The sequence below is a fragment of the Coptis chinensis genome, chromosome 2 (genome assembly GCF_015680905.1).
Source record: "Coptis chinensis isolate HL-2020 chromosome 2, ASM1568090v1, whole genome shotgun sequence".
In the NCBI taxonomy this organism is placed as follows: domain Eukaryota; kingdom Viridiplantae; phylum Streptophyta; class Magnoliopsida; order Ranunculales; family Ranunculaceae; genus Coptis; species Coptis chinensis.
This window is the reverse complement of record NC_141457.1, coordinates 55,712,257-55,827,226: the sequence shown is the minus strand read 5'-3', so window position 1 is coordinate 55,827,226 and position 114,970 is coordinate 55,712,257. Positions and strand designations below refer to the sequence as shown.

Sequence of the window (114,970 nt, the reverse complement as noted above, 5' to 3'; positions counted from 1 at the left end):
ACTTAGGAGACAAACTACCCATTCATATTTTAATGGATTTGTGCAAATTCATTTTTTCTAACAATCCCCCACATGAATGAAAATTTGGCTTCTTCTATCATAAACATCGGATTTCTGTTCTTTTTACTTAATGAAAAGATACCGCATTAGGTCAAGTAGCATGGGAGGCCTTGAACTTGCCTTAGTGAAAGACGATCGGATTTAATTGGACGATCAGTAGACTTCAATTAATGTCCTTGAACTGTCAGCCATTTGTATAAACCTAGACAATTATCTTCACGCAATACCTTCTCGAATACTGTTGGTTCTCATGTTTGTGTTCATTTTGGCCTTGAACACTTCTTGGTTTCAGATAGTGCTTTTGAGACATTTTCTTTTAAAATTCTTATAGAAGCGGCCCTACTTCGCACTAACATAGGTTATATCTATAAAAAGTATCCTGCAATACTCCACTTGGATAACATAACTTTCCAAGATATACTAAATCATTAAAAGCTTGACTTATCCTGGTTCTCACGGCAGATATGCACTGTCTTGTATAGGAATGGGTTAGAGTATAATATTACTCTCCAGTGCTAACTGAGTCACAAACATAATTCAGTTGGCCCATTGAACCTAGATCTTGGGATCTCCAGTCAACTAGGTTGGTTTTTCCATTATGATGACTCTTGGTTGATTATCTCAAAGGCTTTAAGCCCATTCCCCTTTATAATCTTTCTACTTGCTCTCTTGTTAAACCTTTTGTAAGCGGATCCACAATGTTATCTTTTGACCTTACATAGTCGATTGAGATAACTCCATTTGAGAGCAATTGTCTAACGGTATTATGTCTATGACGTATGTGTCGAGACTTCCCGTTATACATGCTACTACGGCTCTACCAATAGCAGATTAGGTCGTCACGGTGTATACACACCGGGCTTTGGCACGAGTTGAGCCCGGTTTGGAATATCCTCTAAGAAATTTCGGCCACTCTGCTTCTTCTCCAAATTGTCCAATGCTATGAATTCTGATTCCATAGTGGACCTCGCTATGCACGTTTGTTTTTTAAGGATTTCCAAGAAACAAATTTTTGACCTCCAAGTGTAAAGACATATCCACTTGTGGACTTTGAGTCTTTAGTGTCGATATCCAATTAGCATCGCAGCACCATACGAACGGCTGGATATCTTGTATAGTGCAAACCAAAATTCTGAGTATACTTTAAATATCCCAAAACTCTCAATATGGCAGTCCAATGATCTCTGCCAGGATTACTCGTATATCGACTTAGCTTGCTCACAAAGTATGCTATGTCAGGCCTTGTACAGTTCATGACATACATTAAACTACCAAGTATACGAGAGTATTCTAGTTGAGATATGCTATCTCTAGTATTTTTGGCTAAATGAAGATTTACGTCAACTGATGACCTTTTTGGTGTGATGTTATATTTCTTGAACTTATCAAGAATTGTCTCAATGTAATGAGATTGTGATAGAACAAGTCCATCCTCCATCCTAGAGATCTTAATTCCTAGGATAACATCAGCGACACCTAACTCTTTCATGTCAAACTTACTAGACAACATTTGTTTGGTAGATTTTATGACATCCATATTACTACCCAAAATTAGCATATCGTCTACATAGAGACAAACAATGACACATCCCTTTTGAGTGCTTTTGACATAGACACACTTGTCACACTCGTTTATTTTGAAACCGTTTGACAACATTGCATTGTCAAATTTCTCATGCCATTGTTTAGGTGCTTCCTTTAATCCATATAAAGATTTAACAAGCTTGCAAACTTTCCTTTCTTGTCCAGGAGCAATAAGCCCTTCGGGTTGTTCCATGTATATTTCTTCATCTAACTCACCATTCAAGAATGTCGTCTTTACATCCATTTGATGTATCTCAAATCCATGTATTGATGCTATTGCTATTATCATCCTTATGGAAGTTATTCTTGTAACTGGAGAGTAAGTGTCAAAATAATCCAATCCTTCCTTTTGTCTAAAGCCTTTGATCACAAGTCTAGCTTTATATTTGTCGATTGATCCATCAGTCTTAAATTTCTTTGTGAATATCCACTTATATCCCAAAGTCTTGGAACCTGGTGGTAAATCCACCAATTCCCATGTATGATTTTGCATTATGGATTCAATCTCGCTATTTATTGCTTCTTTCCAATAAGTAGCTTCTGGAGATGACATTGCCTCTTTGAACGTTTGAGGATTATTTTCCAACAAGTATGTTAGAAAATCAGGTCCAAAAGACGTTGACGTCCTTGACTTTTTGCTACATCTAGGTTCTTCCTCAATTTCGCTTTGTGTAGGATGGTTACTAGTTGTAGCATCTAAAGTTCTCTTTGTTGAACTTGACTCTATACACATGTTATAATTTAAAACGCGTCTTTTCAAAGAATGAAGCATTCCTTGACTCGATAATTGTATTAACATGTATATCTTGAATCTCTGATTTATGAACCAAAAAACGATATGCACTACTATTGTTTGCATATCCAATGAATACACAATCAATAGTCTTGGGTCCTATCTTCACCTTCTTAGGTTTAGGGACTTCCACTTTAGCAAGACACCCCCACACTTTTAAGAATTCGTAGAAAGTCTGATGACCTTTCCACAATTCGTATGGTGTTTTAAGCGTCTTCTTGTTAGGAATCTTGTTGAGAATGTAATTGGCAGAAAGCAAAGCTTCCCCCCACAAATTTTGGGGTAAACCAGAACTTGACAACATAGCATTCATCATCTCTTTTAGAGTTCAGTTTTTGCGTTCCACAATACCGTTTGATTGAGGTGAATAAGGAGTCGTAGTTTGATGAATGATTCTATGTTCAGAACAGAAACCTTCAAAAGGTGATTCATATTCACCTCCTCTATCACTCCTTATAGCCTTAATCTTTTTGCTTAGTTGATTTTCAACTTCATTTTTATAGTGTTTGAACAATTCAATTGCCTCATATTTACTTCTCAACAAGTAAACATAACTATATCTAGTGCTATCGTCAATAAAAGTAATGAAATACTTTTTACCACCTCTAGTTTGCACGTACTTAAGATCACATATATCTGTGTGTATTAAGTCTAGAGGTTCAGTACTTCTTTCAATGGAATGAAAGGATGATCTGGTCAACTTGGATTCTACACAAGTTTCACATTTATGGTGTGGGTCTATTTTTAATTTTGGTATATAGTCCAAATTAATTAATCTATGCAAAGTATCATAATTAACATGTCCTAATCTACCATGCCATACATGCGAAGACTCAATCAAGTAAACAGAAGATTCAATTTTATTGGCGCTCTTTGGCGCAATAGTAAAACAAGACATCCTAAAGAGCCCATCCTGAAGATAGCCCTTTCCCACGAATACATCATTCTTAGTTAGTACAAATTTATCATAAACAAAAACTAACTTAAAGCCATTCTTGCTCAGCAGCAACCCAGAAACCAAGTTCTTGTGAATGTCAGGCACATAGAGCACCTCATTCAGAGTTAGTTCCTTCCAAGAAGTCAACCTCATCACCACCTTTCCTTTGCCTTCAACCTTGGACGTAGAAGAGTTTCCCATAAAGAGTTGTTCTTCCTTTTCCACAGCATGATAAGTGGTGAACATCGACTTGTTGGAGCATATGTGGTGAGTAGCACCAGTATCCACCCACCATTCCCTTTCATTTCCAATCATGAGACATTCAGAAACCACAACAGATAGGTTCATGTCATTAACATTGTCAGAAAGCGTGTCCATTGTCATATTGGCTTCAGTCTTTTGCTTCTTATACTTATTTGGCTTGCGGCATTCACTTGCCTTATGTCCAGCCTTCCCACAATTGTAGCACTTGCCCTTGAACTTAGTAGGTGTACTACTCTCTTCACCTTGAACTTTGTCTTGGTGCTTCCTCTTTCCCTTAGCACTTGATCCTTCCACAACATTGGCCTTTGCCACCATGGGATCCTTGCCCTTCTTCTCAGATAGGCGGTTATCTTCCTCTATCCTTAGACGGACAATCAGTTCTTCAAGATTCATATCTTTGTGTTTATGCTTAAGATAGTTCTTAAAATCCTTCCAAGATGGTGGTAATTTCTCAATCATAGCAGCCATTTGGAAAGATTCTCCTAGGGTCATTCCTTCAGCAATGACATCATGGAGGATTACTTGAAGTTCTTGGACATGGCTTATGACGGTCTTACTATCCGTCATTTTGAAATCAAGAAATCTGCCAACTATAAATTTCTTCATGCCAAAGATCTTCACTCTTGTATTTCTTGTCCAATCCATCCCAAAGTTCCTTAGCGGTCTTGAACACACTATACACATTGTATAATGAGTCACCAACCCACTAAGGACATAATTTCTACACAAGAAATCAACATGAAACCAAGCATCCTTGGCCAAAACCTTCTCTTTGTCGGTTTAGGAGCCTTATCCCATAAAACCTTGCCAAGTTCGGGGTAGTCGATAGAAGAGCATCTTCGTTGCCGGTAGCGAAATAAGTTCCATTGAACTTTTCGTGCTTCTCCCCATGAGGAACGTATAAGAAACAGCCCGGTAGGAAAAGATGAATGTAAGAGAGTGGCGGTGGTGTTGCCATATTCTGAAATAACTACACTTTGTTATTTCCTTAAACCAAAAGAAAAGAAAACGAAACACATTCCGCGTTCGGTAAAGAAGAAGAAGAAAAGAAATGTCTTAAGTTGTTAGGAATATACAACTTAATTGTACTTACTCTTTACCAATTACCAAACTATACAAACCTTTTGTCTTGTAAGTGTCTTGTACTTCTTAATTAAATCCGAGCCTAGTGTAGATACACTATGTCCTTAAGACAGATTTTCCCCCTCACGGTGCTTGAAGGTTGATGGGAAACTGTCTCCCAAGATAGAACGGATTTCCTTCTATAGAAAGCTAGCACTTCAATTCTATAGAATCAGCGAACACAACATAGTATTTGACTAAGAACATAGGGAGAAGAGAAAGATCAGAACTCTGTGTGATCTGGTGTCTCTTTCTCTCCAAATTCATCCACTATTTATAGGTGAGTGGTGCCTCTTCGAAACAACACCGTGACTCTTGGGAAAAAGTAAACAACTCTTTGAAAAGTCACATGTTTCGAAAAGACACACCATTTCGGCATAAAGCACTATTTCGAACCAATGCCTATTTCAAAAGGTCACACCTTTTCGGCATGATGCACTGTTTCGAACCAGTGCACATTTCGAAAGGTCTCACCTTTTCGGCATAATGCATTGTTTCGAACAAGTGCATCATTTTGAAAAGGTTTTTCTCACATTACGTATTGTTTCAAGAAAAAACCCATTTCATCTCAAGTGGGGTAACTTGGGAGACAAGCTACTCATTCATATTTTAATGGATTTGTGCAAATTCATTTTTTCTAACAATAATTTCCCTATTCTTTTACAAGACCCAACTTTCAAAAGAGACTCAGTTCACAAATCTAAAATAGGTGCTCTGTTGGTTCTCTAGCCTATTCATGAATGCTGGTCTTTAATCCCATCATTGTTTGACACATTTAGGTAATCTGGCTCCAAATCTAGTGCATGTGTATGCACCTAGGTTTGTTTCTCTCCAATCCCATCTCCCTTTCACACTCCAATGAACTTGGTTGTTTTGGAAGCTATGCTTTGATAGTTGCTTCATAGTCAGACTCTACCCAGATGTGTGTCCATCCCATGTCTAATGCTCTACTGGTATCTTCCACAATTGCATGAGTTTCTGCTATGTAGCAAGTAGTCACCCCAATTCCACCAGCATAGCCATGAGGAAGGTGTCATTATTGCCTCTAAAGGAAGCCCCCCATCCTCCAAAGTTGTTTACTTTGATCCATCACACCATTAGGTGGTGCTGCCCAGTAACACTCAAACACTTGTGGTGCTCTTCTTGTTTTGGTGTTCAGTCTTAGTCCATGCAACACTTCCAAGTCCAGTACAGTGTTGGTCATGCAACCCCTCGATAGGTGGTAGGCTCTAATCACTGCACTACCCTCCTAATAAAAAACCAAATTTACTTGATGTGTTGACTTCTTGCCATTGCAAATGACTCCATTCCTATTCTTCCAAATACTCACAAGGCATGTAACTGCTCCTGCCCTCTACATACTTTGAATGAGTGTACTTCTAGCCTTGAAAAGAGTGAGCATGTGCGTAATTGAGTGTACTTGAAGCTGCTGCTTGAGAAGACCAATTAAGTATTCCCAACATCGTTGTGCCAATGTGCATTCAAATAAGACATGCTCCTACGTTTCCACTTCATTCTGACATATACTGCACCTTGAGGCGATGTGGAAGTTTTTCCTCATCATTTTATCATTTGTTGCCATATCTCCATGCAATATCTTCCAGCCAATACCTATAGTTTTAGGTATTGTAAGTGCAAATCGAAAGAAGTCATTCCATGGTGGTTTCTCCCCCTTTGTACTGATTGCTTGATAGGTCGTGGCCACAGTAAATTTTCCATTGGCTATATGTAGCCAAACTCTAGAATTGGCTTGATTCTGATCAGGTTGCTGCAACAAGCTAGTGTCGATCCCCTGTCCAATGAAAATGCTTGAGACTTCAGCTGGGAAGTTTCATTAGTTGCCTTGCATGCATGTGTTAAGCTTCATTGTAAATATGTTGACTCGGTGCATGTCTTCCTGGAAGTAATCTATAATAGCGTCTTGCAACCAGTTGTCCTTCTGAAGTTGTAGTTGTAGGAAATATACTTCAAAGATTTGTAAGTAGTTGAGGTTCATCCTAGATTGTTTAGAGTTGAGAGATTGGGAGTTTAGGGAAGAAGGTAGACTCTTAGTTTAGGACTTGGCTAGTTTAGTTTAGTTGTTGAAAACATTTAAAAGCAAATTGTTGAAGATTGAAATGACTCAAAACATTGAAAGCAAATGATTGAATGAAAGATTAAAACAAGAAGAACAAGGAAATATTGATTGATTGAAATAAACAAGATAAAATAACAATATTAAAATACAAGAACAATAAAGTAAAATTTGAATTGAAAAACAAGACTAGAAAAGTAAAACAAACCAAATGGTTTGGATCATAATACAATGGATGAGTTCTCTCTCCTTTGCTTTTTTATTATATACCCCTCCTTTTGCCAATTACAGATTTTCCCTCATCTATTCTAAACTAGGCACCTTACGCCTTTCACTTTCACTTTTGCTTTTGCTTTTGCTTTATGGGTGCCTTCTTGACCAAGATAGGTTTAGGGATAAGTCCTCATAATTTGAGATAAGGGCCTCCATCTTTGGTCTTCTAATTTAAGTCCTTTGACTGGTTACTTTGACCGTTTGACTTAACTTTTTCAGCACCTTTCCATAGCAGCTACTGGTCTTCATAATAAGCGTGATTAATGCTCTTTTTGGTGCTAAGACACAGCTTTTATGGTAAGTGGTCTGAAATACTCCTTAACCTGAAAAAGGTAATAAAAGCTATGAGTTGTCTTTTCGTTAAACGTAAGAGGGACTGTAATGCATTAATAAAGGGGTAATAAAATGCATATTTGGGAGCTAATCACCACCCCCAAGTAACATCTTGCTTGTCCTCAAGCAAGGATGAGAGAAAAAACTAAGATCACATATATGTGATTTATTATCAACTAAACATCTTATTTCGCAGAGTGCGATTGCATTGACCATATGCAACAAGGCCTTAAACCACTAGGAATTCCCTAGTGGATAAGCTTTAAGCATCATGAGAGTTTTCCAGTGAAGGTACTCACAAACTTCTTCTATTTCATACAAAGAGTCTTGTTTCCTTATTTATTCTCAGATGTCCATACATCTCATTAGCGATGAATAAGGAAAAGCTTCTTTGAACTTAGAATAACATATGTACAGTAATTTAATCATTTAAAGATAAATGTGCAAAACATAAGCAATAAAATGCAAAAGCAGAGTTGTTTCTGAGTCTTTTGGAGAACGTCCTTAAGGTGGGTTCTCACAGGGGTGTGTTGCAATCATAACTCTTTGATAGATTCACTCAAGTTTTGTTCTCTCAAGTGCAGCGGGCATTTATATTCCTCACATACTCAAATGACGTCCAAAGGAACTGGGGTCGATTGATCACGCTTGCCACTTACTATCACACCATCCTATTCCTAATTGAGCTAGAGGTCTTTTATTAGGAGTTACGGGGCTAGGGTGATGGTCTAGAAAGAAAAAGGAAGGGAAAACAAAATCTAATAAGTTGAGAAATTGGGTCTTCATGATACTTGTAACCAAAGAAGAACCTCGTTTTGTTCTTTGCTTCCGAATTGTGATACATTCTTTTAGCCCTTTAGCTTTGTGACTCCATATGATTTTGAATTTTTAGGAGTTCTAACTTGCTTTAGTTTCTCTTTTTGTTTTGTTTTTGATATCGTCTCCTTTTGATTTTGAACTTTGGGAGATCAATTTTTGACTCCTTCAAAATTTTTTGGAGTTTTTGGTTGTAGATGGGTCTTTCTTTTCTTTTCAAAGCAACTAAGTGATCTGTTTTTGTACAAGGTCTTCTCTTCTCTTTTTCTGATATCCATCCAATTTTCAACTCGTCAACTGGGTAAGTTTTTTATTAGATTTTGTAACAGGTTAGGATTTTATGGTGAAGAACAAAAAGGCTTTAAGAAAAAGGTGAAAGGAAAAATCTATCTTTTTGGGGTTTTAACGTTTATTTGGCTATATCGATCCAAAAAGGGCCTAAATTCTCTCATAGGATATCGCGTGGTGATCAAGCAAGTGGACGTGCGGTCTTTCTATCCGGACATCCTTTGTGTCATCATTTAATAATCATTCAGATGAGGCTTTTGGCTAGATTCTCATAGGATATGAAACTTAACTATTCTAACCTTGGTCTCGAAAACTCATTGTTATATACATACAAATCCTGATGCATGTCATTCATGAAAAGATGTAGAAACTATTGTGCGTATATTAGTCTAAGTTCGGAGAACAAATCCTTACTCTGTTGCTATAATGATACTTCTAGACTATTTATTCATCATCGAAAAAGGTAACAAGACTTTTAATACTAAACAGAAAAATATTTTTGGTCTTTTTTCGAAAAAAAAATTTATGAAGGAAGAAATATACTATTATATACTATATAGAAAATGTCTAGTTTTTGCAAAATGTTACTATACCACCCCCAAATAAAAATATGTTTTGTCCTCAAAGTATAAAGAAATGAGAAAATATATTACCATCGAAACATGAGAAAAAACGACGATACCTCTATATTCTGTTCTCCATGATGAAAATATACCACCCCCAAATAGGTTTGGGGCGTGGGTTGTTTGATATAGAACGAAAAATACATGATTTATTATACTAAGGATAATTATTCTACTATAAAAATCTTTTTGGGTTTTTGTATTTTTGAAAACTTATGCAAATGCAGAAAAGAATGAAAAAAAACGGAACATTTTGGCATGATGTATCTATATTACCTTCTTCTCATATACCAAATTCCTCAAAAGAAATGAAACAAGCAGATAATACCATATATAATCTAACTTATACTACGTCATACATGTGAAAAGAAAAATACAAATAAATATATCCAACTATACGGACACTAGGGAGGTTTCCTAGTTAGAATCCGTGCGTGACTCATCGTAGCGTCTAGAATATCCTTCTCCATGACAGCGGGTCCTAGCATGTCTATCACTCCATGGAAGCGCATCTCGAATGCTCTGCAGTGTTCTAGTGACACTGTGCTGGAAGTGTCTCTGCTCCTGCTGGAAAGACTGATGCTCTTCCCTGATGTTCTACTGAGCTGCCATGATATCTTGTCGTGTACGCCTGAGCTGGCTGACGTGCTGAGCTAGAATCCTCTGACATCCATGGAGGAGGTGAATTATGTCCATGGACTAGGTGAACACTCGGGTGGCACTTTCAACGAATTAGTTCACTCGCTCTGTAGGCTGCACTTGCTCAGCTGCTCTAGCAGCAGGTGGATACCAAAACTTCTGGACGCAATGGGCATAGATGGGACCTAAGGTAGCGTCCCTGACCTCTACTAAGGTGTCCGGTACTTCAAAGCCCCAGTGCTGCATGATCTTGGTGACCAACACTGGTAGAGGGGCTATCGACTTCTTGGGTTTGCAGAGCTGCTCGAAGATAAAGGAGACGATGCATAAATTGTTCTTCTGCTCTTAAAGAATCCATAAAATATGAAGCATTGCCTTACCTATATCCAAAGGCTTGGTCGAGCCTAGTAGGTTGTATGTTGTCCACTGAGATACTGCTAGCTGGTTCCTTCATAGGGAACTCTGATAAGTGCAGTGAGACAAGCAAGGGGTTTTTAACCCCCTCGAGAAGAGTCTCAGCCATGAGCACGTCGACTGTCTTGTTATCTGGGGATTGTTCCGTCTAAACATAAGCTTTCAGAGGAATCCCCATAACAGCACTCACCACCTCCTTGGTGAGCTCCAGCGTTCTACCATCCTTAACAACCTCGACGCGTTCATTCTCCCCTCTAACCATGAAATTATATAACAAAAGCGTAAGAGAAGGAGAATAAACCGCTTCTTCCATCACAACCAAAGATTCCCATCCTCTTCTCCTTATCTCTACCCTGAAGTGCACTTCAAACAGGTCGGAATAGAAGAGGTCTTGAAAATTTTACTCCGGCATGATTTTTAGAACTCGAGCCATTTTAGAGTAGAAATTGATTAAATTGGGGTTGTGATTTGGAATGAGGGTTGAAAATGGAGTAGGCTGTGAAAAAATTAGGTGGTGGTGTGTTGAGGTGAGGTCGCAATCGCGAGTCGAATAGGGGCGATCACAAGTTGGTGTGGGCAGCTAGGGTTGGGATTTTTCGATCGAGAAAATGACTATGGGCGGTCACGAGTTATATATATGGGTTGATGGCACGTGCGAGGCACGTGCCTTTTTAAGAAACTCGAAATTTTGGTCCAAGCCCATATGAATAAAGGAAATTACGATCCTATCCTCTGTGTATTGCCAACTTCAGGAGCCGATCTGCGCTTCGTTACTCGTCCGATCTTGACCCATGAGGTACCAAAACGATTAGCATAAAAAATGCAACGTAACGGTATAAGGTACACTCATATCCAACGGTGGAAAAAGAACAGATATAGGAAGGAATTGTACAGGAACTGTAGAGAAATATGTACAGATAACAAAAATAAAATTTTAATTAATTTTTTTGGGTTTTGAATAAGTTTGATGGAAATTTTAAAAAGGTGGGTCGTTTAAAGTCAGATCCCCAAGACTTGGAAGTTTTTGAAAACTAGAGTCAATCCCAACCAAATGGTTGGATTACTCTCTTAGACTGAGCGTAGTGCACTTGAGGATAACACGTGTAGACTTTATAAACAGAATTGTTATAAGGTTGAAGACCAGGGCAAGTTGGTGTTTGACAATTCAAGCACCAGCCTTTTCTCATAGCGCATCTCTTACGAGCGTATGAACTCTTACCTAAATGAGGAATGATTTTTGGTATAAGTATCCATATCTTAAGCTGCAATTCTCTAGGAAGTGTTTACACATGATCATTGAAACTGATCCATCTAGTCTTGCTAGGTGGAGGGTTTTTGTTTGTTATAGAAGACATTTTTTGAAAAGTTTTTAAGAAACGAGAGAGATTTAGAAGGAGAAAAAATTTAAACGAGAGGGGAAAGATTTTTAAGAAAGGAAATTTTTGAAATTTTTGGAAACTTTTGAGTCTTTTAACGTCAGATTATCGAGACGAAATAGAAAGGTGGAGGCGAAAAGATAGAATTAAATAGAGAATAGTATCACTTTGGATTACTCTGTTTGTTTAATTCTCATTTGGAGACACCTCGTTTTTTTTGTTTTTTTTTTTCTTAGGTTTGTTTAATATATCTCTATCCATATAGAGGTTTTGCCAAAAAGATAAAATTATACGTTAACCCGGTATTATTTTGGTTACTCCGGACGTATAACTTTCATTTTTTTTATATCTTCTAGTTTTGAAAACTAAGGAGAGATGTTTTAAGAAACTCGTACTCAAAAGCAGTGATTCTAGATGTTACTTCTTTAAAACAAATCATAATAGATATTCTTAGGCAACTTTCATGTAAGCTCTGTGGCGAACCTAATCTAGATAGACAGAGATTCAGCTACGTGAGTTGGGGGATTTACTGCGCAAGACATGGAATGTCCTGACCCGGGCGAATAGCTCGGTGATATAGGCGACCCTTAGTATGCAAAGCTGATCTCAAACTACCCCTAGATTGCGTAGTTCTAGGGGTTGGTTTGTATAAAATCCATTACCCATTTCACTTAACTATTGATGTATCGAAAATCTATCATTAAAAGCACAAAGAAATCAAACATTTTTGAAAAAGAAGTGTAAAATAAAGAAAAGAAAAATTGTATACTCGCTCCACAGGTTCACACTTACTCAAATGACGAGTAAAAAGTGTTTTACAAAGAATATGCGAGATATATTGTGGACTAAGGCTCTGGTACTTACAACCACACCCTCCAAGTGGAGAGGTCTGGTTACCTTATGGATGTATTCCCCTAAAGCAAAAAATGGAATGGAATGGGAAAGGAATATATCAGAAATGAGGATTCAATCCTCGTAGATCAGATGATTAAGAAAGAGTTTTTAGCGTTCCAGCTTCGTTCACGTCACTTGTTTATCTTGCATGACTAGATAGGACGATGTGTTCTCTTATGTGAGTAAGCTTTATGCTCGCTATAAAGTAATAATCTAAACAGTTGAGAATCAATCCATAAAAACATGTAAAAGCATACACCCTCAAACAGAATGAGATGATGCATGTGGAATGTAATATGCAGAATGATAAGAGGATATTTGTGTAACCCATCATGGAACTTATGCAATAATCCATCATAATTAAATTGTCCAAAAGAGTGAGAGGTTGGTGGTAGAGGTCCTTCATGAGGCTCAAATGATGGTGAACAGAACATACCATATTTCTCAACTACTGAAATGATGGACTCTTTTGTTTGTATATTGAGTGAAGTCTCTTTACTGGGAAGGTCTAGAAAATTATGAATAATCTCAAAGGCAATTAGCTTAAGCGCGAATTTAAGGTTTCTTTGAAATGGTTTCGTGGTGCAGTCCTCATAAATTAGTGGATTTTTTATGAATGGAGGTTGGATTTTAAGAGGTGTTAAATTGGGATTGTGATGGATGGTTGGTGGTTCTTCATATGATCTCGAGGACTCAGAGAATTCTTCATCTAGTATTGGAGTTTCCACAAGATTGTGGTTCATATTTGTAATAGTAAGGATGTCACAAATTTGTTCTATCGATAAGTCTTGAATGACCAAACTAAATTGAAATCCACTTTCCACCATAGATTTTATTCCCTCTTCTCCAAACACTTCCTTTTCTTTATCCTCTCTGCCTAGATCTTCATAAATTTTCTCAATGCCATTTTTCAAATGTGTCGAGTCCAATACATGCTCTTGAGTTTCTTTTGCCGAAGTTTTCTCATTTATGGGTGGTGATGCATTAAGGCTTGTAAGAGAAACTGTGACTTTGGGCATATAGTCATCATCATAAGATCTGGAATTAATTCACACGATAGTCAGGTGGAGGATGATGGGTTTTTAATTGGTCATTAAAATCAGAATGGGCTTTAGCAATGGGCTTTGTTATAGTAACACCTTGTTTCTCTTGTTGGTTGGGTTCTGGACTGGTGGGAAGAATATTAGTTTTAGATGTGGCATTATTTGAATCGGATTGGAGAAAACATAAGGTATAGTAGTTGCTATTTGCTGAGTTAGTATTGTTTGCTTAGTCATTTCCTGGTAGAGTTGGTATGTGATGGATGGTGGAATAGAATATGAATTTGATATGGATGGTAACGTGAATAGTAATGGGTTTTGGATGAAACTGCACTCTGACTGACCATATGGATATATGAATGGTGGTTAACTATTTGTGGTGGAACTCCATAAATTGTCAACATGACTGGAAAACATTTGAATGTATGGGGTACTAGGGAAGTTTGAAAATTGAGGTTTGTAAGTATAAGGATTTCTCGTAGTAGACTCGAATTCGGTATATAATGGACAATAGGATAACCAGTGATAAAGACTACCGCAAAAAGAACAAGGTTCTGTGTTTGCATTATAATTCCATGACGGTTGCGATGCATATTGATAAGACATGAATACTCAATCAATGATGATGCACAAACAGTAGAAATTCTTTTTTTTTTTGGATTTTTGAAAATATTTGCTTTGGTATATATTTTACTATGCCCTGTTTAGAGGAACAATTGGGCGCGTAACTAAGATTTTGGCTCTACACGCGTCGAGGGAGAAGATCGCTACTGCACCAGATGGTGTGCCACCAAGAATCTCACCCACGGTATTTCTGAGGGAGGGGAGTGAGGAAGGTGGTTGGTCCACTGGAATCTGGTAATTTACTACTCTATTTGTTTGTGCTAGATGTTTGTCCTGATGGACGTGACTAAATTGTCTCTGCTTGGTTGATTTTATATTTTTAATTTGGTCTATGTAACACACATTTCACACAACGTTTGTTCTAAAGTGGGTCTTAACCCCACTTTTTGTTCTTTTAGGGCTCGGGTTCAGCCTTAGCATTAAATGTAAAGACAAGAATGAAATGTAAATCACACAATCATCCAAGCATGCTTAGTAACACACAAGTATCCTCTTATATTTTGTAGCGAGGAGGTTTACCGCCCAAGGTGTGCGCGCGTACACGACCCTTGGGGTGAAGGCGACGTCGGTTGGCGCTTGATCTGAGAATCAAGCCCAACCTTTCAAGCTTTACCCTATTTTAAGTTACAATAAAGGTCCACTTAAAAAGCCAACAAGTTGGGTTTTTGACAATTTATACAACTTTACCTTCAAGGGCCCAAACTTAAAACTAAACTAATATTATACAAATCTAATTAACTAGTTTTAGATTAATCTCTTAGATTAACTAGAGTCAAATAGACTTAGAGTGTTGATTACCATGTTGATCCATAGTGTGTGAGCTATGATTCTCTCCTTGCCTCACATACTTGGACTTCCCAAGGCAAATAAAACTCTAACCCCTTGATAAGTGTATAACCTAAACCAAGTTTAACTCATGTTCATTATAAGAAATCAATAAAAAACCACTGATTTACAAACAAGTTCCACTGATTTATCCTACTCTATTACACAACCTGGGTTCGGTGTACCACTGTTCATAACAAACCAACCACACAGCCAAAAACTGGACCCACGTCACTGGAGGTGAACTCGGAATCGCCCCTTGGCTAGCTCACGGTCTCCCGCGCGGACGCCTCTTGACTCCGGCCAAAGTCGATCGTCTTCTAGCTACTTTTTAAGCTCCTCTTCAGGTTCTTGGTTCCACACCCTAATTTGTAAGAAAATAGATCAGTAACGAAATAACAGCGAAATAAAATGACAAAAAATAAAAGAAATAGAAATGAAAGGGTGAGAAGGGTGCTTCCTCCTTAGATGCTCAACCAAGCTCTTCTCCTCCTTCAATCCATGACGGCGGCGCCATTTGAAAATATACTTCAAAGATTTGTAAGAAGTTAAGGTTCATCCTAGATTATTTAGAGTTGAGAGATTGGGAGTTTAGGGAAGAAGCTAGACTCTTAGTTTAGGACTTAGCTAGTTTAGTTGTGAATGAAAACATTGAAAAGCAAGTTATTGAAGATTAAAATGACTCAAAACATTGAAAGCAAATGATTGAATGAAAGATTAAAACAAGAAGAACAAGGAAATATTGATTGATTGAAATAAACAAAATAAAATAACAAGATTGAAATACAAGAAAATGAATAACAATAAATTAAAACTTGAATTGAAAAATAAGACTAAAAAAGTAAAGCAAAACAAATGGTTTGGATCAAAATACAATGGATGAGTTCTCTCTCCTTTGCTTTTTGATTATATACCCCTCCTTTTGCAACCTACAGATTTTCCCTCATCCATTCTAAACTAGACACCTCACCCCTTTCACTTTTGCTTTTGCTTTTGCTTTATGGGTGCCTTCTTAACCAAGATAGGTTTAGGGATAAGCCCTCATAATTTGAGATAAGGGCCTCCATCTTTGGTCTTCTGATTTGAGTCCTTTGACTGTTGACTTTGACCGTTTGACTTTACTTTTTTAACACTTTTCCATAACAGCTACTGGTCTTCATAATAAGCGTGATTTATGCTTCTTTTGGTGCTAAGACGTAGCTTTTATGTTAAGTGGTCTGAAATACTTCTTAACCTAAAAAAGACAGTAAAAGTTATGAGTTGTCTTTTTGTTAAGCGTAAGAGGGACTGTAATGCATTAATAAAGGGGTAATAAAATGTATATTTGGGAGCTGATCACCACCCCCAAATAGCATCTTGCTTGTCCTGAAGCAAGGATGAGAGAAAAAACTAAGATCACATATATGTGATTTATTATCTACTAAACATCTCGTTTCACAAAGTGTGATTGCATTGACCATATGCAACAAGGTCTTAAACTACTAGGAATTCCCTAGTGGACGAGTTTTAAGCCTCATGAGAGTTTTCTAGTGAAGGTACTCACAAACTTCTTCTATTTAATACAAAGAGTAGTGTTTCCTTATTTATTCTTAGATGTTCATACATCTCATTAGCGGTGAATAAGGAAAAGCTTATTTGAACTTAGAATAACATATGTACAGTAATTTAATCATCTAAAGATAAATGTGCAAAACATGAGCAATGAAATGCAAAAGCAGAGTTGTTTCCGAGACTTTTGGAGAGCGTCTTTAAGGTGGGTTCTCACAGGGGTGTGTTGCAATCACAACTAACTGATAGATTCACTCAAGTTTTGTTCTTTCAAGTGTAGTGGGCACTTATATTCCTCACATATTTTCCACTTACTATCTCACCATCCTATTCCTAATTGAGCTATATGTTTTTTATTAGGAGTTACGGGGTTAGGGTGATGGTTTAGAAAGAAAAAGGAAGGGAAAAACAAAATCTGATAAGTTAAGAAACTGGGTCTTCATGATACTTGTAACTAGAGAAGAACCTCATTTTGTTATTTGCTTCCGAATTGTGATACATTCTTTTAGCCCTTTGGGTTTGTGACTCCAACATCGTTGTGCCAATATGCATTCAAATAAGACATGTTCCTATGTTTCCACTTCATTATGACATATACTGCACCTTGAGGCAATGTGGAAGCTTTTAATTTCCTCATCATTTTATCATCTGTTGCCATAGCTCCATGCATTATCTTCCAGCCAATACCTATAGTTTTAGGTATTGTAAGTGCAGATCGTAAGAAGTCATTCCATGGTGGTTTCTCCCCCTTTGTACTGATTGCTTGATAAGCCGTTGCCACAGTAAATTTTCCATTGGTTGTATGTAGCCAAACTCTAGAATTGGCTTGATTCTAGTCATGTTGCTGCAACAAGCTAGTGCCGATCCCCAGTCCAATGAAAATGCCTGAGACTTCAGCTAGGAAGTTTCATTAGTTGCCTTGCATGCATGTGCTTAGCTTCGTTGTAAATATGTTGACTTGGTGCATGTCTTCTTGGAAGTAATCTATAATAGCTTTGTCTTGCAACCAGTTGTCCTTCTGAAGTTGTAGTTGTAGGAAGTATACTTCAAAGATTTGTAAGAAGTTGAGGTTCATCCTAGATTGTTTAGAGTTGAGAGATTGGGAGTTTAGGGAAGAAGGTAGACTCTTAGTTTAGGACTTTGCTAGTTTAGTTGTGAATGAAAACATTGAAAAGTAAGTTGTTGAAGATTGAAATGACTCAAAACATTGAAAGAAAATGATTGAATGAAAGATTAAAACAAGAAGAACAAGGACATATTGATTGATTGAAATAAATAAGATAAAATAACAATATTGAAATACAAGAAAATAAATAACAATAAAGTAAAACTTTAATTGAGAAACAAGGCTAGAAAAGTAAAGCAAACCAAATGGTTTGGATCCTAGTACAATGGATGAGTTCTCTCTCCTTTGCTTTTTGATTATATACCCCTCCTTTTACTAATTACATATTTGCCCTTATCCATACTAAACTAGACACCTCACCCTTTTCACTTTTGCTTTTGCGTTTACTTTTGCTTTTGCTTTATGGGTGCCTTCTTGATGAAGATAGGTTTAGGGATAAGTTTTCATAATTTGAGATAAGGGCCTCCATCTTTGGTCTTCTGATTTGAGTCCTTTGACTATTGACTTTAACTATTGACTTCGACCGTTAACTTTGACTGTTGACTTTGACCGGTTAACTTGACTTTTTTAGCACTTTTCCATAGAAGCTACTGGTCTTCAAAATAAGCGTGATTAATGATCCTTTTGGTGCTAAGACGCAGCTTTTATGATAAGTGGTCTTAAATACTCCTTAACCTGAAAAAGGCAGTAAAATCTATGAGTTGTCTTTCCGTTAAGCGTAAGAAGGACTGTAATGCATTAATAAAGGGGTAATAAAATGCATATTTGGGAGCTGATCACCTTCTACAGATTAATGGTTTTCCCATTCCTAACTACCCAGCTCTGCATATAATTCATCTCTTCCAGTGCCCACTTTATACCTAACCAAACCGTTGAGCTCTTGTAGGTGGACCATCTTCTAGTTCTATTTGTGTACTTGACCATCATATATCTAGCCCAATCAGAGTCATCAATAATATTCCATGCCATCTTCATGAGCATTGAGAGGTTCACATCTCTCAGTCTTCTCAGACCAAGCCCTCCCTTAGTTGATTGGCAAGTTTTGACCCAAGAGACAATGATTAGCTTCTTTTTCGTTGGATCCACACTCCAAACAAAATTTCTTATGATACTCTCACACTCCTTGATCACAGACATAGGCCACTTGTAAAATTCCATATGATGAATAAGAATGATATTTAGTACATGTATGGCTAGAACCCCTCTCCCTTGGAAAGAGAGCAATTTCCTAGCCCAATTGGCTGCTTTAGCTCTAATATTATCAACTAGAGGTGCTAGAGTCATTTTATTTGCTCTTCCAATGACCAGCGGAATACCAAGATACTTTTTAGGCAGGGTGCCTTCTGTAATACCCAAGGTGTTTTTTATCTTAGTTTTTCTTCTAAGAGGCATGTAACTCAGAAAGATCTTGCATTTCTCTTTGTTGATAAGCTGCCCTAAAGAATCCTGGTATATTTCCAACATTTTCATAATAATAACATTAACATTTCTAATGTTATCGTTACAAAAGATAAATAAATCATCAGCAAACATTAAATGTGTGGGGCTAACATACTTAGAGTGTATTACCATTTGCTTAAGTTTATTATTGAGAGTAAGCCAGTGAATACCCTCTACTAAGGCAATCCTTTACAAAGCCAGTGTATTACCTTTGGTCATGTTTTTTGATGTCATGGTTTTTTATTCTCCTAAAAAAAAAATCATCTGCAAAGGCAAAAAGTAGCGGAGATAATGGATCCCTCTGCCTGAGCCCTCTACCTTCTGAGAAGAATCCCCTTGGACCACCATTAAACATGACAGAGATAGTATTATTTGAGATAAAACCTTGCAACCATGATATCCATTTCGGGTTGAACCCAAATTGCTTCAGAACAGCCTAAAGGAAGTCCTAATCTAGAGAATCAAAAGCTTGTCTAATGTCTAGTTTCAAACCCATATTCCTTCTATGTCTCTTGACTTTAAGCTCATTCACTAGTTCAGATGCCAATCTAATTGCTTCATTAGAGTTTCTGTGTGCTATGAATCTGTATTGCTGCTTAAAGACCACCTTCTTAGCTATGATCCCTAACCTAGAAGTCATGAGCTTTGTGATCACTTTGAATGGAAAGTTTGCAAGACACAACGATATTATTCTATTCAGTTCAGTTGCATTTCTCTCTTTAGGAATCAACACTAGAAAGTTTGAGTTAAAGTGCATAGGTACCCGCGAGTTCTTAAAGAAATAGTGAATAGCTCTTGTTAAGTTATGCCCCACAATTTTCCAGCACTTTTGATAGAAAAATCCATTAAACCCATTTGGCCCAGGCACACTTTCAACATGTAAATAAAAAATTGCTGCCTTAATCTCCTCTGCAGTTGGAAACTTTGTCAGTTCCAACTTATCCTCATGAGAGATTACACAATGAACCATGCTGATCAGCTCCATTTCTAACTCATGGTTTACCTTTTTAAACTTCTTGGTGTACTGCTGCACTAAAAGGTCGTCGATCTCATCTTGATCTATGAACAATTCCCCTTGTGAGTTCTTGAACTCAGTAATCATGGCTTTGTTTCTGTTTATATTTACTAGTGCATGGAAATATTTTGTGTTTCGATCATATTCAATGTCCATCTTGATTCTAGGCTTCTGTTTCCAAAGTTGTTCTTCTCGATTCAATAAGGATTCAAGCTTGCTTTCCTGCTATAAAACTTTAGTGGCCAATGAGTCGTTGTTAAAATTTAGCTCAAGTTCCTCCTGCAACTTCTCTAAAACAAATGTTTCTTCCTTTATTTGAGTGTTAAGATGTCCAAAAGTATTTCTGTTCCAGTCCTTGAGTGAGCTCTTTAACCTTTCCAATTTTTGCATCAGAATAAAGATGGAATGCCCATAAACCGGTTCAACCCAGCTTTCCTCTACCACCATTAGAAAACCTGGATGAGATGCCCACATATTGTGAAACCTGAATGGAGCATTCCTAGGCTTTGGGACCATGATACACCAATGATCAGTCTCCAAATGTGCATTTTATCACCTTTACAATGCTTCAATTATGCCCTTCTTATGTTTAATGAACATACAACTTATAGCTTTTGCTACTTTTTGCAGGATACAGGCTATTTAGGATATATATTCCTAAAACGTGCATTTTAGCGCAAAAAAGGATTGCTATTGACGCTGCTTGGGAAGATTCCAGTTTAGGAGCAAATGTGTCGAAAAGTCAAAGTCAACTCTCAAGGACTCAGGACTAAAAGCTGAAGACTCAAGGACTCAAAGACTTAAAGCCAAATCAAGAATTCAAATATATGGGCTTAAGTCAAAAGCGCACAAAGCTTAATCTTATCCTCAAGGTGTTTCTAGAATAAGGGGCAAATATATAATTTATGTCCTATATAAACTGATAAGAGCCCAAAACTGTAGTTTTAACCCCTTAATAATCATACTTTTAGACCAATTATGTGAGTAATAATTAAGAGTTAATACTGATTACGTGTTTTTATGCGTTTCAGGCTTTAAAGTCAATTATGTGCAGAAATGTGCCACTTTGATGATATAAAGGAGCAATGGTTGGTTGCTAAGGAGTTCTGTGATTAAAGGCCAATATTCAAGAAGACAAAGCCTTTGTAAAGCCCGGTCAAAAGGTGAAAAGTCAAAGTCCACGCGGGTAGAAATAGTGCACAAAGTCAGCAAAACTTCTGAAGACCGTATATATGGACTCAGACCTCGGATTTGGGCCTACCTTATGTCAAAACGACCATCTCGGAAAGAGCTTTCCAATGGTCCAAACCTTGGCCTAATCAGAGGAGCATAAATGGACGAAAAGTCTGTTGAAGCCGAATCCAACTAAAAAGGGGTCTGTGGATTGAAGGAATTGGGTTTTGGGCCTGATTCTCTCGCCCAAAACATGGCTCCAAGCCCATGCACGATTTTGGATCTGATTTCCTCCATATCAACAAAGAAGACTTAACTCTTAAGATATCTGGGAGCTTAGGATAGAAAGTAGCCATTAGAATAGCGTCTAGATCTAGTTTTAATGGTTTTTAATTAAGTTTAGTTTCATTTTCATTCCTTGTTTTAGATTAAACCTTTAAAATATTATTATTCATTTGATTAGATTAATAAAATAGTTTATTATTATTCAATTCGTTTTATGTCATTACATTTATAGATCTAGTTTAATTTCTTGTTGATATCATTTCTTAATTATTAATTAGATTTCAATTATTGTTTGTTAAATTAGTAAAGTTAGAACCTTGATATTATGTTTAGTTTAGATTCTTATGGAAATAATTGCGGAATGATTCTCGGCTAAACCTCCATTAGAGGGGGTTGAGAAGCCTTGATGAAAGCTTGATTCCGATTATCGTAGAGTCGTCGTAATTTCTATTCCACTCTAGAAACGATTAATTCACCATGAGAATGGGTTTAATCGTTCACATGCTAGTTACAAATTGGTAGAAGTGCCATGTGTAATTAGGGATTAGGAAGAACGAATTGTTCTGCATAGCAGTTCAATTCGGATTACGACGATTCGTCGTTAGTAAGTTAAGTTGAGTTAAGGTGGAATCAATCCCCCCTAATTCCTTATCATAGAATCAATGCAGCATCCGTAGTTAATTAGTTGTATCTTGTGGGTAGTTGCATCGTAGTTTATAATTCGTAAATCTCTCATTAGACTTTAGTTAAGATTATTTATACTTAGATAACATTACTATGTGAAAGAACTAGGAGTGGAACGAACTTCCTACTCTATTATATCTGTTCAATAGATAGAGAGTAGAACAATCTTTGATAAACTAGGAACGTAATCTCGTTTAGTTTTACTTACGTTTTGAGTTTTATCGTTCATTTCGTAGGTAAACTAGCATTTTTACGTTTATCATAAACCACAGAGATGTAGAGAATTAGGCAGCCAAGGTATTTAGAATCCAAACTAATTTTGGTTTGTAGTTTATTTTTCATACCCTAGAATTAATCTTTAGATTAACATGTTTTAATTAAAAATTTTATTTATTTACTTGTTTTTCATTTTCATGTTCTCAAGTTTAGTTAATGAATCAAGTTTTGATTGTCTTCAATACAAAGTCTTCATTACTTCTTTTTATTCTTGCATCAAACCTCAAAACACTAGTCATACTCATTTGACAAGTTCAAATGAGTATAACTTTGTGAGCAAGCTATCCATACCAACCCTTTCCATACATATTTTTTTTATTTCAATCCATAGTTTTATTTGTGTTTTCACCATTTAACATCAAGAACAAGTTAAGGAAAAATTAGAAAAGTTTAGAAAGATATTTTCCAACCATCAAAACCATTCCTCCTAACAAATGATCTAAGAGGAACAACAAAACCCAAACCCACTTTCTCAACATGTCAAATGGCGCTGCCGTCATGGATCTAAGCACAAGGACGAAGATGGAGAAAAAAATCACTCTTTGAACTCTTCTTCTCAATCTTATTTTCAATTTTCTCATGTTTTTTTTTCTTTATTTTCGTTACTGATGAATTTTTTTCGTGTACTTCCAGTAAACTTTTGAGCGAACAGAGCCTGAGAATAGCCTAAGACGGTACACCGAAGACTGCTGGAGAAAAACAAGCAAAAACGGTGCAATTCAACCCGCGCCATGCCTGCCCACCACGCGCCTGCGTGCTTCCCTTGTTCGCACCTGCCAACAACACGCCTGAGTGTTTCACGCGCCCGCACCTGTCAAACCCGCGCCGCACCTTATTTTTTTTCCAATGAAGATTTTGTTGGCTCAGAATCTTCGTATGTAAGTTAGCTTGAATTCCCCCCAAGTCATTTTAATTTAACTGTGAATAGATAAAAAGTTGATAGATTTACAAAGTTTTGAGTTTTCAAAACCAAAAATTCAAATAAAAAATATATTTAAAAATTAAAAAAATTATTAATTTAAATGAATTAGTAATTAAATTCCCCCTAGTCATTTTAATTCAATTGTGAATAAATAAAAAGTAGATAGATTTGCAAAGTTTTGAGTTTTCAAAACAAAAAATTCAATTAAAAAAGATATTTAAAAATTAAAAAAATTTATTAATTTAAATGAATTAGTAAACCATCAGTAAAGTTAAATAGTGATAAGAGCCCAAAACTGTAGTTTTAACCCCTTACCAATATTACTTTTAGACAAATTATATGATTAATAAGTAAGAATTAGTACTGTTATCGTGCTCTTATGTATTTCAGGCATTGAAGTCGAATATGTGCAGAAATGCGTCCCTTTTGCGAGATAAAGAAGCAAATGTTGGTTGCTAAAAAGTTCTATGATTAAAGGCCAAGATTCAAGGAGAAAAAGCCTTTTTAAAAGCCCGGTCAAAGCTGAAAAGTCAAAGTCAATGCAGGCAGAAATAGCGCACAAAAGTCAGCAGAACTTTCGAAGGCCGTATATATGGACTCAGACCTCGGAATTGGGCCTACCTTATGTCAAAACGTCCAGCTTGGAAAGAGCTTTCTAATGGTCTAAGCCTTGACCCAATCAGATGAGTAGAAGTGGACGAAAAGATTGTTGAAGTCATTTCCAACTGAAAACCCCTTTGTGGACTGAAGTAATGAGGTTTCGGGCTCAATTTTCCGACCCAAAGCATGGCTCCTCAGCCCATGCATGAAATTGTGGATCTAGCCTCTTCTATTTAAAGAGACTAAGGCTTAGCTCTTAAGTTACTTAGTTCTACTTCATAAAATTAGTTTTTGGAGCAAGAAATTAGTTTGTAGAATCAATTACTTAGTTATATTTCAAGTTAGTTTCTGATTCAATACTTAATTTATAGATTTAGTTTGTCTTAAATTGATAATTAGTTATTCATAATCTTAGTTTTAAATTCAATTTTAATTCATTTTGAATCATTATACTATTGTTCAATTAGATTAATAAAGTTTAATACTTATTCAATAATGACTTGTTCTTGTTGTTCTTGTGTTAGAAATGATAGTTTAATGATTCAAGGCTAAAACCTCCATTAGAGGGGTTTGAGGAAGCCTTGATGAAACTTGATTGGATTAGCGTAGAAATGGTTATAGTAATATTTTCCATTCTAGAAAGTAATTAGTTCTCCATGAGAATGGGTTTGATTGCATCACATGCTGATTGCTAGTTGGTAAAGATTACTATGAACAATTAGGGATTATAAAGACCCAATTGTTATGCGAAAACATTGCAATTCGGATTAGGACAATTCTTTGTTAGTTTATTAAGTCGAATCAAGGTGGAATCAAATTCCCCTAATTCATTCTCATATTGTCAATTTAGTATTGAATTGTCGTCATTTCATTTATCGCATCTTGATTAGTTGATTCACCATCGTAGTCAATTTCAATTCCATTACTCTCACGACTTTGTTAGCTTACGCGAACTAGAAAACTTCACATCTAAACGACTAGGAGTGGAACGAATTCTCTACTCTAACCATATTGCATTGATAACGAGAGTAGATAATTTTGATATATAAGTACGAAAATAGTTTTAGTTTTATTTACATTTGAGTTTCATCACTTATTCGTAGGTAAAACTATCGTTTTACATATTATCAAATGGCGTCGTTGCCATCTTAGTTGTGTTTAGTTACATTTCCCTTAGTAGTGTTAATCCTACCAAAGTCCCATTAAACCCACCCACCCTTGTTTGGTTCTAACTGTGGTTGTTTGATTCAGAACTGATTTTTTTTGCAGAAATACACTGAGCGCGCCCCACGCTTCATTGGCCTGTTTTCTGAGCGTACCCCGCGCTAAAGTGCCTGGACATCGTCCAAGGCACGAGCGATCCCTGCGCCCTTTCATGGAAAATTCAGAGCACACCCCGCGTTGAAGTGCCTAGACTTCGAGTCTGGCAAGAGTGCGACCCATGCCCTTGAAAGGCAAAATCTGAGCGCGCCACACACCCTCTTCTAAGCAGCCCAATTTTCACAGGTTAGTCCAAATTTACAATTCTTCAAGTTATTCAGTGTTTCTAACTTGTTAAATACATTGAGCTCGCGTATACAAGATGTTATTCATAAGCGAAGCAAGGAGGCATTCAGGTACTTCTTTCTTCCACTCCTCGTATCTCCTGTTAGAGGATTTATACTAGCATATCAGGATTGTTTTGACTGTTGTCGTGTTTCTTTAATATTGGACTTAGCCTTGCATGAGATTATGGTCAGGTAGAGAAAAAATGACCAACGTAATTTATCGTGAACGTCAACAAACACACCTATCTAGTATACCACAATCTATACCTAAAATAATGGCTGAAGAAAGAAAGTCTCCTCTTTCTGACTTTTACAAAGTCTTGAACGATAGCCCAAAATCTTGCATCGTTCTTGCAGACCCAGTGGGGGATTTTTGAATCCCCCCGAATATATTTAATTTGTTACCAGTTTTTCATGGGTTAGACCATGAAAAACCTTATCAGCATATGCGTAAGATTGAACAAGTTCTTACCACATTCCATCATCCTATGGTAGGTGTTGAACAAATTAAATTGAGGGTGTTTCCTTTCACCCTAGCTGATAAGGCGGCATCTTGGTTAACTGCCCAAACTCCTAATTCTGTGGACTCTTGGGCCAAACTTGTTCAATTATTTATGGAACATTTTTACCCACCATTAAAGACAGATGAAATGCTTTCAAAGATTCATTTTTTCCACCAGAGTCCTCATGAATCATTTTCAGAGGCTTGGAATCGTTTCACTGATCTTCTTATAGAGTGTCCACATCATAACCTTGCGAAAGACACGTTAGTTTATGCCTTTTTCAAGGGACTTTTACACCACCATAAAGAGGGCCTGGATATAATGAATGGAGGTAGTTTCCTCAGTAAAAGAGCCTCAGAGGCTTATAGGTTCTTAGAAGATCAAACAAAGCGTAATAACAACTGGGGGGGGGGGGGGGTAGCGACGATATCCCCTGCTCCGCTAGTTCTTCTTCAATAGTTAAGGCTACCAATATATATGTTTGAGGTTAAATCCGATCCTGAGCTTAAAACTCTAATTAAATCCCTCACTAAAAAGGTAGAAGCTATTTTTGTTCAACAAAGGCCTACCCCTGTCATGAATGTCAACTCTATTCCCTGTAATTTCTGTTTGAGTCCTGCGCATCCCGACTCCTATTGTCCTTTAGTCTATGAAAATCCATCTGCTCAGCTGGACAATGTTTATTCCATTAATAGCGAACCTAACGCACCTTGGAGACAAAATCCCAACTTCTGTTGGAGAAATAATCAACAAGTTACACCTCCAGCATATAATAATCAACATGTTAGGCCAGCAATGATCGGAACAGAGTCGTTAGTTACTTCTGTGTCGAGGATAACGAAATCAGCTGGATAGTAGCTTTCAGGTCTATCATTTTGGGGCATCCCTTCTTAGCAACTGCCAACGCGCTCATAAACTGCCGCGATGGTTCGATGTCCATGTCTTTTGGCCATATTTCTATTGAGGTAAATGTTTTTAAAACGACAAAACAGTTCCCAGATACGACTTCGGATGGAGAGGTTAGTATGATCGAGAGCTTAGTTCAAGATTATTTTGACAACACGGTTCCTGATAATCAGATGCACCAATTTCTAACCTTCGGAAGTTCCAACATTGACGCCATGATAGAAGAAGAATTTTTTACCCACTATCCTAGTGATTCTTCTAACCCACCTATTGAAGAATGTCTTGCATATCTAAAAACTTCTGATGATATAGACCTGAAAGCTCTAGCGGAACGTCATTCACCGACCGCACATTATCTTGTCACTCATTCACTTTCCATCAATGTTCCCTGTCCTCCACCTTTCCAAAGGAATCTTGAGTTTGCACTTGACCCTCTTGTTTCTCCTGTGCTTCATGATTTTCTAAACTCTCCTAGTAATAAACTACTACCTAAAGTGACACCCGAGACCTTCATTTTTAGATGTGTGATAATACCAACCCACTCCACCAATGAATTTTGTGACAAACCCACTCTCTCATTTCCTCTATTTCTTACTTCTAAAATTCATTCATATCCACCATATCTTCCACAACCATCAATTTTCTCACAATCATTCACTTGGCCACCCTTTCGTTGGAGGAAAAAGAAGACTTTGCATGCTAGGTTAGGTTCTAGGTCTATCTACATTCACTCTAATTCCACTACGCCACGTCATGAGAAATCATGGTGCTTGATTGTGTTTGGGTGTGTTTCATGTGATCATTATTTATGGAACGATCCACAACTACTTCTATAACTCCCGTATTTGTAATATGTATTTATTTATCTATTAATTAATTAATTTTTTTAAAATTTGTTGGATTGGATTTGGGATATGTGGGCCTGATTTCTGGGTCCGAGTCTGTGTTGGGCTTAGGTTTCAAACCCAGGTATATATATTCATATTTTTTCAGAGAATAGGGTTTTTTTGGATAAAAATAAAATAAAATGGAGGTGGCTCGCTTGCTAGAGAGTTGGAGCGCAATGATTCGGACTATGAGGGATTCGTGGAGCTTTTAATTAATGTGAGTAGTTATGTTTTTCTTTTTCATCGAAACAAGAGTTTTAGAATAACCCTAAAAATATTTACTGCCGAGTTTTTCTGCTCAGTTTCTTTGTGCTGCCCTTATTCTTCTTTCGATATTTTTCTTATCGCGCTGAAGTGTTAAACTGATTACGGTTATATATGTTTTGTTGTTCTTAATTATTGAAAATTATTGTGTTGGCGAAGCTTGAAGAAGTGTTAATGGTGGCGCAAGACAGAGAGATCGTCTCTGTATACTTTTTAACTTTTATTGTGTTTCATATGTGGTGTGTTAGTTGGATGTATGATTGGTTGTATTAGGAGGTTTGAATGCTGGATTTGGGTGGGGCTGTTGAAGCTCTGTTGAAGCTTTGAATAGGCGTTAATGGAGGCGCAAGCTCGAATTTGTACTGCTTTAAATTTTGTTGTTTGTTTTGGTGGGTTATGCTATTGTTCTAGTTGGGTTATGAGGATTGATTGAGGGGATGAGTGCTGGAGAGTGGGGTTGTTGGGAGCTGGAAAAGGTTGTTAATGGCGGCGCGATTTGGTCGGAATTCGCGCTGGTGCGCTGGTGAGAGTGAGAGGAAATCGAGTTTTTCATTTATTAAAGTCATAAGGTTTTTCATAAGGAGTAAAACCGGTGGGATGAAAGTAGAGGAGGAGGAGAAATCATGGTGGCTGGTGGAGGAGGAGAACTCGTGGTGGCTGGTGGTGGAGGAGAGCTGCTGTGAGGAAGAAGGAGGAAGAGGTGGCGAACCTGGTTCTATTCTTGGTTGGGCTTAGGCTAGACCAGTTTGGTTTAGTTCTATGGGCCAGTTTCCTTTATTTTGTTTGGGCCAACTTTTCTTTTGTTTGGTTGGGCCGAAATAAGTTAGTTGTTTGGTCTTTGGGGCAAATTTACTCTTTAGGGAAAATTTCATTTATTCTTTGGGCCGAACCCATTTGTGTTTTGGGCCAGTTTAAGTTTCATTTTTTTAATTGGCTTGGGCCGAAACCAATTAGTTTTCTTTGGGCCAGTTTCAAGTTTGTTTTAGGGCCGGTCCATATAAATTAAAATAGATCCAATGGGGTCTTTAAATATTTGGACTTTTAGGTTTTTGTTTTGGGCTTTGATTGTGGACTTTTGATTGTTGAATTGTGCTATGTTTTATGTTATAAATTGTATGAACAAGTCCAATGATAGAATATTGCGAAAGCCTGTATAAATTGGTTCGTCATTATCTAAGAAAGATTTGACGTTGATATTGTGTAATTTTTGACATGTGACAAGAGTGAAATTTTAGGAGATATAATATTCCTAAAACGCTATAAAAATGTTATGCGGTACGTTTGGAACAATTGTGACATTATATGATATGTAGGGATATATATATTAAATGCAATATTTTTGGAGAAATTGATATAAATGCTCCATTATTATATCTGTGAGATGCTACTATGAGGTAGTATAATATTTGTGGATATTTCCCACGGGATTGTGGCTCAGTGCAATATTCTTTCACGTGTTATTATTTGGCATGTGAAAGAATGAAAGTTGTTATGAGATGTATTGAGATATTTCCAAATATGGTTGCTTAGTGCAATAATTTATTTGGCACGTGATAGAGTGAAATGGTTATGAGATATTAATGTATGACATTTGAATAAATTACGTAACGAAAATCCTATAACCTAGCTACCACAACTCATGTGATTAGCCCCTGTGTAGGGCGTGTGTAATTTGATTGGTCCTTTTGGCGTTTCAGTGAATCTGAATGGCCCTTCTGGCATTTCAGTGAATCTGAATGGCCCTTCTGGCGTTCTAGTAAATCTGAATGGCCCTTCTGGCGTAGCCGACTAGTGGCTTGATTATCTCGTTCACAAACTTTAGAACGAGATGCGTGATATTTTATGTCAAATAGTGGCAGTACTCACATAATGGCTTTCGTGTGAGGGTTACCTGGTATGCGATATCCCGCTTAGGGTAGCTACGCACGGAGTGGTTCATTATGTAAGGGGAGGCATGTGAATGTACATGTTCGACATTGGAAAGCGATTGTGGTATCTAGGAAAACTAGGTAAGACATAGAGACGACGTGATTCTAGAGACACTTAAAGAAATTCTAAACAATAATTATGATGATATATCAAAGTGTACGTTAAATCTATAATAAATGATTGATGGTGGTTATGAAATTGGTTCAATGAGATTATTGGAATTATGTATATGATATGTTTGTTTTATTATAATTTATGTTGCGTTCACAAAGGTTTTGCAGAAAGGTGGGTTGAATGGATTATTTATGCAAGTGTGACCCACTCTGTGATCAGGCCTACACTCGTGTAAATATAGAGTAAGTTTTAGTTTTATTATTAGATGCAGTTGATTTAGTACTGTTTGAAGCTAAGGCGCCTCAGTGGAGGAACTAAATGCCTTATTATTATTGTATTGGAAGCTAAGGCGCCTCAGTAGAGGAACTACCTGCCTTAATTATTGTGATTAAGAATGTTGTATTAGTTTATGGAAGTTAAGGCGCCTCGGTGGAGAAACTAACTGCCTTATGGATGGTGTATATATATGTATAAGTATATTTTGTATTTTAGGGCTACTCATACCAGCATTGTTTATAATGCTGACCCGATTTGTATGTTTGTTTATCGGGTGTGTTCATTAAATGAACATAGTTGATAAGTCTTGACAGGATTAGTGTTGAAGAAGGTTGGTTACTGCTTGTGATTTGCATTAGCGTCGCATTCAGGATATGTTTTGTTTTCCCTTAAGGTGTAATAGATTTTAGTTGAGACAATGTTGTTTTGTATTTTTCAGTTGTAATTATAATTAAGGAATTGTTGAAAGGATATTTGTAACTTAATCCTATTTGTGAATTTTTGTAATGAAGAGGACTTTTGTTTATTTAAAATTTTTATTGGTTTCAAATTATTGGAATAGTGAAACGGATAATGGGTTTTTGGAAGTGGAGAGTGCATCACACCTCGAAAATCGAAGAGTCAAGAACAAATATTGTTTTTCTGATTTTGTCGAAAATTCGGGGTGTGACAATTTCGGTTGTTGATATATGGTAAACTACATGTTCATTATATACATATGTTTTAGATAAAGTCTTGAGTATCTGACTATAAAGGACTCATTTTATTTTTTGGTGTACTCCATTCCAATCTTACATTTTGGTAAGTACACCATTCAGGTAACCGGGCCCTTTTATTGAAGTGTGTGGCTGTAAATACCGGATCTTAAGTCCACGTTTAACATAATTCATGTTTTCCACTCTTGCATGTTTTCTCGGTTTTTGAGTCATGTATGGTGTGAATTATGTCCTTATTTCCATATTGTTTTTTCTTATATTAATCCTTATTCATTAAAAAAAAATATTAAAACCATAAAAATAGTAATCTAGGAAGTCTCGGGAATCTGACTTTAAAAGACCCACGTTTAAAACAAATTTTCTAAACTCTGTTCTATAAAATTTGTTTGGGGGTGGGGTGTTGGTCTTTCCATCCTTGATTGCTCGACTTACTATTTTTGTTTCTTATGTCGTTTAATCGTAATTTGATTTGGGTTGACATTATCTATGAATTTAGATTTCATTTGTTCGCATAACTTATGTCATTCACGCACTTCGAGGCATTTTCCACCTTTTTATATGTCAACCATGAGTAAAATAGAGTGTTTTATGGATCATTGGTTTGGAAATTCTCTCCTGATCGTTTTCATATCTCATTCGCAAAAATTGGACCGGTAACGAATCGAGAATTTCAATTTTAATTTTGCGCGCATAGGGACAAAATGGGTATTTTTTTAAATTTATTGGGCTTGGGCCCAAATCTCGCACGCATGTGCCGCGCACGTGCATCTTCTTCACACCTAAAACCAGTTTGCGATTTCTCTTGCACGCCTCCATCAGCCTCCATTAAACCCTAACAAAAAAAAAAAAAAAAAACCCAAAAACCCAAAAACCACCACGCCAAAATGTTTCCCCCACTCCCATTTCGCTATTTGTTTTCACATTCATCTTCTACACATCTCCATACCTCCATTAAACCACCGAAACACCACCAAAAACAAATCACCACCGATTCTGACCACTCCACTCAACCCAAAGTTTGATTCCTTGTTCCATTTACCCCACCTTATTCAAACCCACATTTCGAATTCTAATACTCAATGGCCCAAAAACGCAAAATCCTTCCGGAATAAGTTTTCAAAACGGAACAATTTGCACCGTTTTACAATGGCGAGATGAAACGTAGGAATTGGCAATGGTTGTGGTATACAAAGAATGATTTTTACCATGAGGATTTGGTTTTGAATTTTTACAAGAAGCGGGAAATCGTGGGTAGGAAGATTTTTGTGAAGTCGAATGGTGCGAGGAGAGAAGTGTGTGCTTCAGAGATGACTCATGTTCTGGGCATTATGCCAAAACGCCAGCTTGTAGCCACCACACAGGAATCCCAGTATGGCGGGGTAGAGGCGTTGATGAGAGACACTGTTTTGGAGGGACAATACAACCCGAAGTTACATTGTGTCCAACAGTCGTCTCTGAGAACCAACCAGCTGGCTGTAGCTCAGTGGGTTGGTAAGAATGTCATTGGGAAAGAGAAGTTCAGTGACATCAGTCTGAACTATCTACACATACTCTGGGTATTACAGCAATAAAGGTATGATTTTTATATCATTGACTTCTTGTTAACTATGATTAGAAGAGTTGGAGTGAGTACCGCACCCTTTCCTGTTTTAATTACTAAGATAATGTTGTCTTTTGGTGAGAAACCAAGAACTGAGCGGACTATGTTGAAGTTGCATGCAAATGCAATTGCTTATACGAAATGTATTCAGAAGGTTTGGAGATTGCCTGGAGATAGGGTTGTGGAAGAGGTTGATTCGGATGATGATGAGGAGGACACGACATGTTTTGATGCCAATGCCTTGAAGAATCATAATTCTGATATGGAACGCATGTCAGTGCTGCATCGTGGTTTGCGTTCCTTGAACCATATTTGTGAAGACTTGCGGAATAGGCAGGTTGCCATTCATGATGGAAATGTGAACCTGCAGAAGACTGGCGATGAGTGTTGGGTAGAGATTAGGGAATTTATGGAGGGACAACGGCGGTTCCAAGATGAAGTCCTAAGACGCTTGCCACCTTATCAGAGTCCTGTTTCTGACGACTCTGATTGGCATGAGCATCGTTGACGCAGGACTGACGACGCTGGAACATCTTCTTCTCATGGTGAGTAGTGTAGTTAGTTTGGATTTAGGAAGTTTCCCTGTTTTTGTAGAATTTTATTCCGAGTTGTTTAGTTTATTAGTTAGATTTGGATTATGTAATTGTTTTCAAATATTTGATCGTTAGTCGAATTTTTAATTTAATTTGGTTTTTGTCCAAACATGCGATGAATTTTCCATGAATCCCACCTTCCCGAATTGTTTGGGGGTGGTATTATTATTTTTTGCATTGTTTTTATCTTATCCACCATTTTAGAAGTTAAATCTTGCAAATCGTGGAAATATGAGTTGTTGGGAATGTTGCCGATATTGGTGTGGCTAAGATCATATATTGTTGTGATGATAGAATTTCAATGAATAAATTAGGAAGTTGCTATTTTGAATTCATCCAAAAAGTTATTGGTTTATATTCGGAATATGCACCTAACTTGTTTCCGTTTTGATTTTAGAATATTTTGTTTCCGGCAATTGCCTTAAAAATTTTGGCAACTTGTGGATGTTCGTTTTAGAAACTAAAACCCTATAAATACTTGATTCACTCTACATTCACAACCCACACCTCTCACCTTGCACTCTCACCCTTCACTCCTCACTTTTCTCTTACCTTTTCACTGCAAAGCACTCAAGTTATACAGAGCGCACCCCACGCCCTATATAGGCTAAATCCGAGTGCACCCTGTGCTTGAGCCCCTGGAACTCGAGCAAGGCAAGAGCGCGCCCTGCGCCCTTGTTAGACAAAATTGAGGCGTACCCCGCGCTAAAGCCTCTGGAACTCGATCAAGTCAAGAGCGTGCCCCTGCGCCCTTAATAGGCAAAATCCGAGCGCAACCTGCACTGAAGCGCCTAGACCTCGAGCAAGACAGGAGCGCACTCCGTGCCTTGACCTTCACAGCTACTTAAATTTCTGATTTTTTGTCAGTTTTTCCTAGGTTGTTTGTAGCACTTCTAGAGTGAAATTGTTGTGATGACATCCCCTCGTATCATACCAGAGCAGTCTTTTGAAGATTTGTTCCAAAGCGACACCTATGGTGCTTGGTTTTGCTAGGTGATCATACACGTAGGCTGGAAACCGCTAATGGTAAGACCTGATGAACTTTATTCTTCTGCACTTACATCTTATTTTTATGATAATTGTAAGTTCTTTGATAGACCGGATAGAGAACAAGTGTTCTCCATCACCATTGAGGATGAACCGATGGAAATTACTAGGTTCTTGTTAGTCTTTGTTCTTGGACTTGCTATGCCCGCTGAAATACAAGACTCATGGGCCTATTTGGTTGATAATATGTACCTTTATAACTATGAGAATTTGCATGAGCATTATGGGGCAGGAATCTTTAGGATAGAGGACCAAGGGGAATATAACGTCGCCCTTGGAAGCCTGTCCATGAACGTGGACACTGTTATGTTTTGGATCATGCTAAACATTAGAGGGGAATGACGTTATTCTTCTGCGAATGGCGAAACTTGTGATATTTTCTTTGCTTTAGCTAGGGGACGTATACTCTATGATATTCCCCAGACCCTAATGTCTAGTTTAGCACGAGCCCATAGCATGAGACATGAGTACATCTTATGCCTGTTTTAGTTTGTCGTATTATGCTATGTTTCTTCCCTGTTTTTTGTACCCACTTCATGGATTGGGTTGGGGTTGACAATTGTGAGACCCACCAATTGTATTATTCGATCTTTCCATGCAATGACTTGGCAAGGGTGGAGGATACAACCTCATCAGGTTGCACCTTACGCCCCATCCGACCAAGTGACGCTTAATAGGTTAGCGATCATAGATGATAAATGGAGAGAGGCTTGGCAAATCATCATGGCGTGGCAGGATGCGAAGGAACCTCATTTCTTTATAGAAGAAGTTGACAACGCCTAAATGCTGGATAAGAGGTAAGTTTTTATTTTTGTTCGTGTCTGCTTATGTCCCAAGCAATTTACTTCTTGTAACCCCCATAACGGGTGGAACTCATATAGAGTTGCGTCTGTTTTTATTTATCTATATTAGTATGTTTTAACTTTGTTTTGCAGATGTTCCAAAATTTCACGCGTTTCTATGGTATTTTTCTACCCTTTTTATTTCAATACTTTGAGGACAAAGCATGATTTTTTGTTTGGGGGTGGCATAGAAACACGCTTAATTTAAGGCATTTGTTAGGATATAGATATGTATAATATGCACTTGTTTTCTATTAAAAAAAATCAAAAAAATCAAAAATATAAATAAAAAGTTTATGCTATACACTTAGGAATATTGGTATTGTTTTCTTTTTATGCTCTTAATAATCTAGAAGTTTCACGTTAGCTTTTGAATTAGAATAGTTTTTAGAAACTTAGGTTAATATGTAGATAATAATCTTTGCATCTTTCTACTGCATGAGTATCTATGTTGCATTGGTAGTAAGTTTCTAAAATCTAGGCTAGAGTACTTATTCTACAAATCCTGTGAGAATATAGCCTAAAGCCTTATATGAGTAAAGTATTTGAGAAATGACACAAGGAAGAAGTAAATTCTAGATAGAGAAATCACACGTCCACTTGCTTGATCACTATACTATATCCTAAGCGAGAATTTAAGCTCTCTTTGGATCGATATAGCCAGAAATTCAAACCTTATGAATTATTTTCCGCTAGTCGCCCCTTTGAGCCTTTTATAACCCGCAAATCCCTTACCCTTTTACAAAACAAAATAAAAATAAACCTTAGCCTACCCATCTTCGAATAAGTCTGAGAATAGAGATAAAGAATATAAAAGATAAAAGCCTTTGAAATCAAGAATTTGTTAGTTGCTTCAAATAAGAAAATAAAGTTTCTATCCAAATAAAAAAAAAATAAAGAATTAGAACTCTAAAAATAGAATCAAATGAGTCAAAAGCCAAAGAAAAAGAAAAAAAATTGCTAAGGATGGAAACAAAGTGTAGAAACAAAGTAAAGAACAAGGTTTTCTCTAGTTACATAATATGAAGACTCTATTATCTTAGACTAGTTCTTTTTGAATATCTATTTCCTTCATTCTTAAACCATCACCTAATCCCCGCAACACCTAATAAAGACCTCTAGCTCAATTAGGAATATGTTAGTGTGATAGTAAGTGGCAGATATGTTTGATCGACTTCGGCTTCCTTGTGTGTCATTGAGATTGTAAGGTAAAGTGTGCCCACTGCACACTGGAGTAGCGAAACTTGAGCGGAAAAATCAGAGTGTTTTTGTCTTGACATTTATGTGAGGACCTACTTAAGCACGCTATTCCAAAGTTTTAGAAACGGACCTATTAGTGCATTTCATAGCATTGCTCATTGTATATATGTTTATTCGTAGATGATTGATTATTACGCATATATTAGCTTAGGTTTCGACTTGATTATTATGTATTCATTGCTAGTGAGATGTATAGATGTTTGAGAATAAATAAGGAAACAATAGTTTTATTTCTTAGTCGTTGTAGTATAGATGAAATTTGTAAGTACCTTCACTGGAAAACTCTCACGAAGTTATAACTCGTCAACTAGGAAGTTCCTAATAGTTTAAGGCCTTGTTGCATATGGTCAATCCAATTGTACTCGGCAAAACGAGATTAGTTAGAACTCTATTTTTGGTCACTTATTCTAAGGGTTATTTAGCTTTTGGGCTCAATTATAATTGGATAATTTGCGTTTGGTCACCAATTAATCGTTTATTAGACATTGGGCCAAAATTGATGGTTGACTGTGTTGACTTGTGTTTTCCGTGACTCGACCGTTGGGCCCAAAAACAACTTTTATGTAATGCCTAAAACACCCTTGCATGTGTTTATCTTGAGACTTTTCAAATATCATCAAAATAACAGTCAAATCTCAGATTTGATCCAACGATCCCAATTAAATAGCCGTTAGAAGTCGTCTTCTTCACTCTTCTTTTTCTTCCACCATGAGAGCCTGTATGTGAGATACTCAGCAAGCACTCTCATAGCCCCAACTGCAGCAGGACTACCAGCGCAAATAGTCCTTGTAATATCGCAACTTTTATGGCCTGGTTCGGCAATTAGAATCCCACTATTGGAGCAATATTACCGAATGACATTCTGTAGAGCTAAATTTGGTCCCAACGTTGTACTAGTTAACTTCTCGCCAGTTTTGCGACAAGTATGGTTTCCATCCTTGAGCCACTTTTGAATCGAAGAACGCTCATAAGTCTGTCCAGTTGCTATAGTCACAGGATCCATCATGATCTCAAGAGAAATTGGACAACGAAAATCTTCAAGATTCAAACAACTAAGATCCTCACCCTCATATCTAGAATCTGTTCGATCCATGGTTCGATTATCTGTAGCATCGAATACCATGCCATGACAATAGCAGACAAACCCATTACGAGCCACAGATCTGACTTGCTTGATTAACCCATTAGACTACTTAGTAATACAACTTCCTTCTCCTCACCATTCAAGGTCCCTATACTAATTTCTTCATCCAAGAATTTTATCTCCTTGTTGCACTCACTCCAAACTTTCTGATCTTCAAATAATTGATAACCCTTTTGCAATTAAAGTGGATCGGAGCAATCTTGTTCTCAAATTTCATTAAACTCGAGGTAACATCAGCCATGGTCCTTTCGTCGTCCAGGTCAATCGCATAATTTCGCTCTTTGTGCTTGTTTAGCTACCAACTCAATCAACTCCTTCACTTCCACAGAAACATCAAGCGAATTCAACGGATCGAAGAACATCAAGCGAAGTTGTGACGACATTTATTAGTACTTGCAGTGCTGCCGATATTCGTCTACACTTCATTAAAATCTATAACCGAGCACCCGCTCCTTCACGTGTAGAATCTTCTAACAAATACCCGAGTTTTTGAAATGCATATTCACATGTACAATTTGCTAATGATGTGAGAGAGTGTTGTCTAATAATGATGTGAGAGAGTGTTGTCTGAAGATGAAAGAGGTTAGGGTGAGAGAGCGGTTAACTGAGTGGTTTTTCCGCTAATAGGATAGGTAGTGACGTGTTATAGCTAAACGGTCAGGATATAAAGTCGTGCTGGCCGTTGATCTCAAAATAACATTGATCTCTGCCCGTTCATTTGAATCATGTGCAATACACGTATAAGGGTAAATTAGCCATTTTAGAAAGTATGGACGGATCACCGTCAATTTTGGCCCAATGTCTAATAAACGATTAATTGGTGACCAAATGCAAATTATCCAATTATAATTGGGCCCAAAAGCTAAATAACCCTTATTCTAATTTCTCATATTCGCTTGAGGACAAGCAAAATGTTATTTGGGGGTGGTTTGATAAGAGCCCAAAACTGTAGTTTTAACCCATTAACAATATTACTTTTAGACCAATTATGTGATTAATAAGTAAGAATTAGTACTGTTATCGTGTTCTTATATATTTTAGGCATTGGAGTCGAATATATGCAGAAATGCGTCCCTTTTGCAAGATAAAAAAGCAAAAGTTGGTTGCTAAAAAGTTCTATGATTAAAGGCCAAGATTCAAGGAGAAAAAGCCTTTTTAAAAGCCCGGTCAAAGCTGAAAAGTCAAAGTCAATACGGGCAGAAATAGCGCACAAAAGTGAGCAGAATTTCAGAAGGCCGTATATTTGGATTCAGACCTCGGAATTGGGCCTACCTTATGTCAAAACGACCGGCTTAGAAAACGATTTCTAATGGTCCAAGTCTTGACCCAATCAGAGGAGCAAAAGTGGATGAAAAGGCTATTGAAGTCATTTCAAACTGAAAACCCCTTTGTGGACTGAAGTAATGAGGTTTTGGGCTCGATTTTCTGGCCCAAAACATGGCTCCTCAGCCTATGCACGAAATTGTGGATCTAGCCTCTTCTATTTAAAGTGACTAAGGCTTAGCTCTTAAGTTACTTAGTTCTACTTCATAAAATTAGTTTTTACTTAGTTTGAATCTAGTTATTTTTCATAGAATTAGTTTTTAGAACAAGAAATTAGTTTGTAGAATCAATTACTTAGTTATATTTCAAGTTAGTTTCTAATTCAATACTTAATTCATAGATTTAGTTTGTCTTAAATTGATAATTAGTTATTCATAATCTTAGTTTTAAATTCAGTTTTAATTTATTTTGAATCATTATATTATTGTTCAATTAGATTAATAAAGTTTAATATTTATCCAATAATGACTTGTTCTTGTTGTTCTTGTGTTAGAAATGATAGTTTAATGATTCAAGGCTAAAACCTCCATTAGAGGGGTTTGAGGAAGCCTTGATGAAACTTGATTGGATTAGCGTAGAAATGGTTGTAGTAATCTATTCCATTCTATAAAGTAATTAGTTCTCTATGAGAATGGGTTTGATTACTTCATATGTTGATTGTTAGTTGGTAAAGATTACCATGAACAATTAGAGATTAGAAAGACCCAATTGTTATGTGAAAATATTGCAATTTGGATTACGACAATTCTTCGTTAGTTTATTAAGTCTAATCAAGGTGGAATCAAATTCCCCTAATTCATTCTCATATTGTCAATTTAGTATTGAATTGATGTCATTTCATTTATCGCATCTTGATTAGTTGATTCACCATCGTAGTCAATTTCAATTCCATTACTCTCATGACTTTGTTAGCTTACACGAACTAGGAAACTTCACATCTAAACGACTAGGAGTGGAACGAATTCTTTACTTTAACCATATTGCATTGATAACGAGAGTAGATAACTTTGATATATACGCACGAAAATAGTTTTAGTTTTACTTACATTTGAGTTTCATCACTTATTCGTAGATAAAACTATCGTTTTCCTTTTTATCAAACAATAAAATTATTTTAATAGCTTGTTTAGGTTTTATTTTTTATTTATTGTTGTTTATGCATGTTAGATTAAGATAATATCATATTGTTAAGTCCAAATACAAAAATATTAATTAGGATAAATACAAAATAGTTTAAGTTGGAAGGTTTAGTCTTTTGGTTTAAATTTACTTACCAAGAGTTGAGGATTCAACCAACTTGGACCGGTTGGATATGTGAGGCGAATAGTGTAATATCACGCTCGCGCATCTCAACCCAACTTGGGGGTTGAAGTTTCATCTTTGACGAACAATTTCTAAAACTTTTACATATTTTGTTTAATTAATCATTAGTGAATAGTTAATTAGCTAAATGTAGTTACTTTTCGTGTTTACCGCTTTCATAGTTAAGCCCACGAAGGCAACTTTGTTTTAGGTCCACGAAGGCAACCAATTGTCTCTTATTGGCTTTGCCACATTTCGACCCGACTTGTGGTGGGTTGACATGCAAGACACGAAACACTTACTCAACCCCACCATGTTGCCTTCACCCCAAGGGTCGTGTACCCACACCTTGGGCGGTACTTTCTAAACCTCCTCGCTACAAAGTGTAAGAGTATACTTGTATATTATTAAGCATGTGTGCATGATTGTGTGTGCGATTTACATTTCTGTCTCGTCTTTACATTAACGCTAAGGCTAAACCCAAGCCCTAAAGAACAAAAAGTGGGATTAAGCCCCACTTTAGAACGAACGTTGCGTGAACTGTTTGTTCCATAGACCAAACTAAAAAGATAAAATCAATTAAGAAGAGCCAATCTAGTCACTTCCATCAGGACAAACATCTAGCACGAACAAAGAGAGTAGTGAATTACCAGATTCCAGTGGACTAACCACCTTACTCACTCCCCTCCCTCAGAAATACAGTGTGTGAGATTCTTGGTGGCTCACCATCTAGTGAAGTAGCAATCTTCTCCCTTGACGTGTGTAGTTCCCAAAACCTAGTTTCGCACCTACTATTAAATTCAAACAGGGCATAGTTTCTAATCTATAGACATTGCATGCAAACTTTTCAAAAAACTTCGAAGCTACAAACGAATTTCGCTGTTTGAGAATCCAATACATTTGTGTGCGCATATAAGTAGATTATAATTAGTCTCGCAATCGTGCATGAGACTACGCTCAGGCTAAAACTTACCCACGTAGGGGAGCACGTCGTCCAATACAAAGCTTAGCTCGTCCAATACAAAGCAATCGTCCAATACAAAGCTTAGCTCGTTTAAAACTTACCCACGTAGGGGAGCACGTCGATCTCGACATACTACTATTTCTCATCCCCCAACTGCTAAGATGGCAGATGAAGTAGTTCAAGCTGAAAAGCCCCTTTCTAGTTTCTACACACCGTTACAAGATGGCCCTCCATCTTGTATACGACTCACACAGCTCACTAGCGATTTCCACATCCCACCAAACGTGTTCAATCTCTTACCCGTCTTTCATGGTTTTGAACACGAGTTACCGTACAATCACCTACGCTGGATACATGAGGTATGCAGTACTTTCAATCATCTGGGCGTTTCTGATGTTCAGGTTAAACTAAGAGTGTTTCCCTTCACTCTAGCCGGCAAAAGCCATGCATGGCTTCTATCTCAGAAGCCCGATTTTTTCGATACATGGGAAAAGGTAGTGTTCTCCTTCATGAAGAAGTACTTTCCACCGAAGAAAACAGAGGAGATAGTAAGCAAGATACAGTTCTTCAGATAGAGTCCGAGTGAGACATTCTCTGAAGCATGAGATAGATTCTCTGACCTGCTCCATTCATATCCTCACCATAAACTAGAAAAATCCACTCTTGTCTAATGTTTTTTCAAAGGTCTTCTCCAAGAACACAAAGTCACACTGGATATGGAAACTTTTTAGATAAAGGTGTTACAGAAGCTCTAACCTTTCTTAAAGACCAAGTATAAAAAAGTACTCATTGGGGTGACACAAACAATTCCAGAACATCCCAGCCTAGTACTTCTAAAGCCAATGGTATCTTTGAGGTAAAATTCAATCCAGAGATTAAAACACTAATCGAAACCCTCACAAGAAAGATAGATGCCCTCATAACCAAACAAAAAGACCATACCCCCACCCCCAACCAGTCATGAACATAGATATAACACCATACACTTTCTGTCTCGATTTAAATCACGTATCTACCCATTGTCCCTTGCTCAACAACATAGCATCACTTCAACTAGAAGAAGTTTGTGCTTTCAATGTACCAAATGCACCGTGGAGGCAACACCCAAATTTTTAATGGAATACTAATGCACAAAGACAACCACCTCCAGGGTTCACAAATCATGTCAAACCACAAAATACATTCAATCAGTTTAGACAAGGACAAGGTACCTACAACAATCAGAATAGAGTGATGGTTCCATCCAACTTTAACCAGAACTACCAAAATCCACCAATCAACAACCAAAGAGACTTAGTTCTAGTTGCCCAACCTACTAATATCCCATTAGATAAAATATCAGAGATGATGCTATCTTTGATGCATTAACAATCTCAAATCTTGGTGTCCATACAACAATCTCTAAACCTCCTAACTTAATAGAAAGCCCATAAAGGTGTGTTCCCAGGACAACCAGTTCTCATTCCTAAACAAGCAAACTCAGCCTTGGAAGCTACAAGCACCTAAAACACTATCATGAGTTACGGTCTACGGATATAGAAGAAACCATTCTCCATGATCTTATCTATGAGGATTAAATCCTCCTTTCCGTAATGTATTTCCAATCCATTCATTCCCTTACATTTGTTTCTATGGAATACATCATAAAAGGTAACTGAACCACTCCACTTGGAGTGTGTGGTTGTAAGTGCCGGAGTTTTGAGTCCACATATACCTTGCATATTTCTTGTTAGCACTTTTACTCGTGATTTGAATAGTGCACCCCTATGGAACAAGTATACATTTTTATTTTCTTTATTTTACATTCTTTTTTAAAATAGTTTTCTTTTCCTATCATTTACTTTCCATTTCTTGCTTTCTGTTATTTCCCAGTTTTCTGTCTTACATAAGTTCTTTCTTTCAATCTTCACTATTGACGCTTGAGTTGTATTTCCTCTATAAAGAAGAGATGTAAAACAAAGCAGAGGTGAGGATGGTGATTGCGTAAAGGTGACTTATGGTTGCTTTTCATGGTTGTTTAGCATGCTTCATCTTATATAGGCATGCCAAACCATGGGATGGTTGGCAACTTGAGCCCTTTTATTTCAATTTTTTTTTTTTCCTTCTGTGGGTGATTTCTAGTTGTTTCGAGTTTAGTCTTACAATCTAGTTGGAATGGCTTTAACTAGGACTAACTAGAAAGTAGGAAAGGAGAGACTAGATTATCTAGAAATAGAGCTAGTCCTCTTCACTAGATTTGTCTAGTTGCAAAACAAGAGGTGGAAGATCTAGGGAGGCCAAACCATGGGATGGTGGTTCGCAATTTGAGTCACCTAAATTCAAAAATCTTTTCCTTCTATTAGGTGGATCACTCTCCTCATAGTGATTTTTCTTAATAGTTTTCTCTTTTTACATTATTGTTCTAAGTAATTTAGGAACAAAACCCCAAAAAGCCAAAACGAAAAACCTTTCTCTTACCTTTTCATAAATGTTTGTTTTTCTCCATTCTCATAATAGATGATTCTCGATACAATAATAGTTATATGATTTTCTAAAACACGGGCAATGGATTCCACATAAACCAACCCTTAGAAGTATGCAATCTCCATTCTTCTAAGGGCGGTTTGAGGATCAGTTATGTGTTACTAAGGGTCGCCTATATCACCATGATATTCGTACAAGACATCTTACGTTTTGCAAAGTAAATCCTCCAACACACATAACTGAAGCCACAGTCTGATTGGATTGAGTTCAATAAAGAGCCCACACGAAAGTTGCATAAGATCACCTGTTGTAGTTTGTTTTCAAACTTAGCTTAGAAATCACAGCTTTTGTACAAGTTATCTTTTTAACATATCTACATAGTTTTCAAACACTTGGAGATATAAAAATGAAAATCTTACGTCTTAGAGTAACCAAAATGATATTAGATAAACGTATGATTTTATTCTCTTGTATAAACCCTCTATATAGTTAGAGATACATTTAGATTAAGAAAAAACAACTTAAAAAAAAAACACACCACACACACATTTCATATGTGTCTGTATAGATAGTTGTTTACACACTTTATATTTTGCACTTTTTATTTCTTAACTTGTTAATATAATAATAATCATGTATGCATGTTTAGTGCTTGATAAATGAGTAGAAGATAATATATATACATCATGTCAACATTTCTGCACTACATATGTTTTCAAAAATACAAAAAACCTAAAAATTTCATGGTAGAATAATTACGTAGCTTACTATTTAGATAAACCATGTATTTCTTGTTCTATATCCAGCAAACCACGCTCCAAACTTGTTTGGGGGTGGTATATTCTCATCACGAAGAACATAGTATAGGTTACTACCATTTTTGCTCATGTTCTTATGGTAATCTCTTTCATTTTCTTCATATTTTGAGGACAAATCATATTTCTGTTTAGGGGTGGTATAGTAACATTCTGCAAAAACTAGGTATTTATTATATAGCAATTTTTATATTAAGTATATTTCTATATTTCTTTCTTTTTGTAATTTTTTTTCGAAAAGACCAAAAATAATTTTCTGTTTAGTACTAAAAGTCTTATTTTATTTTTTCTATGATGAACAAATAGTTTAGAAGTCTCATTATAGCAATAGAGTAAAGATTCGTTCTTCGAACTCAGACTAATATACATACAATAGTTTCTGCATCTTTTCATGCATGAATGGCATGCATCAGCATTTTATTGTAGGGTTATTTAGCTTTTGGCCCCACTTTATATATGGATATTAGCGTTTGGCTCTCCTAAGTTGGTTTATTCGTTTTTGGCCCCAGTTCCGTTAGTTGGCTGGGTCAACTTTAACTGCTCCGTAGCATATTTTCAAAATGGCAACTTTACCTTTCACGTGAGTTGCGCGTAAATCTCGTAAATACTAATTTCGTAAAATTTCAATTTTGAAATCTAATACAAATTTCGTTTCGATGATATCGATTTAAAAGTCAACCAGCAAGTATCTATCTTACAACCATTGACGGCTTGGATTAAAAGTCCACGTGGCAATCACAATCACAAGCTTTAAGAGATTCGCAACTCATGTCGACACGTGGCATCCTTGACACACTGTCTTATCTCCTTCATCTTCAGTCTTCATCACAAACTTCCTTCCAAGCAGCTGCAGCTACACTTTATAGTCTCCTTCTCGTTGATTCCTACCGGCCCATTGTTGGCGCGAAACTGGATATAGTTTAGGCGTTGATAGAAATCATAAAATGTCAAAATTCAGTACCAAGAACAATTAAAGATGGGTTAAAAGCATTATTTGGTATAACACTTTATCCATTAAATCGAGCTAATATGATTGATCTTGGTATAGTGGGTCCACTTTTTTCATTAGTAGTGAAAGATGGAAGGTTGGGTATAGTGGAAGATGCAACAGTTGTTATTGCACAAGGTGCTGGGTGTTATTGCAACAGTGATATTAAATTAAAGAAGGAACCTGCTTGTAGTCGGGTGGAGATTGCAAATGCAGTTCATATGTTTGTGGCCAATGATGATGCTCATCCACAAAGGGAGGACATAAGAAAGATGTGGTAGAAATTAAGTAAGAAGATCAAGGAAGTTGGATATGTTCCAGATACAAGTCATGTGCTTTTATTCGTGGATCAGCAGGAGAGGGAAGTGAAATTGCAATACCACAGCGAGAAGCTTGCTCTAGCCTTTGCGCTTCTCAATACATCCCCTGGTTCAACCATTCATATAAAAAAGAACATAAGGATGTGTGGTGATTGTCACTCTGCATTCAAATTCATGTCAAAGGTGATGGAGAGGGAGATTGTAGTGAGAGACACCAATCGATTCCATCATTTTAATGATGGGTATTGCTCATGTGGAGATTATTGGTAGTTCTAGAAATCCAACTGGTAGAGAAGGTGAATAGTGTTTATTGAATAACCCTTGGATCCCAACCGTTGGATTTGGACAAGTGTCATTAGTTTTTGTTTAAAAAAACAAAAATTACATATGGCACGCGTGAGGGGTATTTAGGTCATTTTGAAATTATGAGGAGCAAAACCTACGGAGCAGTTAAAGCTGCTATCCGCCAATAGTGAAATAATGTAATAGGATGAATGATTCGGTAGAGTTTACTACGATAGTGGTTCTATCTTCTCTTCCTACTTCTTTTCCTTCAATCCAAAAAGAAAAATAGTAATTACTTACTAGTTAACAGAGTCCGACCTAAAATTTTTTTGACAAAAAAATCGATCAATATTGCGGAGATAGGATTTGAACCCGTGACCTCAAGGTTATGAGCCTTGCGAGCTACCAAGCTGCTCTACCCCGCGTTGAAGAGAGGAGATGGGAACTAATGTACAAACGAGGATTTGATAATCAACTGACAGAACTGGGGCCAAAAACGAATAAACTAACTTAGGAGAGCCAAACGCTAATATCCATATATAAAGTGGGGCCAAAAACTAAATAACCATTTATTGTATATAGCAGTAAGTTTCTGAGACCAAGGTTAAAACAGTTAAGTTCCGTATCCTGTGAGAATCTAGCCAAAAGCCTCATCTGAATGATTATTAAGTGATAACATAAAGGATGTCCGGATAGAAAGATAACATGTCCACTTGCTTGATCACCACGCCATATCCTAGGAGAGAATTTAAGCACTTTTTGGATCAATATAGCCAAATAAATGCTAAAAACACAAAAAGATAGTTTTTCCTCTAGTTACCCCCCTTGAGCCTTCACCAATTTCTAAAAACCTTTTTATTTCTTCGCCATCAATCTCTGAACCGTTACTACACACAATAAAAAGCGTCCCAGCTGACAAGTTGAGAATTGGATGAACAGTAAAAATAGAAGAGAAGGCCTTGTACAAAAACAGAATAGTTAGAAGCTTCAGAAAGAAAAGAAATAACAAAAAAAAAAGATTCAAAAATCAAAATCTCCCAAAAGTTTAAAATCAAAAGTAGTCGATTTCAAAAGAAACAAAAGCAAAGTTAGAACTCCCAAAAATCAAAATCATATAGAGTCACAGAGCCAAAGGGCTAAAGAATGAATCATAAATTCCGAAGCAAAAGAACAAAATGAGGTTCTTCTCTAGTTACAAATATCATGAAGACCCAATTTCTCAACTTATCAGAGTTTGTTTTCCCTTCCCTTTATTTCTAAACCACTACCTTAACCCCGTAATTCCTAATAAAAGATCTCTAGCTCAACTAAGAATAGGATGGTATGATAATAAGTGGATATTGTGATCAATCAACCTCGATTTCTTTGGACGTCATTTGTGTATGTGAAGAATATAAGTGCCCTCTGCACTTGAGAAAACAAAAATTGAGTGAATCTATCAGAGAGTTGTGATTGCAACACACCCCTGTGAGCCTTAAGGACGCTCTCCAAAAGTTTCGGAAACGACTCTGCTTTTGTATTTCACTGCTCATGTTTTGCACGTTTATCTTTAGATAATTAAATTATTGTGTATATGTTATTCTGAGTTCAAAGGAGCCTTTCTTTATTCTCCTACTAACGAGATGTATAACCTTCTGAGAATAACAAGGAAACAATACCCTTTGTACTAGAGAGAGGAAGTTTGTGAGTACTTTCTATGGAAAACTCTCAGGAGGCTTAAGCTCGTCCACTAGGGAATTCCTAGTGGTTTAAGGCTTTGTTGCATATGGTCAATGCAATCGCACTCCGCGAAACGAGACTAGTATAATAAATCACACATTTGTGATCTTAGTTTTTTCTCTCTCATTTTTGCTTGAGGACAAGCAAAATGTTGTTTGGGGGTAGTTGATTAGTCCCCAAATATGCAGTTTTACCTTTACAATGCTTCAATACGCCCTTCTTCTGCTTAATGAACAGACAACTTATAGCTTTTTCTACTTTTTGCAGAATACATGCTATTTAGGATGTATATTCCTAAAACGTGCATTTTAGCGCAAAAAAGGATTGCTATTGACGCTGCTTGGGAAGATTCCAGTTTAGAAACAAAAGTGTCGAAAAGTCAAAGTCAACTATCAAAGTCAACTGTCAACGACTCAGGACTAAAAGCTGAAGACTCAAGGACTCAAAGCTAAAAGCTATGGACTCAAGGACTTAAAGCCAAATCAAGAATTCAAATATATGCGCTTAAGTCAAAAGCCCACAAAGCTTAACTTATCCTCAAGGTGTTTCTAGAATAAGGGGCAAATATATAATTGGTGTCCTATATAAACCAAAGAGATGTAGAGAATTAGGCATCCATGCAAGGTATTTAGGATCCAAACCAATTTTAGTTTGTAGTTTATTTTTCATACCCTAAAATTAATCTTTAGATTAACATGTTTTAATTAAAACTTTTATTTATTTGCTTGTTTTCCATTTCATGTTCTCAAGTTTAGTTAATGAATCAAGTTTTGATTGTCTTCAATACAAAGTCTTTATTACTTCTTTTTAATATTGCATCAAACCTCAAAACACTAGTCATACTCATTTGACAAGTTCAAATTAGTATAACTTTGTGACCAAGCTATCCATACCAACCCTTTCCATACATATTTTCTTATTTCAATCCATAGTTTTATTTGTGTTTCCACCATTTAACATCAAGAACAAGTTAAAGAAAGATTAGAAAAGTTTAGAAAGAGATTTTCTAACCATCAAAACTATTCCTCCTAACAAACAATCTAAGATGAACAACAAAACCCAAACCCACTTTCTCAACATGTCAACCAACCCACGAGGGGGGAGTGGTCTGACGAAATATATTTTATGTTGATGTGTGAACAGTAGATTGAAGGTGAAGAAATAGTAGATAAAGATGTCAAAACAGTAGATAAAATATTCTCTAAATCATGTAGATATAGAGGAGTAGTCGTGTTCGATCCACTCTTGCTTGTACGTACTTAAATGCTTATCTAGATTAACTAAACTAATTCACTAAGAGAGAGTAATGATATCAAAATAGTAGATTTATGAATGGTAAAAGGTATAGAAAAGATTTAATCCACCATGCGATTCGATGACTAACCACGATTCGATTAGCTATTAGTTAGTCATCGAATCGCTTTTCTTTGATCCCTAGTAAACAACCTACATCTCTATAGTTATTGTCTAACTAGCATGAGAGATTAGCACCCCCATAAATCTCTTTGATGGGGTTTATAATCTCTAGCCCTTTGTTATGAGTTTTATCTCTATAAACTCACAACAAAGGACTTAAAACTCTATTGCAAAATAATAACAACTAATTACTAATCATCATCACGTGGCTTCATAAATCCCCTTTAATAGAGGTTTAGCCCTATGTAATTGGAATCATACTAACTATAACAATAGGAAGACATAATATAAAGGAAGAGAATTGAATATTAAACTAAGCTTTTTATTGATAGGTTCTAATGGAGGCTGCAATGCTAACCCTAATTAAAAACTAAAAACTAAACTAAACTAATGAGAGAATAATAATTAAGAGTAAGGAGGAGAGGGAGAGGAGAGCAAGTGTTTAGCCTTAAACCTCTTTATATAGGAGAGGGTTAGGGTTACATTTTTGTATATGGGCCAAAAAGGGAACTTTGGGCCTCTAATGTGAGCCCAAAGTCCATTAGGTTAAGTCTAAAGAGGCCACAACTGCTAGAAGTTACTTCAGTACTATTTTCATCCACTTTTACAGCTCTTATTAGGTCAAGACCGGGTCCATTGGAAAGCTGGTTCCGAGCCGGTCGTTTTTACATAAAGTAGGCCAAATTCTGAGGGCCGAGTCCAAAGATACGACCTATTGAAGTTCTGTTGACTTTTCTGTTCTTTTTCTACCCGAATTGACTTTGACTTCCGAGCTTTGACTAGGCTTGAAAAATGTTTTTCTTCATGATTCTTAGGCTTTAAATGTAGAACTTCCTCAGCAATCATCTTGACTCGTTTTCCATGCAAAAATAGCGTCTTTAGTCACCTAATCAGCTTCAAGTCCTAAAATACACAAAAACACGTAAACAGTACTAACTCTCGTTTATTATAAACATAATTGACCTAAGTATAATACTATTAAAGAGTTTAAACTACACTTTTAGGTGCTTATCACACCACCCCCAAACAGAATTTTGTTTGTCTTCAAGCAAAGATGAGAAATAAAAATAGATAAGTGGCAAAAAATGTGGTCCTAACTAATATCGTTTCGCAGAGTGCGATTTTATTGACCATATGCAATAAGGTCTTAAATTACTAGGAATTCCCTAGTGGACGAGTTATAGTCTCGTGAGAGTTTTCCAGAGAAGATACTCACAAACTCCATTTATACTATAACGACTAAGAGATAAAGGTAATATTTCCTAATTAACCTCAGATATCTATACATCTCTATAACAATATAATAAGAACAATTCTTTTGAAACCTAAGCTAATACACGCACAATAATCAAATCATCTAAAGATATACATGCATGCTATGAACTATGTTATGAAATATAATGGTAGGTCCGTTTCTAAAACTTTTGGAATAGCGTCCTTAAGTAGGTCCTCACAATTTGTCAAGACAAAAATACTCTAATTTTTCCACTCAAGTTTCGTGATAAGCACCCAAAACTATATTATAAAACCCTGTAGAGACATAACATTTCTGTTAATTATGTGTTTAATAACCATAAAATAATCATATTTTTGTGCTTTTGCAGGTTGCGCAACCAAGGTAAAAATGAGGATAAAGCTAGTATTTAAGCACGGAATAGTGTGTCTACGTAAAGTTTTTCAAGTTAGCTCATGCAAAGCTCAACAAAACCTACCTAAAGCCTAGGAACTCCAACAGGACGATTCCAAGTCAGAAAGGGATTACATGCATATAAGCATCAGACTTCCGTAACTCATATCTTTTTAACCGGGACTCCAATTTTGGTGAGTAAGCTACTCAAACAATCAATGCGACAAACTCTACACAAAAACGGGAAGTTGTAAAAATGCCAAAAGACCGGCCTGCCACTGGCCGGACGCAACACGTGGACCCACTATGCAGGCCCACAAGATTGGATGAGTTATCATGCAAGTCAAGACAAAATGTACAAATAATTGGCATAAATTGACACCTTGCATGACATTAATGAAGTTGACTAGATTTAGGTGCTAATAGTGTAAAAAAAATACAAGGTGTCAGTTTCTTTTGATTTGGAGATAACATAGAAGTTAATGTTATTAATTGTGGAAGTTGGTTCACGTGGGTGAAAGGAGAGAAAGCTTGAAATGGGCTGATTTGTATTTCATTTTTGAAACATTCCATGTTCATGCATTTTATTTTTCTAAGTTAAGCTTAGTTTGATGTAATAGTGTTAATGGAAATCACTTGAGTTTTCTAAATAAAAGTCTTACTTTTTTAGCTTACAAATTCTTCTCTTTGCACTCTTCTTCTTCTTGAATTCAGCATATAACAAACATATCTTGCATCTCTTTCCTAGGATCATGAGCTAAAACCCTCCCAAGGGGAGGGTTAATGATGCTCATGTGAGGATCAGTGCACGTTTTATGGTTGTAGAATCACTGCTTAGAGGCTTAGGTTTTATTTGACACCCAATTACAGAATAACTGAGACTGACAAAATTTGGAGCCTGGAACTTTAAAAAAGCTCGTGCATGCGACCCATGGACACTTGGATCACTCACGCGTGCGAGTGCTGGAGAATCCATAATTTTATTTTTGTCTGGATGGCGTAAAATGAAACCAGGAGTTGAAGAGCCATTTCAGAGATGAAATATCTCGACAACTCCTCATGCTAGCAAGATGTATTCAGAGATGAGTACCTTTTGCTAGGGATTGATACTCGAATCAGTTTCGGGTTTGTCTATGAACCCAAGACTGATTAGAGAAGAGGTAATTTTATTCCCTAAAAATCCATGTAACTAATCTTGCATGAGTAGGTTAATCCTCTCCTTATCTTTCTCTCTCTATTGATTTAAGAAACAATTTACAAATTTTAGATAACTTGTGTAGTAAGTAATTGTTAAGAAAAAGGAATCTTGAAAATACCAAAACAAAAATCCTTCTCACTTAGTTCTCTAAGGTGCTAGATTTCAGTTGTGATATCATTTTTGTCTTAAGGTTGGAACGAAACCCTTACTCTAAACATACCGACAAAAACACGTGAGTAAGGAAAAATTAAGTTTTAGCACGTAGTAGGTTGAGAAAATCTAATTTCAAAAGATACTAAAAAGTGTTAACATCATTTCGGTGCGTAGTGGGCACACATTTCCTCATAATCTCAATGACGTCCAAAGGAGCCAAGGTCAATCAATCACATCTACCACTTACTATCACACCAAATTAATCCTAATTGAGCTAGAGGTCTTTATTAGGTGATACGGGGCTGAGGTGATGGTTTAAGAAGAAACATAATGGATATTCAAATAAACAAGTCTAAGATAATAAGGTCTTCAATTACCTGTAACTAGAGAAAACCTTGTTCTTTCTTTGCTTCTACACTTAGTTTCCATAATATCTTTAGCTCTTTTGTTTTAGCTTTTAACTCTTTTGATTCTGTTTTTTGGAGTTCTAACTTTTTATTTTATTTTTATTTTATTTTCTTTTCTTTTCTTTGGATGAAAACTTCTTTTCTTTTTCTTTTCTGAAACAACTAACTAAATTTGGTTTTCCACAGGTCTTTCTCTTTATTTTCCTTACTCATCCTATTTCTCAGACTCATTCAAGATGGGTAGGCTTATTTTTTATTTTTATTGGTTTTAAAGATGGGTAAAGGATTCGTGGTTACGAAAGGGCTAAATGAAAGGCTCAGTGGAGCGACTAGTGGATAATTACTTATAGGTATAAATTTTTAGCTATATCGATCTAAAGATGGCCTAAATTCTCGATTAGGATATGGTATGGTGATCAAGCAAGTAGATGTGTGATTTCTCTAGCTACTCAGATTATACTTCTCCTTTGTGTCATCACTCAGATACTCACTCATAAGAGGCTTTTAGGCTAAATTCTCACAGGATATGTAGAATTAAGTAGTCTAACCTAGGTCTCAGAAAAATACTGCCAAGTACACTCATACATACTCATGCAAGATGTTAATGAAAAGATGTAATGACTATTACCTATATATTAACCTAAGTTTCTAAGAACTATACTTAATTATATATTGCTACTTGAGATTTCTATACTAATATCATCATGGAAAAGGAAATAATATCATTATCCTAAGTGCATAGTATAAACTATTTTTATGTTTTTTTTTTATGTTTTTCTACTTTTTATACCAAAAATAATACGTAATATACAACCTAATATGTGCTTAAATATTTATAGCTTGTTTTTATACCACCCCCAAACAGAATCATGCTTTGTCGCCAAAATATGGAATGAAAATAAATGATAGAAAGTACCATAGAAACGTGCTTGGAAATTGGAGCACCTATAAAAGAAAGTTAAATGATACAAAATATAAAGAATAAAATGTAGATGCAACTCCTATATTAGTTCCATCTATTATGGAGATAACATGAAATAATAATCGCTTGGGACATAAGCGGACTCTAACAGAAAATTAAAATATTATTATTACCATATATAGTTGCGCTAATCAAATATTATCCTCCCTTTGTTCCTCACTTGTGAAATGAGGCTCCTTCAAGTCTTGGCAATCTATGACTATCTGTCATGCCTTCCTTCTATTGTCATCTACCCTAGCCAACCTATTTAGTGCAATTTGGTCGGAAGGGGTATATGGGGCTATTAGGTGAGGTTGGATGTGCCAGCTAGGCCAAACCATAGCACGTAGAGAACGGACTATAGCATTGGTCGTGCGCATTGTTTATAGAATGGTCCATCTTAACAAGCCATTTCAACTCAAACCTCTTCTCAGGAATTTTATCAAACACCTTCTGGGCAAGATTTGGATAATTTTTTTTTGTGATTAATCTAACCACGGCTCTGATACCACTTGTTGGGGAAAACGATACAAATCGATCCCCACTAAGATAGCTTGCACTTGGACAATCTACTACTCCAATAAAAATTTTAATCTTTCACTTCAACCAACAATAACAACCTAAACTATAGATATAACTATCACAAACAAACAATAGAAATATAGAGAAAGTAAAACATACCACAACACAAAGATGTACCGTGGTTCAACCAATGATGCCTACTTCCACAAGAGCTAATTTTTTTGTAAGTATGGGAAGGAAGATTACAATCACTCCTCTCAAGTCTCTCCAAACTTACTAGATCACTCCTCTCTCCTTACAAGATTTTCTCTTTGCAAGGGTTTTCTCTCAATTTTGATTACTCTCAAAATTGGGTTTCTATTCAAGATTTGGTTTTTCAAAACCTAACTTTTGTTTTTATTGTAATCTGAAATTTCAGCGCGTCTGCGAAATTTCCTGCTTACTGTAGAAAAATCAGAACTCGGTTTGTTCAGGCATGAGTGCGTGCGCGCCCTCTCATTTTTCCAGTTCCCAAACTCTAGTAGACATGTTTCGTGAGAGGCTGGAAAAAAACTATCTTCTTTTTCACGGCAAGGGCGCGGGCGCGCCTTGGGCACGACCAATCTAAGCGCGCGCGCTCTGATTTCTTCACACGAACATTACATGTTTCTCTATTCTTCCTCATGTGAGGGATAACTCCAACAGCATAGTTGTATATAATTATAATGTACTGTCTTCTTTAACCATGCTACATGGTTGTCTGGTGAGATAAGGCAGATGAATTCATAAGTGTGAAAGAGACCTCTTAAATTGAAAAGAAAAAAAATGATCTCATCAATGAGTAGGAGATTGATACACGTGAACAGACAATCGACAGCTGACAAGCTAGCAACGACTCTTTGTTATCTGACGTGGTATAATGTCCAACCTTAAAACTTTAATTAATTCTTCATCAACTTGTGCACCTCCATATTTATGATAAATTTTATTCAGACTTGGTCACGTACACACTTACAACACAACCTTCAAGACTTGATGACTCCATTAGTTAGCAGCAATCACAAGGCATACATTTTATAAATGTGAGACATAGTGCTCTGTCGGGATGTCTTTGTGAATTGTGACTTGCTGTGTCTTAGCTACATTTTCCAAGAGAATGGGGAGAGCACCATGTTGTGAGAAAGTAGGATTGAAGAGAGGGAGATGGACACCTGAAGAAGATGAGACATTGATCAAGTATATTCAACTTCATGGTGAAGGCTCTTGGAGATCCTTGCCTAAGAATGCAGGTAACTCTTTCTTTACCAATGCATGGATTTGAAATGATTTTTTTTTTCCTTGTTTTGGTTAATTTGTTGTATGATTATTTGAAGGTTTGTTAAGGTGTGGAAAGAGTTGCAGACTTAGGTGGATAAATTACTTGAAAGCTGACTTGAAGAGGGGCAACATCACTGCTGACGAAGAGGATATCATCATTAACTTGCACCATTCTCTGGGAAATAGGTAAGCCGTTTGTGTTTTTTTCTTGCTCTTTTTAATGCTTAACAAACTCCTCTAGCTCTCTCTCTCTCTCCATGCACTTGCTTATTACCCCTTATCAGTGGCCGGCTAGTTCCCATTTGATAAAATGTACATCAATAAATGTTTACCAAACCAGCCTGCTATTTTGGTGTCCTCTTGCTGCCCAATTTTTCCCTTAATAACTGGACATCGAGATCAGGGCCATGGCGGGTTTGTAAGCTAGACAGGTACTGATTCCCTCTTTAGATCCAATTACCCAAAAATATTTGCGCCACCAAGCATCTGTAGTAACAATTTTGGCAGTCAGATTGCGTCTCTAATTAATTACTCGACTAAACTATACGCTCAATTCAATTGCTGTAGGTGGTCTTTGATAGCTGAGCAACTCCCAGGAAGAACAGATAATGAGATCAAGAACTACTGGAACTCTCACTTGAGTAGGAAAATTCACAGCTTCATGAGACCCACTGGTGAAGCGCTAGCGGTGAAGTTGGGCTTACCTAAGATGGATTTTGGCTGCAAGCAAAAAGGCGGTAGGAATAACCGATCATCAACAAAAAGGAATAATAATATCACCACCATATCAAGTAATGTTGATGTGTCTATAGTTGTACAAGAGAAACCTTCTTGTGAAGTTACTCTTGTACCTGTACCCGTGCGCATACAGCAGAAAGAGACCTTAATGAGTTCAATTTCAGGACAAGCAGTTGATGATCAGCAAAGAGAAAGCATGATAATGGATCCTTATGAGGAGAGACAATGTCATGTAGTTAATGGTCCTTATCAAGATAGTGGAGGAGGAATATTGGGTCCTAGGGAAGAGGGAAATAATGTGAATATAGCTAGTTGCACTAATGAGGAGAGAGTGAGTGATATTTTGGTACCACATGAAGGGTTACCATACACTAGTAATATTAATAGCAATGCATGGATGAATTCAAGTGGACATTTGACTTGTACTGGGAACAGAGAAAATGAGATCATGGGCATTAGTGAGGAGAGAGAAATTGGACTCAATGCTGGAACAAGCGAGGAAGGAGGAGAGAGTGATGTTTTTAGTTGTAATGGAGACTCTGGTGGTGAATTGTATTTTTCTTCTTCAATGACTTCATCGTGTTATGGACAGGAGTGGATTGATTTGATTTGGGATGGTATGATAGAAGGTCATATGATTTGGGGAGAGGGCGAGGATATGTTGTCTTGGTTTTAAGAGTAATGTACGTAGTATCATTTTGTCTGCTACGAGGATTGCGTTAACCAACTTCTCCTGTCGTAGCTTTATAATTTGTACTCTTGTTTGTCTGGGTGGGAGTACCGTGGGACAATGTTCCTTTTGTATTTTCAGTATTCACTTCGTAGAACTTTTTGTAGGTCTACATTGGTGCTCTGAATCAAGGTTCCTACTTAGTTGAGATATATGGTGCTGGATGGTCTTCAAAGTCGTCCCTGCTTATTTAACTGAAATAGTGTCCTCCAAACCTTTGAGAAAAAGTTGTAACAGTGTTGTAAGCGAGTCCCGAACACTCAACTTCTAGGGGTGGAATTTGAGCCGAGTAGCTTGGGCTTGGCTCGTTTAAGCTCGGCTCGCACTCGTTCATTTAACTAAATGAGCCAAGCTTGAGTCCATATTATAACTCGTTTAATAAAGGAGCACGGTGAAGCTCGGCTCGATAAGCTAAAATAACTGCTTATTTGGCACTTGGCTGCCGTGTTAGAAAAAACTTACCTTAGAAATTTGCAACTCAATCTCATTTAATTTGTAAATATTTTGGCCTGGAAATTTTAGCCAATACTAAGATTTGCTCTACTTTTAGAATCCCTAATTAATAGCAACACTTATCAAGGATAACTAATCACACAAACACACATTATAACTAATCACACAAACACACATTGAATAAAGTTATAGAATCTTCACAAAAAAAAATACAGTTATAGCATCACAAATCTTTTTAGCCTGCACCAAAAGGATTACGAATATAGCAGCAGACATATGCCCTTTTGTCTCGATCGAAAATCCATTTGTTCCATAACCATTCAAGATTTTCTAGCACTATTTTTGTATTTGGAAATCATATAGGCATTTGATTCGATCCAAAATCAACCTTTAGTTGGAATGACTTCAAAATTTAACGGACCTTGAGAGTTGGGAAGAAGTGAACCTTTCAATGAAGATTAGCAAGAACGTAGATAAGAAGTAAACATTTCAATGAAGATCAGCAGGAGTAGAAATCCAATGATTTAATATAAACCATCGAAGAAGAAGAAGAAGAAGAAAAAAAAAAAAAAAAAAAAAAAAAAGGAGGTAGATATATGACTTAAGTTGTACAACTAATACGAAACAACTTATAACTTACGTTTCCGTTCTCAAAATTGTTTCAATGGAATAGGGAAACAACCAAAACAGTCTCAATTGTTTCCAACTAGCTTCTAATTGTTCTTTTAAGTGATCCATGTAGCATAACCAAGTAATGAGAAAATGCTACATGGGAATTTTCAAGTCTACCTCAGATGTACTCTGCTTTAATATAGAGAGAAGTGATAGCCGAGCTGCTCAGGCTTGGCTCGTTCAAACTTAGCTCAGGCTCGTTTTATATAATATATGAGCCAAGCTTAAGTATATATTAAAACTCACTACCAGTAGTGGATAAGTGCTAAAATAGTGACGTGACACTTGGCACCTCACTACACCAGATTTTAAAAAAAAAAAAAACAAAGCTACCGACACTTTTGTTTTGTCTTTGTGTGAGTACGCCCACCACGTGTCGTTGAACTCCCCTAAGTGTCGGATCACATTATCACAACCCATAGAAAAAACTGTTTCGTTCTCTCACCAAAATAAGAAAAAACTTGTTTCGTTCTCTTCATCCTATTTTTCACTCTCAAAATAGAAAAATCACTCTAAAAAATCACTCTCAAAATCTTCATAATATTTGATCGATCCTCAAATCGCTATCTTCAAAGAAATCTACAATCTCTTCGTGTAATTTCAATTATTTCTTTATCAAATCTACAATCTCTTTATCGATCTAAGCGATTTATTTCGCTAGATTTTAACATTTTAAAGATTAATTCATATAATCTTTATCGATATTGATTTATTCACATTTTTTTTTTTTTTTCGGGCCGTATCAAGAACGGATTTGTCGAAGTTCAGATTAATCGGGGATCTCGCCTTCTTCGAAGTTGCTTACCGTGTTAATATATAGGATTAACTAGTATTACCCCCACTAGATGAGCCAATTAGGATTTCCCCTAGATGAGAAATTAGGGTCTCCCCTAAATACACACACAAAAAAAAAAAGTGGGTTGACCAAAAAAATTGTGTGTATTTAGGGGAGACCCCTAATTTCCCATCTAGTGGGGAAATCCTAATTGGGTCATCTAGTGGGGGTAATACTAGTTCACCCTAATATATATATATATATATATATATATATATATATATATATATATATATATATATATATATATATATATATATATATATATTTAGGTGAACTAGTATTACCCCATATATATATATTATATATGTGAAATTAAATGGTTGGAAATAATTAGGATGTGTTTATTTAAGATTAAATTGTTTTTTTTTTTGTTTTTAGGGACTGCCTGGTGCATATAGTGAATATGTTTGCTTTTGCAAAGCTTATCGTAAATTGTGAAGCGCCTCCTTGCGAACAATTCGAGACCGCTTTTGCCGTAATTGTTCTTTCTCTTTCTCTTTTCAAATGTTTTTACTCCCTCGTTACGCCAATGTTAAATAAGATTGGTTGTCGGTGGCAAAGATCAAGTACATAATTTAGAATGCAATTTGGAAAAATGTATATAGGCTACATACTACAGAATCGAATCGAAAGTGTGGAATACAATGAGAAAAAGACACATCAATATGCTAATTTAGCCTTGGACAAGACATTGACTGAGGTATTTTACTCAATATATATATATATTCTACTATATATCACATTAAGGATCCAACTAAGATTTATATGCATGTTCCTTAATTGACACTCATTTAACTCCCAAAGAACAACTAACTGCAAATGACATCTAGAACTGTAATCTAGAAACTCAACAACTTAAGTAGAATAACGACATATATGAAGTAACAACGTCATAAGCCCTTCGAGAAGACCTTATATTTATTTACTCCTACATGTCCTGACCTTCAAGAAATGCTAACAACTTCTAGTTATCCTCCCAATATTCAAGTCGTCTTGAAAGTCCACAATAAACTTACCTTTCAAAGGGGTACTCAATTGATAGTTTCTTAATATTTCTCGGGAATATGAACTTACAGATAACCTTTTTTTTTTGAAGAAACTCATAGACATCCTTCGAAGATCAATGGGCCTTGGTTAATTTGACGCTATCAATTGGCGTCACTATTGAACTTGTTATCGCTGAAAACTGTTGTGATATATAATGTTTAAAACAACTATTTGTTCATTCAAGATTAAAACCAAGGGATCAGATTTGGAATCGACCAGAAATACTTCCATATGAAAATCGGACAAGGTGCGCTCCATGTCCTACAAATTTACAGTCTAAAACGAAAAAGATGAGGAAACATTGACTGTGGGGAATAAAGTAAATATATATAAAATAAACCAAACAAATAAACAAACTTTGAAGAAGTATGCCATGCTGCTTACTATTGACAGTGCAACGCCCAACTTGGACTTCTTAGCCAAACATATTTGACCAACAATGAGATTCAGTTGTCACGTTGTACGGCACACATAGTGATCTTATTATACATTTCCATTTCTTTATTGTTGTTTACTTGTTTATATCAAAGCCAGGGTTCAGATTTTGCTGCTAGCAAAAAATTGTTAGTGTAACTATTTTGTTTGTCGTGTATTTTCATAATAGATAATGGCATATGCTGTTTAATTTAACTTGGGTTTTACTTTATTTTGATGTTTTGACATGTTTTATTAGTTTTCATGCACTTAACTGAGGATTTTTGAATGAGCATGCGAAAATTTCATGAGTTTTTGTGAGTTTAAATGGATAATGAAGACTTATTATTTTGTTTTTAGTTATTGATTGTTCATAATGTTGTGAAATAATATGTACTTATCTACATATTGCATTAAGTAGGGATGAGTTTGTCACGTCCCGACAGAGAGTGGATGAAGGAATCAGTGGGGAGTGATGCATATCTAGATGGAATCGAATCATTCCTTGAATTCATGAGGGATAGTTTAGGAAAAGGAACTTGGTCTTCTTGTCCGTGTGCCAAGTGTTGCAATGTTCGTGGAATGGTTGATCCAAAAACCATTTTTGTTCATTTGGTTCGTTATGGATTTGATGAGTCTTACACTACATGGTATTTTCATGGGGAGTCATTTGTAAACAATGTTGGGAATTTTGAACCTTTTGGTTCATCCTCTCATAACTCTCCCGAAGATACCCATCCTCAAGAAATTAACTTTGTGAATGAAGAGCTTAGGACTGTCTAACTTGATGATTTGGATGAATGCGTAGATAAGATTAGTTCGGATGAAGATTTCAATGCGGATGAGATAAGTTCAGATGAGATTAGTTCAGATGAAAATGTGAATGTCGATTGCCATAATGAACAATGTAACCAAAATCCAGTTAATTTAAAAAAGGAGATGAAGTTCAATAATTTGTGGGAGGATGTGAAGAGACCAATATATTCCTTATGCAGACAAGAAAAGACTAAGTTATCAGTAACAATTGAGTTGATGAACCTCAAGACAAAACATCAGTGGTCCGATAATAGCTTCACAGAATTATTGGATACGCTAAGAGATATTCTTCCTGAAGATAATACATTGCCTCTGTTTGTATATGAGGCTAAAGAGCTGATTAAATCTTTAGGTATGGACTATGAAACAATCGATGCATGTCCCAATAATTGCATTTTGTATTGGAAAACACTTGAAGCTCTTCAAGAGTGTCCTAAATGTGGTGTGAGCATATGGAAGAATGTTGAAGCTGTTGATCTTACAGACAAGAAAAAGGCTAAACCCGTACCAGCAAAAGTCTTGAGATACTTCTCATTAATACCTAGGTTACAAAGATTGTATAGGTAAGGCTTTGGCTTCAATACTTGTACGTTATCGCATTTACTTCTTACCCTTTGAATCAATCAGTTTTTAATTAAATATATGTATATATTTTTTTTAGTGTTCCATGGATTGCGGAGAACATGACATGGCATTCGAGGGCCATGGTTGACGAAAATAGAGTGAGACATCCGGTTGACTCTCTCAATTGGAGCACAGTTGATGCAAAGTGGCCAGAATTTTCTGCTGAGCCACGCAATGTCCGTCTAGGACTTGCGACAGATGGATTTAATCCGTTTTCTCATTCTAATAGTTCTTATTCGTGTTGGCCTGTTATGATTGTTCCATATAATCTCCCGCCATCTCTTTGTATGGTTAAACAGTTTATTATGTTGTCCATGTTGATACCTGGGAAAAGTAGTCCAGGGAAAGACATTGATGTCTATTTGCAACCCCTAATCTCCGAGTTGAATGAGTTGTGGTCTACAGGCACCAAAACATACGACTCTCATAGTAACACCACATTTACTATGAAAGCAGTTTTGTTGTGGGCCATACATGATTTCCCTGCGTTTGGCATGTTATCGGGTTGTAAGACTGGTGGAAATTATGGTTGTCCTCCATGCGGCGAAAAGACATATTCAATTAGGTTAAAACATGGGAATAAGAATGCATATATGGGCACTAGGAGATTTCTTCCAGAGGATCATCCTTTTAGGCGACAAAAAAACCATTTGATGGGAAGGAAGAACATGGGGAAGCTCCAAGAAGATTGAGTGGTTCCGAGGTAAAAAGCAAAGTGGAAAGTTTTGAAACGGTTTATGGAAAGGTAGCACGAAAGAAAGGGAAAAAAAATGTTGATGATGAGGGCGTGACTGCATGGTCGAAAAGATCAAAACTCTTTGACTTGCCATATTGGGAGGTAGCTTAATTTTCCATTTCTTAATTTGGTTTGTCGTACATCATTATACATCATTGTAATTTGTGTGTTTTCGTGATTAACAGTTCTTGTTTAGTCCTCACAATGTGGATGTAATGCATGTGGAGAAAAATGTAGCCGAGAACCTTATTGCGACAATTTTGGAAATGGACAAGAGCAAGGATGGTTTGCAAGCACACGCTTTTAGACTTGAAGGAGATGAATATAAAGCAACACTTGTGGCCAAAAGAAGTGGGAAATAAGTTGTTGCTACCAAAGGCTGATTTTACTTTATCCCAATCTGAAAAAAAAAATTGTTCTTTGAGACCTTAGCCACATTAAAGGTACCTATAGGATATAGTTCCAATTGGAAGCAACGGGTGAGCAAGGAAGATTTTCAATTAAAAGGCTTGAAGTCGCATGATTATCATGTAATGATGCAACAACTTTTGCCGTTATTACTCATGCATTGCTTTAAAGAACATAAGCAATTGCGAGTAGCAATCCGACAATTGTCAACATTTTTCAACATCCTTTGCTCCAAAGAAATATACCTCGATGAGCTTGAAGCTGCTAGACAAAGAGTGATTGAAGCGTTGTGCGTTTTTGAGAAGTATTTTCCTCCTTCATTCTTTGTCATCATGATGCACCTTGTTGTGCATTTAGCGGAAGAGGTAGAACTTTGTGGACCTGTTTGGTGTCGGTGGATGTATGTTTTCGAACGGTAAGTTTTATGAGTGAGCTATCTATATTTTTGTTATTTGATATGAGTAATATATGTTGTTAATTTGTACTAGGATGATGAGAGACTACAAGAGGTATGTAAAGAATCCAACACATCCCCGGAGGTTGTATTCTTTGGCGAAACGTTGTCGAGGAATCAATAATGTATTGTATGGAGCATATGCCCGATGGTTCAAAGGGAAGCTACAAGCGAGGTAAAGAGAGATTCATGGATGACACAGAGAGCTGACAAATGAGAAACCTCTCAATAAGAAAGGCGATATAGATTGAGTAATGTGCAGTACGAACAAGTACGTAGATGGGTATTGCAGTGCTCAAAACTTTCTATTCCATGGCAAAAGTAAGTCTACTCTTGTCATGTTTATAATGTTATATATGAGACCGTGAAACTCTAAAGACCTATTTAACTTGTCTCTTATGTCATTTCATTGTAGGAAATACCAAATATACTTGCAAAGATTTAAACCCGAAAGTGGTCGTAAGAGAAAAGGCAACACCGAAACACCAATGAGTTTTATTCCTTGGTTAAGGGAACAAGTATAGTTTCAATTACCTTAGTAATCACTTAGAGTAACACGTAGGATCATGTAGTTCTTGCAGAATAATATTAGCTTTTTGGATTTTTGACAGCTACAAAATGAAGAGGTTTCTCCCATCAAGAGACTTGCTGATGGTCCCAACTTCCAAACGATTTCGTATAACACATACCAAGCCAATGGATATGTGTTTTCTATTGCTGAATGGGACACTAACAAGACAACTCAGAATTCTGGAATTAAAATGAATGCGATGACTAACTTTCGTGCAAGTGCAAAGGATAAGAAGCTCGTGTCTGATGATACTACTTATTATGGGATCATTAGACAAATTCTCGAACTCGACTACTTTGATTTTACTATAACTGTTTTTTTTTTTTTTTGTGATTGGGTTCGTGTGGAAGATAAAGTGAATGGATGTTACACTGATCCAGATATTAATTTAACATTCGTGGATTTGAGCAAGTTTAAAGGAAGTTCGAAGATTGTAGATGAGCCTTTTATTCTTGCCTCACAAGCATCACAGGTTTTTTATTGCAAAGACCTAACGAGGAGTGGTTGGAATGTCGTGTTACATGCTCCAAAGAGAATGACTAGAGACATGGATGCGTATGAAAACCCTTTAGTTTTTGAGTCAAGATTGTAACGAGACACTTTTGAGTTCATTAGTGTTAGAAGATAAATTATTGATGTTCACTAAGGTACTTGGTCTACTGATCCCGTTCATGGACCCGCTGTAATGGTTCTTTTTTACTATTTATTTATTGAATGGGTAATTGTTTTTATATTTCTATTGTTTGTTTTCCATGAGAAACCCAACTACTCACAATACAGTTTCACCTAAATATTTATGTGCATTTGCTAATTCCAGATATGTACTTCTTATGTCTGAAATCTTAGTGACTTGATTTGTCGCGATGCTGATTTGGTTTTTATATCGCCTTTGTCCGAGGCAGCATTTGGCGTTGTTATTGAAGCGTCTGTTACTTTATATTTGTTCCATACGCTACAATTTGCATTCTAAGTTTTGAATTTTGTATGCTTTTGTATTGGCAGTGTTGGGGTTTCTGCTAAGTGTGTATTTGTTGAAATCCATAGGATCGGATATGTCGGGACAGGAGAGCACAGAGGTACTTTCTTTTAAATACGTAAAATTTCAGTTTGATCGGTCATGGTATCCATGGAACTTCATGGCCTGCACCCCTAACCGTTGCAAATGTGAGCCACTGAATCAACACTGAATCAACATCACCACTGTAATACAAAATTATATAAGTTTCTGGATAAATTAATTCTAAAGAGAATGTAGTTGAAATAAATTAATAATAAGAAAATCAACTTTGAACACCCAAATTCTTAAACCGGCAAAGAATCATTTCTTTGTAAATGGGAAGAACCGATATTTATGTATCATTCCAATTTCTGTTAAGAGTCTCACTCGTGTGTACAACAAGAAAATCAAATTAATAACTTTATCGGGGACTTCTTAAAGTTATTTTACAGAATTTGATAACTCTTATCTATATATACTGATATCATATTCTTGATATCTTAGCTAAGAAAAAAAAAAAAAGTTTCAATCATAAGCTAAAAAGAAGCCACCGCATGCCATTCAATTATATGGAATCCTAGTCTTGTTGGCATGGAGAGCTTTCTGTACATCCGCCTATTATAGTAAATCTCAAAGATATTTTTCTGTACAAGGATCATATCCCGAATATTGCCCTCGATAATCTGAGAAAGAAAATGTACAGAATATTTAGCACCATGAAATTTTTGTAAAGTATCTAAGTGTAAGTGTGCATAAATATTCTTATATAAGTGAAGTGGATTACTGATCTAAACTTATATAATTTAGATACTGGTTGCTAGGGATAAGTAGAGACTACATATTTAGCAGTCTCTACTTATACTGGTTGCTGGGGATCATACTGGTTGCTGGGGATTAGCAGTGGATTATTTGGAGTTACAGGAGGAGGTATCTGGTCTTCTGTGGGAGAAGTGACACCTTGTTCTGATTTTGCTTCTGCTATCCAAACTCTTTCACTATCTAGTAGAGGAGAATCTTCAAGATTTGGACAATTATGAATCTCCAAATAGTTGGTCTGGGAAATGCTTTTTGAGTTCTGGCCATTTCACAGTTAACTTGTGTAGAAACTTCAAGCGGAACATTATGAGATTGATACTGGTCAATCTCAGAATCTTGCAAAGTCAGGGTTGTATGCTGTTGCATTCTGGTACTGTATGTACAACATTCCCTTGTAGTCCAATCGGGGTCTCAAAGGAGGCTCAACCAGTTGATACCAAACAAGCCGTAGTCACGATGTCTTCATAGTAAATGAACCAGTTGAACTAATGACTTGTAGTTCATGAATTTTGAGGTTATTTTAAATACGTAAAATTTTAGTTTGTTAATGGTTGCTGCCTAATAGTCTATCTTTTATCCTATTAAGAGCTCAAAGCAAGCGGAAAAGAGGGCTAGGAAGACAATGTTATCAATGGAGGCTGTGATGGCTAGAGATCTCAACGGTGGCATACATATTTCTGATTCAGGTACAAAATTTAAATCTAATGAAGGGTTGGCAATTATAGGCACTCTATTTACTCAATACTAAGTTCGCTAGTCCTTTTATACTTGCAGACTCGAGGCCTTCCTTAGTATCCCGTTTTTTTGAGCATCTTGGGGGTAGGGATTTCCTTGCAACACAAATAAGAAAAGCATTATAATCTATTAAATGTATTGCACCTGTATCTGATATCATAACTTTTCTTGATTCCAGGATCATCATCTAGTGATTCCCAAGTTTCTGGAGGTGGAGATTCTTGTGGTACATATAGTATTTGTTTAGTAATTTTATTTGTTGATAGTTATTCTTTTATATATTCCCACGAATTGATTGACATATTTTTGCCTTTTCAGTAATTTTATTTTTTATTTTTATTTTATAGTCTCTTCAAAGGGAAAGAAGAAAGTTGAATTTGACTCTGACGGACAGCCTGTTGGAGACGGTTCAAAAGAATTTTCTAGTTTGCTTGGTGGGACAACAAAGACACATTGTCCTATCTCTTATGAGAGTTTCAAAAATGTGCCTAGTCCAACAAAAACATAATCTGAGCAAATATTGTGGTTAGTCTTATGCTCTTATCCATTATGGTTCTCTCTTTTTTTTTTAGTGTGAGTCATTATGGCCTTTGCTTCATCTTCTTTTCTCTCTACTAACTTCACGCCCCCCATTTCAATCTCTTTCTCCAAAACCAACTCACTTTCAAGAACTTTCTCTGTTTCTGCTACTACTACTACTACTGTTGGTTTTCCAGTAGAGACCAATACTAAAACTGGTCTTGAAATTACTAAACTTGGTATCTCTGATGAGATTGTTTCTCTCTTGCTCGTCGTGGGATTATTGAGCTGTTTCCCATTCAGGTACTTTGTGTTTTATAAAATGTTAAAGTATTGTTTTTTTTTTTTTTTTGTGGAATGGTGTTGTGGGTTTATGTGTAGAGAGTGTTGTTTTTGGGTTTTGTAGGTGAAAGAATGTATTTTTAGAATGTTAGAGTGTTGTTGTTTGGGTAAAGGCAGAAGAAAATGGGGATTGGACTATTATTTATCTAATGTATAAATATAAGATACATTAGATAAGGGATCCAGGATTTACCTTGTACAGGAAAGAGAAGTGGACTCTATAGAATGGCACTAACTGTCTCATGAGAAATGACAATGTATAAGGATATAAGGAGAAGCTAACGTACATGCACACCTAGAAGAAACAAATGTCACAATAGTCATTTTTTGTTACTGAAGGTTTGCAATGGTTATAATCCTATGTTCTACTAAAACAGACAAGACTTTTGATGGAACCTTGGGTAACCAAATATATTGCAAAGGTTCGAACGAAAAGAAAGTCCATAGGTCTCTACTGTCTAGTATATAACTTCATTTATGATTCTGTACCTGTTTTTTATACTTTTGTACCTATAGCAGTGGAGTAACATGAAAGGGATAGTATTTATTGAAACATATCTAGAATAGGTACATTAACTAAAATAAAACAAGAAGGAAGAGAAAAGAATAAGAGATAATATTTGAAGAAAAAAACAAATATCTAAAGCAATAATAAGTACACAAAATTGTTGCTGGATTAACTTTACAAGCAGCTAGTCACTACTCATCCTGATTTACTATGAGATGAAAGACTTTTGTAGTTTTCTCTGTTCTAAATCTTCTACATAATAAGTATGAAGTTTGGAAGAAAATGATCGTCTATTCTACTGCTGAGTTGTAATCATTCGCAAGTGTTGTAATTATGAACCTGCTTATTGCTCGACGACTCTCTCGACTTGACCAAAGAAACGACGTTGTAATTAACTAGTTTCTTCATAAATCATTACCTAGACATGTCAAAAATAGAAACTCCAGTTAGCACTAGTAAGCAGATTGTTATCATCTGAAAATGTTTTTCCTAGTTTCTAATGTGTGTCACTGTGCATGTCCTAATAGCACTATAAATTACAAGATTGTATACTAGTATTCTTTCATTGTTAGTGGTATTTGGCATATAAAATAATCGAATATGTGCTATTTGATAGTTTGACCGTTTCAAATGTCTTTTATTAATATTAGATTCTTATACAGAAAGAATACAATGTGGATGATGCATACAAAAAGATAAATCTGAAGAAGGTCGCCAAAAGCTTTAGGGAGTTTAAGCATCGTCTCCGTGTGAAGTACTATGACAAGTATGACAATGACGTCGATAGGAAAAGGAATTGCCCAACAGGAGTGAAATTGGAAGAATGGGAAAAATTCGTGGATAATGAATCTAAACCTTCGAGAAAACTCATGCGGACAAAGGGCAAGACGGCTAGAGAAGCTGTGAAGGCTTTACATACATCAGGTAGAAGGGGAGCAGCAAGGACATTCCATGATATGGTACTAATCTACCTTGTCAATTGCTAATTTTATTCGTAACACCATATTTACTTCTAACAGAGTTGGTAATGTTTTGTAGAAATCGAAAAATCCGAATGTTAAAGTGACTAGAACGGATTCATATATGGCTATCCATACTCACAAGGATGGCTCTTTTTTATTATGCCCGAGAAAGGATGGTGAGTTTGATCTGCCTATTTTCATTAATGATGAATCGACCACCGCCTATTTTCTGTTCTCTTTTATATCGCTTCTGAAATTTATTAAATGTCTAATATGTTGTCATGATAGGAAAGAATCAAGGCTATAATTGAGGATGACCACTGCTAGCGTAAACTTGGACCTAGACCATGATCCAGTTGCTTTCAAGTGTGTGGCCCCGATAAATTTGGTCGAGTCTTTGGGTATGAGTGTTGGCATATCAAAAACATCCCTTGCATCATCAGCTCCTGCTAAATAGCAGCTTTGCCAACAAAAGCAACAACACTCAATGCTTGAAGAGCGGTTTGGAAGTTTGGAGCGACAAATGGTCACCATCACTAAGATCTTCTTTGGAGACAAGAGAAGAAGTGGCAGGTCGGCAATCACATAGAAGGATCGTTGCAGATTCATCAGCGACGTCAAATGTATGATTTGAATGTGAGACATTGTGCCTAGGGGCTTGAGCTAATTTAGGAGATAACTAAATCGTGGTTTTGTCTTTGTTAACTTATTGCTTGTAGGCGAGAGATCCAACACTCTCACAATCACATGGTGATTCTTCTAGAGGGATGGAATTATGTGAATTGATTAACATGCATCGAGAAGTTGTTGCCAAGGGAAGGGCAACAAGGGCAAATATCATTCTTGATGCAACTTTGGATACCCCAATGGACATTTACAACGTCCGTGTATGCCTTGTCATTGACCGCACTGAGTGCTTATTTGGATCCAAAAGAACATTCGGGGAGCTACACCTTCCTACAGCAGTCAAATGGCCGAAGGATTTTACTCGTTTTCTTTAGGTACGGTATTCTATTTGTCAATGTTATCATTTCTTTACTTCTTGTGTTTGTATGTCTATGACTTGTCTTTATTTCTTGTGTGTGTATGACTTGTCTTTAGAAAAGTGCTGATTTTAGGATAAGTGTGATTTTAGGAAAAGTGTTGTTAGAGAAAACCATTTGTTGGAAGAGTGATAAGCACCCAAAACTGTAATATTAAACCTCGAGAGACATAGCATTTTGGTCAATTATGTGTTTAATAATCATGTAATAATTATATTTTCGTACTTTTGCAGGTTTCCGCAATTAAAATGAAGATAGCGATAAAACATGCATCAAAGTACGGGGAATACGGAATATTTGGAGTTTCCCACTCGACCCGTGAAAAAGCCAAAGTTTCCAAAAGAACGTAACCGGTCGCGAGCGGGCCCACATATGAAGAAGCGGAAACTTCCGATGCTCAAATCGGATAAATCTAGGTGCCGCGTTGGCTAGTGAAGCCGCCAAGTACAAGAATACGGGAATATTGGAATTCCCGCTCAATCCCCGTGAAAGCCCAAACAAAACCGACTAGAGCCGGGTTTCCAAAAGAAACGAGAACCGGTCGCGAGCGGGCCCACATATAAAGAGGCGGTGAAACTTCCGCTCAAATCGGATAAATCTAGGTGCCGGCGCGTGGGCTAGTGCCATAAATAATAGCGACGAATTTAACGAACTCAGCAAGGACAAAAAGTCGTAAAAACGCCAATTTTGGCCACCAATCGGACACACTAAGTGGACACATTATCGGCCCGTAAGACATGATGAGTCAGCATAAATAGCAGTGGCAAATGATGGTTTCAAATTGATACCACCGCAAGAGAGAGAGAAGACGTATCAATTCAAACCCAAAGGGTTTGAATTGAAATTAGCTAAAAAGACAAAACACAAAAGTACAAAACATTAAATGAAAGTTTTGTTTCGTAACAAAACTTTGGGTCAAATTAATTCACATAGAGACAAAACTTAGATATTCAAAGTTTTGATTCTCTCAATTCAACAAAAGGCCAAAACCCAATTAAAACCGTCTCCGGTCTCCAAATTTATATATATGAGGGGCTTCGCTTCATTAGAACCCTTCAAAGATTTTCATGCTTTTAGCTTCCGCCAATTTAGTTTCTTTTCGGTGACTTACATTCGTCATTTTATTTCAAAGAAATTTAATACATAGAAGTTATTTTACCCTTAATAATGATCATTTCTTTTTTCTTGTTTAATTTCGTCCCATTTATTTACTTAATGTATACAGCAAGTTTTATTATTCCTCCTATGATGATGAGCTAATCCCCCCCCTCAGGGGGAGGGTTATGCTGCTCGTGTAAAAATCCGGATTGACTCGTTAATATTCTAGAATCACTACTTAGGAATTAGACATAGAATTAACATCCGGTCCCAAATGATGAGACTGCAAAAAGTTAGATCTTTGATGCTCAGATTAGATCTGCCACGACCTAAAATGTCTCGCTAGCGACTTCTGCAGTGTCGACGACTCTCCAATTCGGCCCAAATGATGTGAACTGCGCGGAGGAGCGATAATAATATACCGAGAGATGAGGTATTATCGAAACTCCTTATGCTAGTGAAATGCGACCTAGAGATGTGGGCATGCACTGGGATCAATACTTTCGACGCCGTCTCCGAAACGAGACGAACTAGAGATGTAGTGATTTAGTAATAAAAACTGTTGAAAAATGATTCTTGCATGAGTATGATTAACTCTCTCCCTGTTTCTCTACTTTTATTTACCTACATATAATCTGTCACACCCCGAATTTCGACAGAATTCGGAAAAAACATTATTTGTCCCCGACTCCTCGATCTCCGAGGTGTGACGCACTCTCCACTCCCAATAACCCATAAACAGTTTTAAAATATGCGGATAATTAAAACCAATAAAAATTTTAACTTAAACAAAGTCCTCTTCATTATAAAACAATTTACAAATGAAAATACAAATAATATTATCTCAACTGAAAATCTATATCACTTAAAGGAAAAACAAAACACAACCTGAGATGCAATGCTAACGCAAACCACAAGCAGCAACCAATCTTCTTCATCACTAAACCTGTCAAAACTTATCAACTATGTTCATTGAATGAACACACCCGATAAGCAAACATGCAAATCGGGTCAGCATTATAAACAATGCTGGTGTGAGTAGCCTTAAAAACAACATATAATATTACACATATATACACAATCCATAAGACAGTTAGTTCCTCCACCGAGGCGCCTTAACTTTCAACGACTAATACAACATTCTTAAGTACAATAATCTAGGCAGGTAGTTCCTCCACTGAGGCGCCTTAACTTCCCACTAACCACACAACAAACTATACTCATAATAAATAAGGCATGTAGTTCCTCCATCGAGGCGCCTTAGGTTCTAACTAAGCTATAACCAAATGAAACCATATACAAATCATCTATCTAGAGATATATCATTTACCAACATATTACCATAATTAGATTATTTCAGGCTTTCTTTGTGTGTCCCTAAAATCACGTCGTATCTATGTCTTACCTAGTTTCCCTGGCTACCACAATCGCAAACCCAACGCCGAACATGTACATCCACATGCCTCCCTTACATAATGAGCCACTCCGTAAATAACCACCCCGAAATGGATGCCGCGACACCGTAAATCCTCACACGAAGCCAAATCTATGTAAGCACCGCCACTATTCGCATAAAATATTATGCATCATCGTTCTATTTTGCGAACGGAATAATCAAGCCAATTATTCGGCTACGCCAGAGGGTCGCCAAAGGCCATTCAAATTAACCAAACGCCGGAAGGGGGTCAAGGCCATTCATTCACCTTTTAATCAAAACGCCGGAAAGCGGCCAATCACATGAGTTGTGGTAGCTAGGTTCTAGGATTTTCGTTCGTAATTTATTCAGTGTCATACATTAATGACTCATAAACATTTCTACTATATCACGTCGGGTCAATTACCTTATTGCACTAAGCCATAATATCTAGAAATATCTCAATTATATCTCATAGTCACTTTCATTCTTTCACGTGCCAATATATTATTGCACAACGCCACACTCCGTGGCAAATATTCACCGATCTATACTAGCATCTCACATATAAAATAATGGAGTGTATATACATTTCTCCAAGATATTGCATCAATATATTATAACGTGTTATATCATGTCATCTCACAATGCTTCCACGTATCGCATACATTATTTATTATAACGTATTAGGAATATAATGTCTCCTAACATCTCAATATCGTCACGTGTCAAAAATACACAACATCACTGTCAAATCTTTCTTAGACGGTGACTAACCAATTATCGCGGTTTCGCATCATTTTATTTTATGGCTTGTCCATACAATATACAACATAAAACGTAGCACAATTAGGGCAAAAAAAAGTCTACAATCAAAGCCCAATATTTATATACTTTTACACACTACTCACGCCAAATCTTAATTAGATAATGACCAACCAAGTTATACAATATCAACAATATTTTCTTACTATATATATCCATATGATCAAATATGTGAAAAACTGGAAAAGTCAATCGGTCAAAGTCAACCGTCAATGGTCAACGGTCAACACGCCATGGTCAAGGTCAAAGTCCACATGTCCCGGTCAAAAGTCAAAGTCCACATGTCCCGTCGGGTCAAACCGCCCGGTCAAAGTCAACATCCACGATCAATCGGTCAATGATCCAAAGTCAACGGTCAACGGTCAAAGGTCAACACCTCATGGTCAAGGTCAAACTCAACATGCCATGGTCAAAGTCAAACTGTCATCGCCAAAGTCAAAGGTGAAAGTCAACCGTCCATGGTCAAAGTCAACAGGTCCTGGTCAAAGTCAACAGGTCCTGGTCAAAGTCAAACTGTCATTTTCGTGTTCGACATGTTCAGGGTCATAGCCATGGTTCATGGCTAAGGTCAAAGGTACATGGCTCATGGGCTCATGGCTAAGGGCATAGTTCGGACCCAACTGGACAAGCCCAAACCTTAAAACCCGAAAGTCTAAAAGTCGGAAGACCCATGTAGATCTATTTTAAGTCCAATGGACTGGCCTCAGACAATATTAGAAACGGGCCCAAAAACTTATACTGAACTGGCCCAAACACAACTGAGTTCGGTCCGAAAAATAGAACTGAAACCGGCCCAACAAAACAAATAAGAGGTTGGCCCAAACAACTAAAACAAACCGGGCCCAAACAAAATAATAGAATTTGGCCCAAACCAAAACTTAACCCTTTCGGCCCAAGGCCCAAACCGAAATTTAGTTACTGTTCATCTTCCTCACCCATCAGCCACCACCAAAACCGGCCACCACCAGATTCCAATCGGCCACCCAATCCAACCTAGCGGTTTGACTCCAAATCACAAACCCTATAACTTTAACAAACACAAAAATCCCAAATCATTCAATTCCTATACTCCTCAATCTAGATCTAAAATCTCGGCTGCCATTAAAGCTTGTTTTCAAGCTTCCAAATCCCTCACTCTACTACACTCTCCCATCATCATCAAACCCAAACACAATACAAAATCATTCAAACCATACAAAACCCAACACCACCACCGGTTTAGCGAGTAATGGCGATGATTATTGCCGGGTTCAAGCTTTCTCCAAGCTCCAACAAAGACCTCCGGCCCAGCCCCGACATCACTCAACCCATACACCACAACAGCCCATGCACCACATAAAAAGGTTTACAAAAAACGACAACCACACACAAAGATCTAAGCGGAGACGCCTGGGCTCATGCCGCCATTGACGCACCTCTAAAAGCTTCCAAAGCCCGATTTCAACCAACGAATATCAACCAAATCCACAGTTCAACTAAAAGTATTAACACCAATATCAATGTCGACAAATGTAGACCGCGATTATCGATTCGACGGTTTAACATTTTAACAGTTTTAACTAGAGTTTTAACGACTTCGACCGAAACACGACGTCGAATAAAAACAATATAATGAACAGTACAACAACAGAAACCTTAGACAGTATACCGGTATTCGAAAACGATAAATTCGGTGATATAGCAAAATAGCTACTCACCTGTATGAACAGCTCGACGAATCCCTCGTAGTCCGAACCGTCCGCGGCCAACGCCTCCAAAAAAAACCAAATTCTCTCTGCCTCCATTTTTTAATTATTCTATTCTCCAGGAACCCTATTTTCTAGAAAAAAGTGTTTATATACTTGGGTCCGAAACCCAAGCCCAACACAGACTCGGGCCCAAAAACCAGGCCCACATATCCCGAGTCCAATCCGACGAATTTTGAAAATAAATAATTTAATTAATTAATAAAATAGAAAAATACGTATTTAAAAATACGGGCGTTACATAATCGCCGTAGTAATTTATATTATTTGCATTACCGTTATTTTAATTAAAACCAACTAAAAGAAACCTAAAAATCCTACTCACCTAAAGTTGTAACTCCAGTTGTGAACCTATCCGCGCCACTAAGGTTTGGGACGATCCCTTACTCGACCTATCCTACCAATCCCACGTGAGTAAGGTAACTTGACTAAAACGTCATTTACAATACGGACGTTGGACTTTGGACCTCGGACTTTGACTTTGTGGACCTCGGACTTAAGAAAATAAGTAATCAAACCAATAAACGTGTGTAAAAGCGTTTTATCAAATGGCACCACACGACGCGGACTCTCTCGACTTAACGTAATAACCGGAATACATCCATAAAACCCTCCCTTACCTCATCATCTTTTTAATTGTCATTTCTATTACAATACTAACTATTTACCGTAATTTTTTCTACTAACAAATAACCGTGGAGCCAAGTTTTGTTTATCTTCATTAGCACAGTCTAAAGTTCGTAGAAATTTGAAGTACTAAACAGACAAAAGAGTCTCGGACGAGACTGAATTAGTAAGCACGCCGAAACTAACCCGGAGTATCAACACTCGGGTTTTCAGTCTGAGCCACTTTCCTTTTTTTTACTCTTTTTGGGCTCTTTGGTCCCGTTTTCTAGTAGCATAAGCTCGAGTAGTCGATCGCTATACGAGGAATCGCGGGACGCCAGGTTTCAAACTCTTAACTCCTCAAACTTTGTCGAGGATATTATTCGCTATAACCTGTTTTACCTCGTATATTTGTATGTTAACATGAGAACTCTGTGCATGTAAAGGTGGTTCGTCATCACATATTCACGTAACACAATTAATATGATTCGAATATATTTTGATATATGCGTAGCATCAAACCACCTGCTTAGAATATTTTTGTATGTGTATGTAACATCAATTCACGTACACGGTATTCAATTGCATGAGTTCATTCTTGACATTCCCCTAGCTCACGTATAACTTACACATAGTTGCACGTATATGTAATATAGATTTGCATGGGTAGACTTTTCTGCGTAAACTAGTATATGTTAGTTAGTTTCTATTTTGGCATTTATCGTTTTTAATTGCATATTTCGTAATCACATCTCCATAATACACTAATTACGTAAACCAAAAAGTTAAAAAAAAAAATTAAAAATTAAAAATATTAAAAAAAATTAAAAATTAAAAATCATAGTAATTAAAAATTTCATCTAAATCATCTTAATAACACCCCGCATAATACACCATCATAAATCATCATCCTATTCCATCAGCCTGCCTAGAAACTTGAAAAAAATTGAGGTTGCCTAATTAAGGAAACGTGCTAAAGCACGAACAACCTCTCTCAATTCTCTCGGGTAACACGGCTGGCCGGAATATTCACACGCTATCCTAGCTTCCCCGCCGAAAGTTAGCAATTTCGGGAAGGCGTGCTTCAACTTCCTCCTTCTTAACTTCTAAAAAACTCCGGTCATTATTCGTTCCTTATGAGCACCAAATTAAAATTCATATTTGTATGAGACTACGGTCCGGTAAACATAAGGAATTAGAACTTACATATCATCGTCGAAAATACAAGAAACAACTGCTTATGTTATCTCCTAGGCATAGTTCCTCCTCCGTAAATCAACCTCGTCAAACATCTCCGTTTCCATTATCTCCTTTAATTATGGTCAAGAAAACCTCACAAATCGAAAACCCCTTTCGGTTTCTATACGCCCTCTACGGAAAGGACACGCTTCTGCATTAAACTCGATCGCGATTGTAGGTGATTTTTCAGATTCCGCCAAACATTTTCGGTTTGTTACCTGCTTACCATGGTTTAGACCATGAAAAACGCGTCTGAATCATCTTCGCCGGATGCAACAAGTAGTCACCACTTTCCGCCATCCGATTTATTACCAACGAACAAGTCTTACTTAGGTTGTTTCCCTTCACCCTAGTTGACAAAGCTTCGGTTTGGCTCGCCGGGACAAGCACCGCAATCCATTGACACATGGGCCAAACTAGTTCAAGCATTCATGATAAAGTTCTATACTCAAAAGAAAACTACGAAATGCTTCAAAAGATTCAATTCTTTCGCCAAAGACCCCTGTGAATCCTTTTCGGAAGCGTGGAGCGATTTATGATCTACTTCTAATGTCCCCATCATCAACTCGACACCGACCAGTATTAGTCCGTTCATTTTTAATGGTCTCTCGACCATCAAAAGGAAACATTAGACATCATGAACGGCGGTTGTTTCATGGACAAGGGCGCCATCAAGCATACACTTTTTGAGAAACAAGCCTCACGAAGCACCCATTGGGGAAACACCGATTCTTCTAGATCTTCTAAAGACACTCCTACCAAAGTTACGCCTATGTTCGAGGTCAAACCCGATCCGAATTAAAACTCTAATCGAGACCTTAAACAAAAAGGTCGATGCTCTTTCGGTACAAGTAAATGAACAAAACCCAAACAGTCATGGTCGCCAACACTTCCCCATGCCCTCTTTGCTTAAGTCCCGAAAGCACCCGATTCTTATTGTCCTTTGGTATACGAGTGTCCTCCCCAACCTTCTCGAAGAGGCTTGTGCTTTCAACATCCCTAACGCACTTTTGGCGACAACATCCGAATTTAGCTTGGGCACCCCCGTCCCAACAACAAGCTCCTCCGTGTGGCAACAACGTTCTGTCAGACGACCACCCGCGAATTACAATTCCTATCGTCAAGGAAATCCTCCACAATTTCAGCAAGGGCAAAGTAATTTTCCCAACAACGCAAATATGGGATACCAAAACAACCGCGAACCTTGTTCCCGCTAACCAAGGATATGGCTACCAAAATCAACCCAGTAAATAATAACCGTGGAACTAGTTCCTGCCTCCTTTGGTACAATCCACGGTAGATAAAACGGCTGAAACTTTCCCCGACATACATGAATCAACGAGAATCAAATCCTAGCTTCTATCCAATGGTCTCTCCAATTTGTTAGCTCAGGATAAAAGTCAAAAGGGCGTGTTCCCTGGCCAAGCAGTTCCAAACCCTAAGCCTCCCAACACTGCCTTTGAACTCAACAATGCACCAGGACCTAGTAATCCAAGCCAGGGTGAGGTAAATGCCATTACCACTCTTCGTTCTGGCCGAACCATCGACAATAATATACGTATGCCAGACGAGGAATCGACGGAAGTCACGACTGACGTCCTTCCAACTCCTACCTCGCAACCTATAACGGACGAAGTTGTACCTTCAAAATCTACACCTACGTCCCTAGGGAAAGACGCCACTGATCCCTATACGCGATTTCGTCCCAAAGCTCCGTTCCCTGCCCGTTTGGTAAAGAACAAACACGACGAACATTTTGATGAGATCCGTGAAACCTTCAAAAATTTGACCATAAACTTACCTTTCCTAGATCGCTTAAAGCATTTGCCCAAGCATGCCAAGTTTCAAGGACATGTGCACCACCAAACGACGCATCTAATGTACCTCAACAAGCGTTCCTCGAAAGGCGGTTTCCCTCGATTACCACTACCAATGGTGTGGTAAAGTACAGAGACCGTGTCGACCAACCTACCTTTGCACGCGTTGGGCGACAAGTATACCGCCATCGCGCTTTTTAGACCTAGGTGCCAGTGTTAACCTACTTCCCTACTACTTATTTAAGCGGTTAGGTCTTCATGAATTGAAACCTACCAATATGACTCTCGCAACTTCGCGGGATCGCTCCATCAAGTACCCAAAAGGCATAGTAGAGAACGTTATAGTAAAGGTCCAAGATTTTTACTATCCAAATTGATTTTGTCATTCTAGATACCGAAGTAGCTTGTGACTCCATCCCTATCATCTTGGGGCGCCCTTTCCTCGGCAACCGCCAATGCTCTCATAAATTGTCGGGATGGTTCAATGACATTGTCTTTTCGAACCTTTTCACGTCGAACTCAACGCGTTCAAATTAATGAAACAGTTTCCGATCCTATAATGGAGGCTTAGATTAACTTGGTTGATAGTCCGGAGCATGATTATTTCGCAAACTCTTTTCCCCGACGAGATACACCAATTTCTTTCTTTTGATAATCCGAGTTTGACGATGACTTCGTACATAAGGGATGTCCATGCATTATTAGAGTCGGTACACTATTTGACCCTAATGCTTCGATTAAAACTAATTCGAAGGACCGGATTCGCTCTTTTCCATTGAAGAGATGATCCCTCACGAATCCTTGATCCCCAATCCTCCAACTCGGTTTAAAACCTCTACCCCTGATTTGAAGTACGTATATCTCGATCCCGATGGTAGTCACCCTATAATAATTTCTGCTCACTTAATCGCTGCTGCAGACGAAGAGACCGCGGTTGATCCATGTCATTCGTGAACACCGCCCGCTATCGGATGGTCCTTAGATGATATCAAGGGGAATAGACCCTAGCATATGCACGCATCGTATACATCTTGATGATGGCACAAAGACATCACGAGAACCACAACGCCTTTAATCCCGCCCGCTATGAAGGAAGTAGTGAGAGAGGGAGTTCTACGCTTACTTGATGCGGGTATCATATACCCTATCTCGGATAGTGATCGGTTAGTCCCGTCCCACGTTGTTCCCAAAAAGTCCGGCATTCAAGTTGTGCAAAATGAAAGTGGTGAGTGCATCTCCACTAGCATTCCTTTGAAATGGAGAATTTGCATTGACTATCGCAAACTTAATGCCAGAACCCGTAAAGATCATTTTCCTCTCCCATTCATTGACCAGATGCTAGAACGTTTAGCCGGTCATGCTTACTACTGTTTTCTTGATGGCTATTCCGGATACTTCCAAATTGTCATCGATCCCTTGATCAAAAAAGACAACTTTCACGTGTCCCTTTGGAACCTTTGCTTACGCATCTAATGCCTTTTGGTCTTTGTAATGCCCTGCACTTTCCAACGCCGCATGCTTCACATTTTTAGTGATATGGTGGAACGTTATATGGAAGTCTTCATGGACGACTTTTCCATTTACGGAAATTCCTTTAACGACTGTTTATCCAACCTTTCCAAAGTCTTAACGTTGCGAAGAGAAAAATCTGGTACTCAATTGGGAGAAGTGTCATTTCATGGTTACCAAAGGACTTGTTCTAGGTCATATTGTTTCAAAAGACGGGATAGAGGTTGATAAAGCTAAAATTGTTAAAATTTCTTCGCTACCCTTCCCACGCGATTCGGGATATCCGTGCCTTTTAGGCCCACTGGTTTTTCTGAGGAGATTCATTCAGATTTCTCTAAAGTTGCTCGACCCTTAACCAATCTCCTGCTTAAGGATCGCAGATTCGAATTCAATTTCAATTGCAAACAAGCTTTTGATACACTAAAACCGCTCGACTACCGCTCCTATTATTCAACCCCCGATTGGTCTCAACCATTCGAATCGATGTGTGGCGCTAGCGACTTTGCTATTGGTGCCGTATAGGCCAACGACGCTGACGACAAACCCGTTGTCATTTATTACGCTTAGTAAAACTTTAACGACGCCAACGTAATTATACCACAACCCGAAAAGAGTTCCTAGCTCTGTTGTCTATGCTTTGGATAAGTTTCAGCCCTACCTAGTTGGAACATCGACCATAGTATATACCGACCATGCCGCAATTCGGTACTTACTTTCGCGAAAAAGGCCGAAAACAACGATTGTTCCACTGGATCCTTCTCTTACAAGAATTCACCCCGGAAATCAAAGACAAAGAAAGGAACCGAAAATGTCGTAGCCGACCATTTATCAAGGCTGGTTGGTGACATCGATAGTGATTCTGGCTATCGGCGATTCCTTCCCGCATCGAATACTTGTACTCTATTTTCTCATCTCCATGGTACGGATATCTTAACTACCTAGTTTCTTGAGGAAGTCCCTCCTTTTGGTCACGCCCCGATCATAAAAAGTTCTTATCCATCAGTAAAATATTATTTCGGGATGAACCCTACCTCTTTAAGTATTGTTCCGACCAACTCATTCGTCCGCTGCATTCCGTGATCGGAACACACCGACGTATTATCCTTTTGCCATGAACAATCTTGCGGAGGGCATTTCAGTGGAAAGAAAACTGCGGCCAAAGTGTTACAATGTGGTTTTTACTGGCCTACCCTTTTTCGCGATGCACACGAACATTGTGTAGCTTGCATTCGTTGTCAACACTTAGGTCGAATTACCAAACGAAATATGATGCCCCTAAATCCTATATTGATTGTGGAAATTTTTGATGTTTGGGGCATTGATTTTATGGGACCCTTCCCTATTTCTCAAGGTTTTCTATACATTTTAGTCGTTGTAGACTATGTGTCCAAATGGATTGAGGCACTTTCGCGTATGTCGAATGACCATAAGACTGTCGTGAGATTTGTAAAAGAAAACATTTTCTCTCGTTTTGGTGTTCCCAAAGCTATCATCAGCGATGGGGGTACACATTTTTGTAACAAAATTTTTGGGTTTTTAATGAAGAAATATGGAGTTACTCACAAGGTTGCTACTCCATACCACCCACAAACGAGTGGCCAAGTGGAAGTCTCCAACAGAGATAAAAGTCTATTCGGAGAAAACTGTCAACCCATCAAGAAAGGATCGGGTCTCTCCGCTTATCGGATGCCTTGTGGGCATACCGAATGAAGATTTAAGACACCTATAGGGATGTCTCCTTACCGCATTGTTTTGGAAAACCTTGTCATCCGCCGGTTGAACTTGAGCATCGTGCCTTTTGGGCCATCAAAAGCCTCAATTACAATATCATCGAGGCGGTGAAAGCTTAAAACCGCAATTAAATGAGCTTGAGGAGATTCGAGCGATGCTTATGATCTCTCGAAATCCTACAAAGCTAATATGAAAAGAGTGCACGACAAGCACATTTTATGTAAGGATTTCAAAATTGGCCAAAAGTTTTCTTGTCTAACTCCAGATTACACATCTTTCCCGGTAAATTGAAAACACGATGGTCCGGTCCTTTCATTGTGTCAGGTACCGTGAAAACATTATGGGGCAATCTCTTTGCTTAATCCAAAAGATAACAAAGTGAATTTCAAGTCAATGGACAACGCCTAAAACATTACCACAATTACGCCACCGGATGTTGAATGCGGACTCTTCTTCGAACCCAAGATACACCGACTAGATGTTTTGGTTTGGCGTGCTCAATCTTGTTCTATATAGAGGGTACGCCATTTTGGTAGCCGCCATCTTCTATCTTATGATCTCCAAAGTTCTTTGAAGTGTGTGGTTGCAAGCCGGAACCTTTAGTCCACGAAAACTCTTTTCTGAGCGATTATAAATGTATTCTGCAACACGAGCAAACGTGCTTTTCGGTAAACGATGGGTACCTAAAATTTCACCTCCTTCCTTTTCTTCCCTTTTCTACTCTCTACCTCGCGAACTTCAGCTAATCATTTGGTGTAAGTCTCACTCATCACGAATAGGGAATGGTCGTAGTTCTTTTGCTCGTAAACGGCGTCTGCTTGAAGGATGGGTGTATGTATGCATTGCCAAACACCCTTCGTCTAGGGCCCGACTTCCTATCCGATACTAGCCAGTTTAAGGTATACTTTTGTCTAACACCAGCTGCGCAGGATAATCTTCGTCGCCGCGCCGTTTCTCCTACAGGATGGGATTCGTCTTGAGAATCTGACAATAAAAGACTCGATTTGTCTTGAGAATCTGACGTTAAAAGACTCAATTCGTCTTGAGGATCTGACGTTAAAAGACTCACCTTGTAAATATGTTTATTTTGTTACCTTTTTCCCTTTGCATTAAGTTTTGCACAAAGGGATCGCGTGTCAAACCTCGGATGTTGCATACTTGGAACACAAACGGGCAATGGATTCCACCGACCAACCCTAGAATTGGTTACTTTGAGTCCCTTTGGGGCGGTTTGAGGATAGCCGTATGTAAAAGGGCAATTTTAATAATAGAGACCGTAGCGCCCGCGGTCCAGATGGTACCGCCCCGCCCCTAACCCCATAATACATAGAGGTGAAGCCACAAAGGGTCTGGATTGGGTTAAGCTCGAGCCGACATAAAACCCTGACAGTTGTCTACGATTTAAGATGGTGACTCCCCGGACATTCAGTGTTTTTCACGATATCTCCCTTGTATGTAAATAAAACCCTTACACTTTCCACATAAAAAAAAACTAACTACCTAACACCTCACCTCGACACGATCTTTTACATTTTTCGGATGGGTGCCTATTTATACCAAGGATAGACACCTCTCAAAAATTTAACTTCCCTGTTTCCAAAATAATTTTTCACCACTCCATCTTTAATGGCCCTCACTAGAAGTTTAGTTTGCTCGAGCAAAATTTTATGGAAAATTTTCAAAATGGTCTTTTTCATCCTTTCTTTGACAATCAAATATTACGTAGAGGATGGTACCCTCTTTTACACCATAAGCAAACATTTTATTCCGAGAATTAGTCTTGTTATTTTATAAAAGCGGTTATTTCCAAAACGGACAATTCTTTTGTCCGTGCTAATGGATCTGGCGTGAATTGACTATGGAAATCATCTCGAGGTACTTCAAATTCCTATTACAAACCAAGGAGTACACCTTCGATTCACCTTCGATAATATCCGCATCGATGTTTGCAACTATCCTTCACGGCTAATACAACCGAAGAACCGTATTGTTTATCAGCGATCCTTACAAAAGAACCAATTATCTGTGATCCAATGGGTAGCTCATAATGTCCTAGGCACATCTAAGACTTCCGAAATAACCAAACCACTCCTCCATTTACTCTGGGTGTTGCAGACTAACTGCAATGAATTTTGCATTATTAAATTTCTCTGGAATGCGATTGCACGTGCTAGGAAAAAGGCAGCTCCTTTACCAACCATTGTAACACTTATCATGATAAATTGGGGTTTTTCTAGCAGTTCTCCTCATACACCTCTTCGAACAGCTAACATTCTTACCATTCACTCAGTATGTAGGAACGGATTCTGGAACCCCGACGTTGCAAAGAACCATGTCGGTACAGGACCAAACGACGATTGTTCCACCGATAACATTTTTACTGAAAATGCATTATGCAACGTATTTAATCCAATGGAAGGGCTTCGCTTAATTCAACAAGGACCATGACATTATTCAAACGTCGAACATTATTATCACCCAACTTTCTTGAATTTCGGGACTGCGGACAATAAACGAAGAGGAACAAGCACAATTTTTGCACGACCACAACCAGTTCTTGGCAAATCACACTCTCATAATGGAGAACCACGCCAAGATTTACCAAACAGAGAAAGCAAAATGTTGCAACATTTGCCGCGGATTGACGGCATAGAAAATCTTATAAACGGATCCCTTCCACAACGGGATCCTAGCCATTCTTCGGGCCAATGAAACCATTTAAATTTTGAAATTTTATATTATTTATCATTTTCTTTTTAGTTTTTAATTTTCGTATGGTAAATTGTTTCTACGTAATTATTCTCATCATGCTCTAATATTTGTTTAAACAGGTCACATTTTTTCACACAATGGAAGCTCCAAAGATGATTCCAGAACAATCCTTCCATTCATTGTTGAATTCTCCGGCATATGGACATCTTTTCAGGGACTACATCACTCAAGTTGGGTGGAACTCTCTCATTCTACATCCGGAGCAGACATACTCCCCAGGTTTGGCGCTTTATTTTATAATAACATGGAAGATCTACCACCGGCCCGGGTTTCCCTTTGAATGGATTTACACTCACGTGATGGAAACACCGACACGCTTTTTATGAGCCAACAAAGGTGGCTATGGCTCTAGACCTTCCTCCTCTCCAAACCGGACCTCCCCATCCAATACATGATAGAGAATGACCTTAATGACTACTCTAGGGAGGATTTTGTCGCCCGCTATGGCGATGGCCTTGCCCACGCCAAAGAACGTGCGTCGGTCGGCGATGGCCGAATTCACTATTCCACTAGCCAAGATGACCATGAATGTGGAACCGCCATGTTATTTATTCTTCTCAATATCATGGGAGATTGGCATTTTTCCACGGCATCAAAGGAAGCGTGTAAGACATTCCATGCATTGGCCCAGCAACGTACCACCTTCGACATTACAGAACTAGTAATTGAGAATCTTAAGAAGGCTAGGTCTTTTCGGCAAGACTATATCACCCTGCCAGTTACAGCATGCCGGATAGTGAGGACATACTTCCCTGAGTTTGCCGCCACCTTTCACGACTGGGTAAAGGTCGACTCTATGTGTCCAACAAACAAGATAATTCGTTCCTTGCGATTTCGGACATGGACCGCCCCCGCAAGGTATCTCAAGAAAGTTCGTTCTTTCCCTAATGATGATAAAATGATAGCTCATCTAGACAATGCAAAGAAAAGGAAGTGGAGTGAAGTCTGGAAAGCTATGATAGATTGGCGGATCTTGAAGGAATGGCATTTCTACGGGGGGACGAGGCAAGGAAGGACTATCCCCCGTTCAAGGTCAGGGCAATGTGAGTTGATGCATGTACATATTTGTTTTATGTTTTGATGTGAAATAAATAAGTGACCTAACAAAGGTGTGCTACTCTAACAAGTGTGCTTCTACTTTTATGATGTATAATATATAGTGTGTTACAATAAATTTACGTGGACGATGTCACTTTATTTTTGCTCAAAGCCTCCTCGTATACTCTTTCTTCCTCTTAAACACTTTGAGGACACGATGTCCGACTGTTTGGGGTGGTGAGAACCTTTTGCAAAAATTAGGCATGCATAGTTGTATATAGTTTACTTAATATCTAAATAAACGATTTTAGTGACAAAAATTTCTCGTTTCTCTTTCTATGATGAAAAATATTTAGAAATCTCACCCTAGCATCGAATTAGGACTTGTTCTTAGAAACTTAATTTAATATTATGCAATAGTTTTTACATCTTTTCATGAGCATTCATGCACCGACTATCATTAAATGTATACAAAGAAGAAGTTTAAGGGACCCAAGGTTAGACAACTTAGTTTCCATATCCCGTAAGAATCTAACCAAAAGCCTCAAATGTATGATATATGAGTAATGACACGTAGGAGTAGTTCTTCCGAATAGAGAAGTTCACACGCCTACTTACTTGATCACTACCCAAATCCTAGGCGAGAATTTAGGCCTTCTTTGGATCGATATAGCCAAAAATTCGCGACCAGAAATTTTTTTACCGCTTAGTCGCCCATCGAACCTTTCATTAATCCTTTCTACTTCACCAATAAAATCATTACCCATCTAGTAACCACAAATAAATAAGCCTACCTAGATGATGAGTATGAGAAATAGGATGAAGTCTTGAGAAAAATGAAGAGAAAAACTTTGTCACAAATCAAAATCGCCATTGCGGAAAGAAAAGAAAAAGAAAATAGAAATATGTTTCCAAAAAATCAAAAGAAATATCAAGGTTAGAATTCCCCCCAAAGATCAAATAAAAAGGGAATACAAAAGCTTGAAAAATCCAAGTGTGGAAACCATGTTAGAAGCAAGAAAGGAAAAAAAAAAAAAAAAAAAGGATTTCTCTAGTATAAATATCTCGAAGACCTTATTCTCTCATACTTATCATTTTTTTGAATTTTCCATTCCAGTTTCTTTTACACTACCACCTAAGCCCCATAACACCTAATAAAGACCTCTAGCTCAATTAGGAATAGGATAGTGTGATAATAAGTAGTAGTTGTGACTTCTCGACCTCCTCCTCGGCTATCATTGTATATGTGAGGAAACGCGTGCCACCGCATTACACCGGAGATAGCAAAAGCTTGAGTGGAAAAATAAGAGAGAAATTGTGTTTCACACACACCGCGAGAACCTACTTAAGGACGCCATTTAAAGGATCCGAAACGCCCCTTTCGACATTTAATTATTAGATCACTTTGCATGCATGCTCATACGCGTGGATGTTTCAATTATTGTATGTATATTAATTTGAAATTCGAAGAATAAAATCCTTGTTTCCCTCGCTAGTGAGATGTCTAGATACCGAGATTAATTAAGGAAACAAGCCTTTGTTACCGAAGTCGTTGTAGTATAAATGAAGTTTGTGAGTATCTTCTCTCGGAAAACTCTCACGAGGGCTATAACTCGCCCACTAGGGAATTCCTAGTGGTTCAAGGCCTTGTTGCATATGGTCAATGCAACCGCACTCTATGCGAAATGAGATTTAGCTTAGACAACACATTTTTGATCACTTATCGCTTTTAATGTCTCTTCTTTGCTTGGGACAAGCAAAGTCTTTGTTTGGGGGTGGTGTGATAAGCACCCAAAACCGTAATATTAAACCTCGAGACATAGCATTTTGGTCAATTATGTGTTTAATAATCATGTAATAATTATATTTTCGTACTTTTTGCGTTTCCGCAATTAAAATGAAGATAGCGATAAAACATGCATCAAAGTACGAATACGAATATTTGAGTTTCCCACTCGACCCGTCGAAAAAGCAAAAGTTTCCAAAAGAACGTAACCGGTCTAATCGGGCCCACATATGAAGAAGCGGTGAAACTTCCGATGCTCAAATCGGATAAATCTAGGTGACCGTTGGCTAGTGAAGCCGCCAAGTACAAGAATAATCGAATATTGGAATTCCCGCCAATCCCCGTAAAGCCCAAACAAAGCCCGACTAGAGCCGGTTTCCAAAAGAACGTAAACCGGTCTAATCCGCCCACATATAAAGAGGCGTGAAAAACCGCTCAAATCGGATAAATCTAGGTGCCGCGTGGGCTAGTGTGAGTTTACATAAATACGAGGCGAATTTAACTCAAAGCAAGAGGACAAAAAGTCATAAAACGCCAATTTTTGGCCATTTAATCGACACACTAAGTGGACACATTATGCGGCCCGTAAGACATGATGAGTCAAGCATAGGCGGTGCAAATGATGGTTTCAAATTGATACCAATCTTGGCAGTTAGAGAAGACATCGTATCAATTCAAACCAAAGTGGTTTGAATTGAATTAAACTAAAAGACAAAACACAAAAGACAAAACATTAAATGAAAGTTTTGTTTCGTAACAAAACTTTGGGTCAAATTAATTCACATAGAGACAAAACTTAGATATTCAAAGTTTTGATTCTCTCAATTCAACAAAAGGCCAAAACCCAATTAAAACCGCTCTCCAGTCTCCAAATATATATATATGAGGGGCTTCGCTTCATTAAACCCCCTTCAAATTTTCATGCTTTTTAGCTTCCGCCAATTTAGTTTCTTTCAAGATTTTACATTCTCATTTTTTATTTCAAAGAGCTTAATACGAGAAGTTATTTTACCCTTAATAACGGTCATTTCTTTTTCTTGTTTAATTTAATTCCTCGCGCATTTATTTACTTAATGTATACGAAGTTTTATTATTCCTCCTATGATGATGAAGTTAATCCCCGCGGGGAGGGTTATCTTTACTTCGTGTAAAAATCCCGGACCGACTCGTTAATATTCTAGAATCACTACTTAGGAATTAGACATAGAATTAACATCCGGCCCCAAAATGATCGAGGACGTGCATAAAGTAGAGTGTCGATGCTCCAGATATCTCGTAGCGACCAAAATGTCTCGCTACGACTTTCTGCAGTGTCGACATGACTCTCCAATTCGCCCAAATGATGTGAACTCGCGCGGGGAGCGTAAATAATATACCGTAGATGAGGTATTATCGAAACTCCTTATGCTAGTGAAATGCGACCTGTAGAGATGTGGGCATGCACTAGGGATCAATACTCGGCGTCGCTCCCGAAACGAGACTTAACCAGAGATGTAGTGATTTAGTAATAAAAAAACTGTTGAAAAATGATTCTTGCATGAGTATGATTAACTCTCTCCCTGTTTCTACTTTTATTTACCTACATATAATCGCCAGTAGTAATTTATATTATTTGCATTACCGCTATTTTAATTAAAACCAACTAAAAGAAACCTAAAAATCCTACTCACCTAAAGTTGTAACTCCAGGTTGTGAACCTATCCGCGTCTCTAGGTTTGGGACGATCCCTTACTCGACCTATCCTACCAATCCCACGTGAGTAAGGTAACTTGACTAAAACGTACGACAATACGGACGTTGGACTTTGGACCTCGGACTTTGGACTGTGGACCTCGGACTTAAGAAAATAAGTAACTGAAACCAATAAACGTGTGTAAAAAGCGTTTTATCAAAGAGCTTGAATTGTGTCTTTGTCAGTTTCTATTGGTTATTTATGCCCGCAATTGAAGTCCTTCCAGTTGAACCATCGTGCATACTTGTTCTCAGTTTCTGATAGTGATGAAGAAATTGACCCACATTAAAATAACGAGGAGGCATTGGCTATTTGCATCTCTTTGGAAACACGATGAATAATATTGACTTGCAAGCTAAGCTAAGTCTTTATTGTGAGACTGTTATTCCTGCAAGTTTCTGAACTAAACTGTTTGTTCTTTTTTCTGATTGAGCGATGCTCACTCTTTGTGCATCTTTGTTCCTAGTCTTTACTTCCATGAGTAAGTTCTTTGACATCCATAAGTTAAACAGGGTCCATTCCTTGTTGTGTTAAAAGGAATGTTCACTATCAATATGGGTTTACCAGAGACATTGTAGTGACTGTTGCTTAGAACGTTTCTTTTCCCTTCAAAGATTTAACCACAATCTGAGTTCTGTAAAATTGGTCTTGTCAGCAGCTATCCAAGACTTCAGAAAATCCCTTTAGACACTTCTATACCATATATCTAACATTCTTGTGTTTTTTGTTTGTTAAGGAAAATACTCAAGTTTTCCCAGAATTTATAGGTGTCTACTCGAGCAATACCAACTTAATGTATATGACAATGTTACGTCCTGTTGCTGTTGGAGCTGTTCCCTTAAGACCCGAAGTGAACTTTATTTGACTCGTCCTCTTTATAGTAGGAACATTCTAAGAAGAGGTGTTTCGAGCTTTTGCACGTGTGACCATGTTTATTATATTGTTATCTTCTACTGAAAATGGAATTAAATTAATTTTAGATTAACGATCCCCAAACAGTTTGCCTCTAGCTCACTGAAGAGCAGGCACACATGGCAATCCTTAGAGATCATTCTGTACTCGTTTCCTTCCGTTGCCCATGTTAATTCTCATCTGTCAGTAGACTTAATTAACAATTTTATTCATAATTTATTTGTTAAGCTTTACTGTACATGTTTTTCCCTCAGTTGTACTACTTTGAAATGGCTCGACCACATTTATAATAGAGCATCTATGGAGTGGCAGTGGTACTGAAGATGGTGTCCGTCATCGTGGTGAATGGTGATGATGGTATCATTGGGACAGTGGTGGAGGTGGTTCATGGTCTTAAGAAGATGGTGAAATGTCAGTGATAGTGGTGATGGTGGTACTGAAATATGAAAATGGTAGTACAGGATGTGCTATTGAAGACGTTGGTTTAGCAACGATAGTGGTGGCGGAAAAGGAGTTCTTTAATATATTGTCTTCTTTTTATTTCCTGATGGGTACCACTTGAAACAATGTGTAATGTGGTGAACTTTGTTGAAGTTCAGACATATTGAACGGATAGGATAGTATCCTAATTTGGACTCGCATATCTGAGTATTCATATCAACTAAGAATTCGAAGTAACAATACTTGATTGCAATTTCATTATCAAAGAGACAAGCACGGATAGGATAGTATCCTAATTTGTCTATTACTACACACTTCAAAAGCTACAAGTATCTGTTTATTACTGGTGCTATTAATGCTACAGAACTGTAGGGGCATTTTTTTGCCCTGATTCGGCCTTTTTTAAAAAATAAATGAAAAAAAAAAAAAAAAAAAAAAACACTTGTCAAGTGTGGTAGAAAAAAAAAGACTGCAAAAAAAACGGGTCACCATACGACTCCCAAAAGTGTCTTTTTTTAGGAAAAACGACATCCAAAAGTGTCTTTTTTTAACAGATATGGTGTAGTGCCTAATTAGGCAGGCTATATTTAAAACCCACATTTGGCTTGCACTCAAAATGTAACATTAATCAGTAAAGAGAATGGTTATATGAACTCCACATTATAGTTACTCCACTCCTAATAGTTGACTTGCCAAATAAATTGAGAGCTAATTTTTTGTGGAGATATACATCACATGATAGAGAACACCCCCACAAAAAAACAGCTCAATTGAATACGTTTAACATTGTCAAAAATCGTACCAAAATAAAAAAATATATGAGTCATTGGATAATTTTATAACATTATAAACGATTTTTGACGAGGTTGCATCTTCAAATGATTTGAGTTTTTTGTGAAGATGATCTCTATTGTGTGGAGAACATCTCAACCAAAAATTAACTTCTAATTCATTTTATTTAGTGGTGAAATTGTTTTGGAGTCATTTTAAGTGGAGTTCTTATAACTACCCTTAGTAATAGGCCTTCTCCCAAACTCCATAAAGGTACTCTGGCAACATCAGAAAAAACAAGAGTACACTAACCAAACACATCGTAAAATTTCAGTGTCCAACTAATGAAAGTCTACATTGAGCTAATGAAACGCTTTTTTCCTCGACTTTTCATTTTGTTCTGTTGTGCACGTGCCATAATGTGATTGGACCGGAAGCAAATGTCGCATAACAACATTGCAGCAAAAACTGGACTCACTTATAAACCCCAATTCAATTCACTTGAAGCAACAAATTTCCCGTTGTTTTGGTTCATTCTTGTTGTCCACGTTATTGACACGGTCACAAATGATCAAATCAAAAAGTCTCCGAACCTCCTTTTCTCCACTCTACATAGGTTATTTTTTAAAACCTTAAGCCCAATTCTACTATGTCACTCTAAAACTGTTAAAATTGCACTTATCATTTGTATGAAACTTTGATTCTGAAGAAATGGTATTTGATTTGTTTACAGGTCTGAAGAGAAGCATTTTGACTAGCCCCAATTACAGGTATGACACTTTGGTGTTGTTTTCCATATATTTGAGCTGCATTTTGTTTTTTGTTTCGGTTTTTATTGGGTTATTTATGTGTTTAATGTGAGAATAAAGCATTTGGTAACTAAATCTTACCATGTAGACATAACCCCCACCGCTCTTTCTTTATTTAGTAGTCGCAATGGATTTCACAATAGAGTTGGATGTTCTCTAGAATCTAAATTAAAGTGACTAGAAAGTCTTGTGAGGATTGTAGTATACAAGTGAGTGTGAGAATCGGGGTTGGAGAGGGGGAGTAAATGATTTCTTACCACATCTCTGAGAAATTTCAAAGATTCGAGAAAAAAAAACTAACGGACCAGAGCAAAAAAGAAAAATTCCAACCCATGAAGAGAAATGCTAGTGGTAGTTCTGATTGTTCCCTTTGAACGAAATCACGGTGTTATTGTGTTGGTATGTTTGCTTTCGTATTCTTCCTTGAACGAAACTAATGTGACTACTTTAAAGCTTATCTTAAGGGGAGTAATTACGTCTTATTGTTCTCAACTATATAGTTTATGTATTGATTCGATGGTCACTCTTGTACGAAACGGGGACAAATAAAGAGTTAACCCAAATGGAAAATGGGGCTCCACTCTCTAGGGGTTGTCAATAGTAAGGCATTGCAGCAACGGTGAAGCCTCGAGGAATGTAGAGCATCCATTCTTGGGAGCTGGGATTACGTGATTTGACTCGGCATTGTCTTGTTGGGAGATTTCACTAGAAAGTCACACCTCAATCTAGTTATTTTCTATCCCAAATGATTTCAACTTGGAGCTCACACTAAGGAAATCACTCACCCAAGACTTTGGTAGTTATCACAACAAACTCAAACAAGCAAAGCCACTAATTTATTATCACCCATAGCAAACAAACAATAAATAAGGAAGTAAATATGCAAAGAGACACAAAGATTTACGTGGTTCAGTAAATGTTATTACATACATCCACACAAGAGTCGAGTTTTCTTTATAGTAAAGATTGGAGAGTTTACAAGAGATATCAAGAATCAAGAACAAGAGGCCTCGCTCAAACCCTAGCTCAATAGAGCTCCCACAATACCCAAGAAATGAATCTCTCAAAAAGTTGTCTCAAAACCCTAATCTATTTCCTTTATATAGGTGTACATAGAAAAAGGGGGAGAAAATGGGCTTGGGCCGAAACAGTGAAAATTTTTGGTAGGCATGAGCGCAGGGTGCGCCCTCTTCATCAAATTGAAAAATCGTAAACGTGGCATACGGACATCGGAGCAAGGCTCGACGGTTCCAACAACCCAACAATCTCTCACTTGGAAACCTTCGAGATTCTTCATGCACATCACATCTCAATTGTAACAACTCAATCCAAATCCAATTTACTAATAAAACACTCGGCTCATCCATCATGGTCTTCAAGCAAGAAGACCCACCGAAGTTGAACACAACTTCAACTTCTCGATGAGCGGGTCTTGGTCAACATATCCGCCGGATTCTCACTCCCTTGGATCTTCTCAAGTGCCAAAACCTCATCCTCCAACAGAGATCGGATAAAATGATACCGGAGACCAATGTGCTTGGTCCTAGAATGAAAGGCGGAATTCTTAGCAAGATGTATAGCACTCTGACTGTCACTGTATAACACACTTCTCTCTTTCTTCATCCCAAGCTCTTCCATCAATCCCTGTAACCAGATCATCTCTTTGCTTGCCTTTGTAACGGCCACATACTCTGCTTCTGTGGTAGACAAAGCAACAATCTTCTGTAACTGAGAAATCCAACTCACTGCAGTAGCACCTACTGTAAAGACATAACCAGTAGTGCTTCTTCACGATCTACTTCTCCCCAAAATCGGCATCCACATACCCTTGCAGGTTCACAACACCCCTTCCATAACATAGGCATTTCTCTGTAGTACCTCTCAGATATCTCAATATCCATTTCACGGCTTCCCAATGTTGCTTGCTAGGATTAGACATAAATCTACTGACAGCTCCCACTGCTTGGGCTATATCCGGACGCGTGCAAACCATGACATACATAAGACTTCCAATGGCAGAGGCGTATGGTACCTTAGCCATGAAGTTTCTTTCCTCAACAGTCTTGGGAGAGTGTTCCTTGGACAACTTGAAGTGGACTGCCAAAGGTGTGCAAACTGGTTTCCCACTACCCATGTTGAACCTCTTCAATACCTTCTCAATATACTCACCCTGAGACAACTCCAGAATACCTTTCTGCCTATCTCTTCTGATCCTCATCCCTAGAATCTGTTTCGATGCACCCAAGTCCTTCATAGAGAACTCACTTGCTAACTCTCTTTCAATCTCCTAATTTCTGACATATCAGAACTCGCTACTAACATATCATCAACATATAGCAACAGGATAACGTAGCTGGAGTCGAACCTCTTGAAGTAGCAACAATGGTCAGCGTTGCACTTATAGTAGCCATTTCCTTGCATGAAGTTATCAAACTTTCTGTACCACTGCCTAGGGGCTTGTTTCAAACCATACAAGCTCTTTCTGAGCCTGCATGCCATATTCTATTTACCCTTCTTGATGAAACCTTCTGGTTGCTGCATATAAATTTCCTCAACTAGGTCACCAACTCACCATGGAGGAAGGCAGTTTTAACATCCAACTGCTCAAGATACAAATCTTCCGCTGCAACAATACTCAACACTGATCGAATGGTATTCAGTTTCACCACTGGGGAGAATATCTCTGTGAAGTCAACGCCTGCTTTCTGCTGAAAACCCTTGACTACTAGCCTCGCTTTGTATCTTTGGGAACCATCATGTTCCTCTTTGACTCTAAACACCCATTTGTTCTGTAGAGCCTTCTTACCCATGGGTAGTTTGGCTAACTCCCACGTGCCATTAGAGATGAGGGACTTCATCTCATCTTGCATAGCAAGCTCCCACTTGCTTGCATCACTCGCCTCCAATGCTTCATCATAGCATTAAGGCTCGCCACAATCAGTAAGTAGCAAGTAATTCACATAGGTGGAGGGTGGATATCTCGTACTCGGTACATGTGGCCTGGATGTCTTCCTTGGGGCATGAGGTGGAGATGGACTCGGTGGTGTAATATCCTCATTATTCTCTGAGTCACTACTAATGTCATCCTCTGACTGTGGGGATCTCACTATACCATGACTTACATCGAAGTCTTCCAACTCAACATACTCTATGCCGCTCTCTGTACCCGATTCCTTGGTTTGTGCTTCATCTCTGTCCTTGTACATCACCTTCTCATTAAACACAACATCTCTACTACGAATGATTTTCCGATTTTGATCATCCCAAAAACGATACCCAAAATCATCACCGCCATAGCCGATGAAGGTGCACTTTAGTGACTTAGCATCAAGCTTGCTTCTAGCTTTGTCACTAATGTGAACATAGGACACACAACCAAACACCTTCAAATGGGAAAGGTTCACATCCTTCCCGCTCCACACTTCCTCTGGAATCTTAAAATCCAAAGGTACTGATGGTCTTCTATTGATCAGGTAAGCTGCTGTGCTAACACTTTCTGCCCATAATTGCTTGGGCAAGCCTGCTAGTGTACGCATACACCTAGCTCTCTCTGTCAGTGTTCTATTCATCCGCTCTGCAACCCCATTCTGCTGAGGTGTCCCTGGCAAAGTATTTTCCATCTTGATGCCATTGTCAGCACAGTACTTCTTAAAACCTAAATCCTCATACTCTCCACCATTGTTGGATCTCAGCTTCTTTACTTTCAAGTTTGTCTCATTCTCAACCATGGCCTTCCAAGTCTTGAACACTTCAAATACTTCTAACTTGTGTCTCAAGAAATAGACCCACACCTTCCTAGTATGGTCATCAATGAAAGTCACAAAATATGACTTTCCGCCAAGTGAAGAGACATTAGCTGGCCCCCAGACATCTGTATGAATCAACTCAAGCCTTCTAGCTTTCGAAGTCTGACCTATTCTCTGAAAACTCACCCGCTTCTGCTTTCCAAATACACAGTTCTCATAGAAGTCAATTTCAGTCGACTGTAACTTTGGGAGTTTACCAGAAGAGTGAAGGATTTTCATTCCTTTCTCACTCATGTGACCAAGTCTGCGGTGCCAAACATTCAGATCCTTTTTGCCATGTGCCACGACAATCGACTCACAACCATGTGCAGTCATGTAGAGAGTACCATCTTTCTTACCATTTGCAACAACCATTAAACCCTTCGAGACCTTCCAAGTATCACCGGTGAAGACTGTAACAAATCCTTCACTTGCCAATTGCCCCACAAAAATCAAATTCTTCCTCAAATCCGGAACTTTTCTGACGTCCCTCAATAACCATGACGAGCTATTCATCTTGACATGCACGTCACCCTTGCTGACAATGTCATAAGGTTGGTCATCACCGAGAAAGACCGTTCCAAGGTCACCTTTGGTGTAGTTCTCAAGGAACTCTCGATGTGAGGTAGCATGGAAAGATGTTTCGGAATCAAGTACCCAAAACTCCTTCTTGTGCTCCATCGAACATATCAAAGCATCATTTACCATCTCAACAACATTAGCTTCTTGATTCTTTTTCTTGTTCTTATTAATGTTGTTGTTGTTTCTTGGTGCCGGGCAATTGTTACTATAGTGGCCATGCTTACCACAATTGTAACATACAACTTCACTTATGTCTCGAGGATTGTGTTCAATGCTTTGCAATCAAGGGGCTTGAGATTTCGATCTCCCCCTCTACTTTTTCTTACTACGACTCCTATTTGAATTTCTTCCCCTACTTTCAGTGCTCAATGCCGACCCTGAAGTTGACCCCGAAGATGAAGGACAATCCTGTCTCCGGATTTCCTCGGTTAGTACCATACTAACAACGTGCTCAAACTTCAACTTGGTCATTCCCGTAGAGCCACTAATAGCCGCCATAGTCGCCTTCCAACTTGGAGGCAATTGTCCAAGTATCGCCAAAGCTAGCACCTCATCACTAAATGTAATCTCAACCGAATCCAATTGGTCCTTAGTTTGGTTGAATTCATTTAGGTGATCCTTGAAGGAGGTCCCCTCCGACATTCTCATACTAAATAGCTTGGTGATCAAATAGACTTTGTTCGCGGCCGAGGGTTGTTAATACATCGTAGTAAGTGCCTCCATGAGAGACTTCGCCGACTTCTCGGTTTTAATATTGAAGGCTACCGACTTCGAGAGACTCAATCGGATTGTGGTCAATGCCTCTCTATCTTGCAAATCCCATTTGTCTTGCGGAATCTCATCGGGCTTCTCACATATCAATGTTTCTATCAAATCCTTTTGATAGAGTATGTCCTCGATTTGCATCTTCTAATAGCCGAAATTTGTTCCGTCAAACTTTTCTATCTTGTAGCTTTCCTTTTCGGTTGTCATGACTTCCACTTGAACCAACATAACGGTGGAGACTCTCTCAGAGGAATTTCTTCAAACGCCTAGCCTTCTCTGCTAAAGATGGAAACTTTGCTCACACACCTTGTTTCAATGATTCAACTGTAGCTCTGATACCACTTGTTGAGAGATTTCACTAGAAAGTCACACCTCAATCTAGTTACTTTCTATCCCAAATTATTTCAACTTGGAGCTCACACCAAGGAAATCACCCACCCAAGACTTTGGTAGTTATCACAACAAACTCAAACAAGCAAAGCCACTAATTTATCATCACCCATAGCAAGCAAACAATAAATAATGAAGTAAATATGCAAAGAGACACAAAGATTTAGGTGGTTCGGTAAATGTTACCTACATCCACACAAGAGCCGAGTTTCCTTTATAGTAAAGATTGGAGAGTTTACAAGAGATATCAAGAATCAAGAACAAGAGGCCTCACTCAAACCCTAGCTCAATAGAGCTCCCACAATACCCAAGAAATGAATCTCTTAAAAAGTTGTCTCAAAACCCTAATCTATTTTCTTTATATATGTGTACATAGAAAAAAGGGGAGAAAATAGGCTTGAGCCGAAACAGTGAAAAATTTCGGTAGGCATGAGCGCAGGGTGCCCTCTTCATCAGACTGAAAAATCGTAAATGTGGCATACGGACACCGGAGCAAGGCTAGACGGTTCCAACAACCCAACATGTCTTTGTTTGAATCAGGGTTTTCTCATGACTTACTAATTGATCACCTTGGGAATCTCTCCTTTGAATTGTTACCGTGGAAGATGAACTAATACATTGATTAGGTTCAGATTGGATGACTGGATGTATAGAAGTTGCAAAGTTGAAAAGTTTTCAACAATTTATGGTTTTACGTTAACAGAATTTAGGCTTTCACATGCCCAGATTTGGGTTGCTGGTAATATGGGTAGCACTGTTAAATACCACACCATGTCACCATACAGAGATTAGGATCGGACGGCTGGTGGCGTAGGTTTTCAACCCAAAATTCTTGGAGCACCTATCTGTAAATTGGAGAAGATGACGTTAGCAGCTCACTAACTTAAACTTAGTGGAAACAGAAAACCTGAAGAGGTCAAACAGGTAACACTTTTTTCTTTCTTTATGAGGTAGAATGGTTCCACCTCTTTTAAAGCGTTACCCATCAAGCAGAAAATGTAGACAGTTTTTTCGATAAGTGCTGAAACAGTGAATAGGGACGAAGCCACAGCAAAGCCGACAGTGCTTGTGTCTTAAAGCAAAGAAGTAGTAAAACCCTTATTCCTCCCTTATACATCATGATTTTGATGCATTGAATTGACGACCAATACCGTCAGGTTTGACACTCCTCGCAAGCCCTTTCTTGTCTTTCAAGGTACTGATGCCTTTGCAGAAGTTTAATGTTCAGGTTGTAGGAATTCGAAGAAAAATATTAAAAAGTCGGGTACATTTTAAGAGGATCAAAGGAATTTACCCTGCTGGCAATACGATGGTTTTGGGGTATACTTACTAGTAAATCCAATGGTGGGTTGGGAGTGTTGAACAAATTCTTTTCAAACCCTCTTTGATTTTTGAATTGTGAAATGCTTAACATTTGAAAATTTTACACATCTCTTTAATTACTGAATCAATTTTTATAAACACCGCCATTTCCTTTCCACACCCGTACTTGTTAACCAATAGGCAAAGCCTCCAAACCTGACAAGCCAGGAATTGCTTTTTCCGCAGTAGCTTACATGCATCTTTTCACCACTAAGGAAGGAGAACCATTGAGAAAGCATTTCGGGAAAAGGTGGACTATTTTTTGTGAGGCTGTAGCCCAAGATTTCTAAAATAGGTTATCTTAGATCATGTTGAAAGAACCACCACCAGAAAGAATATTAGAGGAGAATAATGTGTGATAATCCCTCAACCTTTGTTGGAGAAGCGATTGGTGTGGATGTCTTACCTCAAATTGTTCATGAAGACCAGTATTTTGAGCTTACGAAGTATGCCACATTGCTAGTACCTACTTTGAGTTTTGTCATAAACAAAGGAATTAGAGGTAGATTTTTTTTGTGTAAATCAAGTACACCCTTTGCATTTCATTTCTCCAACATCCTGGGTACTAGCCGCAACTAAGGTGCATTTCGTTTGACTGTCATTTTGGACCCTAATTGTGTGAAAGCACTATGGTACTGCACTTGTTTCGATTTGCTCATTTGTATTTGTGATATTCTTAAGCATCTAGATGAGGATTTGGTGCTTGAATAACATGAAGAATGGTATGCCATTGCAAAAGAGTTAAGAAACACGAATAGGTGTACAGTGTACTAGTTGTGAGCAACTTAATTGCAAGTGGGGAAAGCATCAGAAATCGGAAATCTTCTATTGTGAACCACCTACTCCAAAGGGTGGAAGATCCGGGAGCAAGGGATTCGTTTTAATAAGTGCTTAACATATTGGATGAAACAGAGGATAAGGCACATTAAAAGAGATGGACTTGAGTGGGGGTAAAACCAAGGATGCTGGAAGTTCATTTCAAGAAAAAAGGTTTACATACTTCTAATTCCGTTGTTAATGGCAAAGCTCCATTAGGTGCTGATACAATGTTACACAAACTGAGATATCTATTAGAGTATTAGTCGATGTATCAATAACGTGACTTACAATGCTTTTGTAGAACTCAAATTTGAAAGGGACGTCACACTAATTTCCACCTAAACCACCTACCTAAACTCTCCCACATTGCCCACCGAATTAGGGGCCATTTGTTTTTGCCTATTATAAGATCTTGAGGTCTTATAACCTCTTATAAAATGTGGCCCAGTGATTTTGGACATTTTTTTTGTTTGTTTTTTGCCTCTTATAAGAGGCATTATACTAGAAATGTCTTATAAGAGGCTCCAATTCTATAAGTACCAAAATTAGATCTACTTCAATTCTATAAGTCTTATAACTTGAAAAATGACTCAAACACCCCCGTCCATATACCCCTAGCTTCATTTCTCTCTTCTTTCCTTTTTCATTATCTTATTTTCCAAATAACTCCATTACCCTAGCCACCACCGACTACCACCACCACCACTACTGCCGCCACTACCACCACCACCATCACCACCACCATCATTACCTCCACCACCACTACTATCGTACTATTAAGACTATCACCACCACCACTGTGCTATTAAAACCACCACCACCACCACTACCACCATACTATTAAGACCAATATCATCACCTCTACTACCACCACCACCGTACTATTAAGACTATCACCACCATCACCACCGTGCTATTAAGACATCCACCACTTCTACTACCACCACCATCACCGTGCTATTAAAACCAATATCATCACCTCTACTACCACCACCACCGTGCTATTAAGACCACTACTACTACCACCGCCAATTAAGGTAGTTTCCTAAAATCGATATTCTAATTATCAAAATTGATTTGAAACCGAAAATCAAACTATACGTTTATTTCAAATTAATATATTCAAGTTAAATGTGATGTAAAGTAGGGTTATATTTGTCAAATAACCATCTATAAGATGTCATGTATTTGTTTTTTCTATTTTTACAAGTGCTTATAAGAGGAACTTAAAATTAAAAACAAACCACTTTATAAGACCATCTTATAAGACCCTCTTATAACACATTATAACACATGGTCTTATAAGACCCTCTTATTACTTAACCCAAAAAAACAAATAGCCCCTTAAGCTCTCCAACATAACAGACCCGATCTCTCCCCCAATCTCTCCAACACTAATACCCTCTCGAGTTTTGGTTAAAGATGTATGTATAGACCCCCACTTTGTGGCTCATTAAGCCCACGGATCCAGCCTAGTTCAATTAAGCCCAAGGGCTTAATCATAGCTACACCTAATAACTGGTCTATTTATGAATATGTTCAGGTTCATTATTCTAAAATATAAGGATAGATGTTCAAAGAGATAAGAATTCTTTTGACAAAAACAAACACAGTCCTCGTAGGACTCAATCTCTTCATTCATATAAAAACTACTTATTCTAATAATGTGAACTACGTTGAAACTTGATCCCTAGATAATAGATCTTGGGTACGTAGGCAGCCTTTATTTGGTTCAGTTTAATCTCCCCCAACATCAAATTCCTCTGTTTCTTAGTGCGTTCTTTACCATTGCTCTCGTTGGTGTTGAAGCGGGGTTACTACCAAAACATAATTAATTGGCGCCCGTGGGGAATTTAGAATCCATTATCACGTGAAACAATCAAGATGGTAAGCCAAGAAGCGCACCAAATAGTCAACATATTCCTCCTGCTAATAGGAATCGCAATCCTCGAAATTCGAATCGGCCAATGCAAGAACCGTTGAACAATCGAGTTGCTCCTAGTGGTAGGATCAATTCTCAACATCCAACTGCAGCACCGCCGCCACCGCCACCGCCACCGCAAATGGAAGTACAAACGCCGCTGCCACCACCCTTAACAGTCTTGCAACAAGAAAACCTGCAAGTCGGTAATCCCTCACGTGGTCCGCCGTCCGTCCGTGTCAATTCTTCAGTTGACATGGATATGGATGTGGACATTACTCTCACACCAACTAACGAAAAAGGGGATAGTAACAGCCAATACACCCCTAATACGGTTGAGCGTGAGTTAAGATGAGTTAAAAATTTAAATAGGAACTTGAAAAGGAAGCTAGCAAAGAGGCAAAGGCCGGTGGATGATGTTGCCAATTCAACTACATCAAGGCGACCACGCAGGGACGCAGGCCATTCTAGTGTATGAGACGGTCTTGAAGATCCACTTCATCGCCCTCGACAACGCGTGCTACTTCGCTAACACGCATCCAAACAAATTACGCAAGAGTAATGACCCTATTACCCGTACTTATGGAGAGAATCGGATTGGCAAGGATAACTACTACCCTAGACATGTCCGATCTCAATACCTCTGAGAAGCAATTTCAGGGAAGATCGCCATCCGAGATATGTCAGACATGACTGGGAAAGCAGGCATCCCAGACAAGAGCAACAAAACATGGAGAAGCGGTATAATTATACCGACCACCCTGCCAAGGGTGACTACCGGCCTAGACAGGCTGGTTACAGGGATAGACAAAGACAATCACCGGTCAGATCGTGCATACCGCCAAAGATCTCTAACTCCAATAAGAGATAATGGAAGGTATCTGATAAAAGTTATTTTACGTATTCTAACTATCTATGCGTAAACACAAATAATTAAAATACGTAAATACGTGTTTATATCAATATTCCTACTCTCAATAACGAAGTAATATATTAGAGTCAGGATTCGTTCCACTCTTAAACCCTCAAGACTTAAATTGAATTCAACTAATCAAACCCAAAAGGAACAATAGTGAGAGTAATGATTTGATGTGAATTTTCTATTCTACCATTCCCAACAATTGAATCTAAACAAGACATAATATAAAGAATTGAACTTTATTTGTTTAAACTCAATTTGAAACTACTCATGCAATAATTGAATTAAACTAATAATGACAAATAAGTAAATCTAAGGATTTAAGCTAATAAATAAATGAAAATGAAACTAGATTATGAAGAACTAATTAACTTTATTTATCTAATAGAACAATAAGAACAAGATATGATTGAATGAATAACAACTATTTTATTTATCTAATGAATGATATTCAATGATTTAAATAACTAAGCTAAAACAAAGAATGAAACTAATTAATGGAATGAAAACTAAGTAATTAACTAATCTAGATCTAACTTTTTCTAACCCTAAACTCCATTAACATTAGCTTCCTAACCTAACTGCCATTAACAAAGAGTCAAACTTTTGTTTTATACTTCCAGATCCAAAAATCGTGCATGGGCTTGGAGCCATGTTTTGGGCGGAAAATCGGGCCCAAAACCCAATTTCTTTAGTCCAAAATGGGCTCTTCACCGCAGTTGGCTTCGACAGATGTTTCGTCCACTTCTGCTCCTCTGATTGGGCCAAGGCTTGGACCATTGGAAAGCTCTTTTTCGAGCCGGTCGTTTTGACATAAGCTACTCTCAATTCGAGATCCGAGTCCAAAGATACGGCTTTCGGAAGTTCTCACGACTTGTGCACTCTTTCTGCCCGTGTTGACTTTTCAGCTTTTGACCGGGCTTTACAAAGGCTTTGTCTCCTTGAATCTTGGCCTTTATTCACAGAACTCCTTAGCAACCGACCTTTTGCTCCTTTATCTCGCTAAAAGTGGCACATTTCTGCACATAATAGACTTTGAAGCCCGAAATGCATAAAACACGTGAATCGGTATTAACTCTTAATTATTACTCACATAATTGGTCTAAAAGTATGATTGTTAAGGGGTTAAAACTACAGTTTTGGGCTCTTATCAAACCACCCCCAAACAGCATTTTGCTTGTCCTCAAGCAAAGATGAGAAATTAGAATAAGTGACCAAAAATGGAGTTCTATCTACTCTCCGTTTATTTGAAAAGGCGATTGCATTGACCATATGCAACAAGGCCTTTAAACCACTAGGAATTCCCTAGTGGACGAAGTTATAGCCTCGTGAGAGTTTTCCATGAAGGTACTCACAAACTTCATCTATACTACAACGACTAAGAAATAAAACTATTGTTTCCTCATTCATGTCTCAACTATCTATACATCTCACTAGCAATTGAATACGAATAATCATGTCGAAAACCTAAGCTAATATATGCATAATAATCAATCATCTACTTAATAAACATATATACAATGAGTAATGCTATGAAATGCTTAGCAGTCCGTTTCGAAAACTCTAATAAATACGTCCTTAAGTAGGTCCTCACATAAAAGTCAAGACAAAAATCACTCGATTTTTCCGCTTCAAGTTTCATTACTCCGGTGCGGTGGGCACACTTTACCTTACAATCTCAATGACACACAAGGAAGCCGGAGTCGATCAAACACAACTGCCACTTACTATCACACTAACCTATTCCTAATTGAGCTAGAGGTCTTTATTAGGTGTTCGCGGTGGATTAGGAGATGGTTTAAGAAGGGAAGGAAATGGATATACAAAAGGACAAGTCCGAGATAATAGAGTCTTCATATTACGTAACTAGAGAAACCTTGTTATTTAATTTTGCTTCTACACTTTGTTTCCATCCTTAGCCATATTTTTCTTTTTCTTTTCTTTGGCTTTTGACTCCTTTTTATTCTATTTTTGAGTTTTTATTTTATTTCTATTTTTATTTTTCTTTTCTTTGGATGGAAACTTCTTTTCTTTATTTTCCTCAAGAACTAACTAATTTTTGTTTACAATGTGTTTTTCTTTCTTCTTTCTTCATCATTCTATTCTCGGACTTATTCTAAATTGGGTAGGTTGATTTTTTATTTTTTGTTTTGTTTTTGTAACAGGGTAAAGAATTTGTGGTTTATGAAAGGGCTAATGAAAGGCTCGATTAGGACGACTAGCTTAAAAAATATACTTAGGTCAATTTCTAGCTATATCGATCCAAAAAGCCTAAATTCTCGCTTTAGGATATGGTTTAGTGATCAAGCAAGCAAGTGGGGTGATATCTCTATCCGATTTTTACTTCTCCCTTGTGTCATTTCTCAAATGTTCCGCTCATATAAAGGCTTTTAGGCTATATTCTCACAGGATTTGTAGAATAAGTACTCTAGCCTAGATTTCAGAACTTATCTACTAACAATCATAGATACTCATGTAATATATTTATAGATAGATGTAAAGATTATTACCTATATATTAACCTAAGTTTCTAACAATTATTCCGATGCAAAAGCTGACTATGTGAGACTTCTAGATTGTTAAGAGCATGGAGAAAGAAACAATACCAATATTCCTAAGTGTATAGCATAACTTATTTATTTATATTTTTGAATTTTTGAAATTTTAACTAGAAAACAAATGCATATTATACATATTTATATCCTAGCAGATGTCTTAATTACACGTGTTTCTATGCCCCCAAATAAGAAGCATGCTTTGTCCTCAAAGCATTTAAATAAAGAGGGTAGGAAAAATACCATTGAAACGCTGTGGAAATTCGTAAACATCCGCAAAACAAGGTTAGAACGCATACTAATATAGGAAATAAAACCGACTCAACTCTATAAAGAGTTCTACCCTTTATGGGGTTAACAAGAATGAAATTGCTTGGGACATAAGCGCACACTAACCTGAAACTAAAAACTACCTCCACTCCAAATTTTCACATCCATCCTCCTCTTCTATAAAGAAGTGAGGTTCCTTCGCATCCCGCCATGCCATTATAATTTGCCAAGCTTGCCGCCATTTATCATCTACGGATGCTAACCTCGTTAAAAGCCACTTGGTCGGATGGGGTGTAAGGTGCAACTTGATGAGGTTGTATCCTCCACCCTTGCCAAGTCATTGCACGGAAAGATCGAATAATAGAATTGGGGGTCTCACAATGTCGACCCCAACCCAAATTGAAACAGGCACAACAAATGGAAGAAGAAACATAGCATAATACGGCAAACTAATATAGGCATAAGAAGATACTTATGCCTCATGCTATGGGCTCATGCTAAACTAGACATTAAGGTCTTGGGAAGGTCATATATAGCAGGCGCCCCTCCTAAAGCAAGGAAAACGCTGCAAGTGGCATCATTCACGTAAGAAAACGCCATTCCCCTAAAATGTTTAGCATGATCCAAAACATAACAGTTCCTATGTTTATGGAGAGGCTACCAAGGGCGACGTTATATTCCCTTTGGTCCTCGATACGGAAAATGCCTTCCCCATACGACTCATGCAAAAACTCATAAGTGTAGACATACATATTATCGACCCAATAGCACCATGGGTCTTGTATTTCAAATGAGCATGGCAAGTCCAAGAACAATTTCTAGCAAGAACCATAAGCGGTTCCCAAAATTTACGTGATGTGATCACCTCGCAAACCAAACACTATAAGTAGTGCTTTGGAACAAATCTTTGAAAGACTGTTCCGGTATTATTGTAGGAGATGTCATCTCAAAACTACGCCTGAACAAATGCGAAATGAACCGAAACAACCCGCGAGAAAACCGAATTTTGCCGGTTTACAAAAGTCGTGATGCGGGGGCGCTTCCACTTCAGCTGGTCGCGCTCTGTTGACATTAGAATTCCAGTGTTTTGAGCGCGAAGTCGCTTTTACCTCTGGAGCGCTTCAACAAAATTTCGACAAAAGTGTAGAGTGAAAAGCCTATGGGGCACATATGGCGCCGAGGTGCTGATGGTTTGAAATCGAGACGAAACCTGGAAAACGTGGGAGTGAAAGGTGGGTGATGGAAGTTAGGTGTAGTGTGGGTTGTGAGTGTAGAATGAATGAAGTTTTTATAGGTTTTTGAATTGTTAAAACGAATCGGTAGGTTGCCAAAAAGCTTTAAGGCAATTTCCGGAAACAATAAAATTTCCGAACCCGAAAATGGAAACAGCTCATATTCTTGATTCTATAACAACCCTAATATCTTTTATACTGGATTTAGAATATTAACTTCTAAACTCTCTTAGATTTCATCCTACCACCACATCTAATCATAAGTATGTCAATTACGACAATATTCTCAACCTTCACTCCAAAACAAACTCTAAAATGGAGGATCTTCTACAAATCATGATAGAATAAATAATACCACCCCCAAACAATTCGGGAAGATGGGATTAACAATAAAATCCATGCACAATTTGAAAAGACAACATTATATTAAAATTGAAATTCAAACAACATTTAACTACCAAATTCAAAGTTAACTACGGAATTTAACAACGTAACATCCTATCTACAAAAAATAATAAAAAACAACATCAAAACAACAAACAAGAAGAAATCTAGCTACCCTTCAAGGGAGGGGGGTTGGGATAAGAATAGGAAGTTTAGTGATCAAGCATGGAAAAACCAAACACCCCACCCCCAAACAAATTTTTGAAAACAGGTTTGTAAAAATTTGTTTTAAAACGTGGGTCTTTTAAAGTCAGATTCCCTAGACTTAAAGTGATATATATGTATTTACATGCAGTTTCCCATATATCAATAATCTAAACAATTGTGGATCTTTCCATAAATAGTTAACATGGAATGCACCACCAAACAGAATCAAGCTCCAAAACTTTCTCTACGACTTAACTTCGTTGAATAAGAAGGAGTCCAAGTGAATGATCGTGAGTAAATGAATGGTTTTGGAAAATACTTGGAATGTGGATAAGTGTTAGAAGAAAAGGGTGGGAAGAATGATTGGATTTTATGAGGGATTAACTTCAGTGGATGGTGGTAGGGTGGTGCTCTAGGTAGTGCTTGAGAAGGTGGATCATCACAGCTCTTAGAAACTCGTCAATTCCTCATCTAGGTTGTTCACATCCATATAATTATGGTATTCATCTCCATCTTTGAGGAATTCATCTATCTCGCCTATTATGGAGGTTTAGTCCATCTCTTGTATGGTCGGAAGGTAGGGTTGAAAATTCTTTCTCTAGTTCGGTTATGTTCAAAGAGTCAAAATTGTGATCTTTGTCTTCTTCCATAAGAGGGATATGTACTAGTGTAGGGGACGACATCGTCGGAGCACTAATGTGATATACAAAACTCTCAATAGACTTAACTTCACCTTCTACAGAAAATCTAGTTGTTCATGCGGTGTTTTATCCCTATACCTAATATGAGGGGAAACATATTTGTTAACCGTTACTTTATCTTTTATCACTTTCCAACTAGGTTTCCATATTGGAACCTCTACAGTGTAGGTCTTTAATTTCTATGACAAGATTTGATATGGTATCATTTATAGTTTCATGGGTGATCTTTAGGCATAGTCACTTGGTTATCATCTACTCTCCCTGAACGAAGGGTAGTAGTATCACCAGTAGTCCCCTTGGTTTATATTACCATTACACTCAATACTTTTTTATTTTCAAAGGCGGTGTTTGTTGACTTAGGATTAGGCATTGCTTGACTTGGAAACATGCCGGTTTGGTTATTATTTTGGTTAGAAGACATGTCAATAACCTTTTGGCACAAAGACGCATCATTTGCATCGTTTGTTTCATCATATTAGAGTTTTGATCATGCTTGATCTTTCATCAAGTTGGAGTTTTGTTGCATAATTTGATTTTGTTTCTCCAACAAGGTCACTACTACTTTGTCCGTAGATGGTTGTATTGGAATTAAAGCTTGTTGGCGTTCATGTCTTGATGTTGATAGTTAAGGTTATGGGTACTAAACCTCTATTCTGGTCACCTAAGTTCCCTTGTCCTTGATGTTGAGTTAATTGGTTGAAGTGTGATGGTTGTGGTGGTGTTTGTGCATAGACAAGAGGATAATAGAAGTCGGAATGCTCAAGACTACAACGACATTACAACGAGTAGAGTTAATGTTCATGACCGGAGTGGGTTGTTGTTGAACGAGATGGCATCTACCTTTTAGTGAGGGCATCGATAAGAGTTTTAAGCTCGGGATCATGTTTAACCTCAAGAGAAGAAGGAGAGGAGCCGGGAGGAATCGTTACCTCCCCAATTGTTGTTCCTTTTAGATTGATCTTCTAAGAATGTATAAGCCTCCAAGGCTCCTTTACTAAGAAAAACTACCCCAGTCATGATATCTAGAACCTCCTTATGATAATGTGAAAGCCCCTTGAAGAAAGCACGAACAAGCGTGTCTTTTCGCAAGATTATGATCTTGGGCATTCAATGAGGAGATCGGTGAAACGATTCCAAGCCTCCAAAAGGATTCATGAGGATTATGGTGGAAGAAATGAATCTTGTGAAGCATTTCATCCGTCTTCGCGTGGGGTAAAACTGTTCCATGAACAATTGAACAAGTTGAGCCCATGAGTCCACAGAGTTTGGCGTTTGGGCAGTTAACCAAGACGCCGCCTTTGTCGGCTAGGGTGAAAGGAAACACCCTAAGTTTAACTTGTTCGGACTTCACGCTAGGATGATGGAATGTAGTGAGAACTTGGTCTATCCTACGCATGTCTTTGGTAAGGCTTCTCATGGTCTAAACCATGAAAACCGGTAACAAGTTAAATATATTAGGGGATTCAAAATCCCCCACTAGGTCTGCAAGAACGATGCACCCACTTAGGGCCATCGTTTAGGGCTTTATAAAAATCGAGAGAGAGAGTCTCTTTGTTCTTTAGCCATTGATGCAAGTGTAGTGTGTGAAATTCTAGATAGGCGTGTTGTATTTATTTCTTCGAAAAACAAGCCTGATTCCACTAGAATTAAAACTCCTCTGACAGAAGAGGCGAGGAGTGAAATGAGGAGTACCTGAATGCTTCCTTGCTTCGCTTACGAATAGCGTCTTGTATACGCGATTTCAGTGTATTTAACAAGTTAGAAACACTTTATAACTTTAAGGAATAGAAATTTGAACTTTCCTGTGAAAATCGGGCTGTTCACGATGAATTTTCCTTGTAGGGCGCGGGTTGGGCGCGAGTTGGGCGCGAGTGCCCTCTGTTTTGTCGAATGTCCAGTGTTTTGGGCGCGGTCGCGCTCAGTTTGGGCGCGGGTCGCGCTCCAGGGTTTTCAAGTTTTAGGCCTTTTATCGTACTCCAAAAAATTTGAAATTTTTACAGTAATTTGCTAAGACGTCTATCAAGTAGCCTGTAAAATTTCAGATCAATCGGAGCTGTGAAAGTCCCTCTAGAGGCCTTCAAAGTTTGCGAAACGGTTTTCGGACACAATACAAACAACCGAATGGTTAACCCATCAAAAAAAATCCAAAAATTGCCAAATTTTTACTGGAGACTCCTGACAGATCCTACTTGTTCCTGTAAAAACTTTAGAGCAATTGGAGTTCTACAACCTCTCCTTATTGGCTGGTGTTTCAGATATTAAGTGTTTGCAACACTGCAGAAACACACTGGAAACACTCTACTATTTAGGAGGTCAAAACAAATAAAAAATTCATCAAATTTTTACTACAAACTCCTTAGTTAGGATAGATACTCCTGTAAAAATTATAGAATTTTTAGAACTCCCTAAGTAACCTTACTCGTCTGTTTTTCAAGAACATACGGTGTGAAAACTGAAATGCAGCACTGTAAAGATTGTATTTTTTTCACAAGGTAAAACAACTTTGAAAAATCTGAAAATATTCCAGTAAATCAACAACACATTAAATAATATGTATGAAAATTTTCAGAATTTTCGAAAATTTAGAAATACCTTCACCGCAGTGTTTTTCTCTGTGAATCCAAGCAGCTATGAAACAAAGTGAACAGCAGCCCGAAAATTTAAGAAACAAGAATGAAAAATTAAAAGGGTGGGTGGGTAGAGAATGGGGATTGCCCCTTGGATTCAAGCAATTGAATTCTTGTCTTGAACGAGATTAAGATGGCGGCGGCATTTGATAAAAGTGATTTTACGATTCTAACTATCTATCGAAAACACAAATAATCAAATTACGTAAATACGTGTTTATATCAATATTCCTACTCTCAATAACGAAGTAATATATTAGAGTCAGGATTCGTTCCACTCTTAAACCCTCAAGACTTAAATTGAATTCAACTAATCAAACCCAAAATGAACAATAGTGAGAGTAATGATTTGATGTGAATTTTCTATTCTACCATTCCCAACAATTGAATCTAAACAAGACATAATATAAAGAATTGAACTTTATTTGTTTCAACTCAATTTGAAACTACTCATGCAATAATTGAATTAAACTAATAATGACAAATAAGTAAATCTAAGGATTTAAGCTAATAAATAAATGAAAATGAAACTAGATTATGGAGAACTAATTAACTTTATTTATCTAATAGAACAATAAGAACAAGATATGATTGAATGAATAACAACTATTTTATTTATCTAATGAATGATATTCAATGATTTAAATAACTAAGCTAAAACAAAGAATGAAACTAATTAATAGAATGAAAACTAAGTAATTAACTAATCTAGATCTAACTTTTTCTAACCCTAAACTCCATTAACATTAGCTTCCTAACCTAACTGCCATTAACAAAGAGTCAAGCTTTTGTTTTATACTTCCAGATCCAAAATCGTGCATGGGCTTGGAGCCATGTTTTGGGCGGAAAAAATCGGCCCAAAACCCAATTTCTTTAGTCCAAAATGGGCTCTTCAAATGCAGTTGGCTTCGACAGATGTTTCGTCCACTTCTGCTCCTCTGATTGGGCCAAGGCTTGGACCATTGGAAAGCTCTTTTCGAGCCGGTCGTTTTGACATAAGCTACTCCCAATTCAAGATCCGAGTCCAAAGATACGCCCTTCGGAAGTTCTCACGACTTGTGCACTCTTTTCTCGCCTTTGTTGACTTTTCAGCTTTGGACCGGGCTTTACAAAGGCTTTGTCTCCTTGAATCTTGGCCTTTATTCACAGAACTCCTTAGCAACCGACCTTTGCTCCTTTATCTCGCTAAAGTGGCACATTTCTGCACATAATAGACTTTGAAGCCCGAAATGCATAAAAACACGTAATCAGTATTAACTCTTAATTATTACTCACATAATTGGTCTAAAAGTATGATTGTTAAGGGGTTAAAACTACAGTTTTGGGCTCTTATCAGTATCCTTCTCCACATGGGCACAACCGGGGGCGTCCAGTTGTTCGAGCCAATACTTTAACTCTAACAGAACAACAGTTGAAAGAGTTGATTGCAAAAGAACTTAATGATAGAGAGTCAAGGGATGTCAGAATGAAAAACTTGATAGTCAATGATGGCGTACTTGATAAGTTTTCGCTCGACATTCAAGAAGCTTACCACCATCCCGACTTCAAACAACCTGATTTTGAACTTTATGATGAGTCGGAAGGAGATCCTGGTTTGCATGTTCTATCATTCAAAAATAAGTTGGTGTTATGGGGTGGAGATGATCCGCTCATGTGTAAGCTCTTTCCATCCACTCTAAAGGGAGAAGTGTTATGCTGGTTTAGTGAGTTGCCTTCAAGATCAATTCACAAATACAATGAACTGGAAAATCAATTTGTTAATCGTTTCCGCCACAATTGCAAGATGCCAAAGGATGTCGACTCACTTCTGAACATCAAGCAACAACGTGACGAAAAGTTACGTACTTTTGTTACTAGGTTCCGAAAGGCAGCAGCAGATGTTCTAGAAGTTTCTGATGGAATGCTTATTTTCGCCTTTAAAGAAGTATTATATTATGAAAGAGACAGAAGTTTGAATTTCATTGTAAGGGATCTTTATCACTCTCTAATTAAAGATGTCCCTAAAACTCAGTACGATCTGTATGTTAGGGCTAAACAACACATCCGTGATCGAGAAAAACTATCGGCGCGAAGCAAGAGACAAAAGATATTCGAGTAAAGATTTTTCGACAAAGAAAAAATTTAAGCCGAAAAGCAAGGACGGTCGGATCAACAACATAACGATGGAAAGAATGACAATCGGCAAGTCAATTTCAATCGTGATGGAAAGACTTCTACCGAGCTAAAACCGACCCGCCAATGCCAAGTACTCGTTATATATGAGAAGTTGAAAAGTGGGAATCTTCTTTCCCCGCCTTTATCCACTTTCGAGGAAGATACCAAAGGTACAAGGGACAAATCCTTGCGGTGTAAATTCCATAATGACTATGGCCATGAGATAGAACTTTGTCGCTCTCTCTGGGGTCGGATTCAGAAATTAGTGGAGAAAGGACTTTTAAACAAATATCTTACTAAAAACTCTCAACAGGCAGTTGCTGCAACTTATGAGCTTGTCATTAATGTTTCCCATTCTCATGTTGAGTCTCTTTCCAAAAGTTAGAGTAAGAATCAAAAGCGTTTGAAAGTTAGTTATGTTGGTGAGTTTAACCGTGTCAACAAAGTCGATTTTGTCAAAGGAATCCATACCGAAACTTCTGAAGAAGAGCCCCTCCGATTCACTGATGACGATCTCCTTGGTGTATATCACCCTCACTATGACGCAGTCATAATTACTATGTCTATAGGTGCTTCTCATGTTCAACGGGTAATGATCGACACCACGGGGCCACTTCCAAATAATCATTTTCAAATGGATGTTATTCTCGATGCAACTTCGAGGGTATGATCATCGCCGAAGACAATCCTATCATCGATTTTGATTCGGAAACATCTTCGGTTGGAAGAATTGCCTTACCAATCAAATTAATGAACAAAGAAGTTGAGCTCGATTTCTTATTGATGGATTTGTCGCTCCCACTATAACGCAATTTTGGGCGAGATTGGATACATTCCATGGGGGCTGTAGTCTCCACATTTCATCGGTGTGTCAAGTTCCCATTCTCCGGGCATATTTGCAAGGTTCAGTAGTGACCGGTATCTCTGCCATGTGCGTCATGACAAAGCAATGGATGACTATAAAAATCTGAAGTTCGTGGTAATACAATCCTTGCAAGTGCCCCGCCTTCTGATTACCAAGCGGGCGCCCTCCATCTATAATATTGAGGCTCATGTGAAAGGGCCGCTATAGTGGATCGACTTTTGGAAGTGCAAGTAGGAGATTCAGCCAGAAAAACCACTTTTATTTCCGCCAAACTTTCGGCGTATTAAACAAAAAGAGTTGGTTTCCCTTTACGATAAAATAAAGTATCTTAAACTTGGAAAAACCGAGGAAATGCCGAATAGACCCTTCATTTTTGTCATAAAACTTGACATTGATCCAAGTTTCGGGCCGGTTTGCCAAAACCAAGAAGAATGGCACCCGATCGAAGCTCAAAGTTAAGGAGGAGATTGATAAGCTACTTGCAGTTAACTTTATCCGACGAGTTACTTACCCAAAATGGCTTGCTAATGTCGTCGCAGTGCCAAAAAAGAACGGACAAATCAGAATTTGTATTGACTTTACAAACCTTAATGAAGCTTGTCCGATTCATCCGTATCCATTGCCACAAATTTCCGAACTGGTAGATGCCACTTCGGGCTTCCAATGCTTATCTTTCATGGATGCTTCTTCAGGGTACTACCAGATCTCTTTCAATGTGGATGACCAAGAGTGCACCGCCTTCATCACCGACCAAGCATTTTCTGCTACACTATTATGCCTTTTGGTATGAAAAATGCCGGTGCAACCTACCAAAAACTTGTCAATACAATTTTTTCCGATCTGCTGGGGAAAATAATTGAGACTTATATCGATGATATAGTCGTTAAATCGAAGCTTACTGGTGATCATCTTTCTGATCTTCAACTTATTTTTTATAGGCTTAACAAGTATAACATGAGACTCAATCCCGCCAAATGTTCTTTTGGCCTCTCTTCTGGAAAATTTTTGGGATACCTTATGACTCGTAGAGGTATTGAGGCTAATCCTGGTCAGATACGTGCCGTTATTGATATGCCATCACCAAAAAATAAGAAAGAAATTCAACGGCTTACTGGTCGGCTTGCCGCTCTTCATAGATTTATTTCTAAATATTCCGATCGTTGTCATCCCTTCTTCCAGACTTTAAAGGGGTCAGCAACTTGGAACGTTGATTGTGATATGGCATTGCAACAACTGAAGAAATACTTGGTCAGTCCTCCTATATTGACAAGTCCTTCAACGGGTCAACATATTGGCATATACCTAGCAGCTACAACTCAAGCTGTTAGT

The 114,970-nt window shown here is 37.7% G+C and overlaps 2 protein-coding genes, 3 long non-coding RNA genes and 1 pseudogene across 6 annotated transcripts; all 6 read left to right on the top strand.

The window, feature by feature from the left end:
* Positions 1–55,139: 55,139 nt before the first annotated feature.
* Positions 55,140–57,051, top strand: LOC147516708 (uncharacterized). The gene is made up of 3 exons (XM_086589185.1): positions 55,140–55,407; positions 55,492–55,621; positions 56,003–57,051. The coding sequence occupies exons 1-3, from the start codon at positions 55,275–55,277 to the stop codon at positions 56,847–56,849; spliced, it is 1,110 nt and encodes a 369-aa protein (XP_086445311.1). The 5' UTR covers positions 55,140–55,274; the 3' UTR covers positions 56,850–57,051.
* Positions 57,052–60,611: 3,560 nt separating this feature from the next.
* LOC147516707 (uncharacterized) lies at positions 60,612–62,865 on the top strand (annotated as a pseudogene). Its single transcript, XR_015213038.1, has 3 exons — positions 60,612–61,706; positions 61,805–62,605; positions 62,689–62,865. The product of XR_015213038.1 is annotated as an uncharacterized LOC147516707 (transcript).
* A 952-nt stretch (positions 62,866–63,817) lies between these two features.
* Positions 63,818–64,669, top strand: LOC147516706 (uncharacterized). Its single transcript, XR_015213725.1, has 2 exons — positions 63,818–63,883; positions 63,977–64,669. It is a non-coding gene; the product is annotated as an uncharacterized LOC147516706 (long non-coding RNA).
* Positions 64,670–64,897: 228 nt separating this feature from the next.
* Positions 64,898–66,992, top strand: LOC147516705 (uncharacterized). The gene is made up of 5 exons (XM_086593356.1): positions 64,898–65,012; positions 66,336–66,435; positions 66,524–66,568; positions 66,663–66,710; positions 66,832–66,992. The coding sequence occupies exons 1-5, from the start codon at positions 64,989–64,991 to the stop codon at positions 66,990–66,992; spliced, it is 378 nt and encodes a 125-aa protein (XP_086449482.1). The 5' UTR covers positions 64,898–64,988.
* Positions 66,993–67,044: 52 nt separating this feature from the next.
* LOC147516704 (uncharacterized) lies at positions 67,045–68,960 on the top strand. The gene is made up of 3 exons (XR_015213724.1): positions 67,045–67,306; positions 68,516–68,812; positions 68,892–68,960. It is a non-coding gene; the product is annotated as an uncharacterized LOC147516704 (long non-coding RNA).
* A 334-nt stretch (positions 68,961–69,294) lies between these two features.
* Positions 69,295–90,763, top strand: LOC147516703 (uncharacterized). Its single transcript, XR_015213723.1, has 3 exons — positions 69,295–69,438; positions 69,535–69,816; positions 90,337–90,763. It is a non-coding gene; the product is annotated as an uncharacterized LOC147516703 (long non-coding RNA).
* The last annotated feature ends 24,207 nt before the right edge of the window (positions 90,764–114,970 follow it).

Coding starts and splice junctions, on each gene's coding strand:
- LOC147516708 (XM_086589185.1), top strand. CDS start 55,275: ATGGGGAGAGCACCATGTTGTGAGAAAGTAGGATTGAAGAGAGGGAGA. Junction 55,408..55,491: donor ATCCTTGCCTAAGAATGCAG/GTAACTCTTTCT, acceptor GATTATTTGAAG/GTTTGTTAAGGTGTGGAAAG. Junction 55,622..56,002: donor CACCATTCTCTGGGAAATAG/GTAAGCCGTTTG, acceptor CAATTGCTGTAG/GTGGTCTTTGATAGCTGAGC.
- LOC147516705 (XM_086593356.1), top strand. CDS start 64,989: ATGTCGGGACAGGAGAGCACAGAG. Junction 66,569..66,662: donor TTTTTTTGAGCATCTTGGGG/GTAGGGATTTCC, acceptor TCTTGATTCCAG/GATCATCATCTAGTGATTCC. Junction 66,711..66,831: donor TGGAGGTGGAGATTCTTGTG/GTACATATAGTA, acceptor TTTATTTTATAG/TCTCTTCAAAGGGAAAGAAG.